The sequence below is a fragment of the Ranitomeya variabilis genome, chromosome 3 (genome assembly GCF_051348905.1).
Source record: "Ranitomeya variabilis isolate aRanVar5 chromosome 3, aRanVar5.hap1, whole genome shotgun sequence".
Classification (NCBI taxonomy): Eukaryota; Metazoa; Chordata; class Amphibia; order Anura; family Dendrobatidae; genus Ranitomeya; species Ranitomeya variabilis.
This window is the reverse complement of record NC_135234.1, coordinates 462,199,847-462,344,025: the sequence shown is the minus strand read 5'-3', so window position 1 is coordinate 462,344,025 and position 144,179 is coordinate 462,199,847. Positions and strand designations below refer to the sequence as shown.

The 144,179-nt window shown below is 43.5% G+C and overlaps 1 protein-coding gene across 1 annotated transcript; it reads left to right on the top strand.

Annotated features, from left to right (window-relative positions):
- The first annotated feature begins 37,121 nt into the window (after positions 1-37,121).
- On the top strand, positions 37,122-101,208 carry CHST10 (carbohydrate sulfotransferase 10). The gene is made up of 6 exons (XM_077296609.1): positions 37,122-38,858; positions 49,520-49,655; positions 57,736-57,827; positions 91,525-91,756; positions 92,543-92,648; positions 99,129-101,208. Exons 2-6 carry the CDS (start codon positions 49,556-49,558, stop codon positions 99,667-99,669), a joined length of 1,071 nt encoding a protein of 356 aa, XP_077152724.1. The 5' UTR covers positions 37,122-38,858; positions 49,520-49,555; the 3' UTR covers positions 99,670-101,208.
- Positions 101,209-144,179: the final 42,971 nt, after the last annotated feature.

Below are 144,179 nucleotides of genomic sequence, written 5' to 3'. Positions count from 1 at the left end.
CACACAACAGTTAGTCCAGAGCCACCGAAGGACGGTAGCTTCCCCAACACCGATCATCCAGGTCCACAGTCTCTCAGGTGCTCCAAGAAGACTCCACTCACCGGAGCTTCTCACACAGACTGTCCAGGACCAGGATCACACTGTGGTCTTCAGAACGTCCATCCCACCTGGGACCGTTCAACACAGAGACGTGTGGCCTGTCTGGGTGCTATTCAGGACTTAGTCCAACACCACAGGCCACCAGGTCCAAACCATGTGCATACACAGGAAGCCTCCTCCCAGGGCTTCCAACACGGGAGCACACAGCTCATGCACAGGCTTCCAGGACCTTGCACTTGGACCATTCAGGTCCAAACACTGGAACCACACAGGAACCACACAGAAGACCATGTGACCCACACCCTGGCCACATTATGTACCCGTAAGCACACCCACAGTAATGGATCACCTGGGCGGGTCACGTGATCCTGACATCACTGCAGGTCGATCCTCACGGCCTCAATACGACTCTGTGCACATACCGGGGAGATCATGCAGCGCCCCCTACCTGTTACAGGGGTCACTACATCACAGCTCCTAACATACTGTAAATAAAAACATGAGAGTTAATCAGTATCACAAATAACATTTACATCCAGGTACATTATAGATGGCGTCATCTCTGCAGCCGTTCTTCTTTTCTTCAACTTGTCCAGACCCCATGATGAGTTTTCCCATCCACAGCCCGTCTCTGCAGACCTCAATCTTCTCCGCTCTTCTGCAGAAAACCTCCAATGATGCCCTTAAAGATACAAGTGTCATTATAATGCTCCTGAATAAAAAAAAATTGCCCCTCACTATATTGTCTGCACAAAATATGACCCCCACACTGTCCCTCTTATGGTACATGCTCTTCACACTGACCTCTCCTTTCCATACCGGCCTCCTCTTCACACTGTGCTCTCACACTGTGTCCCCCTATAGGGTCCAGTATTTATACTGCACTCTCATCACACTCCCCCTCCTTGGTATACTGTCCCCTTTTGGCTGTGCCCTTACACTGTCCCCCACTACTCAGTTTCTGTTCTGTGCCCACTCAGTTTTCTCCCCCCATACTGTCTCCTCACACTATTCCCCTCCCTCCTCATACTGTCTCCTCTCACATCCCTCCTGTTCACCATACTGTCTCCTCATATATTTACCCCCTCACGTTCTATACTGCCTGCTCACCTGACTCCCCATACTGTGTCTGCACACATCCCATCACCCTCATACATGTTTCCTCATACATGCCCTCATTCCCCTGTACTGCTTCCTCATACATGTCAAGCCATTCCCCTGTACTGTTTCCTCATATATGCCCCCCATCTCCCCCTTTGCTTATCATTTTGTGTCCTTAAATCCCCCAATCTCCTCTCCAAATCTCCCACACAATAAATCCCCCCATTCCCCACAGCTCCTTATGATTCCCCTCATTCCCCACACAGCATCTCATCATCCCCCTATTCCCCACAGCTCCTTATCATCCCCCATCTAGCTCATCATCCCCCATTCCCCACACAGCTCCTCATCATCCCCTATTCCCCACACAGCTCATCATCCCCCCATTCCCCACACAGCTCCTCATCATCCCCCCATTCCCCACACAGCGTCTTATCATCCCCCATTCCCCACACAGCATCTCATCATCCCCCATTCCCCACACAGCATCTCATCATCCCATTTCCCACACAGCGTCTCATCATCCCACTATTCCCCACACAGCATCTCATCATTCCACTATTCCCCACAGCATCTCATCATCCCCCTATTCCCCACACAGCGTCTTATCCCCCATTCCCCACACAGTGTCTCATCAGCCCCCCATTCCCCACACAGCATCTCATCATCCCACTATTCCCCACACAGCGTCTCATCATCCCACTAATCCCCACACAGCATCTCATCATCCCCCTATTCGCCACACAGCATCTCATCATCCCACTATTCCCCACAGTTCCTAATCATCCCCCCATTCCCCACACAGCGTCTTATCATCCCCCATTCCCCACACAGCATCTCATCAGCCCCCCATTCCCCACACAGCGTCTCATCATCCCACTATTCCCCACACAGCGTCTCATCATCCCACTATTCCCCACACAGCGTCTCATCATCCCACTATTCCCCACACAGCATCTCATCATCCCCCTATTCCCCACACAGCATCTCATCATCCCCCCATTCTCCACACAGCCCTTCACCATCATCTTCCCTGTGCAGCCCCACTCAAGTAACATCACCCCCTTTCCAAATTACAACCTGAGAGCCTCACACCGAGTCCTGCATCCTCTGTTGTGAACTATACTTCTTGGCTCCCTCTTGTGGTCACTAGTGGTTTGGCACTTGGATTGTCTTTTCCCAGGTTGGTACTCACCTGGTTCGTTAGGCCTGGGGTGTTGCTATTTAAACTTCCTGGATTCTCAGTCCAGTGCCTGGCATCGTTGTAATCAGTTCATTTCTGTTTGCTCCTGTCTTCAGGTCCTGGTTCTTTGCAAGATAAGCTAAGTCCTGCTTTCTTATTTTTGTTTATTTGCATTGTTCATATTTTTGTCCAGCTTGTACAAAATGTGATTCCTGATATCGCTGGAAGCTCTAGGGGGCTGATATTCTCCCCCCTCACCGTTAGTCGGTTCGGGGGTTCTTGGATATTCAGCGTGGATATTTTGCAGGGTTTTTTGCTGACCATATAAGTCATCTTACTATCTTCTGCTATTAGTCAGTGGGCCTCTCTTTGCTAAAATCTAGTTCATTCTTACGTTTGTCTTTTCTTCTTACCTCACCGTTATTATTTGTTGGGGGCTTGTATTATTACTTTGGGGTCTTTTCTCTGGAGGCAAGAGAGGTCTTATTTTCCCTGACAGGGTTAGTTAGTTCTCCGGCTGGCGCGAGACGTCTAGAATCAACGTAGGCACGTTCCCCGGCTACTGTTAGTTGTTTGTGATAGGATCAGGTATATGGTCAGCCTAGTTACCACTTCCCTATGAGCTGGTATTTATGTTTGCAGACTTTGCAGTTATCTCTGAGATCCTCTGCCATTGGGATCATAACAATCCTCATTCCCTTGTACAAGGCTCCATGCTGCAGCCCCTCTCGTCACACGGCTCCATGCTGCAGCTCCTCGGTCCTCTCCTCACATGGCTCATTTCCTGCTTCTCTTCTCCACCAGCAGCTTCCTGCAATCGACTCCTCCCCCTCAAGAAATCAACTACAATTTAGACGCTACCCTGCAGTCAGATCTTCAATTGTACTCGTGTCTGTAAGACATGAGTACAATTGAATACTGGGAGCCGGCACGCTGCAGCTTCTCTGTGCCGGCTGTCATCTTGACAGTCGGCACAGAGAACAGCTGACTCCCAGTCCGGGGGGCGGCAGAATGCAGCTGCCAGGGGAGACACCGCAGGCCTCCGCATTAGGCGGCCCGACTGCGCCCCCCTGCCAGCTGCGCCCGGGGCACATGCCCCGGCTGCCCCCCCCTAGATACGCCATTGCATGGCCCCCTCATCCCTATCCTGGTCTGCACGGCTCCTCATCCCTATCCTGCTATGCATGGCCTCCTCATCTCTATCCTGGTAGACATGGCCCCCATCAGAAAAACATGAAAAAAAAAAAACATCCTACTTACCTTCCTGCGCTGCCTTGCAGCGTCTTGTTCTGATGCCAGCAGCTGATTTATGCTTGTAAACAGCGCATGACAGAAATGTCATGTGCTGCTTACAAGCAGAGGACAGCTGCTGGAATACTTACTGCTCTCCACGCAGGGACTATGTTTGTGGAGAGCAGTGAGTATTCATTGCTATTTAGTAGCGGGCACAGTAGCAGCAGCCGCCGGCTTCCTTTAGCAGCCAGGCGATCCCATATGACTGGAGACAAGTAAATATTAATTTCTCTTAAGTAGCGGGCACACGTGATCGCTCGGCAGCTGCAGGAAGCTGGTGGCTGTCACTACTCTGAATGCTATTAATGAGCAATGAATATTCGCTGCCAGTGCAGTGAATATTCATTTTTTTTTGCAGCGTGCATAGGCTTTAGCCGCAGCAGCTGGCCCCTGCCTCCTGTGACCCTCTGCTAGCCGCTGTCGCTCCCCCTACATCTTGTGGGTCCCTCACTAGAGTATAAACCGAGGGGGGCTTTTTCAGCATAAAAAACTCAGTCTATCCACTAGTATGTGTGGTATTTACAATAGGTGACACTAGAGATCAAGTCCTTTTCCTCTGTAAAGAGACAATTTGCATATTTAATTTCCCAGAGTAGCATTGCACAGCCTATAAGCCTGCTTTCTCTGGCATATCAGGTATGTCACTCTCCATAAGGAGAAACATTACCCCTTAGAAATCAGTCAGATGCCTATCATACTGTATAGCCAAAGCAGATCTCATGCTTTGCACTGAGGAGGGGCACCATCCCGAAACACGTGTCTTCAAATTGAGATTCAAGTTTGGCTTTTATCCTAACTCATGTAGCAAGGCTCATTCAATTTTGACTTTTAGGATTGCTACTTCTAATAGGTGACACTAGAGTTCAAGTCCTCTTCCTCTCTGAAGAGACAATTTGCATATTTTCATTTGTATATTTACATTGCCAGAAGAACATTGCATGGCTTATGAGCTTCCTTACCCTGGCATGTCATTCTGCATTCTCCATAAAAAGAAATGTTATCCTTCAAACCTCAGGCAAAGGCCTCCTATACAGCCACATCAGATCTCATGATTTGCACTAAGAAGGGGCAACACCTAAAACAACGTGTCTGCAAATTGAAATTTTGGGTTGGTTTTTATCCTAACTTATGTGGCAAATTAAATTAAATGTGCAAGTTGAACTCAGTGCTGAGTCTATAATGCCCATCATGTGTGATATGCCCCAGGGCAATGTATCTAGTCCCATCATGCACAATACGCCTCAAACGGTGTATCTAAAGGTTGCAAGTCATGTAATAACCAGAAAGTGTTATTCCTCTTGTACACACACTATTCAGAAAAGCCACTTGAATCAACATGTACGCTGTAAAAGTAATGGAGGGCATAAAATCACTGGTTTGTTACTTAGTTATTTGTAGAATTTAGCAATTCTAATTTTTCAAAGCTTGGATTACACAAATGTCACCTATTTCTTTTACAGATAATAATGCCATTTCATCCTATGTTGTTATTAAAGTAGTTGTCCACTAATATGGTTATATCAATTTTAACAATCGTCAACCATCAGCTTAAGTCCCTGGTTTGTCAGCTCCACTTCTTAGTGTAAGTTCACACAGGGCATTTTTGCTGCGTTTTTTACGCTAATTTTCAGCTGCTTTTTACAGTACCAGCAAAGCTTATGAGATTTCAGAAATCTCATGCACACACACACATTGGTTTTCTGTGTGATCATTTTTTTGTGCTTTGCTGCGTTTTTTGGACATAGAGCATGTCAATTCTCTCAGCGTTTTTTCAGCGTTTTTCACCCATTGACTTCAGTGTTGAAAAAAACACAGCAAAAAGCAGGTATCATTATTTGCTGCATTTTTGCTGCTGAAAATTCAAGGATATTAGAATGGACAAAGCGAAAAAAATGCACCAAAAAACGCACCTAAACCTGCATTTTTGTTGCAGCTTCTTTCCTGCCAAGAAGATCAGGGTTTAATGCAGAAAAAAAAAACAGCAAAAATGCCCTATGTGAACTTACCCTAAGGGTATGTGCACACATTGCGGATTTTCCCGCTGATCCGATTTTCCCACGAAGTTTTTGACGCTGCGGATCTACAGCAGTTTTCCATGCGTTTAACAGTAGGATGTTAACCTATGGAAAACCAAATCCGCTGTGCACATGCTGCGGAAAAAAATGCACGGAACGCAGCGTTGTTTTTTCCGCAGCATGTCAATTCTTGGTACGGACCTGCAGCGTTTCTGCACCCATAGACTTGCATTGAGTTGGGCACATCCGCAGAAAAACCGCAGATGTAAAAAAGATCTGCGGTTTAGCTGCGGGGGAAATGCTGCAGATCGGGAGGAGGGAAGTGTCTGGGCAGAGTGTGGGCGGAGACTGCGTGTGTATGTGTGTGCGGGTGGGGTCTGCGGGCTGTCGGGGGTCTGTGCGGGGCTGCTGGGGGTCTGCCAGTGCTGTAGGGGGTCTGTGCGGGGGTCTGTCGGGGGTCTGCTGGGGCTGTCGGGGGTCTGTGTGGGGCTGTTGGGGGTCTGCCGGGGCTATCATGGGTCTGTGCGGGGCTGTCGGGGGTCTGCTGGGCTTTGCAGGGGGGTCTTTGGGTGTGTGTGTGCGTGCAGACATCGTCCGATGGGACTACAAGTCCCATCGGGCTATGCCTGCTACAGTGACAGTGATTGATATATTAGCCAATGATGGGACAGTAGTAGTCCCATCTTCCGGCTAATGTGTTGAATGTAAAAAAAAAACCCACACACACACATACAGTACATACAACATACAGTACATACAACATATAACATACAACACATACAACAGTACACAACAGTACATACGACATACAGTAGATAGAACATACAATAGTACATACAACATACAATATATGACATACAGTACATACAACAGAACATACAACATACAACAGTACATACAACAGTACATACAGCCTATGACATACAATACATACAGCAGTGCATACAACATACAATAGTACATACAACATACAATATATGACATACAGTACATACAACAGAACATACAACATACAACAGTACATACAACATATGACATACAGTACATACAACAGTACATACAACATGACTTACAGTACATACAACATATGACAGTACATACAACATACAACAGAACATACAACATATAGCACATACAACAGTACATACAACATATGACATACAGTACATACAACATAACATACAGTACATACAACATACAGTACATACAAAATACAGTACATACAACATATAACAAGTACATACAACATATAACATACAGTACATATGACATACAGAACATACTACATATGACAAACAGAACATACAACAGTACATACAACATACAGTACATACAACATACAACAGAACATACAACATATAACATGCAGCACATATAACAAACAACAGTACATACAACATATGACATACAGTACATACAACAGTACATAGAACATATGACATACAGTACACACAACAGTACATACAACATATGACATACAGTACATACAACATAACATACAACATATAGCACATACAACATAACATACAGTACATACAACGTACAGTACATACAACATACAGTACATACATACAGCACATACATACAGTACATACAACACATACATATAGACATACAGTACATATACACAACGCACACAACATAGAGTACATAGACACCATCACCTTGATCCCTGAAGCCATTGCTCACCTGTAAAAAATATTAAAATATTAAACAAACAATATCCTCCCAGATCCGCAGAAATCCAATTAATACGAGTGTCCCACGACGATCTCCCGTGGATGATGGAAGGTATCCTTCCGCACTATATCCCTCCGCCACTGTGAGAAATAGTTCCTACTCTCACTTGTGGCACTGCTGTGTGGGAAAATTCCCATGCAGCTTTGCCATAAAGTGAGACCAATGAACTCAGGTAACCTCTTCAGTGATGCACTGCAGGAGCCATTGTCTCCTCAGTGTGTCACTGGAGGCCCTATAGAGCAGTTACATCTCCTGATGTCACTGTTCTATAGGGGAGATCATCGTGAGACACTCGTTATTAATTGGACTACGGAGGAAAGGTAGTATACGGTTGGTTTATTATTTTTAATTTTTTGCAGGCGATCGAGTATGGTAAGTATGGTGAAATTAAGAATATTAAAAAAGACACAGCCAGAAAAAAGTATTTTAACTCTTTCACTACTATAGGATTAGTGTTATGGTTCTCAATGGCAAGAGAACATAGCCCAGCAAACATACGAACTAGCTCTTGGAAGGATGGAAACTAAACTGACCATGAACTAAACCTGCCGCACAACTAACAGTAGCCGGGTAGCGTAGCCTGCGTTTTATCCCTAGACGCCCAGCGCCGGCCGGAGGACTAACTAATCCTGGCAGAGGAAAATATAGTCCTGGCTCACCTCTAGAGAAATTTCCCCGAAAGGCAGACAGAGGCCCCCACAAATATTGGCGGTGATTTTAGATGAAATGACAAACGTAGTATGAAAATAGGTTTAGCAAAATTGAGGTCCGCTTACTAGATAGCAGGAAGACAGAAAGGGCACTCTCATGGTCAGCTGAAAACCCTATCAAAATACCATCCTGAAATTACTTTAAGACTCTAGTATTAACTCATAACATCAGAGTGGCAATTTCAGATCACAAGAGCTTCCCAGACACAGAAACGAAACTACAGCTGTGAACTGGAACAAAATGCAAAAACAAACAAGGACTAAGTCCAACTTAGCTGGGAGTTGTCTAGCAGCAGGAACATGCACAGAAAGGCTTCTGATTACAATGTTGACCGGCATGGAAGTGACAGAGGAGCAAGGCTAAATAGCGACTCCCACCTCCTGATGGAAACAGGTGAACAGAGAGGATGATGCACACCAGTTCAATTCCACCAGTGGCCACCGGGGGAGCCCAAAATCCAATTTCACAACAGTACCCCCCCCTCAAGGAGGGGGCACCGAACCCTCACCAGAACCACCAGGGCGATCAGGATGAGCCCTATGAAAGGCACGGACCAAATCGGAGGCATGAACATCAGAGGCAGTCACCCAAGAATTATCCTCCTGACCGTATCCCTTCCATTTGACCAGATACTGGAGTTTCCGTCTGGAAACACGGGAGTCCAAGATTTTTTCCACAACGTACTCCAACTCGCCCTCAACCAACACCGGAGCAGGAGGCTCAACGGAAGGCACAACCGGTACCTCATACCTGCGCAATAATGACCGATGAAAAACATTATGAATAGAAAAAGATGCAGGGAGGTCCAAACGGAAGGACACAGGGTTAAGAATCTCCAATATCTTGTACGGGCCGATGAACCGAGGCTTAAACTTGGGAGAAGAAACCCTCATAGGGACAAAACGAGAAGACAACCACACCAAGTCCCCAACACAAAGCCGAGGACCAACCCGACGCCGGCGGTTGGCAAAAAGCTGAGTCTTCTCCTGGGACAACTTCAAATTGTCCACTACCTGCCCCCAAATCCGATGCAACCTCTCCACCACAGCATCCACTCCAGGACAATCCGAAGATTCCACCTGACCAGAAGAAAATCGAGGATGAAACCCCGAATTACAGAAAAAGGGAGACACCAAGGTGGCAGAACTGGCCCGATTATTGAGGGCAAACTCCGCTAAAGGCAAAAAAGCAACCCAATCATCCTGATCTGCAGACACAAAACACCTCAAATATGTCTCCAAGGTCTGATTCGTCCGCTCGGTCTGGCCATTAGTCTGAGGATGGAAAGCAGACGAGAAAGACAAATCTATGCCCATCCTAGCACAGAATGCTCGCCAAAATCTAGACACGAATTGGGTACCTCTGTCAGAAACGATATTCTCCGGAATACCATGCAAACGGACCACATTTTGAAAAAACAGAGGAACCAACTCGGAAGAAGAAGGCAACTTAGGCAGGGGAACCAAATGGACCATCTTAGAGAAACGATCACACACCACCCAGATGACAGACATCTTCTGAGAAACAGGAAGATCCGAAATAAAATCCATCAAGATGTGCGTCCAGGGCCTCTTCGGGATAGGCAAGGGCAACAACAATCCACTAGCCCGAGAACAACAAGGCTTGGCCCGAGCACAAACGTCACAAGACTGCACGAAGCCTCGCACATCTCGAGACAGGGAAGGCCACCAGAAGGACCTTGCCACCAAATCCCTGGTACCAAAGATTCCAGGATGACCTGCCAACGCAGAAGAATGAACCTCAGAAATGACTTTACTGGTCCAATCATCAGGAACAAACAGTCTACCAGGTGGGCAACGATCAGGTCTATCCGCCTGAAACTCCTGCAAGGCCCGCCGCAGGTCTGGAGAAACGGCAGACAATATCACTCCATCCTTAAGGATACCTGTAGGTTCAGAATTACCAGGGGAGTCAGGCTCAAAACTCCTAGAAAGGGCATCCGCCTTAACATTCTTAGAACCCGGCAGGTAGGACACCACAAAATTAAACCGAGAGAAAAACAACGACCAGCGCGCCTGTCTAGGATTCAGGCGTCTGGCGGACTCAAGATAAATTAGATTTTTGTGGTCAGTCAATACCACCACCTGATGTCTAGCCCCCTCAAGCCAATGACGCCACTCCTCAAAAGCCCACTTCATGGCCAAAAGCTCCCGATTCCCAACATCATAATTCCGCTCGGCGGGCGAAAATTTACGCGAGAAAAAAGCACAAGGTCTCATCACGGAGCAATCGGAACTTCTCTGCGACAAAACCGCCCCAGCTCCGATTTCAGAAGCGTCGACCTCAACCTGAAAAGGAAGAGCAACATCAGGCTGACGCAACACAGGGGCGGAAGAAAAGCGGCGCTTAAGCTCCCGAAAGGCCTCCACAGCAGCAGGGGACCAATCAGCAACATCAGCACCCTTCTTAGTCAAATCAGTCAATGGTTTAACAACATCAGAAAAACCAGCAATAAATCGACGATAAAAGTTAGCAAAGCCCAAAAATTTCTGAAGACTCTTAAGAGAAGAGGGTTGCGTCCAATCACAAATAGCCTGAACCTTGACAGGATCCATCTCGATGGAAGAGGGGGAAAAAATATATCCCAAAAAGGAAATCTTTTGAACCCCAAAAACGCACTTAGAACCCTTCACACACAAGGAATTAGACCGCAAAACCTGAAAAACCCTCCTGACCTGCTGGACATGAGAGTCCCAGTCATCCGAAAAAATCAAAATATCATCCAGATACACAATCATAAATTTATCCAAATAATCACGGAAAATGTCATGCATAAAGGACTGAAAGACTGAAGGGGCATTTGAAAGACCAAAAGGCATCACCAAATACTCAAAGTGGCCCTCGGGCGTATTAAATGCGGTTTTCCACTCATCCCCCTGCTTAATTCGCACCAAATTATACGCCCCACGAAGATCTATCTTAGAGAACCACTTGGCCCCCTTTATGCGAGCAAACAAATCAGTCAGCAGTGGCAACGGATATTGATATTTAACCGTGATTTTATTCAAAAGCCGATAATCAATGCACGGCCTCAAAGAGCCATCTTTCTTAGCCACAAAGAAAAAACCGGCTCCTAAGGGAGATGACGAAGGACGAATATGTCCCTTTTCCAAGGACTCCTTTATATATTCTCGCATAGCAGCATGTTCAGGCACAGACAGATTAAATAAACGACCCTTAGGGTATTTACTACCCGGAATCAAATCTATGGCACAATCGCACTCCCGGTGCGGAGGTAATGAACCGAGCTTAGGTTCTTCAAAAACGTCACGATATTCAGTCAAGAATTCAGGAATCTCAGAGGGAATAGATGATGAAATGGAAACCACAGGTACGTCCCCATGCGTCCCCTTACATCCCCAGCTTAACACAGACATAGCTTTCCAGTCAAGGACTGGGTTATGAGATTGCAGCCATGGCAATCCAAGCACCAACACATCATGTAGGTTATACAGCACAAGAAAGCGAATAATCTCCTGGTGATCCGGATTAATCCGCATAGTTACTTGTGTCCAGTATTGTGGTTTATTGCTAGCCAATGGGGTGGAGTCAATCCCCTTCAGGGGTATAGGAGTTTCAAGAGGCTCCAAATCATACCCACAGCGTTTGGCAAAGGACCAATCCATAAGACTCAAAGCGGCGCCAGAGTCGACATAGGCATCCGCGGTAATAGATGATAAAGAACAAATCAGGGTCACAGATAGAATAAACTTAGACTGTAAAGTGCCAATTGAAACAGACTTATCAAGCTTCTTAGTACGCTTAGAGCATGCTGATATAACATGAGTTGAATCACCGCAATAGAAGCACAACCCATTTTTTCGTCTAAAATTCTGCCGTTCACTTCTGGACAGAATTCTATCACATTGCATATTCTCTGGCATCTTCTCAGTAGACACCGCCAAATGGTGCACAGGTTTGCGCTCCCGCAGGCGCCTATCGATCTGGATAGCCATTGTCATGGACTCATTCAGACCCGCAGGCACAGGGAACCCCACCATAACATCCTTAATGGCATCAGAGAGACCCTCTCTGAAATTCGCCGCCAGGGCGCACTCATTCCACTGAGTAAGCACAGCCCATTTACGGAATTTCTGGCAGTATATTTCAGCTTCGTCTTGCCCCTGAGATAGGGACATCAAGGCCTTTTCCGCCTGAAGTTCTAACTGAGGTTCCTCATAAAGCAACCCCAAGGCCAGAAAAAACGCATCCACATTGAGCAACGCAGGATCCCCTGGAGCCAATGCAAAAGCCCAATCCTGAGGGTCGCCCCGGAGCAAAGAAATCACAATCCTGACCTGCTGAGCAGGATCTCCAGCAGAGCGAGATTTCAGGGACAAAAACAACTTGCAATTATTTTTGAAATTTTGAAAGCAAGATCTATTCCCCGAGAAAAATTCAGGCAAAGGAATTCTAGGTTCAGATATAGGAACATGAACAACAAAATCTTGTAAGTTTTGAACTTTCGTGGTGAGATTATTCAAACCTGCAGCTAAACTCTGAATATCCATTTTAAACAGGTGAACACAGAGCCATTCCAGGATTAGAAGGAGAGAGAGAGAGAAAGGCTGCAATATAGGCAGACTTGCAAGAGATTCAATTACAAGCACACTCAGAACTGAGAAAAAAAAAAAAATCTTCAGCAGACTTCTCTTTTCTCTTTCTCTGTCAATTAATTTAACCCTTTTAGGCCGGTCAAACTGTTATGGTTCTCAATGGCAAGAGAACATAGCCCAGCAAACATACGAACTAGCTCTTGGAAGGATGGAAACTCAAACTGACCATGAACTAAACCTGCCGCACAACTAACAGTAGCCGGGTAGCGTAGCCTGCGTTTTATCCCTAGACGCCCAGCGCCGGCCGGAGGACTAACTAATCCTGGCAGAGGAAAATATAGTCCTGGCTCACCTCTAGAGAAATTTCCCCGAAAGGCAAACAGAGGCCCCCACAAATATTGGCGGTGATTTTAGATGAAATGACAAACGTAGTATGAAAATAGGTTTAGCAAAATTGAGGTCCGCTTACTAGATAGCAGGAAGACAGAAAGGGCACTCTCATGGTCAGCTGAAAACCCTATCAAAATACCATCCTGAAATTACTTTAAGACTCTAGTATTAACTCATAACATCAGAGTGGCAATTTCAGATCACAAGAGCTTCCCAGACACAGAAACGAAACTACAGCTGTGAACTGGAACAAAATGCAAAAACAAACAAGGACTAAGTCCAACTTAGCTGGGAGTTGTCTAGCAGCAGGAACATGCACAGAAAGGCTTCTGATTACAATGTTGACCGGCATGGAAGTGACAGAGGAGCAAGGCTAAATAGCGACTCCCACCTCCTGATGGAAACAGGTGAACAGAGAGGATGATGCACACCAGTTCAATTCCACCAGTGGCCACCGGGGTAGCCCAAAATCCAATTTCACAACAGATTAGTCTTATTGATGCCTCTCCATTACTAACCGGGCTTAATGTCACCATACAATACAAAGGTGACATTAACCCCTTATTACCCCATATTCCATATACAGGGGAGTAGGAAGAGAGGGGCTAAGTGCCACAATTGGCGCATCTTACAGATGCGCCATTTCTGTGGTGACTGGGGGCTGGTATTTGTAGACGGGGGGGGGGGCAAATATCCATGGCCCCTCTCTAGGCTATGAAAATCAGCCCGCAGCTGTCTGTGTAGCCTTTCTGGCTATAGAATATAGGGGGACCCCGCGTCATTTTTTTGGGGGGTCCCCCTATTTTAATAACCAGTAAAGGCTACGCAGACAGCTGCGGGCTGATATTCATAGCTTGGGAACGGGCCATGGGTATTACCCCTTCCCAGACTACAAATATTAGCCCCCAGCCATTGGCTTTCCCCCTCTGGCGCAGAAAATTACGCGGGAGCCCACGCCATTTTTTTTTTTTTTTAAACATCTTCATTAATCAACATCGGCCTTGCTATTATATATGGATATATCTATGGATAATCTATATATCTATAGATGGATATCTATAAATATATCCATAGATATATCTATAGATATAACTATGGCTATATCTATCTATAGATATAGATAGATATAGATATTTATATAAAAAATTCGCCGGATTCTGCCTCACGGAAAAAAACTGATATGTGAAAGTAGCCTAACTATCCATATATCTATCTACATCAATCCATAGATATATCTATCCATACATATATCTATCCATACATCTATAGATAAATACATAGATCTATCTATTCATATATCTATAGATCTATCTATAGGTAGATATATCTATATATCTATCTCATTCCTTCTATCTATAGATAGATAGATATGGGATAGATAAAAGGAATGGGCTAGATAGATAGAAATGGGATAGATAGAAGGAATGAGATAGATTCATATATCTATCTCATTCCTTCTATCTATCTATCCCGTTCCTTCCATCTATCTATAGAAGGAATGAGATAGATGATAGATATAATACATAGATAGATAGATAGCAGGAGATAGATAGATGAAAGATAGATCTATAGATAGATAATATCTATCAATCTATGTATAGATCTATCTCATCTATCTAGCTCATTCCTTCTATTTATCTATCTATTATATCATCTATCTCATTCCTTCTGTCTATCTATTCTACCTATCATCTATCTCATTTCTTCTATCTATCTATCTATAGAAGGAATGAAATAGATGATAGATATAATATAGATAGAAGGAATGAGAGATAGATAGAATAGATAGAAGGAATGAGATAGATAGATAGATGATAGAATAGATAGAAGGAATGAGCTAGATAGATGACAGATAGATCTATAGATCAATAATATCTATCGATCTATGTATAGATCTATCTATAGATCTACCTGTCATCTATCTAGCTCATTCCTTCAATCAATCTATCTATCCATCTATCTATTTTATCTATCTGTCTATCTCATTCCTTCTATTTTCTATCTATATTTATACAGTACAGACCAAAAGTTTGGACACACCTTCTCAAGATTTTTCTGTATTTTCATGACTATGAAAATTGTACATTCACACTGAAGGCATCAAAACTATGAATTAACACATGTGGAATTATATACTTAACAAAAAAGTGTGAAACAACTGAAATATGTCTTATATTCTAGGTTCTTCAAAGTAGCCACCTTTTGCTTTGATGACTGTTTTGCACACTCTTGATGAGCTTCAAGAGGTAGTCACCGGGAATGGTCTTCCAACAATCTTGAAGGAGTTCCCAGAGATGCTTAGCACTTGTTGGCCCTTTTTCCTTCACTCTGCGGTCCAGCTCACCCCAAACCATCTCGATTGGGTTCAGCTCTGGTGACTGCGGAGGCCAGGTCATCTGGCGTAGCACCCCATCACTCTCCTTCTTGGTCAAATAGCCCTAACACAGCCTGGAGGTGTGTTTGGAGTAATTGTCCTGTTGAAAAATAAATGATGGTCCAACAAAACGCAAACCGGATGGAATTGCATGCCGCTGCAAGATGCTGTGGTAGCCCTGCTGTTTTAGTATGCCTTCAATTTTGAATAAATCCCCAACAGTGTCACCAGCAAAGCACCCCCACACCATCACACCTCCTCCTCCATGCTTAACGGTGGGAACCAGGCATGTAGAGTCCATCCTTTCACCTTTCCTGCGTCGCACAAAAACACGGTGGTTGGAACCAAAGATCTCAAATTTGGACTCATCAGACCAAAGCACAGATTTCCACTGGTCCAAAGTCCATTCCTTGTGTTCTATAGCCCAAACACGTCTCTTCTGCTTGATGCCTGTCCTTAGCAGTGGTTTCCTAGCAGCTATTTTACCATGAAGGCCTGCTGCACAAAGTCTCCTCTTAACAGTTGTTGTAGAGATGTGTCTACTGCTAGAACTCTGTGTGGCATTGACCTGGTCTCTAATCTGAGCTGCTGTTAACCTGTGATTTCTGAGGCTGATGACTCAGATAAACTTATCATCAGAAGCAGAGGTGACTCTTGGTGTTCCTTTCCTGGGGCGGTCCTCATGTGAACCAGTTTCTTTGTAGCGCTTGATTGTTTTTGCCACTGCACTTGGGGACACATTCAAAGTTTGCCCAATTTTTCGGACTGACTTACATTCATTTCTTAAACTAATGATGGCCACTCGTTTTTCTTTACTTAGAATTTGTATTATGGCAACAAAACAGCAGCTAACAGTCTATTCAGTAGGACTATCAGCTGTATATGCATCAGACTTTTGCACAACACAACTGATGGTCCCAACCCCATTTATAAGGCAAGAAATCCCACTTATTAAACCTGACAGGGCACACCTGTGAATTGAAAACCATTCCCAGTGACTACCTCTTGAAGCTCATCAAGAGAATGCCAAGAGTGTGCAAAGCAGTCATCAAAGCAAAAGGTGGCTACTTTGAAGAACCTAGAATATAAGACATAATTTCAGTTGTTTCACACTTTTTTGTTAAGTATATAATTCCACATGTATTACTTCATAGTTTTGATGCCTTCAGTGTGAATGTACAATTTTCATAGTCATGAAAATACAGAAAAATCTTTAAATGAGGTGTGTCCAAAGTTTTGGTCTGTACTGTGTCTATCTATCTATTATCTATCATCTATATGTTTATCTATCTGTGTGTGTAATGGAGTGTGGGTTGGACAAATGTAAAAGAGGAGATTGGACAAGAAATGACATCACAAATCTTTTTTTTTTGTTCAATAATACATTTTTATCTAGCTTTCAAAAAATGCATCAAAAACCGCATTAAAAAATGCATCAAAAACGTGCAAAAAACTCATCAAAAACGGACTTGTGTTTTCTGCCAAGAGATGCAGATTCAGTGCAGAAAAATCTGCAGGCAAACCTGCAACGTGTGCACATACCCTTAAAGTTGTACTCAACAGTAAAGTAAATCCATTGTGGGCACATCATGAAAGCTTTTTGGTGAAGAGGGCTGGTAGATTGCCATTTCATCAGCAAAGCAAGCCCCCTTTTCTATCACAGCTCACAGTAATCACGGGTTTGCCTGATTTTGTAATTAAAGATGCCTTGGCTTTTTTCTTCAATATAGAATTCATTTTTTCTGTCTTTATTTTGCTATTTTTGTATCTCATGCTTTTTTGTATTAAACCTATGAGTTTATGTATATCCAAAGCTTTCACTAAAAAAACTCTTTATTTCAGAGATATTTTACATGATGATCTTAATATTTAGGGGTGCCAATAAGACTTCTTTCACACTTCAGTTTTTTGGCGTCAGTCACTTCCGACATAATAAATAATGGCTGCACTCAAGTTTATTGTGCTAAAGCAAGGAAATGTGCAATACATGAAATGTGAACAGCATAATGGCTTGTGAAATTTATGAAAAAACACATGAGATTTTTAGCACAAAATTTGGCCAAAAGTTGTGAGCCCATTCACCAAACGTCAAGGTAATCTCAGATCGAATGGGTAACTAACCTGTCTGCCTAGTGTGAACACTTACCTATGGCTAATAAAATGGTAAAGCCTGCGTTTATAGAGGAGGTTAGAACCAACTGTTTGGATGTAATTAAAATCACAGCATGGTGAAGGGCGGGGCGTTCAAGTCAGAAAAAGGAATACATAGTAAATATAGAAAAACTGACTGAACAGCCATCTAGTCTGAACTGGTGCATAACCAAAAAGTCTTACCATTTTATTAGCCATAGGCAAGTGTTCACACTAGGCAGACAGGTTAGTTACCCATTCGATCTGAGATTACCTTGACGTTTGGTGAATGGGCTCACAACTTTTGGCCAAATTTTGTGCTAAAAATCTCATGTGTTTTTTCATAAATTTCACAAGCCATTATGCTGTTCACATTTCATGTATTGCACATTTCCTTGCTTTAGCACAATAAACTTGAGTGCAGCCATTATCTATTTGCTATTTAAGACTTTTTGGTTATGCACCAGTTCAGACTAGATGGCTGTTCAGTCAGTTTTTCTATATTTACTTCCGACATAATGACGGATCGACGGATCCGTCACAATAGTTGAAAAAACGGATGTAACGGATCCGTTTTTTTGACGGATCCGTTACTCGGGGGTTGTATATACTTTTTGGAGCATGCGCAATTGAAAAAAATTGAAAAAACGGATTGGGGCGACGGATCCACCGAAATGACGGTCGCGATGGATCCGTCGCCCATAGGTGGCCATTCTATGAAATGACGGACGCGACGGATCCGTCGCGATCCGCCGTTTCAACGCAGACAAAAAACGTTGCAATGACCGTCAATGTCTAGATGACATCCGCCAAATTTTGACGGATCCGTCGCATGACGGATGGTACGGCCGACCATCCGTCACAATCCGTCGCTAATGCAAGTGTATGGGGAAAAAAACGGATCCGTCGAAAAAAAAAACGGATCCGTTTTTTGAGGAAAATGGCGGATGTAGACTGACGCCAAACAACTGAAGTGTGAAAGAGGCCTAAGGTTGACCACAACTGTATTTATGGGAACACAAAAGCACTCAAAGTAGTGGCACATGCATTGAGAAATCACAGCATAAGTATGTTGCAACCGTACAGTACGAGTGTTTCTTTAGGCCAGCCAACAGTCAGCTCCAAAATAAAACTGAAATTCTGAAAAATATAGGATATATACCATTACCTGTATACAGCACATAGTACTATAATTATTCCTGTCTACGTCTATGACTGTAAACTAATAAATTCTGCAAGTAATTGTGCTTGAAATAGTGATTTGATAAACAATACATATAGATAAAATAAGATGTGTCTAAGCTGAACTCGCTCATGTTTGTGGCATTATGACTGAGGTTAATATAAGTAGTCACAGTACTCTGCAGGTTTCTAAAGCTGAAATAAAATTAAATATATTTCTTCCTCCGGCTGCTTCCTCTAAATGTGGTACCAAATCTAAAACAGAGTCTGTAAAAGAAAAGTATAAAATAGATTTTAACTCTCCCCATACTTCAATTTCACCCCAGCTCTAAATCATTAGCTTATTATTTGCTAGAATTGGTCTTTCTTCTTTAGGTTTCAAGTCCCTAGGAGTCACTGCAGAGAACATTACCAATATATTTACCAGTGCCATGCCAATTTGTTCTACATTTAATTTTACTGGACAGATGAAATCCCTGCGAGGGCGTTTGGAGGTTGTGTCATCTCTAATGACTGGCAAAGAATAGCATGAATTCAACTCATGCTCATGAATAATGGTTGGCAAATTAACAGAACCTGTGAATTAGGTTTTATATATAATTACAGAACAGAACATTATCTGCTTGCTTTTTACAAGATACTTGCTGTATGGTCGTGAGAAGAAGGTCAAGCTTTATTGTAATTGCTGTATTTGTAGAACCGTCTAGCAAAATCATTAAATAATGCACCAATGATATCTCTGCTTTTAACTACTTGGAGACCACTGAATATGTACCAGGTCCTTAAAGGACTGCCGCATTTTTTCTGTATTAAATATGAGTGTGTCTGCGTACTGTAGTGTGAATGTAGTAATACATTCACCTATCGCCAGCATCTCCGGTGTCCAGCGCCATTCTTCTGGTGTCACCGCTATGTAGACTGGTCAGGGTCACGCTGTGCCCTGCGCGACCTGGAACTATCTTTTACAATGAAAGCCTATTGAGGATCAGAACGAGGTTGGCCACCTTGTGCCAACAAGGCTGCTACATCATTAAGGAGGTAGTGAAGTCATGCTTTGGGCCAGATTCATGGGGAGAACTAGTAGGCTCCTTTAACCCCCTTCGTGACCCTGGGTATTTTCATTTTTGTTTTTCGCTCCCTTCCTTCCCAGAGCCATAACTTTTTTATTTTTCCGTCAATATGGTCATGTGAGGGCTTATTTTTTGCGGGACAAGTTGTACTTTTGAACAACATCATTGGTTTTAGCTTGTCATGTACTACAAAACGGGAAAAAAAATTCCAAGTGCGGTGAAATTGCAAAAAAAGTGCAATCCCACACTTGTTTTTTGTTTGGCTTTTTTGCTAAGTTCACTAAATGCTAAATCTAACCTGCCATTTTGATTCTCCAGGTCATTACGAGTTCACAGACACCAAACATGTCTAGGTTCTTTTTTTATCTAAGTGGTGAAAAAAATTCCAAAACTTTGCTTTTTTCGTGATCTGGGGTCAGGTGAGTGCTTATTTTTTGCATGCTGAGCTGACGTTTTTAATTATACCATTTTGGTGCAGATACATTCTTTTGATCGCCCGTTATTGCACTTTAATGCAATGTCACGGCGACCCCAAAAAATTTATTCTGGCGGTTCAAATTTTTTTCTCGCTACGCCGTTTAGCGATCAGGTTAATCATTTTTTATTGATAGATCAGGCGATTCTGAACACAGCGATACCAAATATGTGTATATTTGATTTTTTTTTTATTGTTTTATTTTGAATGGGGCAAAAGGGGGGTGATTTAAACTTTTATTTTTTTCATATTTTTTAAAACAATTTTTTTTTTTTTACTTTTGCCATGCTTCAATAGCCTCCATGGGAGCTTAGAAGCTGGCACAACTCGATCGGCTCAGCTACATAGAAGAGAAGCTCAGATCGCTCCTATGTAGCTGAATTACAGGCTTGCTATGAGCGCCGACCACAGGGTGGCCCTCATAGCAATCCGGCATCAACAACCATAGAGGTCTCAAGGAGATATGGGATGCAGGATATGTATGATGGGAATATGAGCACGGGACTATGGAATGGAGGATATGTATGATGGGAATATGGGCACGTGACTATGGGATGGAGAATGTGTGATGATGGTATATAGGCACGGAACTATGAGATGGAGGAATTGTACATAGGGGCAGTATTATAGTAGCTATATTCATGTGCCCCTATGTATATATCCTCCATCCCATAGTCCCCTGCCCATATACCCATCACACATCCTCCATCCCATAGTCCTGTGCCCATGTTCCCAACATACATATCCTCCATCTCATGGTCCCATATTCCCATCATACATATCCTCCATCCCATAGTCCCATGCCCATATACCCATCACGGCAGAATTTTTGCTTTCTTGGCCTGTGTTTTCACTCTTTAAATCATGACAACCCAAAACATCCAAATGACCCTGCTCAAAAGTTCACATACCCTGGTGATTTTGGCCTGATAACATGCACAGATGTTGACACAAATGGGTTTGCATAGCTACTAAAGGTAACATCCTCACCTGTGACCTGTTTGCTTGTAATCAGTGTGTGTGCATAAAAGTTGAGTGAGTTTCTGGGATCCAGACAGACTCTTGCATCTTTCATCCAGCCACTGATGTTTCTTCCAGCACACATCCTACTTACCTTCCTTGCACACCCTTGCTGCATATCGTTCCAGTGCCAGCAGCTCTTCCGGCCAAGCAATCACGTGTCCCCACTCATTAAGGTAATGAATATGAAGGAAAAAGTGTGGTAGAAAAAGGTGCACAAGCAACCGGGATAACCGCCACCATGAAAGGATCGTTAAGAAAAGGCCATTCAAAAATTTGGGGGAGATTCACAAGGAGAGAACTGCTGCTGGAGCCATTGCTTCAAGAGCCACCACACACAGATGTATCCAGGACATGGGCTACAAGTGTCGCATTCCTTGCGTCAAGTCACTCATGACCATAGACAACGCCAGAAGCGTCTCACCTGGGCCAAGGAGAAAAAGAACTGGACTGTTGCTCACTGGTCCAAGGTGTTTTCAGATGAAAATAAATTTTGCATTTCATTTGGAAATTGAGGTCCGAGAGTCTGGAGGAAGAGTGGAGAGGCCACAATCCAAGCTGCTTGAGGTCTAGTGGTCTAGTGTGAAGTTTCCACAATCAATGATGGTTTGGGGAGCCATGTCATCTGCTGGTGTAGATCCACTGTGTTTTTCAAGATCAATGTCAGAGCAGCCGTCTACAAGGAAATTTTAGAGCACAGATGCTTCCCACTGCCAACAATATGTATGATGGGTATATGGGCACGGGACTATGAGATGGAGGCTAATCATTATAATTTGTTATAACTAACCACAGTTAGTTACTATGTCAGGGCAATGCCGGGCTCTTCAGCTAGTAAGAAATAAATTGGAATATTGTTTTAATACGCACTATTCAATTTTATCTAATGATTGGAATAAAGTACAGAGTCTCGAGGAAGAGTAGAGAGGACACAATCCAAGCTGCTTGAGGTCTAGTGTGAAGTTTGCACAATCTGTGATGGTTTGGGGAGCCATGTCATCTGCTGGTGTAGATCCACTGTGTTTTTCAAGATCAATGTCAGAGCAGCCATCTACCAGGAAATTTTGAAGCACTTCATGCTTCCCACTGCCGACAATATGTATGATGGGTACATGGGCACGGGACTATGGGATGGAGGATAATCATTATAATTGGTTATAACTAACCACGGTTAGTTACTATGCCCATGCAATGCCGAGCTCTTCAGCTAGTAAGAAATAAATTGTAATAGTTTTAATAAGCACTATTCAATTTTATCAATTTAATGATGATTGGAATAAAGTACATTTTAATTACCATATTTTGCGGATTATAAGACGCACCGGATAAGATGCACCCCAAATTGAGGAGAAAAATAGGAAAAAAACTTTTTTTTTTTAATAAAACGATGGTGCTTCTTATAATCCATGTGTCTTATTGCTTACCAGGGGTGGTGGCTGCAGTGAAGCGCGGTCCCTGCTGGAGGAAGCAAGATTGGAGCGTTGCTGCAGGCCGCAGGTGGGGATGAGGGTGTGTTCGGATGTGTGGTGCGCCGCTGCGGGTGTTCGGTGCTGCGGGGCTCTGCCAACATTTTGTGAAAGCCCAGAGCCCCCACTGTTACATGGTTTCGTATGCGGTGGACTCTGGGAAAATGGCTGCCGGGGCGGCACATGCGCAGATGGAGATCTCGGCTCCAAGATCTCGGGAGATGAGATCTCAGCGCTGAGATCTCATCTCCCGAGATTTTGGTGCCGAGATCTCCATCTGCATTATACCGCTATGGGGGTGCATTATATACTATGTGGGAGCATTATCCTATTATGGGGCTGCATTATACCGCTATGGGGATGCATTATACCACTATGGGGGCACATTATACTACTATGGGGATTCATTCTGCTGGGGGGTGCATTATTCTCGTATGGGGGGTGCATTATACTGCTATTGGGGTGCATTATACTCGTAGGGGGAGGCATTATACTACTATGGGGGTGCATTATACTGCTATATATGACTGTGGGGTGCATTATACTATTATATATGACTATGAGGGTGTATTAAACTAGTATATATAACTATGGGGGTGTATTATACTACTATGGATGACTGGGGTGCATTATACTATTATTGATGACTGGGGTGCATTATACTACTATATATGACTATGGGGTGCATTATATATGGATGACTATGAGGGCAATATGGAGGGACAGGGGGCAGTATGGTGAGACATGAGGCAAAATGGGAGGACATGTGGGGCCCAGAATGGGAGGACACGTGGATTCCAGAATGTGGGATATTATTACTGTCGCTTTTTTTCTTCATCTGTAGTGTAGAGATTGGGGGAAAATTTGTGAATGTGCTGTTATTTTCCGCAGAGATGAGTCCTGGCTGGAAGAAGTGATGGTGGTCTCTGCTAGATGAAGATGAAGGACTTCAACTAGAGACGTCACCGGTAATCACTGTATTAAATGTTCACTAACACTATATACAGAGCGACTGTGTATAATGTCACCAGTGATCGCTGTATTACATGCACACTGACAATATACACTGTGTACTATATACAAATCTCCTGTGTATAATGGCACGTATGGTAAAATTAGTAGTTTTTTTATTAATGATCAGTATTGTAGTATTTGGTCACTATGTGGTGGTAATATGTGTTCTGGTCATGGTGTGGCCGCATTTGTCCCTTGTATGTGGTATTATTGGTCACTATGGGGTAGTAATATGTGGTCTGGTCATGGTGTGACAGTATTTGTTCCTTTTAAATACTGGTAATATGTGGTCTGACCATGGTGTGGTGATATTTGTCCCTTGTGTGTTATTATTCAATCACTATGTGGTGGTAATATATGGTTTGGTCACCATGTGACGTATTTGTCTCTTGCATGTGATATTATTGAGTCACTATGTGGTAGTAATATATGGTCTGGTCACAGTGTGATAGTATTTGTTCCTTGTAATGTGGTATAATATTGCTCATTTTAAAAAATACAGTATGTGTTACACAGTCCCTTAAAGAAACAAATTAAAATATACCTAAAAATATTATAGAGTAGAGTAAGGCCTGGCCAAAAGAATCTACTTCATCATGGTCGTGGCTTAAAAAAATCTTTTAGCCAAAAAAGCTGCTGGTTATATATGTAATTTGGTGTTAGATGGGAACTGTTAAAGTGTGATTGGTGAGGACCTGGCGCAGATGTGGAGTTTTTCTATGAGGGGACGGTGGGACTATGGAAGGTTCGAGCGTTGAAGGAGGAGCTGGGGTGGAGCCTGGGTGGATTCTCAAGGGGACACGAAAATTTTGACGTATGGGACCCCAAAATTCCTGGTGGCAGCCCTGTTTGGTATTATCACAATCATAATGACCTGATGAATCATGTTGCCCGGTCAGTTCTACTATGTATGGCAAAAACAATGGCAAAGTGTATATTTTTTCATTAGTCTATCCCATTTGTATTTTTTTCAAGTTTTTTAATACACTAAATGGTAAAATGAAATCCATCATTCAAAACTCCAACTCATCATGCAAAAGCAAGCTCTTATATGAAAATATTGATGGAAAAATAAAAAAAGTAATGGCTCTCGTAAAGGGGAAAAAAAAAATCAGAGACCAAAGGCAACATATTGCCTGGTCATAAAAGTGAAAGATAGTATTCACAGGTACAACAGGTACAAAAATGTTAACCTTATCTTCTTGCTCTTTCATGTAAACAATGCTTGTCATTGTCAATGGCAAGACTTTGGTGTAATTGAGAGGTGACACCTCAGAACAAGTCACTCAATAGCTGCACAGGAAATGAATATGTCATGTGTGGACCTTTCTGCTGCAGATGGTATTTGAAAAGAAGAAACTGAGATCAATAAAATAATCAATTTTTTCTAGGAAATTTGAGATTTTCTTGTAAACTTAACCCTTTAATAATGAATCCCCTTTGTGCCTTAATGCTATGGTAATTTATTTTCATTTTTGCCTATCTGCATTCCATCAGCCATGATTTTTTGTACTTCTTAAATGTCTTTAAGGTCATATAAGGAAGAAATTGTCATTTCTGTTTAATTTGTTTTTCTAGACAATACACTGTTATATGTACTTTATGGACAAACAGCATTATTTTCTCTATAATGTCCCATTGTAAAAAAACAAAACATATACTACATGTTATTTTTTTTTTTTTAAAGTTTTAAAGCTTACTCTCAGTGAAATGGACTTTTATTCAACTTTTTACTTCCATTCTCCACCCTTCCTCTCACTGCTGCCATTTAATTTCCTTTCTCTTTTCCCTTCCCTTTTTTGACTTTCTCTCTCTCTCTTTTTTTTCTAACGATATACCTGATTAAGTACTTACAGTGGGTACGGAAAGCATTCAGACCCCTTTAAATTTTTCACTCTGTTTCATTGCAGCCATTTTGTAAATTAAAAAAAAAAAAAAAATTCTCATTAATGTACACTCTGCACCCCATCTTGACAGAAAAAAACACAGAAATGTAGATATTTTTACATATTGATTAAAAAAGAAAAACTGTAATATCACATGGTCATAAGTATTCAGTCCCTTTGCTCAGACACTCATATTTAAGTCACATGCTGTCAATTTCCTTGTGATCCTCCTTGAGATGGTTCTACTCCCTTATTGCAGGCCAGCTGTTTTTAATTAAACTGATAGGACTTGATTTGTAAAGGTACACACCTGTCTATATAAGACCTCACAGCTCACAGTCCATGTCAGACCAAATGACAATCATGAGGTCAAAGGAACTGGACAAGGAGCTCAGAAACAAATTTTTGTCAAGGCACAGATCTGGCCAAGGTTACAAAAGAATTTCTGCAGTACTCAAGGTTCCTAAGAGCACAGTGGCCTCCATAATCCTTAAATGGAAGAAGTTTGGGACCACCAGAAGTCTTCCTAGACCTGACCGTCCAGCCAAACTGAGCAATCGTGGGAGAAGAGAGGTAAAGAACCCCTAGATCACTGTGGCTGAGCTCCAGAGATGCAGTACGGAGATGGGAGAAAGTTCCACAAAGTCAACTATCACTGCAGCCCTCCACTAGTCGGGCCTTTATGGCAGAGTGGCCCGACGAAAGCCTCTCCTCAGAGCAAGACATATAAAAGCCCGCATAGAATTTGCTAAAAAACATATGAAGGACTCCCAGACTATGAGAAATAAGATTCTTTGGTCTGATGAGACGAAGATAAACCTTTTTGTTGTTAATTCTAAGCGGCATGTGTGGAGAAAACCAGGTAGTGCTCATCACCTGCTCAATACAATCCCAACAGTAAAAAATGGTGGTGGCAGCATCATGCTATGGGGGTGTTTTTCAGCTGAAGGGACAGGACGACTGGTTGCCATTGAAGGAAACATGAATGCGGCCAAGTACAGAGATGTCCTGGATGAAAACTTCTTCCAGAGTGCTCTGGACCCAAGACTCGGCCGACGGTTCACCTTCCACCAAGACAATGACCCTAAGCACACAGCTAAAATAGCAAAGGAGTGACTTCAGAACAACTCTGTGACCATTCTTCACTGGCCCAGCCAGAGCCCTGACCTAAACCCAATTGAGCATCTCTGGAGAGACCTGAAAATGGCTGTCCCTGGATGAATTTCTGTTCTGCTCAGAAAATCAGCCTGTATGTTTACCGCACCCTTTATGTGCAGAGTGGACATAGAGAGGTGTTCTTCGGACCACGAGAATATTCTGGCTGATATTGCCTTCAGGTCCTCGTGCCTTGTACTTCCTTGATGACAAAGGTGGGCAACTGTTATCATGTTGTCTGAGTATATCTTGACATGAGTATCCTGGACTAGGGCTACTGAGGTCCTGAGTACCTCCTCTACTGTCTTCAGTTATCTGAAATTTGAGAATCATTGGCTTATCTCGTCTGACCAGCATCCCTGGAATGAGTATTGGGAGACCATGGCTCCCCATGCTTTCCTGCTGGCGTCTACTTTTATAGTGATCGCTGAGACTTGGGTCTAGGAGACCCCTCTGCTCAAATTCTTTGTTTTAAGCCACCATGTCAACAAGGTGTTTATGTGAGGCGGCATCTGGATCTTCTTGTCCAAGCATTCCGAGGAGCTGTTTCAGTTTGCCAGGATGTGCGTCTGAAGCGTTCTGGTGTGTGCTCGTGCCCATGCAACCATCTGGATGCAAGATGTCATGGATCCGAGAACCGATAAGGCCCATCTTAATGACACCACTTTCTTTCTCTGTAGTATCTTTATCTTTGATTTTAACAAGATCTGTTTTTGTTTGGGCAACAAAGATGTTTGGCTGTGTGAGTCTAGTAGGACTCCCTCCTTTTTGAGGTTCACTATCCAGCCTAGAGATGATAAGATCTGGGTTGTTATCTGTAGATGTTCCTGTAGCATGGGTACTAAAGGAGCAACCAAAAAAAAAATTGTCGAGGTACGGAACTATGTATATGTGCTGACCTCTAATGTATGCCATGACCTCTGACCTGATCTTTGTGAAGATCTGTGGGGCCGAGGAAAGACAAAATGGGAGGACATTGAACTGATAACGGACTGTGTGCTCTCCCTAGGCAATTGGAAATCTTAAGAATTTCCGATAAGTTGGATGGATCGGAATGTGGCAATATGCATCCCGTAGGTCTATCGTCGCCATGACAAAATCCTGCCCAATCAGAGGTACTGTTAACCTGACAGATTCCATCTTGAATCTTCTATACGTTATGTAACGATTCAGAGGTTTCAGATTATAGCTCGATGGGACTCATTTTTTTTTTTTTTTCATGAGGAACAGGTTTGAATAATGTCCCCTATTTCTCTCCCTTTCCGGGACTATGGAGGCTACCTTTGTAGATAATACGCCCTTCACTTCCGCTATCAAGGTGGACTGTAGCTCTGGAGAGGAGAGTCACCTTCTCTTTGTTTTTGGACAATATGAGACAAACTCTATTTTTTTTCCTTCCCCGACTGATGTTACAGTCCATTGGTCTGTTACACCTATAAACCGCACCTAAATCATTATTACGCCAGGCAAGTAGTCATAAATGCACCAAAGAAAAAGCACTAAGCGAAAAAGTAATAAAATACATAAATTTTATTATAACACCAATAAAATCAATCAAGTAAATACCATATATAACCAAGGGGAACCAAAAAATACAGAAAAACCACAAGGTATGGCTGGAAAAAGTGGTAACAGTCAATATGGAGTAACCTTCACAATATCAGCATCATCATAATGACAGCAAAGTAATCACATATTCAAAGGACTTATATATAAAACAATAATACACCTGATACCACAGCCATCAATGACAATGAACCCAAAGCCAGTGCATATATATGATAAAATAATAGTTTATATAAAGTGCAAAGTACCAGCTAGGAATAAATATAAGTATCAACAAATGGTAACGTTTTTAAGGGTTCAGAATCATTGTAAGCTGAAGCAGGGGACGAAGCTTTCCTGAGCGAAACGTGCGTCGGGTGTCGTGGGTCCCTGGCTGGTGGTCTATACTGGGTAAATATGTTCCCTTTACTTGCTTTTTTTCTAATGTTGTTATTATGTCCTCTGATGCTTCGGCTTACAATGATTCTGAACCCTTAAAAACGTTACCATTTGTTGATACTTATATTTATTCCTAGCTGGTACTTTGCACTTTATATAAACTATTATTTTATCATATATATGCACTGGCTTTGGGTTCATTGTCATTGATGGCTGTGGTATCAGGTGTATTATTAATGTTTTATATATAAGTCCTTTGAATATGTGATTACTTTGCTGTCATTATGATGATGCTGATATTGTGAAGGTTACTCCATATTGACTGTTACCACTTTTTCCAGCCATACCTTGTGGTTTTTCTGTATTTTTTGGTTCCCCTTGGTTATATATGGTATTTACTTGATTGATTTTATTGGTGTTATAATAAAATTTATATATTTTATTACTTTTTCGCCTAGTGCTTTTTCTTTGGTGCATTTAGTCCATTGGTCTGAACAGATCTTGTGCCACTGTGAAAGGAAGTTTGGATGCGACCTCCTACTGTGTTGGCATTATTTTGTCTCTGGGAGTGGGGAAGAAAAAGATTTCTGCCTTTTCCCTGTTTCAGGTACTTCCAGCAACCTGATTTTCCCTTCCCCTTGTACTGAGGTGTATGCTCTCTTGCCGGGGGCGAAAGGGTCTTTTCCTAGTATTCCTAGGCTCAGGTAAGGTCTTCTTTTTATCCAAAGCCTTCTCTAGCAACTTGTCGAGGGCTGGACGAAACATGTATTTCCCTTTTGATGTGGATAGAACACAACTTCATTTTTTAAGTCATGTTCCCACTCCAGGATCTTAGCCAGAGTGCTCGACTCACAGAGTTTGATAACCCTGATGACCTTGCTGCTATTCTTACAGGCATCTGCTAAGAACCCTGTTGCTTTCTGGAGAAGAGGTAGACAAGCTAGGATGTTCTATCTAGGAGTACCCATGGACAGGTGTTCCTCCAGCTGCCCAAGCCAACGGTACATCGATCGGGCCACACAGATAGATACGGCGTTGGTATTTAATAAAGATGTCGAGGTTTTCCATGATTTCCTCAGTAGCCTATCCATCTTGCGTTCCAGATGGTCATTCAACTGTGAGGCATCCTCAAATGGTAGTGTAGATTTTTTAGCTACAGGCGCAATCTGGACGTCGACCTTTGGGATCTTTGACCAGCATTATGCCGTTTTGCCGTCCACAATATTCATTGAAATGGTTAGCCTCTTTTCTGGGGATTCCCACTCCTCTAGCACCAGGTCCTGGATGTTTTTATGAATGGGAAACTCCTGCTTCTTCCTAGAACTGAGACTCCGAACATTTCTTCCTGTACCATCTCGGCAGTGTTCTCCTCCTCAATCTTCATGGTCCTCCCTTACTGCCATGAGGAGTTCCTCTTTATTCCCTGAGGAGAAATAATATCTCTCCTGTTGGGAGACCTCTGGGTCCAGGATTAATTTGCCTTCTTCCAGAGGTTCGTCTGGGATCGACATTTCATCCTGAAAGTCATCATTCCCTTTGTCCTCTAGATTAAGCTTCCTTCTTTCAGCTTCTGGATGGACACTGGGAGAGGGTGCGGGCTGGGAAAAAGCCCCCAGGGAGGTTTTTATCCCCTGTTGGATTAGGCCCTTAATTTCTTCCATCAAGGATTGTTGCTCTTCCCTGATGACTTTCTTAGTGCACTCTTTACATAATGTCTTATGTGAGACTGCACATGTCCGTAAAGTCTTGGACTTGCTTCCTGGTGCAGGTTCCTTGTCCCCCTACAAGAAAAGGGGAGAAGGAATTATAAGGGTCTAAACCTGCACACAGGGAATGGACACCCAGTGCCTCTGGTATGCTGAAGCCGGCCGGCGTGTGATGTCACCTCCTGCTGCCGGCTTCAGACCCAGAAATTCTCGCACGTGCGCACCCAGTGTGACACGCTGCCTGGATCCGCAACGCCGGAGGAGGCTGAAATGCTCAGAGAGGCCTCCAGCTAAAGAATCCCCCCAGACCTTGCCCAAAGGTGTGGACTGGTGGAGGGTCCCAAGTCCAGAACGGAGATGGGAACAATGCTCGGGGAGGAGAGGTAAGTCTGCTCGGTCCCCTGCTGCCCGGCCTGTATTTATTTACCCCCGATGACTGTTTCCGACACAGCAAACCATGGATGACCTCTTCATCCCTAGTAGGGACGGGAAAGAACAGATGGGGAGGATGTGGAAGGGGTTATTTAACCTTTTTGATATTTCCTGTCCCTATTAGGAAAGGGGTAACATCCTCCGGTGTGCTGTCATGGGGGGTTACTAGAGAAAATTTGATTTATCAAGTCACTTCAGTCTGCATATTGAGCACTTTTTAATTGACAAGAGCTCAAAACAAGCGCTGCCTGAACTTGATCAGCGGCTCTGAACGGACACTGCAGCTGCACATACCTTGTTTCATACAGACAGAAGCCAGTGATCACTGCTGGCCATGGCACTCGTCTGATCGCGGCTTCAGTGTTCGTGCAGAGCTGAGTGCAGGCAGTGCTTGCTTGAGATCTGCCAATCATGATATGACAAAGTGTTCAGTATTGGCGGAACGGTGTACTGAACCCTTTGGCAATGCCAAGTAGTGATGAGTCGATCATGACTGATACGAGACAGAGACAGCTGCTTGAGAACGATGGGAGCCGGCACCACAGGAGAGCCACTAAAATCTGAGAATGGGGGTAAAATGATGGTTTTCAGCAGCCAAAACACTTCCCAACCGAATAACCTCCACCCATCGATTTAATTGGCTGGCTGCAAGTAAGAGGGGTTTTGGCTACGTTAATATCATATGTGTTTACCTTGGGATTAGTGATGAGAAAGTATGCTCGTTACTCAGGTTTCTCCAAGCATGCTCGGGTGGTCTCTGAGTATTTTGGCGTGCTCGGAGATTTAGTTTATGTCGACGCAGCTGCATGATTTGCGACTGCTAGACAGATTGAATACTTGCGGGGTGTTGTGAATTCTGCTTTTGGGCTCCCTCCGGTGGTAGTAGGTGGTAATGCAGTTGTCCCTGGGTTGCAGTCCTGGTCAGGTGTGTCTGCTGATTGCAGTTCTGACTGGGGTATTTAGGTGTGCAGGATTCATTAGTCCTTGCCAGTTGTCAATTGTTGTTGGGGGTCATTCCATATCAAGTGATCCAAATATGAATATTTTTTTTACCTTACGTCTTTAGATTTTTTTTATTTTTTGTTTTTATGAAGTACAACTTTAGTTAATTACAAATTAAAAGTTTAAAATTTTTTTCTTCATCAGTTAATTTTTTACAGATTTTTAAAGTTTTGAAAAAGCATGGATTTTGGCCTGGTATGGCTTTACATTTTTTATCATATCTCGGGCTAGAATTAAGATATAGAGGTGGGAGATGCATCATTTTTCTCAGAACGGTACTGGCTTTCATTTGATATGTCACAAGACTATGTTTCTTTATATTTTGTTTTGGAGAAATCAAATTAAAAATTTTGATGCGCAATTCTGAAAAAAACGTATGTTTTAAAATTGTGAAAACATGCATGTGTGTTACTTGTGTCCTTGTTTATATTTGTACATGGATTCAACTTGGGATCTATCACATTTGTATTTTTTTTTAAGCCTTGAATCATCTGATTTTATGTTTGTGTGAGTTTCTTCCTTTTTTCTTTTCAAATTACAACTTACTGCATTCAACATTTATATGTAACAATAAAGAAACACAAAAAACAAATACCAAAGTGCCAGAATAAATGCATCTTAGGGTATGTCTCCACGTTCAGGATTGCATCAGGATTTGGTCAGGATTTTCCATCAGTATTTGTAAGCCAAAACCAGGAGTGGAACAATTAGAGGAAAAGTATAATAGAAACATATGCTCCACTTTTGCATTTATCACCCACTCCTGGTTTTGGCTTACAAATACTGATGGAAAATCCTGACCAAATCCTGATGCGATCCTGAACGTGGACACATACCCTTAATCATCATAACAACTTGCTCAGCATTTTCAACCTGAATTCATTGAACAAGCCAAAAGATAAAAGGTGATCACATCCTCAAGTGTGATTTTCTAAATACAGTCTCGTCCTAATTATGTTAAAAACAAGATTAAAAGAACCAATATTTTTACCACCTATTTATACATGGAACAATTTTTTTTCTACTATATCACTGAACATGTCATTCATGCCGCGGCCCTTTTTCGTTTTTGTGTTTTCGTTTTTCGCTCCCCTACTTCCCAGAGCTATAACTTTTTTATTTTTCCGTCAATATGGCCACGTGAGGGCTTATTTTTTGCGGGACGAGTTGTACTTTTGAACGACATCATTGGTTTTACCATGTCGTGTACTAGAAAACGGGAAAAAAATTCCAAGTGCGGTGAAATTGCAAAAAAAGTGCAATCCCACACTTGTTTTTTGTTTGGCTTTTTTGTTAGGTTCACTAAATGCTAAAACTAACCTGCCATTATGATTCTCTAGGTCATTACGAGTTCATAGACACCTAACATGTCTAGGTTATTTTTTATCCAAGTGGTGAAAAAAAATTCCAAACTTTGCTTAAAAAAAAAAAAAAAAAAAAAAGTGCCGTTTTCCGATACTCGTAGCGTCTCCATTTTTCGTGATCTGGGGTCGGGTGAGGGCTTATTTTTTGCGTGCCGAGCTGATGGTTTTTAATGATCCCATTTCGGCGCAGATGCGTTCTTTTGATCGCCCGTTATTGCATTTTAACGCAATGTCGCGGCGACCAAAAAAACGTAATTCTGGCGTTTCGGATTTTTTTCTCGCTACGCTGTTTAGCGATCAGGTTAATGCTTTTTTTTAGTTGATAGATCGGGCGATTCTGAACGCGGCGATACCAAATATGTGTAGGGTTTTTTTTTTTTTTTAATTGTTTTATTTAGGATGGGGCGAAATGGGGGTGATTTAAACTTTTATATTTTTAATATTTTTTTTCACATTTTTAAAAACTTTTTTTTTTCACTTTTGCCATGCTTCAATAGCCTCCATGGGAGGCTAGAAGCAGGCACAGCCCGATCGGCTCTGCTACATAACAGCGATCATCAGATCGCTGTTATGTAGCTCAAATGCAGGTGTGCTGTGAGCGCCGACCACAGGGGGGCGCTCACAGCTACCAGCGATCAGTAACCATAGAGGTCTCAAGGACCTCTATGGTTACCTTCCTGAGGCATCGCCGACCCCCGATCATGTGACGGGGGTCGGCGATGACGTCATTTCCGGCCACACGGCCGGATGCGGTAGTTAAATGCCGCTGTCTGCGTTTGACAGCGGCATTTAACAGGTTAATAGCGGCGGGTGAACAGCGATTTCACCCGCCGCTATTGCGCGCACATGTCAGCTGTACAAAACAGCTGACATGTCGCGACTTTGATGTGGGCTCACCTCCGGAGCCCACATCAAAGCAGGGGACCCGACATGCGCAGTACATGTACGGCGCATGTCGCGAAAGGGTTAAGAAGAATAGTACAGTAGTTAAATCCTCGCTCTATAAAATATGAACTAATCAAACAATTAATAGTAGGTTTTTACACTGGCCTTCTATCATCAATGTGTCCCTTCTAGTGGGTGAAATGTCATCTTGTCCATAAGCGCTCACTAGCAATGGCTGTTTCCTTCTGTGTCAGAGTATGTGCGGCTGTCATGGTGCTCGGCTCCACCTGAGTTATATCTGATTTTTGTTCACTTTTACAATGTCTGATTTTCTTGGATAGACATAGGACGGCTCTGGACCAGAAGGTGCAGAAAAGTCACTTCTATGTCTAAATTTTCACAATCTTTGGAGAGTCCAGTAGCCGTCAGCGCTAATCATATTCACAGGTCACATAGCCAGTTGTGTCATCCATTGCTAATCTTGTGCCGCCTTCTACCACGTCATGGACGTCACTGTCTTTATTTCCACAACATGGGATGACAGTCCGATATTGCTGAGTCACTGTGATGGGTTCTGCTTCCTGTAACCGGTGTTATAACAATCTCTCCTCCTCTTCGTACTCCTGGTTTATACAATACATGAACTGGATGTTAAGAGTATTTTTCTCCCTCCATTTGAGGAGTTGCCTGGGTGATAAGATTTGGTGTGAATCTGGCCTCTGGAGGCCCGAGCTGCCGGCCTGTCATCTGCTCTGCAGTCACTGTCTACCCCTGGTCATTCTCAGCCCTAACAAAGCTTCTCCTCTGTCCTCTCCTGCTTCTAAGCTCTAACATAATAAAATAATACAGGAATATCTAACCATCATGGATTATTTGGTAAATATAGACCTCACACTTTTAGACCACAGGCTGAACAGACCTGAAATCAAGATTTTTGAACTGACACTGTAATAGTTTTATTTTTTAAAATATGATCCCATCATGATCCCAGCTTGTATTTTGGTACAGATGTGAATAGGAGCACAGCAGGGACATGTGCAGTTTTTGACATTTTTAAATTAAACGTTTTTTTCGGAAATGCGTTTTAAAGTTTTGCGCTTGTGTTCGCATAGGTAAATTATTATCAAAGATACTCTTGTGACATATCTGGTGAAAGCCTGTACTGTTCTGAGTAGAATGGTGTTTATTTTGTTTCTCTATCTCTTTTCTAGCCTGAGCTATGGGGAGATATGTAAAGGCAGGCAACACCGAAATTCGCACTTTTTCCGAACTTTGAAAATCAATAAAAAAAATAAAAAAAAATTCTAGAATTTTTTTTTCTTCGCATTTTGCATTCTCTGACACACTATTACCAAATAACAAAATCTCAAAAGAATTAAAAATATAGTGGTAAAAATCATTGGTTCACTTGACATGGAATGACCCTTGGGAGGTGTTGGACCTCTGCCTGGTTCCTCCTGCCTTTCTGCCAAATCAGCAAAGATAAGTGTCTGGTTTTTTTTTCCTGTGGCACACATGCGGTGTGCTTCACAATTCAGTGCTATTCCTTGTGTTTTCATGTCCAGCTTAGATTGTGTCAGTATTTTCTCAGTCTTGTTGGATTCTCTGGAGTGGCAGATATACATTCCATGTCTTTAGTTAGATTGTGGAACTTTTTTGCATTATCTGCCTAGTAATCTGTCCTATCCTCTCCTATTTAGCTAGAGTGGCTAAATCCTGTTTTCTACCTGTGTATGTCTATTCTTCTCCTACTCACAGTCAATATTCGTCGGGGGCTGCCTATCCTTTGGGGGTCTGCTCTGAGGCAAGGTAGCATTCCTATTTCCACCTATAGGGGTATTTAGTCCTCTGGCTGTGTCGAGGTGTCTAGGGTTTGTTAGGCACACCCCACGGCTACTTCTAGTTGCGGTGTTAGTTCAGGATTTGCGGTCAGTACAGGTTCCACCGTCTCCAGAGAAAGTTTCATGCGGCTCCAAGGTCACCGGATCATAACAGCGGGGAATTTCTAACAGGCAATCCCCACATGTATTCAAGCTGTCTAGCAGCCACAAATCATGCAGCTGCGTCAACATAAACTAAATCTCCGAGCATGCCAAAATACTAAGACCACCCTAGCATGCTCGGAGAAACTCGAGTAGCGAGTATACTCGCTCATCACTACTAGGGATCCATTTCCAATCCAAAAAAGTCACCAATTTGGTGAGCGGAGCCAAATGACGGCAAAGAGTCAGACAGTCCACCACTAACGTCCCAGGGCATATGGCATACACGGTTATCTTTCTGGCTAGTTGCCATAACCACTGAATCTATAATACAGGTGTGATGCGTATATCGTCCTCGCATACCTGGAGATGTGCGTTAGTTAGCGTTTTGGGGTGGCATGCCGATGGGTGGCAAATTGATAAGGCTAGTTTCACACTAGCGTTTTGCTGAGCTGCGGACTTCCTCTGTGAAGCCCCGCCCACGGCCGCACCTCCACCTACGTACCTATCTTTAACATTAGGTACGCAGGTCGTGCAGATGTATGCGGATGCCTCCACATGCGTTGCTTTGACGATGCGGCGACCCGCGTCAAACGCAGCTGGTTGGAATTTTTTTCTCTGCATTGTCAAAACGAGGCATCCGCACGACCTGTGTACCTAATGTTAAAGATAGGTACGCAGGCCGCATGCGGACGTAGGCGGAGCTGAGGCCATGGGTGGGGCTTCATGGAGGAAGTCCGCAGCTCAGCAAAACGCTAGTGTGAAACTAATATATGAATACATTTTACAGTGGCGCTTAGAGACCAGATTGGATATAGTGCTGCAGATTTTAACCACCACCACAATGTGGTTTGAGGGAAAAAATCCTATAAGAAATCTAATAGATAATTAAATCCGCGCAAAAGACCCAATATAAATTTAAATATTTTGTTTTTACTAGAAAAAATATATTACATGTAACAATGATAATAACAACAAACGAAAAACAATATTATGTACCACAAAGTACGTTGTGAGCAATGAGACAGACCCATTCACTAGTAGAGATGTAAAAATGACAAATTCACTCGGTATGCACCAATATACTCCTGCCTCACACTGCCTATAACTGGATATCCTTATAAAACATAGAGAGATCTCTCAGAAAAACCGCATTAAAAATCGGCAAACAACCGCAAATTGTAGAACAAAAGAAAAAAAGAATATGATAAAATGCGATGGGCACAGAGAGGGTTAACAAACCCAAAATGGTCTTAGAAGCTGCCCCGGCCGGTAGCGAAGCTTCAATGAACCAGGTGTGGCACAGTCCGAAGCAGGGTTAACCGGGTCGGAAACCCGCTGTCCGTGCCACCTGTTACCTTAGATGGAGCTCGTGTGTGATCACTGTAATTTCCTTGCTGGATTTCCCAAATCCTGGATGAGTGATGTGGTCACGGATGTGGTTAGCGTTCTCTGCTGCCTGGCGGTGAAGCTCTCCGGAGCAGGACCTGCCGTGACGTACCGGATCACGTGTAGAGTCAAATGGTTTGCCAGCTGAACGTTCAGAGGATACGGGTCGCCGCATGGGCCATAGTCCTACGCGTTTCGGAACGAACGCTTTCCTTCATCAGGGATGGCCAAAGGTGACCCGTGGAGCATTTTATACCAGAATGAAAAAATCAGGTGATGTTAAAGAAACCCGAAAAGTTCAATCTCACTGTTTAAACCCTTAGGCATGATGGTGTCCAGAGTGAATATCCACTTACTTTCTGCTCTGGACATGGTGGCAATAAAGTTTCCCTTTCTCCAGGGTACTGAAATCTTTTCTAACCCCATAATTTCCATGGAATTAAGGTCACCATTGTGTTCTACCACAAAGTGTTTTGACAAAGGGTGGCCCATGAATTTTTTCTTTATATTGCCCATATGCTCATTTATCCTTACTTTAAGTGGGCGCTTGGTACGTCCCACGTATAATTTCTTGCAAGGGCATTTGATAACATATATAGTGTGAAACTAGCCTAAGATTGGCATGTCACCTACCCACGTTATAGCGGACTAGCTGCCAACCATGCTGCACATTTGCCACAGCCGAATATGCTGGGAGTTAAAATGGACACTGCTAGTGCAAAAGGTGATGGCGGAGAACCTGAAATGAGCCATCAGCTCAAAGAAGGGCACACAGCACCGAATACTGGACCCCGCTCTCCGCATTGTGGGTGCCCCAAGGCTGTAGCCAGCCCATCATAAAGGGATCACACCACCTGTTAGCACACTCTTAGCCCACAATTGACGATCACAACGTAGCGTTTCCCTCCTCCTGTAGCCTTCATCAAATGCAGCTGCTACCCAATGGCGCCAAAGCAGAAGGTAGTAGGTACAGCGAATCTACTGAGCGGAGCAGAGGCAATGGCGGCCCCGAGCTGCCCCGTCACCCGCCGCTCACACAAACACCTCACGGCCGCTGACTCCACGTCGTTCTCCCGCCACATAGCTTTAGGCTTGGAACTTGGAAGCAGGAGCAGTCACGTGACACAGTGATGCAGCGGCTGGGTCCGGTCATGTGGCCGTGACGTCATCAAGCGGTCTGTACCACAGCTCTGAGTAGCTGGGTCCTGTCGGACCAGTGAGAAGATCCTGCCCGCTAGCTCAGCATGCTGCCAGGTGTGGGCGCGGCGGTAAGGTAAGAGCATTGCCAGCCCTCATATAAGGCAGCACAGGCCATATGTCTTTGCCATGTAAAACCCTGGCATCTTCCTAGCTAATGCAATGGCTGCCTGGCATCTGATAAGGTGCCCTGATTTCTGTCAGAAGTGAAGCTGCAGCTCCTGCCCTCTGTCCAGGGTGGCACCCCAGTGTGTGATATTGGGGCGCTGTGCAGTGCTAGTTATGGCCACGTATCACTGCCGGACGGCCAGGACTGGAGACCCTGAGGGCGGCTCGGACCAGCAGGGTGTACCTCACAGGGCTGCACTGATTTACAGGGTGGGCCGGCGTTTTCTGCTAACAGCAGCGAAGGCGATAATAAATAGAAGACCCCCCTCACCCGCTAATAATAAATAGAAGACCCCCCTCGCCCGCTAATAATAAATAGAATACCCCCCTCACCCGCTAATAATAAATAGAAGACCCCCCCTCGCCCGCTAATAATAAATAGAAGACCCCCCTCACCCGCTAATAATAAATAGAAGACCCCCCTCACCCGCTAATAATAAATAGAATACCCCCCTCGCCCGCTAATAATAAATAGAATACCCCCCTCACCCGCTAATAATAAATAGAAGACCCCCCTCGCCCGCTAATAATAAATAGAATACCCCCCTCGCCCGCTAATAATAAATAGAATACCCCCCTCACCCGCTAATAATAAATAGAAGACCCCCCTCGCCCGCTAATAATAAATAGAATACCCCCCTCACCCGCTAATAATAAATAGAAGACCCCCCCTCGCCCGTTAATAAATAGAAGACCCCCCTTGCACGTAAATAATAGAAGACCCCCCTTGCCTGTTAATAATAAATAGAAGACCCCCTCACCTGTAAATAATTGAAGACCCCTCTCGCCTGTTAATAATAAATAGAAGACACCCCTCGCCCGTTAATAATAAATAGAAGACCCCCTGTCCATTAATAATAAATAGAAGACCCCCTCGCCCGTTAATAAATAGAAGACCCCCTGCCCATTAATAATAAATAGAAGACCCCCTCGTCCGTTAATAATAAATAGAAGACCCCCCTCGCCCGTTAATTTCCCCGTCACTTTTGCCTCTTGTGAATTTATTTTTCCTGTGTGGATCCGGTGTTCCGGCCAGACGTAAAGTGGCGCAAGTATCTCTGCAAGCTGCACATGCTCCTTGCCTAGGTAACAGGCCACTCTAAGATTGCAGGGTAACCTTGGCAACAAGCTGAGCCATAAAAAAAAAAAATCCCTCCTAACACATAATTTTTAATAAGAAGTAAATTGCAGACTTGCTTGTTTTTACAAGCACTTTGCAGTTTCACCCATTTAAGATCCTGAGACAGCGCCCTGTAAAGGGAGCCTGTCATGTCCCCAAATGCTGTCCGTCTGCAGGTTAGTAATGGTACGATGCTCTCTGCTCGCCGTCCTTAAAGTTCGTTTAATGGGAGAAACTGAAAGGGGCTGTCCACCTCTTTTTGATCTAAATGTTTGGCCCCAATAAAATAATTAAAAAAAAGCTTCTACTCTTCTCCTGTGACAGCGCCATTCCCACGGTGTTGGCACTCACGATTCTGGGGCTCTTGAGTGGTTGTGACACACGAGCCCAGCCCAATCAGCGCTGGTGTCATTGTCCCCATCTTCATACTAATTGAACATAAAGAGGAAGTCAGGGGTGCCGCTGCTCTCTGCCATCCACCTCATATTCAATTCGGTCAAAGACAGTGACGCCAGCGCTGATCGGGCACCACGTGTCACAACAACCACATGACATCCCTGGGACCGTGAGTACTGACACCACTGGAACGGTACCAGCACGGGAGGTCAGTGTAAGCTTTCTTTATTTTATCTGGGTCAGACATTTAGATCAAGAAGGGGTTGTCCTAGTAGTGGACAGCCCCTTTAACTTTTTTTTTGCCCAGGAGTTGCTGGCTTTCAGTCACAGAGGAGCAGTTACACTCCTACTCAGTATACAGTCGGTGGCAGCTGTAAGAAAGCCCCCACGTGGATTGACATAAATGCAGAGCTTGGGTGTGCTTTCAGCTGTCGTTCACTGTGTACTGAGTGGGAGTGTAGCCATGCCTCTGTGACTGAAATCTGGCAGATCCCAGGAGAAATGGTGTTCGTTTTTCCAGGACGTCCCCCTGACAGCACGCTGGAGGACGTCCTCCTCCTCCTTGCTGGGACAGGAAACAACACGAGAGGTTAAAAGGTCCCACTCCGCCCCCTTTCCTTTAGTGTTTTTCCTGTCCCTGCATGGAGGGACACACGAGAGATCAAGCTTACCGGAGGGCTCAGGGGGATCGTGCGGCTGGTCCAAAATCCTTCCCCCTCGTCGGTAGCCCAGGGCACATACTCCCCGGGTGGGAGTCCCTGCGTCCAGAGACCAGTCGAGCGGACGCGCTCCTGGGTGAGCCGCTTCCTCCCAGGGGGAGGCTCTCGGCTCAGGCGCCAGGAAGGACAAGAGGCGCCGGCGCCAGGATGGGCGCAGAGGTCCGCATGCTCTTATACGAGCAGGCAGGGGCAGCAGAACCTCCCGGCTTCAGCGTGCGTTCCACTGCGTGGAACGCGGAAGTAAGTGATATAGCGCTTCCGGTGACGTCAGCGGCATCAGATCCGGTACATTCGGCGGCAGGGTATGCGTTCCACAGGGTGGAACGCTAAAGCGTATATAAAAAGGCGCCAGATTTAAAAATAGGCGCCGGCGTTCTACAGGTTGGCTACATTAACCAGGACGCAGGTGCATGCAAGTGAAACAGCCGGAGAGGAGGTCTGCAATGCCAGAGACAAGGGGTAAGTGCAGCAGTGCTGCAAAATCCCTATATACAGGTCCTTCTCAAAAAATTAGCATATAGTGTTAAATTTCATTATTTACCATAATGTAATGATTACAATTAAACTTTCATATATTATAGATTCATTATCCACCAACTGAAATTTGTCAGGTCTTTTATTGTTTTAATACTGATGATTTTGGCCTACAACTCCTGAAAACCCAAAAAACCTGTCTCAATAAATTAGCATATTTCACCCGTCCAATCAAATAAAAGTGTTTTTTAATAAACAAAAAAAACATCAAATAATAATGTTCAGTTATGCACTCAATACTTGGTCGGGAATCCTTTGGCAGAAATGACTGCTTCAATGCGGCGTGGCATGGAGGCAATCAGCCTGTGACACTGCTGAGATGTTATGGAGGCCCAGGATGCTTCAATAGCGGCCTTAAGCTCATCCAGAGTGTTGGGTCTTGCGTCTCTCAACTTTCTCTTCACAATATCCCACAGATTCTCTATGGGGTTCAGGTCAGGAGAGTTGGCAGGCCAATTGAGCACAGTAATACCATGGTCAGTAAACCATTTACCAGTGGTTTTGGCACTGTGAGCAGGTGCCAGGTAGTGCTGGAAAATGAAATCTTCATCTCCATAAAGCATTTCAGCCGATGGAAGCATGAAGTGCTCCAAAATCTCCTGATAGCTAGCTGCATTAACCCTGCCCTTGATGAAACACAGTGGACCAACACCAGCAGCTGACATGGCACCCCACACCATCACTGACTGTGGGTACTTGACACTGGACTTCAGGCATTTTGGCATTTCCTTCTCCCCAGTCTTCCTCCAGACTCTGGCACCTTGATTTCCGAATGACATGCAAAATTTCCAGTGCTGCTTCTCTGTAGCCCAGGTCAGGCGCTTCTGCCGCTGTTTATGGTTCAAAAGTGGCTTTACCTGGGGAATGCGGCACCTGTAGCCCATTTCCTGCACACGCCTGTGCACGGTGGCTCTGGATGTTTCCACACCAGACTCAGTCCACTGCTTCCTCAGGTTCCCCAAGGTCTGGAATCGGTCCTTCTCCACAATCTTCCTCAGGGTCCGGTCACCTCTTCTCGTTGTACAGCGTTTTCTGCCACATTGTTTCCTTCCAACAGACTTACCATTGAGGTGCCTTGATACAGCACTCTGGGAACAGCCTATTTGTTGAGAAATTTCTTTCTGGGTCTTACCCTCTTGCTTGAGGGTGTCAATGATGGCCTTCTTGACATCTGTCAGGTCGCTAGTCTTACCCATGATGGGGGTTTTGAGTAATGAACCAGGCAGGGAGTTTTTAAAAGCCTCAGGTATCTTTTGCATGTGTTTAGAGTTAATTAGTTGATTCAGAAGATTAGGGTAATAGGTCGTTTAGAGAACCTTTTCTTGATATGCTAATTTATTGAGACAGGTTTTTTGGGTTTTCAGGAGTTGTATGCCAAAATCATCAGTATTACAACAATAACAGACCTGACAAATTTCAGTTGGTGGATAATGAATCTATAATATATGAAAGTTTAATTGTAATCATTACATTATGGTAAATAATGAAATTTAACACTATATGCTAATTTTTTGAGAAGGACCTGTACATATATCTAGCAGGAGACGTTCTATTTATATGATATATATATATTTATATTTAAACAGAGGATGTGGATCCCAGGAAAGAGGAGACTGGGGTAAGTGCGCATAGCGCATATTACCTTTCTCACTTATTCCTAAGTCACTAAGATGTACTCATTCTTATACTTAGGATAAGGAGACTCAACAGACATCCCTGTCAGTGGCAAAAAAGTCAGGCAAAGCACTGACAAAGTCCAGACGATGTTCCATATGTAATGCTAAATTACCAGAGGCACATAAAAAGGAATTATGCGAGTCCTGCATTTCCAGAGTTGTAAGAGAAGAACAACCATCATTACTATCTGAAATGAGGTCTTTAATCCGGGAAGAGGTACAAAATTCATTGGCTTCCATGACACAGCGGTACCCCTCCAGCCCAGGTCGGAGCCGTAAAAGGCCACGGTTGGATCTGGACCAAGATGATGAGGAAGTGCTTTCTAAAGAAGAATCTGATGGGAGAAGTTCGGATCAAGAAGAAGGAGAACTACCATTAGAGGAACAGGATCAAGGAAGAAAATTTCTATTCCATGTGGAAGAGACGGAAGATCTAGTGCAGGCGGTGAGAAATACAATGCAGATGAAAGAAGAACCGCGGCCGAAATCCAGACAAGATTTGATGTTTGGAGGACTGACATCACAAAGACAGACGGTATTCCCTGTGAGTGATCACCTCAAACAGATGATATTACAAGAATGGAAAGATGCTGAACGTAGACTGATAGTATCGTGAGAATTTAAAAGTCGTCTACCATTTGATCCGGAAGACATCAAGGCATGGGAGGAAATTCCGAAGATCGACGTGCCTATAGCCAAAGTTACTAAAAAAACGGCTATTCCATTCGAGGACTCTTCTAGTCTCAGAGACGCTATGGACCGCAAAGCAGATATTCTGTTGCGCCGTTCATGGGAGACGTCGGCAGCACTGATAAAAGCTAACATTGCAGCCACATCAGTAGCTAGATCAATGTATTTGTGGATGGGGCAGTTAGAGGAACATTTGGTGAATAAAACCCCACGGGCCGATTTGATTTCCTCCTTACCCATCATAAAATCTGCCACAGCCTTTATGGCGGACACATCAGCAGAATCCGTTAGATTTGCGGCCAGAAATAGTTCGTTATCCAATGCGACTCGTAGAGCTATATGGCTCAAATCTTGGTCAGGGGATAATGCATCAAAAAACAAATTATGTGCTATTCCCTTTTCAGGGTCCAAGGTATTTGGACAAGCATTAGACGATATTCTGGAATCCGCATCAGATAATAAAAAAGGTTTTCCTGAGGAAAAACCGAAAAAATTCCAGCCATTTCGGAAGAGACCTCCACCTCGAAGTTCCTATAAATTCAAGCAGCCGGATTATAGAGAACAGTGGAGACCCAGCAGAGGTTCCTATAGAGGTGCCTATTCTCAGAACCGAAGGGGAAGAAACTCCCTGTTTGGGTCAAGCCCTAGATCTAGGAGACAATGACGCCATAGGTATAGGGGGCAGGCTCAGTCTCTTTCTGGACAACTGGAAAGAAGTGACAAAAAATGCCTATGTCCTAAAAATCATTTCAGAGGGTTACAGGATAGAGCTCATATCCCCAGCACCACAGAGGTGTATCTCACCTACCAAGGTGGCAAAAGATTCACCAATGTTCATAGACATTCTGAAGTTGTTCAGTTCTCAAGTTATAGTGCGGGTCCCCACAACAGAAATAGCCAAAGGTCACTACTCTTCACTATTCTCAATCCCAAAGCCATCAGGGGAAACACGCACAATAATAAACTTAAAACCATTGAACGTCTATGTAAAATACAAAAGATTCAGAATGGAATCAATAAAAACAACGGTCCATCTCATAGACAAAGATGCGGTAATGTGTACGCTAGACCTAAAAAGTGCGTATCATCAGGTTCCAATCCATGCAACATCTCAGGAGCTTCTGAGGTTTTCTGTAAAGTTTCCGGACCAAACCTGCCACCTTCAATTTCAAGGTCTCCCGTTCGGCCTGGCGTCAGCACCGAGGATATTTACAAAATTGGTGGCGGAAGTGGTGGCATACTTAAGAAACGAAGGAATTACAATAATTCCTTATCTGGACGATTTTCTGCTGGTAGCCAGAACAAGAAACATCTTAATCCTACACAGAGATCGAGCCATTGCAGTCCTAAAATATCTAGGTTGGGTCGTGAATCAAGAAAAATCTCACATGAAACCCGAATCTCGGAAGGTATTTTTGGGAGTTCTTCTAGATGCCACCACAAGACAATCCTTTTTGCCAAGAGAAAAACAGGTGTCAATAAGAGCATTAATCATGGAATTCATAAAGCACCAGGTCACTATAAGATCAGCCATGAAGGTCTTAGGGAAGATGACAGCCTGTATCACTTGCGTAAGGTGGGCACAGGCTCACTCAAGATTGCTACAGGATCAGGTTCTCTCGGCATGGGATCGACGTCAGTCATCACTGGACAGAGTAATCCACCTATCAAAGGCAGTAAAAAAGTCATTGCACTGGTGGACACAATACAGCAACCTAAGAGTGGGGGTTCCATGGACCTGTACCCCGTGTGTGGTGATCACTACGGATGCCAGCCAGTGGGGTTGGGGAGCCCATCTAGAAGGATCATTCGTCCAGGGCAGATGGCCAAAGGATATCAGTCGAAGATCTTCAAACTACAGAGAGCTTTACGCTATTTGGGAAGCTCTAAGAAGGAATCACTCCCGTTTAAAAAACCAACATGTGAAAATCTTAACGGACAACATGACAGCAGTATCCTTCATAAGACACCAAGGAGGTCCCAGATACAAACCACTTCAGGAATTGGCACGGAAAATATTTTCTTGGGCAGAAAACACAGTCCTGTCAATCACAGCAGTCCACTTAGAAGGATCTCAAAACGTCCTGGCCGATTATCTGAGCAGGAAAGAAGTCTGTCCCACAGAATGGGAATTAAACCAAGAAATCTTTCACCAATTATGTCATCGCTGGGGGACTCCCAGGATAGATCTATTCGCTACAAGAAAAAATTCGAAGGTGGCCAGATTCTATTCCCTCAACCCTACAGACATACCAGAAGCAGTCGACGCCTTGAGTCAAACATGGGTCGAACCACTATCCTATGCTTTTCCCCCAATAGCACTCATTCCGAGGGTCCTCAGGAAGATTCAGGAAGACCAAGCAACAGTTCTGATGATAGTACCATTCTGGCCAAGAAGGAGCTGGTTTCCGTTGTTAGGAGCCATGGCGATGGACAGTCCAGTCAGTCTTCCTCTATGGAAGGAAATGATTCATCAAGGGCCAGTGTTACATCAAAACCCGGAACGATTGCACCTTTCAGCATGGATCCTGAGAGGGACATCCTGAAATCGCGAGGGTTATCTGATGAAGTCATGTCAACGATCCAAGCTAGTCGTAAACCAGTAACTTCATCAATTTATTACAAAATTTGGAAGAAGTTCTGTATGAGAGGTGGCAGGTCGGCCGGAATGTCAGAAAACCCGGATGTGCCCAGAGTTCTGGATTTTCTCCAATCGGGATTTAATATGGGGCTGAGACCTAGTACCCTTAAAGTACAAATTTCAGCACTTAGCACATTTCTGGATTATCCATTAGCCTCTCACCCGTGGATAATGAGATTCATAAAAGCTGTCCAGAGATTACGTCCCACAGTTAGGCAATTAACTCCCCCGTGGGATTTAAATTTAGTACTCAGAGCCCTATGTAAAGATCCTTTTACCCAGAAAGATGACATGCCCATTGCAATAAGAACTTGGAAAACAGCCTTTTTGGTAGCTATTACGACAGCCAAAAGAGTAGGGGAAATACAAGCCCTATCAATTAGGGACCCGTACCTCCAGGTTCGTGAGGATCATATAATCCTAAAACTAGATCCATCATTTATTCCCAAAGTAGCTTCAGTACAAAACAGAAATCAGGAAATAATTCTACCCTCCTTTTGCAATAAACCCTCTAATACAAAAGAACAATCTTTACATTCTCTTGATGTCAGACAGGCAGTACTAGATTATTTAGAGGCCACTAGTACTTGGAGAAAGGATCCCAATCTTTTTGTCCTGTTTGGGGGTAAAAATAAGGGTAAAAAAGCATCCAAAACATCTATAGCTAGATGGATCACTACAGTAATCTCAAAAGCCTATGTGTCAGAAGGGGTAGATTGTCCTGTGGGAATAAAAGCCCATTCAACTCGGGCCATTTCAGCGTCATGGGCCGAACGGGCAGGGGCATCATTAGAACAAATTTGTAAAGCTGCGACTTGGGCCAGTGTGAACACATTCTGTAAACACTACAAATTGGATGTGTTAGCAAACCAACAAATGTCTTTTGGGAGAAAGGTTCTCCAGGCAGTTGTCCCACCCTAAAGGAGTTTCTTTGGTATTCTCCAGCGTGCTGTCAGGGGGACGTCCTGGAAAATGGGTATTATACCTACCGATAATTCGGTTTCCAGGAGTCCATCCTGACAGCACCGTTACTTCCCCCCCTTATGTATACTATGTCATATGCTGTAAATATGATTTGGTTAATAAAATTCAAATGTTATCTATCCATGGTGTGGTACTTGTCAAAACACTAAAGGAAAGGGGGCGGAGTGGGACCTTTTAACCTCTCGTGTTGTTTCCTGTCCCAGCAAGGAGGAGGAGGACGTCCTCCAGCGTGCTGTCAGGATGGACTCCTGGAAACCGAATTATCGGTAGGTATAATACCCATTTTTTCCCCAGTAGTTGCACTTTCACTAAGGCACCTGAAAAGTATTGTACCACTATTAACCCGCAGGTGGAGTATTGAGGCACGTGACAAGTTCCCTTTAAAAGTATTGTACCAAGAATGAAAATTACAAACTGTCAGCCGAACCTGTGCTAAGTAGGTTTTTTTTCCTGTTGGAAGCTACAAATTGTAAGTGGAAAGTCTGCAATAAAATAAAAAATGCCTACATATAAACTGTTCTGGCTTGTGAGGTGCTTCTATTGCTTGTGCTCAAAAGAAAACAAGGTTTTAGTACCATGATAGCCATGTGGAAGAATATTAGTTGCTATCAGGAATATTTCCATACTTGTGCAGTACATTTTGGGTGCAATGCTTTTACAGACTCTCACTTCAAATGGATCTGTCATCAGATTACATATTACAAAAAAAACCTTCCTTTAGTTTGTAAATTACCGTATGCAGGCAACCTGAAATGGATTTTTAAAATAATTACACCAGCCCAAGAAAGGTCTAAGATCTATTTAATAATGTATGCAGTTTGTTAAGAGAAATTTGGTGACAGTTCCTCTTGTTTGTTTTTTCAAAAAAAAGCATTTAACAAGTATCAAAACACTGGTGCAGAGTTTTTACCAAAAAACTGCACACAACTGCTGGCACTGTGCATTTTTATAAAAGCATAAACTGGAGGTTCTGATTCTGTAAGTGGAGACCAAGTTGGTAAAATGTGGTAATTACATTCAATGGATCTGCTCAAGGAGAATCTGCAGCTTCCTTTCAAAGAAAAATAATTTTTTACATAAGAGGGAGTAAAAAAATACCATACCAGTCTTAACCCGATCTCTGATCCGTGTTGGAGAGCTGTAGAACGTCCCAGACCTGCTGACTGCATTTATCACCAAGCTAATCTTATGTCATGTCCCCTAGCTGTGCCCCCCCCCCCCCACTTCTAATCCATAGGCTAAAACCGAGGGATCCAGTATATGAACAGCCTCCTCTTATCTGCCACCTGCATTTACTTGTTTTTAGGGAAAGTCTGTGTTCTTGTTTTCGCTCATTCTTATCTATATTGTTATTTTAAGAGCTAGGTTTTAAAGACTTGAACAAAGTCTATTACAGTATGCACATCAAGGATTGTAACTTTTTAATCATCACTGAGCTCAATAAAGAGTAATTATCGAGAAGTGGTGGTAAAGATTTTCATTGGCCAGGGAGCAGCCACTGAGCGATGATCGAGGCAGTGGTGTTCTACTTCCTACACTGTTTGCAGTCAGCCACTAAAGGATCAGGCAACAGCTGTTCGGCGGGGTTGCTGCTTGTCACATATTGTTGACCTATGCTAAGGATACAATTTGACATTTTTTTTTTCTTTAGCGCAATAAACTGATGAAATTCACGTCCCTGTAATGAGCACAGTAGACAGAGGGTTTTTCATGTCTGTACCAGTCTGTTTTTCTTCCTCTCATTTGAGTAATTGTATCTATTGATAACTAATAAGGTTGATGTTTTAGTAGCATATCCTTGTTTTGCAGGACACTGTAGTGGATTTATGGCCAGCAGGTGACATCATGCACCATCGTTGGCTGCTACTTATTGCATGCTTCTGGGTCCTGTTCATGCTAATGGTTGCAAGCAAGTTCATCACCCGCACAATGAGAAGCCCAGAGAGTAAGTAAGGAAAGGACTTTCTTGCATTCATTATTATTATTTTGTTTTACAAGACACAGTACTATTATTAATTTTGCAGAAGCAGTCCAGTTAGGTGGATCTTCTCTTTAAAGGGAACCTGTCACCCCCAAAGTCGAAAGTGAGCTAAGGCCACCAGCATCAGGGGCTTATCTACAGCATTCTGTAAGGCTGCCGTCACACTAGCAGTATTTGGTCAGTATTTTACATCAGTATTTGTAAGCCAAAACCAGGAGTGGAACAATTAGAGGAAAAGTATAATAGAAACATATGCACCACTTCTGCATTTATCATCCACTCCTGGTTTTGGCTTACAAATACTGAGGTAAAATACTGACCAAATACTGCTAGTGTGATGGCAGCCTAATGCTGTAGATAAGCCCCCGATGTATTCTGAAAGATGAGAAAAAGAGGTTAGATTATACTCACCCAGGGGCGGTCCCAGTCCGGTTCTGGTCCGATGGGCGTCGCTGTCCGGTCTCGGGCCTCCCATCTTCTTACGATGACGTCTTGTATTCACGCTGCGGCTCCGGCGCAGGCATACTTTCTCTGCCCTGTTGAGGGCAGCTCAAAGTACTGCAGTGCGCAGGCGCCGGGCCTCTCTGACCTTTCCCTGCGCACTGCAGTACTTTGCGCTGCCCTCAACAGGGCCGACAAAGTACGCCTGCGCAGGAGCCGCGGCAAGAAGACAAGAAGAGGACGTGATCCTATGAAGATAGGAGGCGCCTGACTGGACCGCGACATCCATTGGACCGGACCGCAGCGGGACCGCCCCTGGGGGAGTATAGTATAACCTCTTTTTCTCATCTTTCAGGTTACATCTGGGGCTTATCTACAGCATTACAGAATGCTGTAGATAAGCCCCTGATGCTGGTGGACTTAGCTCACCTTCGATTTTGGGGGTGACAGGTTCCCTTTAACGTTCCTATTTTCACTTCTTTGCAGTTTTATTCGCTTCAATAATAGCACATCCTAAAGTGTTTTTTCCAGACACCGATATTTGATATTGCAGATTTGTTGCACCTTTTTGCTATATCAGGTTTTTTTTTTTTTTTTCATTGCATTTTTTCACATGCATGTATTTTTGCCACACTTTTGACTCTGCGGTTTTTATGTCTTAATGATATGTCATGTTTTAAATTAGGCTGTTTTGTTTTTAACCCCTTCATGACCCAGCCTATTTTGACCTTAATGACCTGGCCATTTTTTGCAATTCTGACCAGTGTCCCTTTATGAGGTAATAACTCAGGAACGCTTCAACGGATCCTGAGATTGTTTTTTCGTGACATATTGGGCTTCATGATAGTGGTAAATTTAGGTCGATAATTTCTGCGTTTTATTTGTGAAAACGGTAATTTGGCGAAAATTTCGCAATTTTTAATTTTTATTCTGTTAAACCAGAGAGTTATGTGAGCACAATTTTGGAAACAAATTTTTTTTTTGCTAGGAAGTTATAAGGGTTAAAATTTGACCAGTGATTTCTCATTTTTACAACAAAATTTACAAAACCATTTTTTTAGGGACCACCTCACATTTGAAGTCAGTTTGAGGGTTCTATATGGCTGAAAATACCCAAAAGTGACACCATTCTAAAAACTACACCCCTCAAGGTGCTCAAAACCACATTCAAGAAGTTTATTAACCCTTCAGGTGCTTCACAGCAGCAGAAGCAACATGGAAGGAAAAAATGAACATTTAACTTTTTAGTCACAAAAATGATCTTTTAGCAACAATTTTTTTATTTTCCCAAGGGTAAATGGAGAAACTGAACCACGAAAGTTGTTGTCCAATTTGTCCTGAGTATGCTGATACCTCATATGTGGGGGTAAACCACTGTTTGGGCGCACGACAGGGCTCGGAAGGGAAGGAGCGCCATTTGACTTTTTGAATGAAAATTTGGCTCTAATCTTTAGCGGACACCATGTCGCGTTTGGAGAACCCCGTGTGCCTAAACATTGGAGCTCCCCCACAAGTGACCCCATTTTGGAAACTAGACCCCCCAAGGAACTTATCTATATGCATAGTGAGCACTTTGAACCCCTCAGATGCTTCACAAATTGATCCGTAAAAATGAAAAAGTCCTTTTTTTTTCACAAAAAATTTCTTTTAGCCTCAATATTTTCATTTTCACGTGGGCAACAGGATAAAATGGATCCTAAAATTTGATGGGCAATTTCTCATGAGTACGCCGATACCTCATATGTGGGGGTAAACCACTGTTTGGGCGCACGGCAAGGCTCGGAAGGGAAGGCGTGCCATTTGGCTTTTTGAATGGAAAATTAGCTCAGATCATTAGCGGACACCATGTTGCGTTTGGAGAGCCCCTGTGTGCCTAAACATTGGAGCTCCCCCACAAGTGACCCCATTTTGGAAACTAGACCTCCCAAGGAACTAATCTAGATGTGTAGTGAGCACTTTGAACCCTAAAGTGCTTCACAGAAGTTTATAACGCAGATCCATGAAAATAAAAAATAATTTTTCTTTTCTCCAAAATGATATTTTAGCCCGCAATTTTTTATTTTCCCAAGGGTAACAGGAGAAATTTGACCCCAAAAGTTGTTGTCCAGTTTCTCCTGAGTACGCTGATACCCTATATGTGGGGGTAAACCTTTGTTTGGGCACACGTCGGGGCTCGGAAGGGAGAGAGCACCATTTGACTTTTTCAACGCAAGATTGGCTGGAATCAATGGTGGCACAATGTCACGTTTGGAGACCCCCTGATGTGCCTAAACAGTGGAAGCCCCTCAATTATAACTCCAACACTAACCCCAACACACCCCTAACCCTAGTCTTAACTCTAATTCCAACCCTAACCCTAAGGCTATGTGCCCACGTTGCGGATTTGTGTGTGGATTTTTCCGCACCGTTTTTGAAAAATCTGCAGGTAAAACGCACTGCGCTTTACCTGCGGATTTACCGCGGATTTCCAGTGTTTTTTGTGTGGATTTCACCTGCGGATTCCTATTATGGAGCAGGTGTAAAACGCTGCGGAATCCGCACAAAGAATTGACATGCTGCGGAAAATACAACGCAGCTTTTCCGTGCTGTATTTTCCGCACCATGGGCACAGCGGATTTGGTTTTCCATAGGTTTACGTGGTACTGTAAACGTGATGGAAAACTGCTACGAATCCGCAGCGACCAATCCGCTGAGGATCCGCAGCCAAATCCGCACCGTGTGCACATAGCCTAATTCTAGCCCTAAGTGCAACCCTAGCCCTAACGGAAAAACAAAAATAAATATATTTTCTGTATTTTATTATTGGGGGGGTTTATTTACTATTTTTTTTATTTTGATCGCTGTGATAGGTTCTATCACAGCGATCAAAATGTACAGGGAACGAATCTGCCGGCCCATGCGAGAAGACCGAGGACACCGGGAGGGACACCGGGACTAGGTAAGTATGGGGGGGTGCGATCGGACAGCGGGGGGGCGGAGGGGAGAGGAAGGCGCTTGGGACCGGACGGAGGGGTAGGGAACACTGACGGCGGCTGCAGATCGCCGCTGTCAGTCGGTGGGGGGGCCAGATCGGGGTTTCTGGATTGTAATATTTCACCAGTTTTCATAGGTGAAATAATACAGATTGCTCTGATTGGCTGTTTCACTTTCCACAGCCAATCAGAGCGATCGTAGCCACGGGGGGGGGCGAAGCCACCCCCCCTGGGCTGTAGTACCACTCCCCCCTGTCCCTGTAGGTCGGGTGAAATTGGAGTTAACCCTTTCACCCGGCCTGCAGGAACGCGATCATTCTGTGACACAGCATATGCGTCACAGGTCGGATTGGCACCGACTTTCATGACGCATATGCTGTGTCACAGGTCGGGAAGGGGTTAATACTTCATGGTATTTGAGTATGATAAAACTTTATTGATGAAATCATGTGCAGATTACATTCTCTGTTATAGTGTTTCCGCAACAGAAACCCACTGAAACCGTGTTTGTATTTTTTTTTTGTTTTATTGCAACTAATGCAATTGTAAGGGAAAAATCCGTCCATATACATCAGTATACTCACAAGAGAAATTAATGAAAGTTGCTATTAACAAAAAAAAATTAACAATTAAAAAAAAATGTAAAGCATCAATGTTTTAATATATATTTTTTTAAATATTATAATTTTGTTATTGATGAAGTAAAATATGAAAAATAATTTAAAAGGAATCTTGTCACCTCATTTTTTTGCATATAAGCTGGGGCTTATCTAAAGCATTCTGTAATTCTGTAGATAACCCCTTGATATAACCTGAAAGATAAGAAAAACTAGTTAGATTATACTCACCCAGGGATGGTTCAGTTCAGGTCCCATGGGTGTCGTGGGTCTGGCGCCTCCCATCTTCATGCGATGAAGTCCTCTTCCTTGCTTCTGTTGCGGCTCCTGCGCAGGCGTAATTCTGTAGATAAGCCCCTAATGGCAGTGGCCTCGCTTATATGCGAAAAATGAGGTGACAGATTCCCTTTAACCCCTTCCTGACGTCGGACGGGATAGTACGTCCGACGTCAGGTCCCCTGCTTTGATGCAGGGCTCCGCGGTGAGCCCGCATCAAAGCCGGGACATGTCAGCTGTTTTGAACAGCTGACATGTGCCCGCAATAGCGGCGGATGAAATCGCGATTCACCCGCCGCTATTAACTAGTTAAATGCCGCTGTCAAACACAGACAGCGGCATTTAACTACCGCATCCGGCCGGGCGGCCGGAAATGACGTCATCGCCGACCCCCGTCACATGATCGGGGGTCGGCGATACTTCAGTATTGTAACCATAGAGGTCCTTGAGACCTCTATGGTTACTGATCGCCGGTAGCTGTGAGCGCCACCCTGTGGTCGGCGCTCACACACACCTGATTTTCTGCTGCATAGCAGCGATCCGATGATCGCTGTTATGTAGCAGAGGCGATCGAGCTGTGCCTGCTTCTAGCCTCCCATGGAGGCTATTGAAGCACGGCAAAAGTAAAAAAAAAAAAAAGTTAAAAAAAATTTGAAAAAATAAAAAAAACATAAAAGTTTAAATCACCCCCCTTTCGCCCCAATCAAAATAAATCAATAAAAAAAAAAATCAAACCTACACATTTGGTATCGCCGCGTTCATAATCGCCCGATCTATCAATAAAAAAAAAAAAAGCATTAACCTGATCGCTAAACGGCGTAATGAGAAAAAAATCTGAAATGCCAGAATTACGTTTTTTTGGTCGCCGTGACATTGCATTAAAATGCAATAACGGGCGATCAAAAGAACGTATCTGCACCAAAATGGTATCATTAAAAACGCCAGCTCGGCACGCAAAAAATAAGCCCTCAACCGACCCCAGATCATGAAAAATGGAGACGCTACGAGTATCGGAAAATGGCACAATTTTTTTTTTTTTTTAGCAAAGTTTGGAATTTTTTTTCACCACTTAGGTAAAAAATAACCTAGTCATGTTAGGTGTCTATGAACTCGTAATGACCTGGAGAATCATAATGGCAGGTCAGTTTTAGCATTTAGTGAACCTAGCAAAAAAGCCAAGCAAAAAACAAGTGTGGGATTGCACTTTTTTTGCAATTTCACCGCACTTGGAATTTTTTTCCCGTTTTCTAGTACACGACATGGTAAAACCAATGATGTCGTTCAAAAGTACAACTCGTCCTGCAAAAAATAAGCCCTCACATGGCCAAATTGACGGAAATATAAAAAAGTTATGGCTCTGGGAAGGAGGGGAGTGAAAAAACGAATACGGAAAAATAGAAAATCCCACGGTCATGAAGGGGTTAAAAAGGCTTGGTATTTCCATTAGGGGAGCAACTTCTCAAATTTGTCATGAAAACCTAGAGTACAGCTTGCTCACATTACCACTGCAGTAAATGTGGGCGGGGTCTGCTCACTTGTCTGATTTTGCCTATCTTGTCTTCTGATTGTTTGTAAAAGGCTAAGCGAGGATAAAGTTTAGGATCACAGTGAGGAGCCATTTTGTTGGTGACTTCCAGTGATACTGACATACACAGTGTCACCAAGGACTGCCGATAGCGCAGATTCTGTTGGTTGGTGCTACTCGTTTTATTATGAGCCAGTGTTAGATACCTGGAGTGTATCACATGCATTATTAGATAGGCGTAGAGTAACATATGCTGGAATTATCACATTATAGGATTATATATTGAGCTTAGTGGAGTGCATGACATAGGATGGGATTAGATACGTAGTATGTAATGCATGTAATGTGTGAACCTGCTCCATCCACTTCTATAGGAGCAGTGGTTTAATGTGTGCATCCACTGTAACTATTAAACTTTATAGCAGAGCAGGGAGACATGCTCTCCCTGCACTGCCACACAGCCACTGTGGGACCCTTGAGCTGGGCAGGGGAACCTAGCATAGAAGTAGATAGAGGAGGGTCACACGTTACACCACTGCTCCCATAGAAGCGGATGGAGTGGGGTCACACATTTGAAAAGGTGAGCAGTGGTGTAATGTGTGACCCCGCTCTGTCCACTTCTATGGGAGCAGTAGTGTAATGCGTTAACCTTCTTCGTCCACTACTTTGCTACTCCAATAGAAGTACAGTAGATAAAGCGGGGTCACACATAACACCACTGATCCCATATATATGGACCAAATGGGGTTACACATTTCTAATGGAGCAGTGGTGTAATACTTGACCCCACTTAGTCCACTTCTAGGGGAGCAGTGGTGTAATGTGTGACCCCACTCTGTGTCCACTATATTAGTATCCCATAGAAGTGAACAGGGCAGTGTCAAGACATTACACCACTGCTCTCTTTGAAATGTGTAACCTTGCTCTTTACACTTCTATGGGATCAGTGGTATAATAACATAGATCTCCTGTATTTATATGTCACAAGCCTTCTGCATATAATAAACTTGCACCTTTTTAGTGCACCCATTAGTGGCACGAAAGGGTGTTTAGCCTGGTTCACACTAACAAATGAAAAAAATGATGTAGGGTCTCCCCTATTATTGATAACCAGCCAAGGTAAAGCCGACAGCTGCGGTCTTATAATATGAGGCTTGGAAGGTCCCTGGTTATTGGGCCCTTTCCATCCTAAAAATAGCAGCCCGCAGCCGCCTCAGAATTGGCGAATCACATTAGATGTGCCAATTCTGGCGCTTCGCCTTTGCTTTCCCGACTGCCTTGGTGCGGTGGCAATCCGGGTAATGCTGGTTGGCGTTGATGACAGCTGTGATTTGATAGACACCACAGCTGTGGTGTCTATCAGAAGCCCCCAATACTGGAGGCTCGTTCAGAGAATGAGTCTCCATAGCCTGTATCAGCAGCCACTCTGGGTCCTGCTGCACTCCGAGATCCGGTGGCTGTGATGAGCAGTGACATCTGTAACTACACCGCTCAACACAGTCACCGAGCCCTCTGTATCATGGATACATATAGTGCACAACAGTATAATGGCTGTATATAGTGCTCCACTTTATAATGGGCCCCATGCTGTTATGTCTCCATCCTTGTATATAACTCCCTCTCTGGTATAGGTCTCTATATTGACCCCATATATTCAACATAGAAAAACAATAAACGCTTCTACTTGCATTTCCTGCACTCTTTTTCTGTGAGTTCATGTCTGCGGTGAACGGTGATCGCAGCCTGTACTTTAGAGGCTGTGATCACTGCTCTCCGCCGAGACTCTCCTCAATGCAAGGAGCTTCCTCAATACAAGACATTCGGTTGCTGTCCAACCGCAGTCTATGTTCAGGGGCTGCCATATGTGAGGTGTGTAAGTGTCCTGCTCAGATATTTACACATCCCCAAATAAAAATGGCAGCCTTCAGGGGCTAAACTAAAACTTAATGAATAAAAAAAAATTAATGTTGTACATTTAATTTTGTATTAAAAATAATTTAATATATAATCAATAATTAAGCAAAATAAAAAATTTTGCATTTCCAGTTAACATGCTATATTTTTTTGCAATAAAAATAAGCAGCATCAAAAACTTGTAGTTTGATCTTAATTTAAAGAACAACAGTTGGTTTTCATCATTTTTGGTAATCTGGTTTTTGCTCTTTTGTGTTTTTTTTGTTTTTTTTTTGTTTTTTTTTTCTGTCCAAAACAAGGGTATGGAATACGGCAGGGATCATTAACAATTGTACCGGACTTGGAGAAAATGACAGTGACTGAAGCAAGAAAGTTCCAAGTTGAAAGTCAGGTATATACCCTACATTTAAAGGAAAATAAATATATTACAGAAGATTGCAATTTTATTTCTATTTTTTTTTTTTTTTTAACACGTGTTAGACCTGGATTGTGTGTTTTGGCTAAAGATTTTATTTTAACAAAAATTTTCAATTTTGTATTTCTTGCCCCATTTATGTGTGTTTTGTGATTTGCTATTGTAATTTAACACAGTGCATGTACACAGATAATTTACTCACTGCTGAGAAAATATGCAATGTAAAATTGTCTGCCATTTTAGACCCAAGTTCTCATGATGAGTATTCGGTGAGTTTTTGATGCTGTAGGATTTCTGCACTAATTTGCTGAATTAGTTTACTTGTGTTTTTTGTTGCTTTTTTTATTTTTTTTTTAATTGCATTTTTGATTCTTAGCTCTTCTCTCCTTTTGGTTGATAATCTTTTAAATAAAATGACATACTGTTGCTTAGCTTTAATAACACTTTTTATTATTATAATCATGTGCAGATTACGTGTGTGTGTGTGTGCGTGTGCGCGCACGCGTTTCCACTGCAGAAAATGTGGATATAATAATAATAATCTTTATTTTTATATAGCGCTAACATATTTCGCAGCGCTTTACAGTTTTGCACACATTATCATCACTGTCCCCGATGGAGCTCACAATCTAAATTCCCTATCAGTATGTCTTTGGAATGTGGGAGGAAACCGGAGAACCCAGAGGAAACCCACGCAAACACGGAGAGAACATACAAACTCTTTGCAGATGTTGTCCTTGGTGGGGTTTGAACCCAGGACTCCAGCGCTGCAAGGCTGCAGTGTTAACCGTGCTGCCCACCGTGCTGCTGATATGTTTATTTTCCTCATCTCGTTCAAGCCTTTGTGGAAAATCTGCACATAAAATGCGTGTTTACCACAAGAGATATTGACATGTTGCAGATTTCAAAATCACACCTCAGATCAGTTTTCATAGTAGAAATAAGACACAGAGCATGAGATTTCTATAAATTCCACTCACTTTCCTGGAACTGCAATGTGCTGTATATTTTCGTGCCTAGAACTCACCAATGCTCATCTTGGGAACTTAGCCTTGGGGTATGTTCACACAAGCATAAAAAAAAAAATCTATGAGTTTAATTCAGAACATTGGACGTTTTTTTTTTTTTTCACACTTGTCATCCGTATAATCCATTTCTTACAGCATCAGCTATTCATCATTTACCAGACTTAGTTACCTATGTTACAGTATTACAATGTATCCGTAAAAAAAACCTGATGCGGTTCTGTGGCTCCTTATGGCATACAATTATATTTATTTTTTTTACCACATGCACACCAATAGATTTGAATCGGTGAGTCTCTTCCAATTTACACAGATTTTGTCAGTGAAAAATGGCTCATCTGAACTGCCCTATTGAATGACATTGCTCTATTTTTTCCCTAAACTGCACTGGAGCCGAAAATATGGTTATGTGAGCGAGCTCTTATAGTGTGGAATTTCACTTCAGATTTCACAGTTTGCGATGAAGAGGATTAAAGCTACCATAATCTGCAACATTTCCACAATGAAATCCACTTTGGTTGTATCTCCAGGTTTCTTGCTGTGGATAGCGTTCGGTGCGTAAGTCGCACTTGCCCTACCCTATGAAACGACTTGTTTGACATTATTTTTGTTGTTTACAGTATTTAAAAAAAAAAAAAATAGAACGTCAATTTAACATGGGTGTATGCAATAAGAATTTACGCTCTGTAGGGAAAGTATGAATTGTAAATTGTCAACGTCCTTGTCATTTTATGTTGTGGATTTTCACTACTTACAATGCCAAGCGTATAAACTGCTCTAATCTGTAGCATTTTCACAATTAAATCCACTACAAATTATTTGTATGTCTGATTTCGTGCTGTATATAGCATGCAGTGCATAAGTCCTGTGTGACCTACCTGAAGAAATTGCTTGTCTGCCTTTGTTTTTGCTGTTTACTGTGCATAACACGGCTACTTTCACACTGGCGTTAACTGCATTACGTCGCAATGCATCGTTTTGCCGAAAAAACGCATCCTGCAAAAGTGCTTGCAGGATGCGTTTTTTCTGCATTGACTAACATTAGCGATGCATTTGCGACGCAATGACACACGTCGCAACCGTCGTGCGATGGTTGCGCCGTGCTGTGGCGGACCGTCGGGAGCAAAAAACGTTACATGTAACGTTTTTTGCTCCCGACGGTCCGCTTTTTCCGACCGCGCATGCGCGGCCGGAACTCCGCCCCCACCTCCTCGCACTTCCCCGCACCTCACAATGGGGCAGCAGATGCGCTGGAAAAATGCATCCGCTGGGCCCCGTTGTGTGGCGGAGACAACGCTAGCGTCGGGGACCTCGGCCCGACGCTAGTGTGAAAGTAGCCTTATTCTGACAGCTTAGTTGCTGCAGGGAATCTGTTACAAGTTGTAAACTTCCCTGTCTGAGTGCAGGTTAAATGTGATGACAGATCTGAATAAGTTCTATTCTAGTTCGTGGTTTGCATTCAGGAGTTTAGAGAAAATCGTTGTTTTTACCCTGCAATGTTTGGAAGCTCAGGAGGCCACGTGCATGCTCCCTCAACTTTTCTATAAGACTGGGTTGTCCAACTAGTGGACAACTCCTTTAAAGAGTAACTAGCCTTTCTTCATAAATCAAAAGAACAAAGGCAATATATCTTAGAAAAAAAAAAATGCCTGTTTTGTCACTTGCCAGTCACTTTCTCGTTACCTGTTTCCTACACTTATTCACTCCAAAATGCTCAAATGTGTCTTCAGATCTGCCTTTACTGAGGGATCAAATTGACACCTACTGCCTATAAAAGTCTTTCGAGAGGCAGGGCTGAGGAGTCGGAGTCGTGGAGTCCGAGTTGGAGTCGGTATAAAATGGACCGACTCTTAAAATGTATAATAAATTGGGTACAGTAGTTCAATGCAGTGGGGAATATTTTTTTCATAAGAATTTGGGAAGGTTATGAAATGTCCTATAAATGTCTGTCCTATCCCTGATCTAAGGTCTAGACTTTTAGCTGAGATGAATCTGTGCTGCAGTTTATGTTCATAAGTAGTGAAGCTCCTCCGCTACAGATGAGGGGAAAAAATAAACACAGGGAAGGAAAGCCTACATTTATCTCAGAATTTCTGGAGTGAACAGGAAAGCAGGATTAAAGAAGGTAAGTACTTCCTAAAGCATATCTAAACTTTCAATAAACTGCATAAATCAATAGTGCAGTATATGTTGTCTCTGTATGCTTGATGTTTTAGTTTGTTTTTCCTCTTAGCTCATGTTTGGAGAAATTAGCTGCTCTGATGACTTATATACACTATACGTAGAATATAAGGGGAAAAAAATCTTTCCTTTCATCTCAAATTCAGAAATACAGTAACAGGATCGATGAGGACATATATATTTGTGTGTGTGTGTTCTGGAATGTGATTCAACACAAGCATGCTCCCTCCCTCCTCCCCTCTTCATAGACTATGAAGAAATATTATGTGAAGCATTTAGTGAGCTGTACCCTGTTGAGTCAAGCCTTGACATTGTTAGTTCAGAGTAAAGCTATTTAACAACACATTTTGCAAACTTTATACTCATCATCTGTCCTATTGATTTATGCAAAGATTGTTTTATTTCTATCCCAAATTATACAGTGCATGATTCCCTATTCTTGCAAGAATTACAATATACTTTATTTTTTTTACAGGACAAAATTATTCTGAGAGCGAATTTACAAAATGTCTACGAAGCATCTTATGAAGTCAGCTGTATTTGAGCATTTCAGTGACTCAAGATAATAAACATTTTGTGTGTCAGTGTATAAATGACCCAGATGAAAGCAAATGCTGTGATGCCAAAATCAGTGCATACTCAGGCAGTAGTAAAAATGCTCCTTCAAGAGATTCCAATCTAAAAAGACATTTACAACGCTGCCACCCAGAAGTTACAAAGCTAGGACTGAAAAAGATCACAGCAACACCAAGAAACCAGAGACCAGCACTTCCTGTCATGTAAAGGAGGAGGACAGAGCATCTCAAACGTCAGTTACAAGATATTTTGTAAGTGACAATGTTTCTGTAACAATGACAGCAGATGTGTTTAAAAGACAGCTCATCGAGCTTGTTGTAAAGGCCTGTGTACCATTATCATTATTTGCATGAACAGCTTTAACAGCTCTTAATGGAGGGAGAAATAGCTCGCAAACTTGGTGTTTCTCTGTAAAGAGAAAGTATTAGAAAATTAGTGATTGAAGAAGCCCTTAACCAAAAGGAAGATCTTAAAAAGACTCTCGAGACGCTTTGTATTTCTTAAAATGGATGCCTGCACACGTCAAAGAGTTAACTATTTTGCTATCAATGTTCGATATGTTTGTGAGAACAAAAAAATTGTTACTAAGACACTGGCAGTAAAAGATACTAAAGCTCATCACAGCAGACAGTTTCTCCAGACCTTAGTGGAAAAAGTTCTGCAAGATTATGAACTCAAAAAAAGAACAGGTTCTTGCTAGTGATAATGCTTTAAACATAAGTACAATTAAACTAATGAATGAGAATAATGGTGAACAGCAGCTAGAAGAACATGTCACATTCAGTATGTTGGAAATGGAAGGCTACAGTCCTGTTACCATAACGGAGGAACAAACAGATATTACTACAGAAGAACAGCCAAATGATTATTTACAATTAGATGATCTTGTTGAAGCTGCTTCACACCTCTTTCCTGTTCATCACATGCGCTGTGTTGTGCACAAGCTGCAGCTGGCAATAAGATGCTGCAAGAGGCACATGCTGGAACTCTGATTAGCAAAGTAAGGAAATTGGCTATTGCTGCCAGAACCCCTAAAATTGATTCCATCTTGAAGAAACGTGCTGGAAAAGGGGCAATTGTGGATCAAGCCACTGGGGGGGCAGCACCTATTTAATGATTGAGCGATTGCTTGAGCCGAAACCCTTCCTGGAAGATATGGCCAACCCTCAGGTAACACTACATGAAGGTCAATGGACACCGGTGGCTGAATTGAAGCAATTGCTTCATCACCCATTTACAGTGACTAAAAAGTTACAAGCTGAGGATTTACCTCCTGGCATTTTTATAAGGAGTGGAAGAACTTGTTGTTTTGCCTGTCCCGAAGAGGAGGTTTAATCGCAGATGGCATTGCCGCTTCAATGAAACGGAGAGAGACACTGCTATTAGAAAATAAAATTCTTCTGGCTGCTGTTTATGTGGACCCGAGTCATCGTATATTGCTGCACGATGAACAGCTTACTAAAGGAAAAGAAGCTCTGATTGAGGTAGCAGTTTGGATGAGTGGGCTACAGGACGGCCAAGAGCAAGAGGACTCGGGCCCTGCCAGTGCTGCTGCTGCCGCCGTTCCTTCATCCTCATCAGATGAGGAGATTGATTTTGACAAGTATTTGACGTGGAGCAGGCAAAGCGTTGCTGCAGGTAAAAAGATTCCACTCCCATAGAAAACAGATTGAACGCTTCTACTTCTTTGAGAGCAAGTGAAATATTTTGCTGAAATATGGTCAGTCTTTCATCAAAACTGACTCTGCACAAGGCAATTCCTTTATACCCTGAAATTGTTAGAGATGTTGCCCATGTGGTTACTGCTTTGCTACCAGCCCAAGTTAGTGTAGATAGGTTGTTCTCTAGCCTTAAAATAATTACGTCAGATTTGAGGTCACCAATAAAGGAGGATCTGAGGGAGGCGATACTAATTCTCAGAACAAATTCATAGACTGCACAAATGCTATTCAGTACGTTTTTGTTGAAAACTTTTTTTTCCATTTACTGTAGAGTGTATAATAAATTGTAAATATGCATTTTTTTGTTCTAAAGTTGTTTTCCAATAAATAGAACATAAGGTATATTTAAATGGCCTGATTATTGTATAAAAAAAAAATTAAAAGCATGATGTCACCATTTTACTACAGGGTCATTCCACATCAAGTGGACCAGTTTTAAAAATCGTCCCCACTCGACCTCTGATTTTGCTGAAAATTTATAAGGATGTACATGTATGTTTGAAAAGAGGTTCTGTAATTTTTTAGGGCCAGATCTCAAATACATTGGGCACTGTTGACCTTTCACTGGAGGTTCCACCAAGCCTGCGGCTTCAGCTAAGAGGATTTTGCAAACTTTGGCACACAGCCATTAGCGTTCTATACTGGATATGATGCTGAAATTTGGCATACTAGCTCAACTTTTGCTGCTAAACACGATAAAATTACCGGCTATGACAAAGCAATATTTCGGCCACAATTTTGTGTCAAAGTATCTTGAAAAACGCGTTGCATATAATTTATGCCAAACTTTGCCCATATATAACTCAAGACCAAAAACCAATAGTAACTGGTGCTTTGCCCTGTACACCAAACATCTACATGACTTTGCATTGCTGCAATATCACGGTCAAAGCATATGTATTTGTGGAAATTCTCACACCCACATATGATGAAAAACTTAAAAAAAAAACGAATTTTACCTATTTTTAGGTTAAATTTCTCAAAAAGGGTACCCCTAAAATATATTCTGATATCATTAGAAAGAGCACATTTTTCTCTACAAGGATCATTGTTTTTTTTTTTTGGGAGTCTCTCAGTTTAAGAAATGAAAAATGCCACTGAACATGGTGTTATTTATTAATACGCAATGAATGGTAACTGCACTATTCAAACCCTTGCGTTGGTCCATGGTGGTTATACCACAACCAATTCGCTAAGAATTGGTATTATAATCCTATTAAGAGTTGTAATAATGCTGTCTTTTGAGAATTGGCAGCCCCATCACCTAGGAGCCATGGCCGATAGCCGTGCAAGGCGAGCCTCGGGCGGTCTCTTTATCGCAGGTTCCGAAGCCTGAGGGTGGGTGTCTTTGCCTAGGATCCCAAGCCTAATTTTGGGTATCTTTTGTTGGTTCCCAAGCCATAATGTTCAGTCTAAGTGGTCTGGAATTGTTGCTGAATTTGCAACATACCGTAATCGGTTCAGAGAAGCTGAAATAACACCATGTTCAGAGGCATTTTTCATTTCTTAAACTGAGAGACTCCCAAAAAAAAACCAATGATCCTTGTAGAGAAAAATGTGCTCTTTCTAATGATATCAGAATTAATATATTTTAGGGGTACCCTTTTTGAGAAATTGGACCTAAAAATAGGTAAAATTCGTTTTTTTTTTAAGTTTTTCATCATATGTGGGTGTGAATATTTCCACAAATACATATGCTTTGACCGTGATATTGCAGCAATGCAAATTCATGTAGATGTTTGGTGTACAGGGCAAAGCACCAGTTACTATTGGTTTTTGGTCTTGAGTTCTATATGGGCAAAGTTTGGCATAAATTATATGCAACGCGTTTTTCAAGCTACTTTGACACAAAATTGTGGCCGAAATATTGCTTTGTCATAGCCGGTAATTTTATCGTGTTTAGCAGCAAAAGTTGAGCTAGTATGCCAAATTTCAGCATCATATGCAGTATAGAACTCTAATGGCTGTGTGCCAAAGTTTGCAAAATCCTCTTAGCTGAACCAGTGAAAGGTCAACAGTGCCCAATGTATTTGAGATCTGGCCCTAAAAATTTACAGAACCTCTTTTCAAACATACATGTACATCCTTATAAATTTTCAGCAAAATCGGAGAAGGTCGAGTGGGGACCACTGGTCCACTTGACATGGAATGACCCTACAGTAAATTTATCACTTAAACATGAGCCATGTCTATGAGGGAGTCGGTGAAATAGTGTTATTCTTCAAGTATACACACGACAACCTTAGAGTATGTGCACATTTGTTGTCTAGAAATTTGCTGTATCAAAAAGCTGAAAGACTTGACATACTGCAGATGTGAAACTGTTTCAAATCTGCAAGGATAAAATAAGCACCATGTGCATGAGATTTCAGATATCAGTAAAATGCTGCCTTTTTCATGGTAAAAAATGTTGCAAAAGCATGACATGTGCATATCCTCTTGGCCTAATTCACACGGCTGAGAAACATGGACGACTATGCTCGGCATAGTTGGTGGGTCTCCTGACCTATCTTTCTCCTATGAGAAACACGTAACATTCTCGGATGACAATCCTCTGCTTGACCATTGGGTCACCTGGCCTAAGCTAATTGCCCCATATAGGAAGCTGTTATCTCAGACCAGGATACTCTGTATTAGGCTGCCGTCACACTAGCAGTATTTGGTCAGTATTTTACATCAGTATTTGTAAGCCGAAACCAGGAGTGAAACAATTAGAGGAAAAGTATAATAGAAACATATGAACCACTTCTGCATTTATCACCCACTCCTGGTTTTGGCTTGCAAATACTGATATAAAATACTGACCAAATACTGCTAGTGTGACGGCAGCCTCACTCTCCGAGCACAGTCTGTGTCTCATGGACTTGTGAATTCGGCCTTTTCTGAATAGTCACTGAAAAGCGCCACAACCCTAAATTTATTATAGTAAATGTTAAAATTTTGAATCAAGACATAAACATTCAGCATTGGGGTGTTCATGAATTCACAAGTGTATTGACGCGCACTGAAAGCGAATGGAAAAGCTGCTGATGTGTATTAGATCTAATTCCTGACTTTAGTTTATAGCTAGGCTCCCGGTTAAATGACAAAGATAAAATAGACAGGCGTGTAATTGGACTGCTAGCCAAGGCAGCCTATTACGCACTAGTTTAGAATTGGTTAAATATAAATCACACTAGATAGTGGGCCGATTCTAACACATCGGGTATTCTAGAATATGTATGTATGTATGTATATAGCAACCACATAGTATATAGTACAGGCCATGTTGTATATAGGAGGCATGTAGTATATAGCAGACAAATAGTACGTGGCCTGTGCTATATACTATGTGGCTGCTATATACATACATACATATTGTAGAATACACGATGCGTTAATACAGGCCACGCAGTACATAACACAGCCCACGTACTATATAACAGCCCACGCAGTATATAGCAGCCACGCAGAATATAACACAGGCGACGTAGTATATAACACAGGCCACGCAGTATATAACACAGGGCACGTAGTATATAGCACAGCCCACGCAGTATATAACACTGCCCATGTAGTATATAGCACAGCCCCCGCAGTATATAACACAACCCACGTAGTATATCACACAGCCCATGTAGTATATCACACAGCCCATGTAGTATATCGCACAGCCCCCGCAGTATATCGCACAGCCCCCGCAGTATATCGCACAGCCCCCGCAGTATATCGCACAGCCCCCGCAGTATATCGCACAGCCCCCGCAGTATATCGCACAGCCCACGCAGTATATCGCACAGCCCACGCAGTATATCGCACAGCCCACGCAGTATATCGCACAGCCCACGCAGTATGTAGCAGTGTGGGCACCATATCCCTGTTGAAAAAAAATAATTAAAATAAAAAATAGTGATATACTCACCCACCGGGATCCACCGAAGCTCTGGCGATGCGCGCGTGGCTGCCGCCATCTTCCGTTCCCAGGAAGCATTGCGAAATTACCCAGAAAACTTAGCGGTCTCTGGGAACGGAAGATGGCAGCAGCCACGTGCGGCTTGGCGGACTACGGAGGGTGAGAATAGCAGGTTTTTTGTTTTTTAATTATTTTTAACATTACATTTTTTTACTATTGATGCTGCATAGGCAGCATCAATAGTAAAAAGTTGGGGACACACAGGGTAAATAGCAGCGGTAATGGAGTGTGTTACCCGCGGCATAACGCTGTCTGTTACCGCTGCCATTAACCCTGTGTGATGAGCGCTGACTGGAGGGGATTATGGAGCGGGCACTGACTGTGGGGAGTAAGGCCATTTTGCCGCCGGACTGTGCCCGTCGCTGATTGGTCGTGGCCGTTTTGCCGCGACCAGTGACTTGGATTTCCATGACAGACAGAGGCCGCGACCAATGAATATCCGTGACAGACAGACAGAAAGACGGAAGTGACAATTATATAGTAGATTATTTTGTCATTATATTGCCTAGCTGTTGCCATTCTTCTCCACTTTCCCTGGTAGTGCTATAGACAATGAATGAAGCGGAGGTCAAAAATGCGCACATACGCTCAACTCATGATGGGGCTTTTCAGAGCCAGATTTTCTGAACTCTAGGATGTCTAAGGCTACTTTCCCACAATGAGCTGTTGACGAATTTTTGATGCTGCAGAATTTCTGCACCTTTTGTTTAAATTAGGTTACTTGCAGTTTTTCATTGTTTTTATGTGCGTTTCTTTAACCCCTTCATGACCCAGCCTATTTTGACCTTAATGACCTGGCCATTTTTTGCAATTCTGACCAGTGTCCCTTTATGAGGTAATAACTCAGGAACACTTCAACGGATCCTAGCGGTTCTGAGTTTGTTTTTTCGTGACATATTGGCCTTCATGTTAGTGGTAAATTTAGGTCGATAATTTTTGCATTTATTTGTGAAAAAAATGGAAATTTAGCGAAAAATTTGAAAATTTCGCAATTTTCAAATTTTGAATTGTTATTCTGTTAAACGAGAGAGTTATGTGACACAAAATAGTTAATAAATAACATTATCCACATGTCTACTTTACATCAGCACAATTTTGGAAACAAAATTTTTTTTTGCTAGGAAGTTATAAGGGTTAAAATTTGACCAGCGATTTCTCATTTTTACAACGAAATTTACAAAACCACTTTTTTAGGGACCACCTCACATTTGAAGTCAGTTTGAAGGGTCTATATCGCTGAAAATACCTAAAAGTGACACCATTCTAAAAACTGCACCCCTCAAGGTGCTCAAAACCACATTCAAGAAGTTTATTAACCCTTCAGGTGCTTCACAGCAGCAGAAGCAACATGGAAGGAAAAAATGAACATTTAACTTTTTAGTCACAAAAATGATCTTTTAGCAACAATTTTTTTATTTTCTCAAGGGTAAAAAGAGAAACTGGAACCCAAGTTATTGTACAATTATGTCCTGAGTACGCCGATACCCCATATGGGGGGGGGGGGGAACCACTGTTTGGGCGCACAACAGGGCTCGGAAGGGAAGGAGCACCATTTGACTTTTTCAATCAAAAATTGGCTCCAATCTTTAGCGGACACCATGTCGCGTTTGGAGAGCCCCTGTGTAGCTAAAGATTGGAGCTCCCCCACAAGTGACCCCATTTTGGAAACTAGACCCCCTCAAGGAACTTATCTAGATGCATAGTGAGCACTTTGAACCCCCAGGTGCTTCACAAATTGATCCGTAAAAATGAAAAAGTACTTTTTTTTTCACAAAAAAATTCTTTTAGCCTCAATTTGTTCATTTCCACATGGGCAACATGATAAAATGGATCCTAAAATTTATTGGGCAATTTCTCCTGAGTACACTGATACCTCACATGTGGGGGTAAATCACTGTTTGGGCACACGGCAGGGATTGGAAGGGAAAGAGCGCCATTTGACTTTTTGAATGAAAAATTAGCTCCAATCGTTAGCGGACACCATGTCGTGTTTGGAGAGCCCATGTGTGCCTAAACATTGGAGCTCCCCCACATGTGACCCCATTTTGGAAACTAGACTTCCCATGGAACTAATCTAGATGTGCGGTGACCACTTTAAACCCCCAAGTGCTTCACAGAAGTTTATAACGCAGAGCCGTGAAAAATAAAAAATAGTTTTTCTTTCCTTAAAAATAGTTTCAGCAAGCAACTTTTTATTTTCACAAGGGTAACAGGAGAAATTAGACCCCAATAGTTGCTGCCCAGTTTGTCCTGAGTATGCTGGTACCCCACATGTTGGGGTAAACCACTGTTTGGGCACACGTCGGGGCTCAGAAGGGAAGTAGTGATGTTTTGAAATGCAGACTTTGATGGAATGGTCTGCGGGTGTCACGTTGTGTTTGCAGAGCCCCTGATGTGCCTAAACAGTAGAAACCCCACACAAGTGACCCCATTTTGGAAACTAGACTCCCCCAAGGAACTTATCTAGACATGTGGTGAGCACTTTGAACCCCCAAGTGCTTCACAGAAGTTTACAATGCAGAGCCGTGAAAATAAAAAATCATTTTTCTTTCATCAAAACTTATGTTTTAGTAAGTAATTTTTTTTATTTTCACAAGGGTAACAGGAGAAGTGGACCCCAATATTTGTTGCCCTTTTTGTCCTGAGTACGCTGATACCCCATATGTGGGGGTAAACCACTGCTTGGGCACACGTCGGGGCTCGGAAGGGAGGGAGCACCATTTGACTTTTTAAACGCAAGATTGGCTGGAATCAATGGTGGCGCCATGTTGCATTTTTGGAGACCCCTGATGTGCCTAAACAGTGGAAACCCCTCAATTCTAACTCCAACACTAACCCCAACACACCCCTAACCCTAATCCCAACTCTAGCCATAACCCTAATCACAACCCTAACCCCGACACACCCCTAACCACAACCCTAACCAAAACACACCCCTAACCATAATCCTAACCACAAGCCTAATCTTAACCCTGTTTCCAACCCTAGCCCTAATTCCAACCCTAACCCTAAGGCTATGTGCCCACGTTTGGGATTTGTGTGAGATTTTTCCGCACCATTTTTGAAAAATCCGCAGGTAAATTGCACTGTGTTTTACCTGCGGATTTCCAGCGTCTTTTTGTGCGGATTTCACCTGTGGATTCCTGTTGAGGAACAGGTGTAAAACGCTGCGGCATCCGCACAAAGAATTGACATGCTGCGGAAAATACAATGCAGCGTTTCTGCGCGGTATTTTCCGCACCATGGGCACAGCGGATTTGGTTTTCCATAGGTTTACATGGTACTGTAAACCTGATGTTAAACTGCTACGAATCCGCAGCGGCCAATCGGCCGCGGATCCGCAGCCAAATCCACACCGTGTGCACATAGCCTTAGGGTATGTGCCCACGCTGCGGATTCCATTGCGGAATTTTCTGCAGCAGAAATGATAAATCTGCAGTGCAAAACCGCTGCGGTTTTTACTGCGGATTTATCGCGATTTCTAGTGCGGTTTCCGCTGCGGGTTTACACCTGCAGTTTTCTATTGGAGCAGGTGTAAACCCGCAGCGGAATCCGCACAAAGAATTGACATGCTGCGGAATATAAACCGTTTCCGCGCGTTTTTTTCCGCAGCATGTGTACTGCGGATTTCGTTTCCCATAGGTTTACATTGTACTATAAACTTATGGGAAACCGCTGTGGAAATGCTGCGGTTCCGCAGCGAAATCCGCAGCGTGTGCACATAACCTAATTCTAGCCCTAACCTTAACCCTAACCCTAGTTCTAACCCTAACCCTAGTGTAAAAATAAAAGTAAATATATTTTCTTTATTTTTATTATTGTCCCTACCTATGGGGGTGATAAAGCGGGGGTTCATTTACTATTTTTTTTATTTTGATCACTGTGATAGGTTTTATCACAGTGATCAAAATGTACCTAGAACGAATCTGCCGACCGGCAGATTCGGCGGGCGCACTGTGCATGCGCCCGCCATTTTGGAAGATGGCGGCGCCCATGGTGCAGACGGACGGACATCGGGAGGCTCGGTAAGTATACGGGGGGGGATCGGAGCACGGGGGGGTGGGATCGGAGCACGGGGGGAGTGGACAGGTGGACGGAGGGGAGCAGAGCACAGGACGGAGGACTGGGGAGGCGATCGGTGGCGGTGGGGGGGGGCAGATCAGGGTTTCCAGTCATGGCCGATTGATATTGCAGCATCGGCCATGGCTGGATTGTAATATTTCACCATTTTCATAGGTGAAATATTACAAATCGCTCTGATAGGCTGTTTCACTTTCAACAGCCAATCAGAGCGATCGTAGCCACGAGGGGGTTAAGCCACCCCCCCCCCCCCCTGGGCTGAAGTACCACTCCCCCTGTCCCTGCAGATCGGGTGAAATTGGAGTTAACCCTTTCACCCGATCTGCAGGGATGCGATCCCTCCATGACGCCACATAGGCGTCACAGGTCGGATTGGCACCGACTTTCATGACGCCTACGTGGTGTCACAGGTCGGGAAGGGGTTAACATACATTTTTATCGCTTTTTTACTCTACTTTTTTTGCCTGTTTGGTGTGTCAGGTTTTTAAATAATCTGCTCTGTTTTTGATACTTCCTGGGATTTGGGTTTGACAACTTTATTGATGTACCATATTTTTCGGATTATAAGATGCACTTTTTTGCCCCTTATCGGCATGCCGCTGCCGGTGTCTCATTGGTGGTGCTGCACTGTGTCCCCGGTGGTGGTGAGGTGCTGCGCTGTGTCCCCCGCTGCTGTGGGGTGGGGGGCTCTGCTGACATTTTGTGAAAGGCCAGAGCCCCCGGCAGTCCTTCCAAATTTTACTTGCAAATTTTTGGTATCTAATGCAAGTTTATGGGAAAAATCTGCACAGAAAACTCTGTGTACCCGCAAGAGAAATTGACATGTTGCGGATTGGAAACATGCATATTTGAAAAACATCAGTCTACTCTAAGTAAATACAAGCCCAGTGGGCATGAGATTTCTATAAATCCCATCCACTCTGCTAGAACTATAAGACGCTGTGTTTTAACATACAGCAAAAATACGCAACGTAAAAAAAACTCACAAAAAGCTAATCGTGAGAACAAAACCTTTAGAGATCGGGCCCCGATTAGCAAGTTATTGCTTTTGTCTAAGCTTGATGTTGTTTATCGTTTGGATATATGGTCCACATTTGCTTAATTATCCCCTAACTATTTTATAGTGTGATCTCATTGTTTAGCATAAGAGCTTGCAAGTGCTCGTTTATCATTGGGTCAATTTTGTTTAGAACAAATAACCAGGAATACATTTAGAACATCCTTAAAGTGATATATTACATGACATTTTTGTTTTTTGAAAAGTGAGTGAAAATTGTTATACTAAGGGCTCTCCCACATGAGCATAGGCATAAATCAGACAAGTGCAATCCAGTAAAAAAAGGATTGCACTCTGACCAATGTTATTCAATGAGGCCATGTAGATCTGCATATGTTTTCTCAGCTGTATTTGGCAAGCTGCAATTTGACTCCTAAGGCTATGTGCACACGTTGCGGATTTGCTGCGGATCGGGTTATTAGGGTAATTAGGTGTTTGGTGAGTATTGGTGATGAGCGAGTGTACTCGGGTGTCCTCAGCTGAATGATTTACATCTGTTAGCCCGCTTGATTACATGTGGGGATTCCCTAGCAACCAGGCAACCCCCACATGTACTTATGCTGGCTAACAGATGTAAATTATTCAGCTGCGGCAAAGAAAACTAAATCTCCAAGCACTAAAAAATACTCGGAGGACACCCGAGTATACTCGCTCATCACTAGTGAGTATGAGTGTGTATGTGAATATGTAAATGTTTTTTGTTTTTTTTTTTTACACTTGAACACAGTCGTCAGATGATGGGACTACTGCCCCATCATTGGCTCATGCTGTCACTGTTATATGTGATGGCAGACATAGCCGGATGGGAGCAGTAGTCCCATGAGACAATGCCTAGCTACACACAGCCGCGCAGACACCCACACCCACCCACCCACCCACACCCACACACCCACACACACACACACACCTGCACATATTCTCACACATAGTCTCTGCCCACACACTCTTCCTCCTTTCTGCATCATTTTTGGCACGCTAATCTGCAGACCTTTTTACACCTGCGGTTTAGCTGCGGATTTGACTGACTCAATGTAAGTCAATGGGTGCAGAAATGCTGCAGATCCGCAAAAAGAACATGCTGCGGAAAATAAAACTCTGAGAATCAGTGCGGAATGTTACGCACATGTGCATACCAATTCTGGATTTCCACTAATTAACATTGCCTGATCACTCTTTGCGGATTTGGTGCAAAAACTCTGCGGATCCGCAGCAAAATCCGCAACATGTGCACATAGCCTTATAGTCCGAAAAATAGGGTAATCTATATCTAGAGCAGTGTTTCTCAACTCCAGTCCTCAAGACCCACCAGCAGGTCATGATTTCCTTAGTATTGCATAGGCGATGGAATTAATGCCTGCGCAATACTAAGGAAATCCTGAAAACGTGACCTGTTGGTGGGTCTTGAGGACTGGAGTTGAGAAACACTGATCTGGAGTGAGTGTACTCACGTACCCTCAGGGGGAACCTGTCATCAGCTTATCGCCCATTGTTCTGTGATATACTGATGTCGGCAGTGAAACGATAATCGCAATGGTGTTTGAAGATAAGCTGTATGATTTGTGGTTTTCCTAAAGTTCTCTAATAAATAAACATGACCAGCTCCTTTGACTTGTATGGGGCATTGTGTTGTCTGTTTTTAAAACTGCACAAGTACTAGACGCAGTCGTCTGATAGAGGAGGCTAATTTTGTCGCACAAAATTCCCATTAAACTGGACACAAAAAGAGGCAGGATTTCTTCCTGTTTTCAAGCAGGATCCAGGTGGATTCTGTATTTTGCAATGTAGAACGCAATGGTTAGAGGATAGCCATCATGTGGCAAACTGTTTCAAAGGAGCCTTATTTCTAAATTTTAACTTTGAACCAGATACAAAAACATGTTATCTGTCAAACGTGTTCTAATGTCTTTGGTGCTTTTTAAATGGGTATGACCCAACTGTGACTGGCAATCCTGAAATCCATTGACATGTTGCTGCTCCGTATGGACAGTGCCATATGCACAGCCAGTGCGGAGAACATGTGGATTCAATAGCAGCTCTGCACTGCAGTAAATCTTTAGCAGCTAAGCAATATGTTCTGCTTGCTTCAGGACTGTGGCTTTTGTTTCCCATAATAAGATCAGAAATAATCTTCTCATATCTTCTGGCAGATGGTTCGCCTCTGCAACTAGACAGGACTGCAAACATTTACGCACATGAAAGCAATAAGCAATTGTGTGTATTGTTTAATTAATCCAAATGCTGCTACTGAATCTTGACTTTTATGATGTGGCATTTCCAAAGAGTTAAAAAATGCTGCTTGTTCAGCAAAAACAAGCCCTATACGTCTTATGTCAGCAGAAAAAAAGACAAGTAAAAATATATATACAATAATGTACATATAATGTTTTTTTTTCTTCCTGACATATGATGTACAGTGGCTTGTGAAAGTAATTAATCCCCTCCCCCTGGCATTTTTTGTGTTCTGCTACCTCATAACGTAGAATTTCATTGATTTGAGTGCATTAATTCAGAGCCTCCTTTTTACAGCAATTACAGCTTCAAGTCGCTTTGGATATGGGTATGTGTCCACGTTCAGGATTGCATCAGGATTTGGTCAGGATTTTTCATCAGTATTTGTAAGCCAAAACCAGGACTGGAGCAATTAGAGGAAAAGTATAACAGAAACATATGCACCACTTTTGCATTTAGCACCCACTCCTGGTTTTGGCTTACAAATACTGATGAAAAATCCTGACCAAATCCTGATGCAATCCTGAACGTGGACACATACCCTAAATGTCTGTGAGCTTTCCACATTTGGCCATTGGGATTTTTGTCCGTTTCTCAAGGCTAGGGATGGGCGACCCGAACTGTAAAGTTCTGGACCCGTACCGAACATAGTGTTCGGTCACAAGGTTCCGAACACTACCGGAAAAAGCCGGCGAGTGCAGTGAATACCGCCGGAAGTTAATGAGCGGCCCTGGAAGCAGATGCTGCCGGGAGACAGCAGGACAGGAGGACGCGTCACTGGACAGGTAAGTATAATTATAATGTTTATTATTAATTTTATGCTTTGTTTTTCAGCCGCCCCATCCCATATCTGTAAAGTCCATGCTCGGGGTTCGGATGCTAGTTCGCATCATCTCCAGCCCTGAGCTCGAACTTTAAAAAAGAAAACTCGGGGCGAACCCGCCAATCCCGATCATCGGGGGGTTCGCCCATCACTACTCAAGGCAAAAATGTTCCCGCTCCTTCATGTTAGATGGTTTCCTCTGGTGAACAGCAATTTCAAGTCTGACCACAGATTCACAATTGGATTATGGTCTGGGCTTTGACTATGTCATTCCAAAACACTTACACATTTCCCCTTAAACCACTCGAGTATTGCTTCAGCAGTATGCTTTGGGTCTTTGTCTTGTTGGAAGATGAATCTCTGTCCCAGTCTCAAATCACTGACAGACTGAAATAAGTTTTGCTCAAGAATATTGTTGTATTTCACACCATCCATCATCCTCTCGACTCTGACCATTTTCCCTGTCTCTGCTGCTGAAAAACATCCTCACAGCATGATGCTGCCACCACCATGTTTCACTGTGAGGATGGTGATTTTGGGGTGATGAACGGTGTTTTGGTGCCAGACATGGCGTTTACCTTTGAATAAACCCTATATAGAAACATTGCACTGAAAGGGATCATATCAAAAAGACATCTTTATTGGAAAAACACAATTAAAAAATTACAACAATTACTGGGAGATACTCTGAACGGTGACAGCTACACCAGAGCCGCAGGTGAGAGGAAAATAACATGCTTTAATCAAAAGATACCGTCCTTATAGTAAATACAAGTGTGCTAGTGATCCATGAAATACGTAACACTAAGCTGGTAAGAAGCGTCCAGCAAAAACATCCAAGCAAAAATACAGGACAATAGTTAAAGTTATTAGAGCATAAATACCTCAGACCTGCGGCGCCACCCCTACGCGCGTTTCGGCTAGCGTGCCTTCTTTATTTTATGGCGTTTACCTTTGTAGCCAAGAAGTTCAATTTTGATCTTATCTGAAAAAAAAGTACCTTCCTCCATACATTTGGGTAGTCTCCCACATGTCTTTTGGAAAACTCAAAACGAGCCTTACAATTGTTCTGTGTAAGCACTCCTCTCTGGAGTGTACTGCTTATTGTGATCGTATAGACAGATAGTCCAGTCTCTGGGAACTCTGCAGCTCTTTCAGGGTTCCCTTTTCGTGTCTGTGCTGCCTCTCTGATTAATGCCCTGCTTGCCCGGCATGAGAGTTGAGAGTTTTGGTGGGCGGCCCTCTCTTGTCATTTTTGTTGTGGTACATGTTCTTTCCATTTGATCATGATGGATTTGATGGTGCTCCAGAGAATCATCAGAGACTGGGATATTTTTTTATAACCCATCCCTGACTTGTTTAGAGATCCCCTTGGTCTTCATGGTGTTTGGTTGCTGGTGCCTCTTGCTTAATGGCGTTGAAACCTCTGTGGCCTTTCAGAAAAGGTGTGTGTGTGTGTATATACTGACCATGTGACACTTAACATGGTGTCAAAATAGTTAAAAATCCAGGGGAGAGAGAACTTTCGCAAGCCACTGTATAAAAATTAAAATGGCATTGCTGAAAAAGTTATTTCATCCAACAACAAACAAGCCCCCACTTAGCTCCGTTAGTGGAAAAATAAAAAAAATTATAGCCTTCAGAATATCGCAATGCAAAAACAATTTTTTTTCTATCAATTTTTTTGTGTAGAGCAGCAAAACATAAAAACCTATAAATATGGTATCTCTGTAATTGTACTTACCTGAAGAATAAGGGTACTGTCACACTATACGATTTACCAACGATCACGACCTGCGATACGACCTGGCCATGATCGTTGGTAAGTGGTTGTGTGGTCGCTGGGGAGCTGTCACACAGTCAGCTCTCCAGCGACCAACGATGCCGAGGTCCCCGGGTAACCAGGGTAAACATCGGGTTACTAAGCGCAGGGCCGCGCTTAGTAACCCGATGTTTACCGTGGTTACCAGCGTAAAAGTAAAAAAAAACAAACAGTACATACTTACATTCCGGTGTCTGTCCCCCGGCGTTCTGCTTCTCTCCACTGTGTCTGCGCCAGCCGGAAAGCGAGCACAGCGGTGACGTCACCGCTGTGCTCGCTTTCCGGCCGGCGCTCACAATGCAGAGAAGCAGAACGCCGGGGGACAGACACCGGAATGTAAGTATGTACTGTTTGTTTTTTTTTACTTTTACGCTGGTAACCACGGTAAACATCGGGTTACTAAGCGCGGCCCTGCGCTTAGTAACCCGATGTTTACCCTGGTTACAAGCGAACGCATCGCTGGATCGCTGTCACACACAACGATCCAGCGATGACAGCGGGGAGATCCAGCAACGAAAGAAAGTTCCAAACGATCTGCTACGACGTACGATTCTCAGCAGGGTCCCTGATCGCTGCTGCGTGTCAGACACAGCGATATCATACGGATATCGCTGGAACGTCACGGATCGTACCGTCGTAGCGTCAAAAGTGCCACTGTGTGACAGTACCCTAAGGCTGTGTGCACACATTGTAGATTTGGTGCACTTTTTCCTTGCAGATTTTGTAGATAAACCTGAAACAATACTGATACCAGGAAAGTGAATGAGTAACCTGAAGTGTCATGCACTGAAGTGTCATGCACACGTTGCTTATTTGTGGCTTTCAGATTTGGTGCAGAAAATAATCTGCAGCATGTAAATTCTCTGTGCGTTTTTGTCCATTGACTTCTGCCTCCCAAAGATCGCAGTAAGGCTCGGCTCACATTTATCCTTCATTCTACGCTGAGTACTGACATTGGGGTTTCTGTGTAAATCTCTTAAATGTGTGATTCAGAAGGAACCCCCGACCGAAGATTCCCTATTATGAGGCAGATGGAGTCACTTTGGACTTTGATCAGCCCATGTTCTGGTGGTGTCAGTTTTTTTTGGCAAGCAATAAAGCGCGCTGACCACAGTTTCGTGCACCTCTGAAAAGACTGACACCGCTGAACAGAGGCCAGACAGAGCCCAAAGTGACGGTGTTACTTTATTGTAGTGAACGAATCCATCGGGGGTTCCATTTCAATTACGCACTTCAGAGATTTTAGATGTACCGTATATACTCGAGTATAAGCCGACCCCCCCTAATTTTGCCACAAAAAACTGGGAAAACTTAATGACTCGAGTATAAGCCTAGGGTGGGAAATGCAGCAGCTACCGGTAAATGTCAAAAGTAAAAATAGATACCAATAAAAGTAATTAATTGAGACATTAGTAGGTTGTGTTTTTGAATATTGATATTGAATCAAGAGCCCCATATAATGCTCCATAAAGTTTATGATGGGCCCCATATGATGCTCCATATTAAAATATGGCCCCATATAATCCTGCATAAAGGTTAGTAATGGCCCCATAAGATGCCACATAGACACATTTGCCCCATATAGTGCTGCACAAAAGTTGATTATGGCCCCATAAGATGCTCCATACAGACACTTGCCCCATATAATGCTCCACATAAGTTAATTATGGCCCCATAAGATGCTCCATATAGACACTTGCCCCATATAATGCTGCACAAACGTTAATTATGGCCCCATAAGATGCTCCATATAGACACTTGCCCCATTTGCTGTTGCTGCGATAAAAAAAATCACATACTCACCTCTCGTCGCTGAGGCCCCCAGCACTTGCAATATTCACCTTTCCTCGTTCCGGCCGCCGCTCCGTCTTCAGCGTCTTCTGCACTGACGTTCAGGCAGAGGGCGCGCACTAACCACGTTACCGCGCCCTCTGACCAGAGCGTCACTGCGGAAGACACTGAAGACGGAGCGGCACTGAAATGAGGAAAGGTGACTATCGCGCAGCGATCCCCCTCCCCATTATACTCACCTGCTCCTGGCGCCGTCCCTGGTTCCCTGGCGCTGCAGCTTCTTCCTGTATTGAGCTGTCACCTTTACCGCTCATAACAGTAATGAATATGCGGCTCCACCCCTATGGGAGGTGGAGCCGCATATTCATTACTGTAATGAGCGGTACCATGTGACCGCTCAGTACAGGAAGAAGCTGCGGTGCTGGGAAATCAGGGACCTGCAGGGACCGCGCCAGGAACAGGTGAGTATAATTAGACTATATACTCGCGTATATACGGTAAGTACTCAGTGTAGAGTTCAGGATAAATGTAAACATATCTTTTAAAAGTGATCCAAAATGTTGTGTATGCCAAAATAGTAACAAAAGCTTTAAATCAACCCACAAAAAGTCCCCATTTAGGTCTGTTAATGGAAATGTAGGGGTTTGCGTGTTACTGGTAGCACAAGGGCCCTGGAAAAGTAATATTCCTTCCCTCAAAAGAAATCCAGCGACATCTACACTCGCAGTGTGCTTAAATTACAACTAGTGTCCACTTTTGACATTTTTGTAGTGTGGAGAGCCCACTTAATTTAAGGGGTGCGTGACTCCAGAAGCATGAGCTTTGTATAATGAACTGGGTAATACAATGGCATATTTGCAATTTTCACTCTACAAGCACTGCGTACTTGGATCTGTAAAATGCCTCTGAAGTCAAAATAATCACAACACCAATATAGATGCATTCCCTGAGGGGTGTAATTTCCAAAATGTCATTTGAGGGGGTTTCTGTTGTTCTGGGACTTTAGAGGCTCTGCAAATGGAGTCTGCAAACTATTCTTGGAAGATCTGTGCTCCAGCAGAGCCTATTTAGTGCTCCTTCCCTCCCGAGCTTTGCTGTGTGGCCAAACAGTACTGTACAGCCACATATGGGGTATGGACACGATCAGGATAAATTGTGTAACAAATTATGGGGACGTTTTCACCTATTTGCCTTTGTGAAAATGGAAAGTCGGGGGTAAAACAATATTTTAGCGGTAAAAATGTAATTATTTTTTCTTCACCCTACAATACTGTAAAATTTTGTGAGAAGCTTGTAGCGTCAACATGTTCACTGCACCCCTAGCTGAATTTAATGAGGGGTGTAGTTTGTAAAATCTGATCACTTATTGGAGGGCCTTGCCAATGTGACATGGCACCCTGAAGCTCCAATATGGCGCTCCTTCCCTTCTGATGTTTGTGCTGTAACGGAAAATAATTTTTAGGATAAAAAATTTAATTTAATTTTTTTTCCAGTTTGCATTAATTCCTGTGAAGCACATAAAGGGGTAATAAACGTTCTGATTGTAGTTTTCAAAAAACTGAGTGTTGCAGGTTTTTACAATGAGGTCTTGTTTGCCTTATTTTAATATATTTATTACTAGCTGTACTACCCGGCTTCGCCCGGGTTAATGACTGCTGTTAGCAAAATAGAATGTGTTAACAAAAATTTATTCTGCACACAAAAACCACAAAACAAATAGATAGAAATGTAATTATTAAAAGGCAAAAACTAAGCTAATAGAAGAATTTCACAACATATATTAGCTTTGTTATACTGAGAATGTCTTTGTTGCCTATATTAACCAATCAGAGCTCAGATTAATTAACTGTAGCAAAATAGAAGCTGAGCTGTGATTGGTTGCTATTGGCAGCCTGATAAATCCCCAGCCAACAGTAAGCCCACCCCCTGGCAGTATATATTAGCTCACACATACACATAATAGGTCATGTGACTGACAGCTGCCGTATTTCCTGTATGGTACATTTGTTGCTCTTGTAGTTTGTCTGCTTATTAATCAGATTTTTATTTTTGAAGGACAATACCAGACTTGTGTGTGTTTTAGGGCGAGTTTCATGTATCAAGTTGTGTGTGTTGAGTTGCGTGTGGCGACATGCATGTAGTGACTTTTGTGAGATGAGTTTTGTGTGGCGACATGCGTGTAGCAACATTTTGTGTGTCGAGTTGCATGTGACAGGTTAGTATAGTAAGTTGTGTGCAGCAAGTTTTGAGCATGGCGAGTTTTGCGCGTGGCGAGTTTTATGTGTGGTGCGTTTTGAGTATGTGCAAGTTTTGTGTGAGGCAACTTTTGCATGTGGTGCAACTTTTGTACATGTGGCAATTTTTCTGTGTGTGCAAGTTTTCCATGAGGTGAGTTTTCCATGAGGCGAGTTTTGCGTGTGGCGAGTTTTGCGTGTGGCGAGTTTTGCGTGAGCCTAGTTTTGCATATGGCGAGTTTTGCATGTAGCGAGTTTTGCGCGTGGCGAGTTTTGAGTGGTGACTTTTGTGTTTCGACTTTTATGTGGCGAGGTTGGTGTATGTGTGGTGAAATGTGCGCTGAGGGTCGTATATGTGTTCAAGCACGTGGTAGTGTGTGGCGCATTTTGTGTGTGTGTTCATATCCCTGTGTGTGGTGAGTATCCCATGTCGGGGCCCCACCTTAGCAACTGTACGGTATATACTCTTTGGCGCCATCGCTCTCATTCTTTAAGTCCCCATTGTTCACATCTGGCAGCTGTCAATTTTTCTCCAACACTTTTCCCTTCACTTTTTCCCCATTATGTAGATAGGGGCAAAATTGTTTGGTGAATTGGAACGCGCGGGGTTAAAATTTCACCTCACAACATAGCCTATGACGCTCTCGGGGTCCAGACGTGTGACTGTGCAACATTTTGTGGCTGTAGCTGTGACGGTGCAGATGCCAATCCTGGACATATACACATACATACATACATACATACACACATTCAGCTTTATATATTAGATATACCTGTATGTAATCTCCTGTATATAGTATATACCTGTGTGTCATCTCACCTATATATAGTATATATCTGTGTGTCATCTCCTCCTGTATATAGTATATACCTGTATGTCATCTCCTCCTATACATAGCATATGCCTGTATGTCATCTCCTCCTGTATATACTATATACCTGTAGGTAATCTGCTCCTGTATATAGTATATACCTGTGTGTCATCTCCTCCTGTATATAGTATATACCTGTATGTCATCTCCTCCTGTATGTAGTATGTACCTGTATGTCATCTCCTCCTCTATATAGTATATACCTGTGTCATCTCTCCTGTATATAGTATATATCTGTGTGTCATCTCCTCCTGTATATAGTATATACCTGTGTGTCATCTCCCCTGTAAATAGTATATACCTGTGTGTCATCTCCTCCTGTATATAGTATACACTCACCGGCCACTTTATTAGGTACACCATGCTAGTAACGGGTTGGACCCCCTTTTGCCTTCAGAACTGCCTCAATTCTTCGTGGCATAGATTCAACAAGGTGCTGGAAGCATTCCTCAGAGATTTTGGTCCATATTGACATGATGGCATCACACAGTTGCCGCAGATTTGTCGGCTGCACATCCCAAAGATGCTCCATACAAGGCAGGATGGATCCATGCTTTCATGTTGTTTACGCCAAATTCTGACCCTACCATCCGAATGTCGCAGCAGAAATCGAGACTCATCAGACCAAGCAACGTTTTTCCAATCTTCTACTGTCCAATTTCGATGAGCTTGTACAAATTGTAGCCTCAGTTTCCTGTTCTTAGCTGAAAGGAGTGGTACCCGGTGTGGTCTTCTGCTGCTGTAGCCCATCTGCCTCAAAGTTCGACGCACTGTGCGTTCAGAGATGCTCTTAGGCCTACCTTGGTTGTAACGGGTGGCGATTTGAGTCACTTGCCTTTCTATCAGCTCGAACCAGTCTGCCCATTCTCCTCTGACCTCTGGCATCAACAAGGCATTTCCGCCCACAGAACTGCCGCTCACTGGATTTTTTTTCTTTTTCGGACCATTCTCTGTAAACCCTAGAGATGGTTGTGCGTGAAAATCCCAGTAGATCAGCAGTTTCTGAAATACTCAGACCAGCCCTTCTGGCACCAACAACCATGCCACGTTCAAAGGCACTCAAATCACCTTTCTTCCCCATACTGATGCTCGGTTTGAACTGCAGGAGATTGTCTTGACCATGTCTACATGCCTAAATGCACTGAGTTGCCGCCATGTGATTGGCTGATTAGAAATTAAGTGTTAACAAGAAGTTGGACAGGTGTACCTAATAAAGTGGCCGGTGAGTGTATATCTGTATGTCATCTCCTCCTGTATTAGCCCTCGTTCACACGTTATTTGGTCAGTATTTTTACCTCAGTATTTGTAAGCTAAATTGGCAGCCTGATAAATCCCCAGCCAACAGTAAGCCCACCCACTGGCAGTATATATTAGCTCACACATACACATAATAGACTGGTCATGTGACTGACAGCTGCCGGATTCCTATATGGTACATTTGTTGCTCTTGTAGTTTGTCAGCTTATTAATCAGATTTTTATTTTTGAAGGATAATACCAGACTTGTGTGTGTTTTAGGGCGAGTTTCGTGTGTCAAGTTGTGTGTGTTGAGTTGCATGTGGCGACATGCATGTAGCGACTTTTGTGAGATGAGTTTTGTGTGGCGACATGCGTGTAGCAACTTTTTGTGTGTCGAGTTGCATGTGACAGGTTAGTGTAGCAAGTTGTGTGCAGCAAGTTTTACGCATGGCGAGTTTTGCGCGTGGCGAGTTTTATTTGTGTTGCCTTTTGAGTATGTGCAAGTTTTGTGTGAGGCAACTTTTGCATGTGTTGCAACTTTTGTGCATGTGGCAATTTTTCTGCGTGTGCAAGTTTTGCGTGTGGCGAGTTTTCCATGAGGTGAGTTTTGCACGTGTGGCGAGTTTTGCATGTGGAGAGTTTTGCGCGTGGCGAGTTTTGAGCGGCGACTTTTGTGATTTGACTTTTATGTGGCGAGGTTGGTGTATGTGTGGTGAAATGTGCGCTGAGGGTGGTATATGTGTTCGAGCACGTGGTAGTGTGTGGCACATTTTGTGTGTGTGTTCATATCCCCGTGGTGGTGTGGTGATTATCCCATGTTGGGGCCCCACCTTAGCAACTGTACAGTATATACTCTTTGGCGCCATCGCTGTCATTCTTTAAGTCCCCCTTGTTCACATCTGGCAGCTGTTAATTTGCCTCCAACACTTTTCCTTTCACTTTTTCCCCATTATGTAGATAGGGGCAAAATTGTTTGGTGAATTGGAAAGCGCGGGGTTAAAATTTCACCTCACAACATAGCCTATGACGCTCTCGGGGTCCAGACGTGTGACTATGCAAAATTTTGTGGCTGTAGCTGCGACGGTTCAGATGCCAATCCCGGACATACACACATACATACATACATACATACATACATACATACACACATACACACATTCAGCTTTATATATTAGATTATTTATTATAGGCTCTTTAAAATCACTTCATTCTGTGAAAAAAAAATGCTGCTAAGTGTTTAACTTTTTTTCAAGATGTTAGGGTTATTTATGAAAAAAAATGATTCTGATGTAAAGTAGTAGTAAACCTTACTTATTAACTATTTTGTGTGATATGACTACCTGTTAAGGCATAAAAACGCAAAGCGCCTCAGAAAGGCAAGGAGCAGTAATCTTTAAGGGCCTCTCTAGGGTTTGTATAGATTCTTTATCTGTTTCCCTGAACATCCTCTCTTCATATCTTGTCTCGGGTAAAAAGTACATAATATTGTAGTAGATGTGACTAGTATTTTTTTTATACTATGGATACTGCTTCCTTACTTGGATTATAATGTCTTTGTAATTCAGAGTTATTTTAATAATTATAAATAAAGCTTTACTGTTTTAATCTATAGATGTTTTTCTTCTGGCACCATGTGGTTAGGAAGATGAACACATGCTTTTGGAAAGAGGTTAATAGTCGCATTATTTTATTTTTGTGGAGGAATGGGTAAAATAACAGAAAAGTCAGAAATTGACATAGTTTACTGTGTGATATGAATGATGTGTTAACACTATCTTTTAGGTTGATACCATTGTGATTATATCAGATTTAGATAGATGTTTTGCTACTTTTGCACAAAAAATGTTTGTGTCCTGGCATTCAAAGTCCCTTAGCATTTATACAGCATTATAATTCATGGAGCTGTTCACGTGTCCTTGTTTTGTTTTTTGCAGATTACATGTCTACTAAAACACAGAAACATGTCCACTATTTTTGTGTCTGTCATGGATCAAAATTACCCATACAGGCCTAGGAGTCCATGAAATATCACTGACTGCACACATTGCAAAAGTAGTGTCAGTTTTTAACATTGCAGTGGGCAGGAGAAGCTTTGCAATTTGTTTTTTTTCCAACTAGAAAAATCACTGATGGTAAAAACTGGCAAACTACTGATACTACCTTCACCGCTCTATCGCTGGCTCTCTGTCACTGCTTCGGTCTCTGTGTTTTAGGTGCAGCGGTGACACTACATCAACGGTTCACATCACCACTGCAGCCAGTCACATCAGCAGTTCTCCCAAAATAGATGGCTCGAGACGCTGAGCTTGGTGGATTGACTGCAACAGTGATGTGCAGTGTTGACATAACCTCCCTAATGCAGCCAAATACTGAGATTGGAGCAGCGATTGAGAACCAGCGTGGAGGAAGAGGAGTACGGTCTATCTATGTTTGCTATTTTAAATTCCAGTAATCGTATGGGATCCACTTTTCTAAAAGTGAATCACCCTTTAAAACTTGTTGGAGAGGCTGTTTCCACAAGTGGAATTTTTTAGCCTTTTCTTACTTTTCGTGCCAATATATTACAAACACAGTTAGGTCCATATGTATTTGGACAGAGACAACATTTTTCTAATTTTGGTTACAGACATTACCACAATGAATTTTAAACAAAACAATTCAGATGCAGTTGAAGTTCAGACTTTCAGCTTTCATTTGAGGGTATCCACATTAAAATTGGATGAAGGGTTTAGGAGTTTCAGCTCCTTAACATGTGCCACCCTGTTTTTAAAGGGACCAAAAGTAATTGGACAGATTCAATAATTTTAAATAAAATGTTCATTTTTAGTACTTGGTTGAAAACCCTTTGTTGGCAATGACTTCCTGAAGTCTTGAACTCATGGACATCACCAGACGCTGTGCTTCATCCTTTTTGATGCTCTGCCAGGCCTTCACTGCGGTGGTTTTCAGTTGCTGTTTGTTTGTGGGCCATTCTGTCTGAAGTTTAGCCTTTAACAAGTGAAATGCATGCTCAATTGGGCTGAGATCAGGTGACTGACTTGGCCATTCAAGAATATTCCACTTCTTTGCTTTAATAAACTCCTGGGTTGCTTTGGCTTTATGTTTTGGGTCATTGTCCATCTGTAGTATGAAACGACGACCAATCAGTTTGGCGGCATTTGGCTGGATCTGAGCACACAGTGTGGCTCTGAATACCTCAGAATTCATTCGGCTGCTTCTGTCCTGTGTCATATCATCAATAAACACTAGTGACCCAGTGCCACTGGCAGCCATGCATGCCCAAGCCATCACACTGCCTCCGCCGTGTTTTACAGATGATGTGGTATGCTTTGGTTCATGAGCTGTACCACGCCTTCGCCATACTTTTCTCTTTCCATCATTCTGGTAGAGGTTGATCTTGGTTTCATCTGTCCAAAGAATGTTCTTCCAGAACTGTGCTGGGTTTTTTAGATGTTTTTTAGCAAAGTCCAGTCTAGCCTTTTTATTCTTGATGCTTATGAGTGGCTTGCACCGTGCAGTGAACCCTCTGTATTTACTTTCATGCAGTCTTCTCTTTATGGTAGATTTGGATATTGATATGCCTACCTCCTGGAGAGTGTTGTTCACTTGGTTGGCTGTTATGAAGGAGTTTCTCTTCACCATGGAGATTATTCTGCGATCATCCACCACTGTTGTCTTCCGTGGGCGCCCAGGTCTTTTTGCATTGATGAGTTCACCAGTGCTTTCTTTCTTTCTCAGGATTTACCAAACTGTAGATTTTGCCACTCCTAATATTGTAGCAATTTCTCGGATTGGTTTTTTCTGTTTTCGCAGCTTAAGGATGGCTTGTTTCACCTACATGGAGAGCTCCTTTGACCGCATGTTTACTTCACAGCAAAACCTTCCAAATGCAAGCACCACACCTCAAATCAACTCCAGGCCTTTTATCTGCTTAATTGAGAATGACATAACGAAGGGATTGCCCACACCTATCCATGAAATAGCCTTGGAGTCAATTGTCCAATTACTTTTGGTCCCTTTAAAAACAGGGTGGCACATGTTAAGGAGCTGAAACTCCTAAACCCTTCATCCAATTTTAATGTGGATACCCTCAAATGAAAGCTGAAAGTCTAAACTTCAACTGCATCTGAATTGTTTTGTTTAAAATTCATTGTGGTAATGTCTATAACCAAAATTAGGAAAATGTTGTCTCTGTCCAAATATATATGGACCTAACTGTAGATATATAGGATGTACTGTATGTCCTATATTTGCTGTACAATTGATTTATCCACAGTTTGCTGTAACAATGGTGACTATACACAGTTGTGCTCAAAAGTTTACATACCCTGGCAGAATTTTTGCTCTCTTGGCAAAAATATGAATATGGAATATGAATGATAATACCAAAACTTTTTCTCCACTCATGGCTATTGGTTGAGTGAAGCAATTTATTATTATTACTAGATGGAGGCATAATGCTATGGCATCAGGAGGGCGGTAATGTCATGATGGGGGCAGGCTTTGCAGTGTTGAGAATCTCTCCCCCCATGTGCTCACCCACCTGTCCACTGTCTCTTTCCCCCTCTGCTCTCCTCTTTGACCTGTCTAGCCCATGTGCTATCACCCTTGTCTGCTGTCTTCTTCCTGTGCTGTTCTCCCTTCTGTTGTCCCGTTTGAGCTGTCTCCCCCCTGTGCTCTGTTTCTCTCACCCCTGTGCACTTTCTCTCTCCCCCATCTGCTGTCTTCTCCTCTCATGTCATCTCTTCTTTGACCTGTGTACCCCATGTGCTCTCCCCCTTGTGTGCTCTTTTTCTCCATCACTGTGCTGTCTTCTTCCCTCATGTAAGCCAAAGACAATACTAACATTACAGCAGGAGATCGCAGAGGATACATTTTGTGAGGTAAAATATTGTTTAAAAACGGTCAGTGAAATATTTTACCTGGCAAAATAAATCCTCTGTGATCTCCTGCTGTAATGTCAGTATTGTCTTTTGCTTCCTCCCCTGCCCAGGAGATGTGGTATGCTCTGTACAGGGTCAAACACAGACAATTTTTAAAATGAACTTTATTTTGTTGGAAAACCCCTTTAATGTGACCGGCTTCCTTTGCCTGTAGACACGTCGCGCATCTGCCGCTGGGATCAGGTGAATGATTCACTGCGCCTGCGCGGAATTTGCGCAGGTGTAGTAAATCAGACCGCCTCCATCTTTGTGCAGACAGATAGCGGCGGTCACATTAAAACTGTGCATGCGTTCCTCCTGTACAAAGATGGCGGCGGTCAGTGAATCATTCGGCTGATCCTGGCGGTGGCGTGTTTGCGACGGTGTTCCGATGGTGGTACCACTCAAGAGGCTGCGTACGGCGTATACAGTGTGTGGTGCGTACAGCATATATAGTGTTTGTGTGTGGGGGGTGCGTACGGCGTATACAGTGTGCGGTGCGTACAGCATATATAGTGTTTGTGTGTGTGTGGGGTGCATACGGCGTATACAGTGTGTGGGGTGCGACGGTGTTCCGCTGGTGGTACCGCACAAGAGGCTGGTACCACCAGCAGTTTCCATATTGAGACACCCATCACTTGGGTGTCCCAATATGGCGGTCAGTGAACTTGCGCCGCTTGGAATTCCGGGATCCAGACACATCTGGACGGAACAGGATGTGAAAACAAGGTACTTGTTATATACTGGTAAGAATATATTAAGATTAATATTATTTTTATTAATTATTATTATTATTATTATTATGCGCCATTTGTTTCAAGGCACTTCACATGTTAAAAGGGGTATACATAAAAAAAAAAAAAAAAAGTAAAGTAATCTTAAACAATACAATTCATGACTGGTACAGGAGGAGAGAGGACCCTGCCCGTGAGGGCTCACAATCTACAAGGGTTGGGTGAGGATACAGTAGGTGAGGGTAGAGTTGGTCGATCAGTGGTTACTGCAGGTTGTAGGCTTGTCGGAAGAGGTAGGTCTTCAGGTTCTTTGTGAAGGTTTCCAAGGTAGGCGAGCGTTTGATATGTTGTGGTAGAGAGTTCCAGAGTAAGGGTGATGCACGGGAGAAATCTTGTATGCGATTGTGGGAAAAGGAGATAAGAAGGGAGTAGAGAAGGAGATCTTGTGAGGATCGGAGGTTGCGTGTAGATAAGTACCAGGAGACGAGGTCAGAGATGTATGAAGGAGACAGGTTGTGGATGGCTTTGTATGCCATGGTTAGGGTTTTGAACTGGAGTCTTTGTGTAATGGGGAGCCAGTGCAGGGATTGGCAGAGGGGAGAGGCCAGGGAATAGCGGGGGGGCGGGTATGGGGGCAGGTGGATTAGTCGAGCAGCATATTTTAGAATAGATTGGAGGGGTGCGAGAGTGTTAGAGGGGAGGCCACAGAGCAGGAGGTTACCGTAGTCTAAGCGGGAGATGATGAGGGCATGGACTAGGGTTTTTGCAGATTCTTGGTTGAGGAATGTACGGATCTGTGAAATATTTTTGAGTTGAAGTCGGCAGGAAGTGGAAAGGGCTTGAATATGTGGTTAGAAAGAGGGATCAGTGTCAAGGATTACATCAAAGCATCGAGCTTGCGGGACTGGGGAGAGTGGGCAGCCGTTTACTGTCATGGATAGGTCCGCTGGGGGGGGTCGAGTGGGATGGGGGAAAGATGATGAATTCTGTTTTGTCCATATAAAGTTTTAGAAATCTAGAGGAGAAGAAGGATAAAATAGCGGACAGACATTGTGAAATTCTGGTTAGTAGGGAGGTGATATCTGGTTCAGAGAGGTAGTTCTGTGTCATCAGTATAGAGGTGATACTGAAAGCCGTGAGATTCAATGAGCTGTCTGAGGCTGAAGGTGTAAATGGAGAAGAGCAGGGGCCCTAGGACTGAATCTCGCGGGACTCCGACAGATAGGGGGCGAGGTGGAGTGCGAGTGGGAGACACTGAATGTCCAGTCTGTTAGGTATGACGTGATCCAAGATGGGGCCAAGTCTGTAATGCCAAGAGATGAGAGAGTCTGTAGTAAAAGAGAATGGTCCACTGTGTCAAAGGCAGAGGACAGGTTGAGGAGGAGGAGGACAGAGTAGTGTCGCTTGGCCTTGGCGGTTAATAGGTCATTGTTGACCTTAGTTAGGGCAGTTTCAGTGGAGTGGTGCGGCCGGAAGCCAGATTGTAGGCGGTCGAAGAGGAGCAAGAGAGGTGGGCGGACAGTTCAAGATGGACGTTTTGTTCCAGTAGTTTTAAGGCATAGGGGAGAAGAGATATAGGGCGATAGCTAGATACAGAGGATGGGTCAAAAGAGGGCTTTTTGAGGATAGGTGTGATTGGAGTCTGGCTCAACAGGACTGGATTTTCCTTTTTCTTTTTCAAAAGAAATTATAGTGCATACAAAAGAAAAATTTACATGGTCGACATGACCCAGTCGACGCGTTTCGACTGCACTAGGCAGTCTTACTCATGACTTTTTTTTTTTTTTTTTTCTTTTGTATGCACTATTTTCTTTTGAAAAAGAAAAAGGAAAAGCCAGTCCTGTTGAGTCGGACTCCAATTTTTTCTATTTTCCTTCCTTGATGTGAGGCCAGGGCGAGGCCGGTGTCTGAGCCCCTGGTGGATGAGCATAGAGCAACTGGGTGAGCTGGAATCAATTTTCTATTACTGTGTTTTCTCTTTTTAAATCATGACACCCCAAAACATCCAAATGACCCTGATCAAAAGTTCACGTACCCCATTTCGTAATACCATGTATTGCCCCCTCTAACATCAATGACCGCTTTATGTGACCTTTGTTTTAGGTGATTCCAGGAGCTGCTACTACCTTACCTATGTCCTGATAGGGCGAGTCTAAAATGGAAAAATTGCTGATATAACATTTAAAATCAAATTAATTTGATTAAGATATTTTGTATTACTTAACTGAACAAGTCATTATATGCTCTTTTTTATCCATTCTACCGACAATGTTCTTTTTATCAGGTATTTCAGAAACAATACAGTCGTGTACATATGTCCTATATGGAACAACAATAGTAATTTCTGAAACTGCACCTGAATGTGTAGTAACCATGAAACGGCAACGTTTTTAAGATGTGTAATCATTCATTTCAGCCGACAGTGGACACATTGAAGAATCTGACCCTCGTTGATCTCATCCACAAGGAACGACTGGAGCTACTGAGAAGTGTCTGCAGGAATGAATCTCTCAGGAACCTCTCACATTCCTTTGTTTCCAAGTTTGTGTTGGATCGAATATTTGTCTCTGACAAGCACAGAATCTTATTTTGTCAGACCCCTAAAGTAGGAAATACCCAGTGGAAAAAAGTTCTCATTGTTTTAAATGGTAATTGTAAACAATTTTAAAATCATTTTCTATATTCCTCTAAGACCAGTTTATTGAATATTTATTTTAACAGGTTTCAGTAAAAAAAAAAAAATGAAAGGAGTTGTCCCCTTGTTCTAAATTTTGAAAAAAAATGCTGTGTATTACATTTATGTTGTAATTGGCTCTGTACTTTCTGCTTCACACCATAGTATAAGATTTCTGGCAGTAGAAATGGTGTCAGTCCTATGCTGATTTCCTCTCTAGATGGGTATCTATCAGCAGCTACAATTCCTTCTAAGGTGTAAAAATAGTAGCTGGAAACAACCAGTGAAGTTTATTTTAACTACTTTAAGGCAAATTGAGGACATTGCCCATAGAAACCAGGTTACAACTTTCATGTCCCTCTTCTCACTTACATTAGTTTTGCAAATCTGTCCCAACATGTCAATGGTGCAATAAAAAAAAAATATAGATTTGATACCCTCACATATGACAGTATGTGCAGAAGAGTACATTACTTCCCCATACTAAGGACCATAGACAATCATAGACAGTCAAATATTGCATTATTTTCCCATGGAAAAAATGCTTTTGTGGGAAAGGCTGTGTGATGCCACATTTATGTATGAATTAAAACTATGGATTGCAGATCTACTGACAGATTTTCTTTTAATGTTAAAATGTCTATTCTGAAATTGCCATGTTATTTATCAAATAATAGAGTTCACTTTTTAAACCTAGCCATTTGCCTGAAAGAGTGAAAACATTTATATACTGTATATCTAATTTTCCATTGTTTTGCAGAGGTGTTTTCATCAATTGAGGATATCCCAGAAAATGTGGTTCACGACCACGAAAAGAATGGTCTTCCTAGGCTATCTTCATACAGTAGGTCAGATGTTCAGGAGAGGTATGGCTACTGCGGTTTACCGCCGGGTATACAATGCAAAATTTCCAAATATTTTTTCTTACCTTTCATTTTAAAGTGCTGCGATGATCCACGTACATCATTTTGGGCATGTCCAATGAATATGCCTATGTAATCCTGTGGAAAGCAAGTGTATCCACAGGAACACTCTCGCATCGGAACACCACTATTTAGGTAAGTAGGTGAGAAACCAATGAAGCACCTATATCAAGGTGACTACCGGTACTTAGCAACTATATAAATATAGCAAATCAACTCCATATGTAACTCAACCTGATCACTATTCTGTCTGCAAATGCGTGACATCAGTGTCCTCCTTCTGCTTATACCGTTTTTCTATCTTTGTTTTTATCCCTGGTTATCTTGGATAATATCTGCCTAAAACTCTGTTTCTGTACTCTGCTCCTTGGTATGAGCTAACAGAATAGTGCCCATATTGATTTACATATGGAGTGGATTTGCTATATTTATATTATTGCCAAGTATTCACCTCCGCATGATAAAGGCCCTTCATTAGTTTCTCAAATACTTGGCTAAATAGTGGTGTTCTGATGTTAGTGTATTCCTGTCGATACACGTGCGTTCCACAGGATTACATTGGCCTTTTTCTTTGGACGCACAGGAAATAATGTATGCGGATCATCGCGGCGCTTATTGAGTGATGCACGTGCTCCATAGTTCGGACCATAGCCCGGATATGAAGCGCCGAGACAGCCGTAAGTGATGTTTCACGGTACAGGCATATTTAATCTTGGGACAGACAGTTCGGTATGAGATGCAGCATGCCCTGGACACCACGGCCGGCGGTGGGATGTTTGGATGATGTAGCACAAATGAACCATGAATTATGTTTAAAGCTCGCCTGACAAATGCTTTCTAAAGAGGAAATGCGTCAGGAGATTACGGTGTGGTCTTCATCTACACCAGGGGTGGGCAATTAATTTTGCCATGGGGCCGCATGAGAAATTGGGATGGTTTTAGAGGGCCGGACTAATATACACTGTGTTCCAAATTATTATGCACAAAGAGTTTAGGAGTGATAAGGTTAGAATTTTTTTGTTTGTCATTTAAACTCATTGATGGTGATGTGTGTCAGGGCTCTTTATATCACTGAAAGCAATTGCAGATACCTGTGCAAATTAGTTTGGCGGGTGTGTCCAAATAAAGGCAAGACTACTTAAGAAGGCTGTTCCACATTATTAAGCAGCCTACATTTTTTTGCCAAAATGGGAATGAAAAAGGATGTGTCGGCTGCTGAGAAGCAACAAATTGTGGAGTAATTAGGTCAAGGCATGACTACAATCAACATTGCCAAGGCACTTCATCGTGATCATCGCACAATCAAGAAGTATGTAGCTGATTCCCAGCACACACGTGTGCGTGCTGATAAGGAAAAATTGAGGACTCTTTCCAACAGGCAATTGCGTAAGGTTAAAAGAGCAGCTGCAAAAATGCCTTGTCATAGCAGCAGACAAGTTTTTGAAGCTGCTGGTGCCTCCAACGTCCCCAGAACAACAAGATGCAGGGTCCTTCAGAGGTGCGTAAGCCATCCTGTCGACCACCTCTATCCACTGCACACAAGCAGAAACGGCTCCAGTGGGCCAAACGATACATGAAGACTGACTTCCAAACTGTTTTGTTCACCGATGAGTGCCGTGCAACGCTCGATGGTCCAGATGGATGGAGTGGAGGATGGCTAGTTGATGGACACCCCATGAAAACACGGCTAAGGCGCCAACAAGGAGGAGGTGGAGTAATGTTTTGGGCTGGAATCATGGGGAGAGATTGTCGGCCCCTTTATGATCCCTGAAGGGGTAAAGATGAACTCCATAATCTATGTGGAGTTTCTAAAACAACACTTCCTGCCATGGTTCAAGAGGAAGAACCGTGCTTTCCACAGCAAGATCATTTTCATGGATGATAATGCACCGTCTCATGCTGCAAAAAACACATCTGCATCTCTGGCTGCTATGGGCATAAAAGAGGACAAACTTATGGTGTGGCCACCATCTTCCCCTGACCTCAACCCCATTGAGAACCTCTGGAGCATCATCAAAAGGAGTGTCTATGATGTCGGGAGGCAGTTCACATCTAAGCACCAGCTCTGGGAGGGTATTCTGTCCACATGCAAAACAATTGAAGGAGAAACCATCCAAAAACTGACAAATTCAATGGACGAGAGAGTTCAGAAGCTTCTTTCGAACAAGGGGTCCTATGTGCAAATGTAACATCACCTAGAATAAAGTTTTCACTTGAAAACTGTTTGATTTCATTTTGTAATAAGCTGATAATGCTTATAACTTCACAATTGACCATTTTTTTTGTTCAAAATAAAAAACAAAAGGTTGAAAACTCTGCTGTGCATAATAATTTGGAACATGCATTTTGAGTGTTTATTTTTTTTTTAAAAGATACTGTTTTCATAGGCAGTTTGTTCCAAAACATTGCAATTATACTAGAATAGTAGATGACTGGAAAATAACAATGACTGCAATTCAGATAGGTAATTTAGAGAAAATATGAGGAAATATTATTTGCATAATAATTTGGAACACAGTGTAATTACCGTATTTTTCGGACTATAAGACGCACCGGACCATAAGGCGCACCACAAATTTGGGGTGAAAATTGCAGAAAAAAAGATTTTTTTTATAAGATGGGGTTCCCTCTTATTGTCCGAATTTATAGTATCTTACCTGAAGGCTGGCGGTGCCAGAGCAGGGTCACAGGAGGCATGGTGTCGACAGAGGTGGGCTGATGCGGTGTGACGTGCACCTGAGCAGGGTCCCTTCCTGCTTAGGTGGGCGACGCCATAGCCTGGTGTCCATGGGGGGTTGCTGCAGTGGTGTGGCGACGGAAGAGGTGCGGCATGGCGTGCGCAGGGTCCCTTCCACCGGTGAGGTGACGCAGCAGCCCGGAATGCAGTGTGAGCAGCAGAGCCGGGTTGAATATTGGTGGCGGCGGCCATCTTCCCGAGGCCGCGCGTGCGCAGATGGAGTGCTCTGCTTCACGGGGCTTCAGGAAAATGGCCGCGCGTGCTCAGATTGAGATTGCGGCGGCCATTTTCCTGAAGCCGAGATCTAAATCTGCAAAGTCGGCTTCAGGAAAATGGCCACCGCGATCTCCATCTGCGCACGTGCGGCCTCCCGCGGCCATTTTCCTGAAGCCCCGTGAAGCAGAGCACTCCATCTGCGCACGCGCGGCCTCGGGAAGATGGCCGCCGCCACCGATATTCAACCCGGCTCTGCTGCTCACATTGCATGTGACGTACAGGGCCGATGCGTATGAGCTCAGGGCCTTCACTCCAGCCGCCAGCGGTCCTCCTCAGAAGCGTCTGGCGGCTGGCCAAGCGGTGCCGGGGGCGGCTGTCAGAAGTGACAGCTAGCTGGCGGGCCGTTTAAAATCATCAGGTGGGCCGCATCTTGCCCAGGTCTGATCTACACTATACAAAAGCAAACTAATGAAATTGCTGTGCTCTCACACAGAGTATACTGCATGGGAATTGGGTGAGACCTTCCCTTGTTTAATTATTGCATACCTTTCCTTGATATTGATAAATCAATAAGGTTGCGTCTAGGATTACGTTTATCAATAAGAACTTGTCATTGGATCAGTATATTTCTGTGTAGTACCGAGATTTATTCGGTCTTTGATACCCCTTGAGGGTGTCAATATTTGTGCGTCTTTATCATGTTATGTTTCAATATGTCAATTTTAATAACACATTAAAAGTTAAGTTTTAGCTCCCAATTTTTACTATATTGGTCATTAATCTATTTGGAACAGTGTTTTCCATGGTGATAGGGTTCATATTGCTAATTCTCTGCTCTCAGATGAGGTAACAAAAACCTGCTGATGGGATTCCCTCTAAACTAATTTATCTTTCCTAACAGCTTTTGTTTGTCAGAAAATTATCAGAAGGCATTTACTGTTTTTCTATTTAAGTAGTTGCCTAGAAAAGCATGGTCTGGCTGCCCTAAACTACTGCTGTAGGTTGCAGTTGCTTTTGGTGAACATACTGGCCTAATATGTTCAGGATCTGTCCCGCTTCTCATGCTTTATTACTGTATATGCAATCCATACGATTATTCCCTCACTTCCCAGCAATCTTTGCTCCTGCTGCTCTTCAATTCCTTGTCCTGAATGTCTGTCTCCCTGTCATGCCTGTATGCTGTTTGATAGTCCAGCACCAGTGGTTTGGCAGGCTGAAAATGTGTCATTTTAAGTTTCCAGCTGGGAGAAATTTTTCACCTTCTGCATGCTTTTCAAATGGGGGACAAAAGAGGTATAGCAACATGGCAAATCTTTCACTGATTGGCAATGGCTGTAAAAATATTGGTCACAAAATAAAATGTATCTACTTTCATCTAGAATTTATATACAGTTAAGTCCATATACATTTGGACAGAGACAACATTTTTCTAATTTTGGTTATAGACACTACCACAATGAATTTTAAACAAAAAATTCAGATGCAGTTGAAGTTCAGACTTTCAGCTTTCATTTGAGGGTATCCACATTAAAATTGGATGAAGGGTTTAGGAGTTTCAGCTCCTTAACATGTGCCACCCTGTTTTTAAAGGGACCAAAAGTAATTGGACAGATTAAATAATTTTAAATAAAATGTTCATTTCTAGTACTTGGTTGAAAACACTTTGTTGGCAATGACTGCCTGAAGTCTTGAACTCATGGACATCACCAGACGCTGTATTTCCTAATTTTTGATGCTCTGCCAGGCCTTCACTGCGGTGGTTTTCAGTTGCTCTTTCTTTGTGGGCCTTTCTGTCTGAAGTTTAGTCTTTAACAAGTGAAAAGCATGCTCAATTGGGTTGAGATCAGGTGACTGACTTGGCCATTCAAGAATATTCCGCTTCTTTGCTCTAATAAACTCCTGGGTTGCTTTGGCTTTGTTTTGGGTCATTGTCCATCTGTAGTATGAAACGACGACCAATCAGTTTGGCTGCATTTGGCTGGATCTGAGCACACAGTATGTCTCTGAATACCTCAGAATTCATTCGGCTGCTTCTGTCCTGTGTCACATCATCAATAAACAGTAGTGACCCAGTGCCACTGGCAGCCATGCATGCCCAAGCCATCACACTGCCTCCGCCGTGTTTTACAGATGATGTGGTATGCTTTGGATCATGAGCTGTACCACGCCTTCGCCATACTTTTCTCTTTCCATCATTCTGGTAGAGGTTGATCTTGGTTTCATCTGCCCAAAGAATGTTCTTCCAGAACTGTGCTGGCTTTTTTAGATGTTTTTTAGCAAAGTCCAGTCTAGCCTTTTTATTCTTGATGCTTATGAGTGGCTTGCACCGTGCAGTGAACCCTCTGTATTTACTTTCATGCAGTCTTCTCTTTATGGTAGATTTGGATATTGATACGCCTACATCCTGGAGAGTGTTGGTCACTTGGTTGGCTGTTGTGAAGGGGTTTCTCTTCACCATGGAGATTATTCTGCGATCATGCACCACTGTTGTCTTCTATGGGCGCCCGGGTCTTTTTGCATTGATGAGTTCACCAGTGCTTTCTTTCTCAGGATGTAACCAAACTGTAGATTTTGCCACTACTAATTTTGTAGCAATTTCTCGGATGGGTTTTTTCTGTTTTCCCAGCTTAAGGATGGCTTGTTTCACCTGCATGGAGAGCTCCTTTGACTGCATGTTTACTTCACAGCAAACCTTCCAAATGCAAGCACCACACCTCAAATCAACTCCAGGCCTTTTATCCGCTTAATTGAGAATGACATAACAAAGGGATTGCCCACACCTGTCCATGAAATAGCCTTGGAGTCAATTGTCCAATTACTTTGGTCCCTTTAAAAACAGGGTGGCACATGTTAAAGAGCTGAAACTCCTAAACCCTTCATCCAATTTTAATGTGGATACCCTCAAATGAAAGCTGAAAGTCTGAACTTCAACTGCATCTGAATTGTTTTGTTCAAAATTCATTGAGGTAATGTCTATAACCAAAATTAGAAAAATGTTGTCTGTCCAAATATATATGGACTTAACTGTATAATGAGCGCACATATCCTCCACAGTACTTGGGTGACATGTGTTCATACTTTTCCATATGCGTGGTATATGCAGTGATTTCCATCTAACAAAAAATCCCCTAAAACCATATTTTTTGGTTCTTTAGTACAAAAAAAACACCATGCTGATTTATCCAAAAATTGCAAAAGTGCACTGCAAATAGTAGGAATAAATCTATGAATAAACAGTTTCAGACAATCCACGTTTAAACAATTTTGGATACTGCGGGGGTTGGCACCCTGGAGATTGAGCTCTGTGTAACAATATACTAAGTGACAATTTCAGCAGTGGTTATTGGTCATCCAACCAAACTTATACTGGCCTTTAATAGTAATGGGATTTTCTGTGCAACGTATATATTATACCTTGCTGCGCTTGTATGTAATAATTTCTGATAATTTTTAATCTCCATTGTTTTCAGGCTGAATTCATACTTCAAGTTTCTTATTGTCAGAGATCCCTTTGAGAGAATCATATCTGCATATAAAGATAAGTTTGTACACAATCCCCGTTTTGAGCCATGGTACAAGCACAACATTGCTCCAGTCATTATCCGCAAGTACCGGAAGTATCGCACAGAATCCCGGGGTGGACTGCAATTTCAAGACTTTGTGCGATACCTCGGTGATCCAAACCACAAGTTTCTAGATCTCCAGTTTGGGGACCATATAATCCACTGGGTAACTTATGTGGAACTTTGTGCCCCTTGTGAAATAAATTATAATGTCGTCGGGCACCATGAGACTCTGGAGGAGGATGCACCTTACATCCTAAGGGAAGCAGGAATCGATAGACTAGTGTCTTACCCCGCTATACCGCCAGGAATCACAAAATACAACCAATCAAAAGTGGAATATTATTTTTCCAAAGTAGCCAAGAGGGACATCAAACGTCTTTATGAAAGATTTGAAGGAGACTTCAAACTTTTTGGATATAAAGAACCAACTTTTTTGTTTCATTAATATGTCACTTCATTCGTTGGATTCATGCTCCACTCTGCAGCTGTAACAAAAGACACTACTGAAGTTTTATTTGATCACGTAAGGACGGAATACAGTGGGTGGGTTGTTCCTGACATTATCATATTTGCACTTTACCCACTTAACACTGTATCTAATGCACTACTGTATTATATTTTGTCTGGTGGGGATTGGCTTCTCTGGTAATAATGGTGGTTGGGATTGGAAATCCAATGTGAATAAGAAGCATTTTTTGTTTACAGCTTAAACATATTAGCAATATACACTGTAGAACTCGAAGCAATGCATTCAAGTGTTGCAATATTTTGCCTTGGTTTTTTTTATTGTTTTTTTTATATAACTCCAGTGCAATGTCATTCTGAAAGAGCCACTAACATAAGGATAGAATGGAGTAGGATGCACCTTCATGTTACTTTACTAATGTTTCGCTTTTTCTTTGTGACTGAACTACATGGAGCCTAATAGTGATGTCATATCCATGGGCATGAGCAGACAGATTTCAACTTGTAACTCCTCTAGGAAGCTTCTTCTCTTGTAGCAGTTCTTTAGATACAGGTATTGTTTATTTCTAGGAGTATAGGATGGATGAACGATGAATTGTTTTCTCCAATTTGACAAAACAACAATATTAAAGCACACTTCTGTCATTGTGACAGATCAGATTACACTACTATGGTTTGCAAAACTCACTGACACTTTGGTTTACAGCTGCAACATTTCAGTAACTCAGAAATGGGGTTTTGACTGCTAAATTACCAATATCAGATTGGTGGGGGTGCAACATCCAGTATGTCCATCAATCAGCGGTTATGAGTTTCAGCTATGGCTCCTATTGAAATAGTGGCACTGATTTGCAGTACCCCGGACTTGTCACAAAATACTGTGACTGAGCTGCAGAGTTTCACTCCGTACACTGTTTACATCTGGGAGCAGCTGATTGTTAGGGGTAGCGGGTGTAGGACCACCACCAATCTTATATCGATGACGATCCTAAGGAACGGTCATCAATAAAACAGTAATGGAAAAAACTTAAAACACAACTATAATGCATATTGCAGTCCCAGTAAAGAGCAGGGAGGAATTACCACTTTACACACTATTTTAGCAGCATCATTAACACTTTTTCCTGTAAAAGGATATTGTATTCACATCCTGGGAAGGAGTCTTCATGTGCAGGAGTCTCAGGGGCTGCATATGTGACAGATACAGGCTATATTATATAGCCAGCATCTGTTTCTAATACCAGGGGATAGCGCTGAGCTCCAATTCCAGCAGTTAAACCTGTAAATGCAGGTGTGAATCTCTTCAATGGATTGGGCGCCATCACTGCCAGCTCAATCCTTCTGTGAAGCTTAGCCACAGCCTGGGCGCCATAGCAGACTGAGATTTTCACTACATGCTGCAATACTGTGTTATTGTATATAGAAGGTGATCAAGCGATTGCAGCTTGATGTCCCCTAAGAGGACTAAAAAATAATGTAAAAAGTTTAACCTTTTTTATAATAAAAATAAATACATGAGTTCAATTTGCCCACGTTCTTTCCAGTTCAAAGTAAAAAAGAAACATATTTGGATTGCTGTGTTCCTTAACCCCTTTAGGCTACTTTCACACTAGCGTCGTGCACTGCACGTCGCTATGCGACGTTGCAGCGCATCGACTCTAGCGTTGAAACCGCCGCACAACGGGGGCAGCGGATGCAGTTTTACACCGCATCCGCTGCCCCATTGTGAGGTGCGGGGAGGCGGGGGCGGAGTTCCGGCCACGCATGCGCGGTCGGAAATGCTGCAGACGACGCACCAAAAAACGTTACATGCAACGGTTTTTGGTGGCGACGGTCCGACGTAACCGTCGCACAGGTTGCGACCTGTGGCAATGCGTCGCACTGCGTCGTTAATACACGTCTATGGAGAAAAAACGCATCCTGCAAGCACTTTTGCTGGATGCCTTTTTTCTGCAAAACGACGCATAGCGACGTGCAGTGCACGATGCTAGTGTGAAAGTAGCCTTACCCCCAAGGGTGGTTTGCATGTTAATGACCAGGCCAGTTTTTACAATTTTGACCACTGTCCCTTTATGAAGTTATAACTCTGGAACGCTTCCATGGATCCTGGTGATTTTGACATTGTTTTCTTGTGACATATTGTACTTCATGATAGTGGTAACATTTCTTTGATATGACTTGAGTTTATTTGTGAAAAAAGCGGAAATTTGGCAAAAATTTTGAAAATGTCGCTATTTTCCAACTTTGAATTTTCATGCCCTTAAATCACATAGATATGTCACACAAAATACTTAATAACTAACATTTCTCTGTCCCCCATGACGGCACCATGGAGAGAGGGGATCCGCCCATCAAGGACAGGAAAACTACAGATAAAAAGACGGTACCTCTCTCCCGCATCAGTTTGGTTTCCTGTCCTTGATAGGGAACCTGCAGCAAAACCTTGAAATCTTCGTGGGATATCGGGGCCAGTCAGACCGATCCAGGGGACGGGGGTTCCCTGCCTCGGCTGGCGTGGTTACCCGAAGCGCCACCGCTGGGTTCAGTGGGTCTCTAGGGTGCTTGGGGAGTAGCGGCAGGAGCGAGACCGCCGCTCCCAAAGAATCCTCCATAGCGTCTCCGGCAGCACAACACCGCGAGGGGTCCCTCCAGGTGGGGGGGAATCAGCCGCAGGTAACTGCTTCCCCGGAATGGAGTCTCCTGCCTCTAGGGCTCCCGGCCCGGAACCAGGAAGCACGCACGCAGAGGCGTGATCCTTTTCCGCCGCAAAGCACATCTGGGAGTAGGTTAGTACGCATGCGCTGGCCCAATGACGCGTTCAGGCGCAATGCATGACTGGGTAACCGGTCAGTATGCACGCGCGGGGCATAATGGCGCGTTGGCAGGGGTCAGGGCTGGATAACCCAGTCATAAACTATTTAAGGGGACAGTACTCTGGCTGGATGCTTCTAAATGGAGCTCGGTCGGTGTTCCCAAGCAGCAATGAGGGACCCAGACTTGCCAGAATCAAGATCCCCACAAGCCAGGTCACCACCGCAGCAGCAGCAAAAACGGCGACCACAGGCAAAAGGGAAACAAGTTTCTCATCACCAGCAACATGATACTGCTGGGAAAAGACGCTCAGGATCTCAGTACAGCAAAGGCTCCAGCGCAGTGTCCGGAGGAAGTGAGAATCCTATAGCAGATACGGATCATCCCCAACCGGTACTGATTGGTCCACCAGGTGATAAGTGATCTTCGTGAAAGTTCGCTGCTAATAGAGCCCTATTTTTTCTGTTTATCTCTTCTTTAGGGGAGGAAAAGTTCAGGAAAATCCAAACACAGGATCTGTGCGCTTTGTAAAGAAGATCTGCCCACCACATGGGAAAAGAGACTGTGTAGTTCATGTATAGAACAGACAGTCTGTGAAGGGCTCCCCGGGTTCACAACAGAGCTTAAGTCACTAATTAAAACCCAAGTAGAGGACACCTTTAGGTCCCTTCAGGAGGGTAAAAAAAGAAGGAAGATTAGACACAGGTCCCCTGACCCCGATTCTAGTGGCACAGATAGCAAAGGAAAAGATTCAGATTCTTCTAATTCATCGGCATCTTCTACGGGGGGTCGTAGTTACTTTCCACTAGAGGAAATAGCTTCGTTAAGGCAGTTAGAAACACGATGGGATTGGCTGACCCTCACCCTGAAAAATCAGTTCAAGATATTATGTTTGGAGGACTCGAACAAAAGAAAAGGAGAGCTTTCTCGCTTAATGGAAAAACCCAGGCCTTAATTAACAAAGAATGGAAAAAGCACATAAGGAAGGCCTTACTTACACCTGAAAGGAAACACCCTTTTGAGGACCCAGTATGCTCCTTTTGGGGAAAAAGCACCCAAATTGGACGTAGCCATTGCTAAAACGTCAAAAAAAAGTTCGACCTTCCATTTGAGGATATGGGAGTCTTAAAAGACCCCATGGACAAGAAAGCAGATGCTTTTCTGAAAGGTTCTTGGGAAGCAGCTGGGGGAAGGCTAAGACCAGCAGTGGACGCTGACTGTACATCCCGTTCCCTAATGGTCTGGCTGGATCCGTTAGAATCTCCGCTTAAAGGGAAAACCATCTCGGGACATTATGTTAAACACTTTACCAGTAATGAGAGGGGAAGCCGCTTTCCTGGCAGATGCGTCTGCAGACTCTTATCAGTCTGGCTGCCAGATCAGCAGTCTTCTCCAATGCGGCTAGACGAGCTCTTTGGCTTAAATGTTGGCCGGGAGATCTTCAGACAAAATCGCAGCTATGCAACATTCTCTGTGAGGGATAATTCCTATTTGGTTCCACTTTAGGTGACATCCTAGACAAGGCAGGGGATAAGAAAAAATCCTTCCCTATCCTCTCATACCCATCCTACAAGCGGCCCTTTCGGAGTAAGAAATTCATCTGTAGAAAGCCACCGAGAACGCAAGACAGATGGGAGGATAAAAAGAATAAGAATAAGGAGTTCATGTTCAACAAAAGCCGCACCGATACTAAAAACCCTCCCAATGAACTCTTGCCCCAGGTGGGGGGGAAGATTGTCCCTCTATCTCTCAACCAACAGTACCTGGATTCTGGACCTAATAAAGTTGGGACTGAAGTTCAACTTAAACACCCCCCTCGACCATCCTTCCTGCTTGCATCCTGGAGATCCTCAGTAGAGGAACAACTATCTCTGGAACAGGAGGTTACGGGACTATTAGGGAAGGGAGTTCTTCTGGAGGTTCCCCCTCAAGAAAAAGGGAAAGGGTTTTACTCCCCACTTTTCCTCAGGAAAAAAACAGATGGGTCCTTCAGGACAATTATAAACTTAAAAGGTTTAAACAAACACCTAATAGTGCAGCCATTCAAAATGGAGACAATAAAAACGTCAGTAAAAATGTTGTTTTATGGCAGTGCTAGATTTAAAGGACGCATATTATCACATCCCCATCCACAGAGACTCCCAGAAATTTCTCAGGGTAGCTGTCCAAATCAGGGGGGTCATAAGACATTTTCAATTTGCGGCTCTTCCTTTTGGATTGGCCATAGCACCCCGGGTGTTCACCAAGCTGATAGCAGAGGTCATGGCTGGCTTCTGAACTTGAAAAAATCCAAGTTAGTACCAAGCCAGGTACAGGAATATCTGTGCATTACACTAGATTCTGTCCATCAGGAATGTCGCCTACCCCTAGGGAAAATTCAAAAAATGGTGGGGTTGGTATTTCGAGCAAGGGATCTCCCCTCCATATCCTTACGAGACTCAATGTCCCTCCTGGGGTCCATGACAGCATGCATTCCCGCAATTCAATGGGCTCAGTTACACACGAGGGAACTTCAGTGGCAGATCTTGTCAGAGGAAATTTCTCTAGAAGGAAATTTAGAAAGTCTGTTCAGTTTCTCGTCAAACACGACACTCTCACTAAAGTGGTGGGTGAAGTCGAGCAATTTGGCCCAAGGCATCCCATGGGTATTCCCAGTCTCGAAGCTGATAACCACGGATGCAAGCCCCAGGGGCTGGGGGGGTGTAACCTAAACGATCTTGTAGCAGAGGGGGCCTGGACTTAAGAGCAGTATCTTCCAATATGAAGGAACTACTAGCGGTGAAATTTGCACTCTTAGAATTCCTGAACTCCCTTCACTCACATCATGTCAGGATATTTTCAGGCAACAGAGTGGTTGTAGCCTACTTGAATCACCAAGGTGGGACCTGTTCCCAATCACTAATGGAGGTAACAAAATCAATCTGCCAAATAGCCGAGGACAACCGGGGGTCCCTATCGGCCCTTCACATAAAAGGGGTGGACAATTTCAGTGCAGACTTCCTGAGCCGGTCTCGTCTGAAACAGGGAGAATGGGAGTTAAACCAATCAGTGTTCAGTCAAATCGCAGAAAGTTAGAGGACACCAGACATAGATCTGTTTGCGAACAATCTGAACCGGAAGGTGCCTTATGTTCCATAACTCCAGTCGGGAACCCCGTCGCGCTAGATGCATTTTTTATTCCATGGAATTATCGACTAGCCTATGCATTTCTCCTAATCGCATTAATACCAGCAGTCCTGAGGAAGATACGGGAAGACAGAGCTCGGGTAGTGTTGATAGCCCCCTTCTGGCCAAAGAGGATCTGGTTTTCATGGGTCAGGAGGATGTCCATCTCCGACCCTTGGGTGCGCCTGGACCTGCCCAATCTTCTCTCCCAGGGACCAATAGCGCAACCGCAGGTAGCTAGGTTACACATGACAGCCTGGAGTTTGAAAGGGGGCTACTAAGGGATTAAGGGTTTTCTCCAGGCCTTCTATCAACCCTTCTACAAAGCAGAAAGCCAAGAACTACCAAACAATATGGTAAAGTCTGGAAAAAATTCTTTCATCCTCAAGCTCTAAAGTGACTGAGGGAGTTCCGCTTAAAGCCATATTAGAGTTCCTACAAAATGGGTTGGAGCAAGGTCTAGCCACAAATACCCTTAAAGTCCAGGTCTCGGCCTTGGGAGCCTTATTTAACTATAACCTAGCAAGGAATCATTGGGTTTCCAGGTTCATTAAAGCGGCAGAAAGGTCTAGACCTCTACACTTACGGAAGGCCCCGCAATGGGATTTAAATTTAGTCCTCACAGCCCTAACTAAATCTCCCTTTGAACCCTTGGAAGACGCTCCCTTGAGAATTCTATCCCGCAAAACCTCCCTATTGGTAGCTCTTACTTCAGCTCACAGGATCAGTGACATTCAAGCTTTATCAGCTAACCCAACTTTTACGCAGATCTTGGACGATAGGGTTGTTCTCAAGACAGACCCCACTTATTTACCAAAAGTAGCGTCTCGTTTCCACAGATCTCAGAAGATTTCTCTTCCCTCCTTTTGCCCGAACCCCAAAAATGAGGGGTTGCGGTTCCAGAGGCAGCGGTGGGGGAGCCACTGTTTGCAGCCTCCCCCCCCCCCCCCCGTCTGATTGATCGCCATGGTCCGGGTCCGGTGCCGCTGGTCCACCCGGCTCCATGAGGACGTGCGCGCTCAGCGGCCGGCTTTTTATGCAGCAGCCGCCGCATGGTGAGAAGGAGCGGCGCGTCTAACCCGGAAGTCGCTGGAGCACTTCCGGGTTGGGTCCGGGGAGGCAGGAGATTCGGCGCCACATTTAAAAGTGCAGCGCTAGCGTCGGCCGGTGTGTGTAAGTATGGCTTCACCGGCCGATGTAGCGCACTTGCCTGCAACAGAGCGTTCTCCCAGCAAGGAGACAAGCGCCAGGAGCAGCACTAAAAGTGGGGATCGACCTCAGGAAAAGCGATCTGCCACCAAACAGAGGGATCTTTTGTCAAAGAACCCGCCTCCAGAACCGGTACCTGTCAGCTTCACTGGGTGAGTTTTTTTAAAAAAGTCTCTTCCCATATGCTGATATATGTTCCTCCTGTATCCCCTCTAGACTAAGAAAAGGACACATAAATCCAAACACAAAGAATGTGCTTTATGTTTGCAACCCCTCCCGGACTCGTATATTAAGAGATTATGCTCAGAATGCATTACACTGACCTTACGGCAGGAGAATGTTATGACTCCGTCTGATGTTAGAGCCATAATCCGTGAAGAGATGCAGGGTTTGGCGCAGGCAAGTAGCACCAGTACCCGACAGCCAAGCAGGTCCCAATCTCCAGCAAGCTCGGAGTCAGAGGTGATACATAGATCCTCAGAGGAAGATGAAACCCAGCCGAGTTCATCCGAAAATGAAGGGGGACTTTGTCTACCCAATAGCAGCGTTGACAACTTAGTAAAAGCTGTTAGAAGTACGATGGGGTGCCCAGACGAGAAGGGAAAGAAGTCAGCTCAAGACATCATGTTTGCGGGCTTAGGACAAAAAAAGCGTAGATCCTTCCCCGTCATACCCACAATTAAAGAGCTAGTTAAAAAGGAGTGGGAAAAACAGCATACAAGGGGATTCTTGCCGTCTTCTGCTAAGAGACGCTATCCCTTCAGTGATGGAGCTAAATTCTTGGTCAAAAATACCAAAAGTTGACGCTGCAGTAGCCTCAACTTCCAAGCAATTGGTCTTACCTGTTGGAAGACTCGGGGACTCTAACTGACCCATTAGACCGAAAGGCAGAAGCCTTACTTAAAAGATCATGGGAGGCTAACACGGGGTATTCAGACCAGCTATTTCTGGTACCTGCACTGCAAGGTCGCTGCTAGTATGGACGGAGCAGCTGGAGGAACAAATTAGAGGTGGAGCTTCGAGGAACACCATCCTATCGAAAATCCCTCTAATGAAAGAGGCAGTAGCATTCCTGGCAGATGCCTCCGTGGATTCGCTACGCCTAGCAGCCAGGTCAGCCGGCCTAGTGAGCACAGCCCGGCGAGCACTCTGGTTAAAAAACTGGAAAGGGGACGCACAGGCCAAAGCAAAACTTTGTGCGATCCCCTGCCAGGGTGAGTTCCTGTTTGGGAAAACACTAGATGAGCTCTTAAATAAAGCAGGAGAGCGGAAGAAGGGCTTCCCTAACCAATATCTTCCCTCTTACAGGAGAGCCTTCAGAAGACGCCCCTTTACCAGGAACAAACCTACTGAGCAAAGGGAGCGCTGGGAAACAAAGGACCCAAAACAAAAAGGTGTTCTGTTTACGGGATCCTATAATCCAAAACGTAACAAGTACCGCTAACTATGAAGTGGGCGGTAGATTAAAATATTTCTTTTCCAAATGGGAGCGGATAACAACTAGCCACTGGATTCTGGACATTATTAAATATGGGATAAAACTTGAGTTTGAGAGAATCCCTTGGGATTCCTTTATAATAACTAGGGTTGAGCGAAACGGATCGTTCATTTTCATAAGTCGCCGACTTTTGGCAAAGTCGGCGTCTCATGAAACCCGACCCGATCCCTGTGTGGGGTCGGCCATGCGGTACGCGATCTTGGCGCCAAAGTCGCGTTTCGTATGACGCGTTTAGCGCCATTTTTTCAGCCAATGAAGGAGTGTGGGCAGAGTGATGACAGGGGTTAGGGGCGTGCACGGCTATCATTTTATCGCTTGTGCGCAGTAGGGATTTGCAATGTGTAACACGAGATTTTCTGTGCTGGGACGGAGGGGAATATGGGACGGAGGGGGAGAGAGAGAGAGAGGAAAAAAAAAATATCCCCATTGACGTGCATAGGGTTTTGTGTTCCGGCCAATCCTCGACTTTTCGCAGTAATCGGCCGATTTCGCTCGACTCGACTTTTCAAAAAGTCGGGTTTCGCAAAACATGAGTCGACCCTAAAAAGGTCAAGGTCGCTCAACCCTAATAATAACATCTCCAAGGGGACAAGAACAACAAAAAGCTCTAGAATCCGAGATCCTATCCCTTCTATCTAAAAAAGTATTGATAGAGGTTCCCCGAGATCAGGAGGGAAGGGGGTTCTATTCCCCTTTGTTTTTGATCAATAAACCAGATGGTTCATTTAGAACCATCATAAATCTCAAAAGATTAAATTCCTTTTTGCGTAACCATACTTTCAAGATGGAATCCATTAGTTCTGCCATCAAACATTTGTTCCCTAGGTGTGTCATGGCCGGGATAGACCTAAAAGATGCCTATTATCATCTTCCCATACATGCCAAACATCAGCAGTACCTAAGGGTTGCAGTCATCCTGGAGGGACAGGTTCGTCACTTTCAATACGTAGCAATGCCCTTTGGGCTTTCTATGGCTCCCCGCATCTTCACAAAAGTGATATTAGAAGTGATGGCTTATCTACGCCAACGGGACACTTTGATAATACCCTACCTGGATGATTTTCTGGTAGTAGGAGATTCTATATCTCAATGTAAAATGCGATTGTCTAACACGATCTCATCCCTACAGGAGTTGGGTTGGATCGTCAACTTCGAAAAGTCCAGACTGAACCCAAAGACCATTCAAATATTTCTAGGGATCCAGCTAGACTCCGTAAGTCAAAAAAGCTTCCTCCCGCATTCAAAGAAAGTAACCATTCAGTCAAAGGTGTCAAAGGCAATAGAATATCCCCACATGACACTAAGGAAAGCTATGTCCTTATTAGGATCATTATCCTCATGTATCCCAGCTGTACCATGGGCTCAATTTCATACCCGTCAGTTACAGTATTAAGTATTATCAATCCGGGGGGAAAAACGAAATCTGGAAAGTAAACTAACTCTTTCCAGGAATGTCATAGAATCCCTGTCATGGTGGCTAGATATGGGACACCTTTCAGAGGGTGTACCTTGGATAATAGACGCATCTAAAATAATTACTACCGACGCTAGCCCTACGGGGTGGGGTGCACATATGGAGGATAATGTGGTCCAAGACACCTGGAATCAAGCAGAATTAACATGTTCTTCCAATTGGAAAGAATTAAGAGCGGTGGAAAATGCCTTAAATCATTTTCTTCCACAGATCCAAGGAGCACATGTAAGAGTTTTCTCGGACAATTCCACCACAGTGGCCTATGTAAACCGTCAAGGTGGTACACGGTCAGGAAGTCTGATGACTATAGTGGGAGAGATCTTCCAATTGGCAGAGACTCATCTTGCATCCCTATCAGCCCTACATATCAGAGGGGTAGAAAATACCAAAGCAGACTACCTCAGTCGAAACATGCTACGCCAGGGAGAATGGACCCTAAACAGAGACATATTCAGAGCAATAACAGGATCATGGGGTATACCTCAAATAGATCTATTTGCCACAAGAAGCAACAGGCAGGTAAAAAGATTTGCTTCTCTGAACTTCAAGGATCATCCAGACATGTTGGACTCTCTACACCATCCTTGGAAGTTCAAACTGGCGTACGCCTTTCCTCCAATGTCTCTGATTCCACTAGTGATCAGGAGGGAACAAGCAAGGGTAATCCTCATCGCACCCTTTTGGCCAAAGAGACCGTGGTTCTCTTGTCTCCAGAGCATGTGTCTATGCGACCCATGGATTCTTCCATCAGACAAGGAACTACTGTTCCAGGGGCCCTTCTTCCACCCGCAAGTGAAAGGGCTTCACTTGACGGCGTGGAATTTGAGCGGCAGTTACTAAGTTCAAGGAGTTTTTCAGAACAACTAGTAAACACCCTGCTACTAAGTAGGAAAAGATCTACCACCCTAATATATAGTAGGGTATGGAAAAAATTCTTAAACTTTTATTCAATACCATTCACTAGACAAGTTCCAGTGACACCTATTCTAGAGTTCCTACAAAAAGGCAGAGAATTAGGATTGTCAGTAAACACCTTGAGAGTCCAGGTCTCAGCATTAGGAGCCCTATATGGATGTAATATAGCAGCTGATAGATGGGTCTCCAGATTTATTAAGTCTTGTGAACGAAGTAATCCGGTCCATATTCCCCGTCTACCTCCATGGGATTTAAATTTAGTTCTAGAATCCTTAACTGGCTCTCCGTTTGAAGCACTAGATTCCACACCTCTAAATGTTCTAACGTATAAAGTAGCCCTATTGGTAGCCCTAACCTCAGCTAGGAGGGTTAGTGACATCCAGGCCCTATCAGTAGACCCACCTTTCTTGTTAATATTTCAAGATCGAATAGTCCTAAAACCTGATCCCTCATACCTCCCTAAGGTGGCATCCACCTATCACAGATCTCAGGAAATATTTCTCCCTTCCTTTTTTGATTCTCCTGTAACTCCAGAACAACATAAGTTCCACACCTTAGATGTCAGAAGAGCCATCCTGACTTATATAGAGAGGTCTCACACATGGAGGGAGAGTAGGGCTCTGTTTATCTCCTTTCAGGGCCGCAAGAAAGGACATGGGGTTACAAGAGCCACCATATCTCGGTGGATCAGAGAAGCAATCTGTCTGGCCTATACGTCAAAGGGTGAAGTTACTCCAGTGGGCATAAAGGCACATTCAACACGAGCCATGGCTTCCTCCTGGGCGGAACAAGCAGATGTACCAATTCATTTGATATGTAAGGCCGCAACTTGGTCTACACCTTCTACAACCATTATAGACTTGATCTATCTCCATCTTCTGATCTGACCTTTGGTAGAACTGTTCTTAGTACAGTAATCCCACCCAGATAGTGACTCTCTGAAAATCTCTCATGTGGGGTGCTGTCGTGGCGAAGGGTAAAAAGCTGGATTACTTACCGGTAATGCTCTTTTAATGAGTCCACGACAGCACCCATTTACAACCCTCCCTGATTATGCACAGCTCTTTCTTTTAAGATCACAAATAACGGTTGTATAGAGTTTTAAGAAATTGATGTTGCTGAATAAGAATTAATACTAAAGCTTTTGCGGTTCCCTTTTTATACTCTGTAAACTAAACTGAGGAGGAGAGGGGACCGCCTCCTTTTATTCTGTAGGTTTCCTGTTCCTATGGGGCGGATCCCTCTCTCTCATGTGGGGTGCTGTCGTGGACTCATTAAAAGAGCATTACCGGTAAGTAATCCAGCTTATTGTGTGTTTTCAGGGTCCTCGGAAAGGGAAAAAAAAGCCTCCAAAAGCACATTAGCGAGATGGATCAGAGATGCCATCAACCTGTCTTACACATCGAGTGGGGCGTCCGCTCCGAGGGAAGTTAAAGCTCACTCGACGAGGGCAGTGGCAGCCTCCTGGGCGGAAAGAGCAAGTGCTTCAATTGATCAGATATGTAGAGCTGCTACTTGGTCTTCACCCTCTACATTCATTAAGCACTATCGGTTGGACCTAGTTTCTTCTTCAGACCTTAACTTTGGTAAAAGGGTTCTGGAAGCGGTGGTCCCTCCCTAAATGTACAGTCTCTGCAGTTCTCTTCGTGGTGCCGTCATGGAGGACAGAGAAAAATATAGTTACTTACCGATAAAGGCATTTCTCTGAGCCCATGACGGCACCCGTACATTCCCTCCCTTCACGAGTGGGTGTGCACACTAGTTTAAAATTACGCTAGTACTTAAGAAATAATCACGCGGTATCTCTACTGCAAATTTAGTAATGTTGAATATTTTTTTATTAAAATAATGTTCCCTTCATGCTCTGTAAACAACTGATGCGGGAGAGAGGTACCGCCTTTTTATGTGTAGGTTTCGATCCCCTCTCTCTGTGGTGCCGTCATGGCCTCAGAGAAATACCATTATCGGTAAGTAACTGTATTTTTCCCGCATGTCTACTTTACATCAGCACAATTTTGGGATCAAAATTTTTTTTTTTTTATTAGGGAGTTATAAAGGTTAAAAGTTGACCAGCGATTTCTCATTTTTACAACACCATTTTTTTTAGGGACCACATCACATTTGATGTCACTTTAAGGGGTCTATATGATAGAAAATTCCCAAAAGTGACACCATTCTAAAAACTGCCCCCATCAAGGTGCGCAAAACCACATTCAAGAAGCTTATTAACCCTTCTGGTGCTTCACAGGAATTTTTGGAATGTTTTAAAAAAATGGACATTTAACTTTTTCTCACAAAAAAATTACTTCAGATCCAATTTTTTTTATATTCCCAAGGGTAACAGGAGAAGTTGGACCCCAAAAGTTATTGCGCAATTTGTCCTGAATATGCCGATAACCCATATGTGGGGAGGAACTACTGTTTGGGTGCATGGCAGAGCTCGGAAGGGAAGGAGCATCCGTTTGACTTTTCATTGCAAAAATGGCTGGAATTGAGATCAGATGCAATGTCGTGTGGAGAGACCCTGATGTGCCTAAACAGTGGAAACTGTTATGACCTGGTGGTTACGGAGCGGTACTGAGATGACCTGGTGGGTAAAACCAATCATGAACAAGCTCAGAGGAGGTGGCAGCTCCACAGACAGAAATCACTGATACAACCTAGTGATTACGGAGCAGCACTGAAATGACCTGGTGGGAAAAACAAATGATGAACTAGCTCTGAGGAGGTGGTAGCTTTACTGACCGCAATCCCTACTCCTAACACCAACACTAGAAATAGCCGTGGAGCGTTCCTATCTCTGCCTAGACGCCTCTTCACAGCCTAAGAACTAGCTACCCCTGAAGATGGAAACGGAAAACTATCTCGCCTCAGAGAAACCCCTAAAGGAAAGATAGCCCCCACATATATTGACGGTGAGTGGAGAGGGAAATGACAAACTCAGAAATGAAACTAGAATTTTAGCAAAGGAGGCCAATACTATCTAAATAGACAGAGATAGAAAAGGCTACTGTGCGGTCAGTATAAAAACTAAATGTCCACGCAGAGTTTACAAAAATAACCCCCACACCGACTCACGGTGTGGAGGGGCAAATCTGCAACCCCAGAGCTTCCAACTAGCCGGAATATTTCATAATGACAAGCTGGACAAAAGAGACATAACTTAAACTGAACAGAAGGTCATAAGCAGGGAAACACCCAAAAACTAGCAGAACTTATCTTGAGCTGAAATGGACTGGCCAACAGAGAACTTCCAGAAAAGGACTGAATCCACAGGAGAACATAGACAGCTGGCATCCACTACAGCCTAAAGCCCAGTTAAATAACAAGGCCAGGGCACCGATTACTGAAAGCAGCTGCTAAGTTCCACTTGAAACCACCAGAGGGAGCCCAAGAGCAGAACTCCCAAAAATACCATTCATGACCACAGGATGGAGCCCAAGAACGGAATTCACAACAGGAAACCCCCCCACAAGTGACACCATTTTGGAAAGTAGACCCCCCAAGGAACTTATATAGATGTGTGGTGAGCACTTCACAGGAGTTTATAATGTTGCGCCGTAAAAGTAAAAAATCATTTTTTTTTTTCACAAAAATGATATTTTTGCCCCCAATTTTTTATTTTCCCAAGGGTATCTGTTGAAATTGGACCCCAAAAGTTGTTGTGCAATTTGTACGGAGTACGCTGATACCCCATATGTGGGGGTAAACTACTGTTTGAGCACACGGCAGAGCTCGGAAGGAAAGGAGCACCATTTTACTTTTTCAACGCAGAATTGGCTGGAATTGAGATCGGACGCTATGTCGCGTTTGGAGAGCCCCTGATGTGCCTAAACAGTGGAAACCCCCCAATTCTAACTCCAACCCTAATTCCAACACACCCCTAATTCCAACCTTAACCCTAACCACCCCCCTAACCCTAATCTCAACCCTAACCACGCCCCTAACCCTGACACACCCCTAATCCCAACCGTAAACGTAATCCTAATCCAAACCCTAACTTTAGCCCCAACCCTAGCCCTAACTTTGGCCCCAACCCTAACTTGGAAAATGGAAATAAATGCATTTATTTTATTATTTTTCCCTAACTAAGGGGGTGATAAAGGGGGGGTTTGATTTACTCTATATAGCGGGTTTTTGTAGTGGGTTTTTATGTTAGGCAGCTGTCACACGCTAAAAGACGCTTTTTATTGCAAAAAATAGTTTTTACATCACCACATTTTGAGAGCTATAATTTTTACATATTTTGGCCCACAGAGTCATGTGAGGTCCTGTTTTTTGCAGGACTAGTTGACGTTTTTATTGATACCATTTTCGGGGACATGTTATTTTTTGATCGCTTTTTATTATGATTTTTGGGAGGCAGAATGAACAAGGGACAAGGACCTTTCAAAGGGATATTTGAATGAATGACTGAACCCTGGGGGGTTGCCTGCAGGGGAAAATGACACTCGGTCCATCAACCATAAGTTCCCTAAGTTGGTTGCTTAACAGAAATAACGTGGCGTCAGGGGTTCCCTGGGAAAATCGCATATCGCTTATAATAACCACAGACACCAGTCCTTTGGGGTGGGGGGCCCATATGGGGGATATTGTCCAAGGTCCGTGGAATTCCCAGATAGAAATCTCATCTAACCTCAAGGAATAGTCAGCGGTAAAACTGTCGGTTAAGAAACTCTTTGTGTACCTACAGGGTCACCATGTCAGAATTCTATCGGACAACCAGGTGGCAGTGAACTACATCAACCACCAAGGTGGGCCCCAATCCGAGGCCCTGATGGAAATAACAAAACGCCTTTTCCAGGTGGTGGAAAGACACTTACTATCTTTAACAGCGTCACACATAAGAGGAAAAGACCATGCCAAGGCGAATGGTCTCTAAATGGAGCCATCTTCAACCGCATAGGGGGTCTGCCGGAGGTAGACCTTTTTGCCACCCAGAGAAACAGAAAAGTCAATTCTGTTCTCTAAATCCAGAGGAAAGACCTCTTATAGTGGACGCCTTCCTGAGGATCTGGGACTTCAACCTGGCCTACGCTTTCCCTCCCCTATCCCTGTTGCCTCTGGTAGTAAGAAAGATCAGGGAAGACAGAGTGAGAATTATACTAATTGCCCCCTTCTGGCCCAGAAGACCTTGGTTCTCATTTCTAAGGACTGTGTCGGTCTGCGATCCCTGGATACTTCCAGATCTTCCGGATCTCCTCTCCCAGGGCCCAGTCAACCATCCACGAGTAGCAGGACTACACGACTCCACTTGACGGCGTGGAATTTGAAAGGGCATTATTCAGGGATAAAGGTTTCTCCCCAAATCTAATAACCACCCTACTAAAAAGTAGAAAGTGAATTACCACTAAAATTTATGCTAGAACCTGGAGACAGTTCCTAGCCGCTTCTGACTTTAAAATCGAAGAGGGGGTACCTATAGGACAGATTCTAACATTTCTTCTGAAGGGTCTAGAATTAGGTCTTGCCACTAGTACCCCTAAAGTTCAAGTTTCGGCCCTTGGCACCTTATTTAGCTGCGACATCGCAAGTAATTACTGGGTCTCCAGATTCATAAAGGCAGCTGGTAGATCTAGGCCCATACACAGGATAAGGTGTGTACCATGGCATGGGACTTATCTTAGTCCTTTCGGCTATGACGGAGGTCCCGTTTGAACCCATAGTGTCTGCTTCTATTAAGAATCTATCCCTCAAGGTGGCCATTTTAATAGCTATAACATCAGCACGTAGAATAAGTGATATTCAAGCACTCTCTAGAATCCCTCCTGAACGACAGAGTAGTGTTTAGGCCAGACCCTGCTTACTTGCCCAAGGTTGCCTCAGACTTCCACAGATCACAAGAGATAGTCCTTCCATCCTTCTCCCGAATCCTACTAATCAGGAGAAGGAGAACCTTCACACGTTAGATGTTAGAAGATGTTTGCTACAGTATCTCTCGGTCACTAATTCCTGGAGAAAGGACGATGCCTTATTTATATCCATCCAGGGCTCTAGAAAGGGTCATACTTTCAAAATGTACATTAGCGGGATGGATTAGGGAGGCTATCTCTCTCGCTTATACAGCAGGTGGCGGTCCGGCTCCACAGAATTTAAGGACGCATTCTACTCGAGCCATGACATCCTCGTGGGCAGAAAGGTCTGGAGTTTCCATCGACCAGATATGTAAGGCGGCTACGTGGTCATCCCCGTCCACCTTCTTTAACCATTATAGATTGGACATGGGTGTTTCCTCAGATCTTACCTTTGGGTTAATGGTGCTGCAGGCTGTAGTCCCTCCCTAAGCTAGTTTTACATCTCTAATTCTCTCGTGGTGCTGTCATGGGAGTCCGAATAAAGCATTGTTACTTACCGGTAACAGCATTTTTTGGAGGCCCATGACAGCACCCTTAGTTCCCTCCCTTGAAGTATGGGTGCGCATTTCTTCCGCTTATAAGTTTTCACATAGGGTGAATTGTTAAAGTTGTATGTATTTTTTGTATGTATTTTTTGTGCCGTTAACCATGGCGGTCCTCTCAAGCTCTGTAATCCAACTGACGCATGGGAGATGTGCCGCCCTTTTGTATCTGTAGGTTTCCTGTTCCTGAAGGGCGGATGCCCTCTCTTGTGGTGCTGTCATGGGCCTCCAAAAAATGCCGTTACCGGTTAGTAACTTAATGCTTTTTCAGACATAAAAATCTTTTTCCACTAAATAATTTGATCAAATTGCTCGTTTCCAAAAATGTTTTATGTTGTCACATATATCTTGCATTGGTGACCTGTGTTCAAGTGAGGTCTTGTTTTTTGCCGGACGAGTTGGCATTTTTATTGCTACCAATTTTGGGCACATGACGTTTTTTGATCGCTTTCTATTCCGATTTATCAGAAGCAGAATGAACAAAAAAACAGCAATTCATGAATTTCTTTTGGGGGGGCATCTATACCGTTCCGCGTGTGGTAAAATTGATAAATCAGTTTTAGTCTTCAGGTCAGTATGATTACAGCAATACCTCATTTATATCATTTTTTGTGTTTTGGTGCTTTTATAGAATAAAAACTATTTTATAGAAAAATAATTATTTTGCTTCGCTTTATTCTGAGCCATAACTTTTTTTATTTTTCCTTGTTTTTTGCGGGACAAGATGACGTTTTCAGCGATACCATGTTTGTTTATTTATATCCGTTTTTTTATCGAGTGTTATTCCACTTTTTTGTTTGGCGGTATGATGATAAAGCATTGTTTTTTTGCCTTGTTTTTTATTTTTATTTTTTATGGTGTTCACTAAAGGGGTTAGCTAGCGGGACAGTTTTATAGGTCGGATCGTTACGGACGCGGCAAGAGATATATATATATATATATATACAGTGCCTACAAGTAGTATTCAACCCCCTGCATATTTAGCAGGTTTAATAAGATGCAAATAAGTTAGAGCCTTCAAACTTCAAACAAGAGCAGGATTTATTAACAGATGCATAAATCTTACAAACCAAAAAGTTTTGTTGCTCAGTTAAATTTTTATAAATTTTAAACATAAAAGTGTGGGTCAATTATTATTCAACCCCTAGGTTTAATATTTTGTGGAATAACCTTTGTTTGCAATTACAGCTAATAATCGTCTTTTATAAGACCTGATCAGGCCGGCACAGGTCTCTGGAGTTATCTTGGCCCACTCCTCCATGCAGATCTTCTCCAAGTTATCCAGGTTCTTTGGGTGTCTCATGTGGACTTTAATCTTGAGCTCCTTCCACAAGTTTTCAATTGGGTTAAGGTCAGGAGACTGACTAGGCCACTGCAACACCTTGATTTTTTGCCTCTTGAACCAGGCCTTGGTTTTCTTGGCTGTGTGCTTTGGGTCGTTGTTTTGTTGGAAGATGAAATGACGACCCATCTTAAAATCCTTGATGGAGGAGCGGAGGTTCTTGGCCAAAATCTCCAGGTAGGCCGTGCTTTCCATCTTCTCATGGATGCGGACCAGATGGCCAGGCCCCTTGGCTGAGAAACAGCCCCACAGCATGATGCAGCCACCACCATGCTTGACTGTAGGGATGGTATTCTTGGGGTCGTATGCAGTGCCATCCAGTCTCCAAACGTCACGTGTGTGGTTGGCACCAAAGATCTCGATCTTGGTCTCATCAGACCAGAGAACCTTGAACCAGTCAGTCTCAGAGTCCTCCAAGTGATCATGAGCAAACTGTAGACGAGCCTTGACATGACGCTTTGAAAGTAAAGGTACCTTACGGGCTCGTCTGGAATGGAGACCATTGCGGTGGAGTACGTTACTTATGGTATTGACTGAAACCAATGTCCCCACTGCCATGAGATCTTCCCGGAGCTCCTTCCTTGTTGTCCTTGGGTTAGCCTTGACTCTTCGGACAAGCCTGGCCTCGGCACGGGAGGAAACTTTCAAAGGCTGTCCAGGCCGTGGAAGGCTAACAGTAGTTCCATAAGCCTTCCACTTCCGGATGATGCTCCCAACAGTGGAGACAGGCAGGCCCAACTCCTTGGAAAGGGTTTTGTACCCCTTGCCAGCCTTGTGACCCTCCACGATCTTGTCTCTGATGGCCTTGGAATGCTCCTTTGTCTTTCCCATGTTGACCATGTATGAGTGCTGTTCACAAGTTTGGGGAGGGTCTTAAATAGTCAGAAAAGGCTGGAAAAAGAGATAATTAATCCAAACATGTGAATCTCATTGTTCTTTGTGCCTGAACTACTTCTTAATACTTTAGGGGAACCAAACAGAATTCTGGTGGGTTGAGGGGTTGAATAATAAATGACCCTCTGAAAAGACTTTTCCCAATTTAAAAAAAAATAAACAAAGAAATAACATTCTGTTTTGCTGCAGTGCATTTCACACTTCCAGGCTGATCTACAGTCTAAATGTCACAATGCCAATTTAATTCCAAATGTGTAAACCTGCTAAATCTGCAGGGGGTTGAATACTACTTGTAGGCACTGTATATATATATATATATATATATATATATATATAATATATACATATATATACACTCACCGGCCACTTTATTAGGTACACCATGCTAGTAACGGGTTGGACCCCCTTTTGCCTTCAGAACTGCCTCAATTCTTCGTGGCATAGATTCAACAAGGTGCTGGAAGCATTCCTCAGAGATTTTGGTCCATATTGACATGATGGCATCACACAGTTGCCGCAGATTTGTCGGCTGCACATCCCAAAGATGCTCCATACAAGGCAGGATGGATCCATGCTTTCATGTTGTTTACGCCAAATTCTGACCCTACCATCCGAATGTCGCAGCAGAAATCGAGACTCATCAGACCAAGCAACGTTTTTCCAATCTTCTACTGTCCAATTTCGATGAGCTTGTACAAATTGTAGCCTCAGTTTCCTGTTCTTAGCTGAAAGGAGTGGTACCCGGTGTGGTCTTCTGCTGCTGTAGCCCATCTGCCTCAAAGTTCGACGCACTGTGCGTTCAGAGATGCTCTTAGGCCTACCTTGGTTGTAACGGGTGGCGATTTGAGTCACTGTTGCCTTTCTATCAGCTCGAACCAGTCTGCCCATTCTCCTCTGACCTCTGGCATCAACAAGGCATTTCCGCCCACAGAACTGCCGCTCACTGGATTTTTTTTTCTTTTTCGGACCATTCTCTGTAAACCCTAGAGATGGTTGTGCGTGAAAATCCCAGTAGATCAGCAGTTTCTGAAATACTCAGACCAGCCCTTCTGGCACCAACAACCATGCCACGTTCAAAGGCACTCAAATCACCTTTCTTCCCCATACTGATGCTCGGTTTGAACTGCAGGAGATTGTCTTGACCATGTCTACATGCCTAAATGCACTGAGTTGCCGCCATGCGATTGGCTGATTAGAAATTAAGTGTTAACAAGAAGTTGGACAGGTGTACCTAATAAAGTGGCCGGTGAGTATATATATTTTTTTTTTTTTTTATTTTTTTTTTTCATTCATATTTATTTAGTGATGGATTAAATATTGATATTTTTATAATTTATTATTTTTTTAATTTTTACAATTATTGAAAAAAATTTTTAACTTCATTATGTCTTACACTGTGTCTCACTATGGGACAATCATTTTTTGCAGGCTGAACGCTTCTATAGCATGCAGATGAAGCAGCATCTGCATGCTATAAAAGCTGTCAGCGCTGCACTGACACTGAGAGACTTCCTGACATGCACTGCGCATGATCAGCAAGTTTCCTTGCTCTGGTGACCCGGATGTCGTCCTGACGAGATCGGGTCACCGTGGCAACGCTCGGGCCACGCGTCACACCGCGGGGTCTCCGATCCAAAGGCAGAGGGGCTGTCAGACCTGTGCCGCCTTTCGGAATGTTGCGATTGTGTTCGATCGCAATGTTTCGGGGTTTAAAGTTCCGGGAGCTGTCTGTGACCGCTCCTGGCACCTATTGCCAGGTGTCAGTTGGCACCTATTGCCAGGTGTCAGTTGTCAGAATCAGCTGACACCCGGCGACGATCGCCCCCCGTGAGCATGGCCGATCTTGATGACATAATAATCCGTCCATGGTCAAATTGGCCCAGGTCACATGGACGGAATATTACGTCTGATGTCAGAAAGGGGTTAAAATGCTATTATTCAACACGTAAACAACGCTGTGAATATATTAACTTATTTTCAACTACTACATTCACATGTATTCAGTTTGGAGTTGAGATACTTAGGGTATGTGCACACGCTGCGGAATGGTGAGCAGATTTTTCCGCACTGATTTTGATAAATCCGCAGGTAAACACCACTTCGGATTTCCTGCGTTTTTTGTGTGGATTCCACCTGCGGTTTTACATCTGCGGATTCCCATTGAGGAGCAGGTGTAAACCGCTGCGGAATCCGCACTAAGAATTGACATGCTGCGGAATATAAATCGCTGCGTTTCTGCCCGTTTTTTTTCTGCAGCATGTGCACTGCGGATTTTGTTTTCCATAGGTTTGCATGGTACTGTAAACTCGTGGAAAACTGCTGCAGATCCGCAGCGTCAAATCCACTGCGGATCCGCAGCAAAATCCGCAGCGTGTGCACATAGCCTGACAGGTTCTCTAAAATGACTAATTGTGTTAAAAGGTGTTTACAATATTTTTTCCAGTTTTGTGACCAATTCCACATTTTTATTAATATTTTTTTATTCTACAGTGCCATCTAGTGGGCAAGCGTGGTATTTTATATATTTTTTTATATACCGTATATATATTTTTAAATTGCTCGCTAGTAAACCTCATGTAAAGCTTTTGCAGACCCTGCTATATTCTTTCTAATTATACACAACAGTATAATGAACATGATATGAGTGGGACTGTTGCAGTATGATTGACAAATCTGGTCTAATTTGCTTTTGCAAAACCATAGCCAAAACCTATTTCAGCACACACACGCACACACACACACGCCCAGATGCTTAGCTTTGGTTCCAGTTGTTCTAAAATTATGACCTTGATTCATCGAAGTGTTTGACACTTTGAAAAGTAAATTTTTTGCACAAAGTTGAGACTTTTGGTGTTTGCATTCCAGTTTCAGCCATCTTTGCCAAAATGGGTGGGGTGTGGCATCACTCTCTCTCACACTCTCTCTCATCTATTTCATGGCGAGCTATGGCTTATTTTGTGCCACAAATCTTACTCAGTCTCTGACTGGAGTAAGATTTGTGGCAAAGCGTTTAGAGGTGCAAGCCTCTAAATAAATGACATTATTAATGAATCAGGTGGCTCTGACTCCACAATGTTCTCCTGAAGACTGGTGTGAGCAATGTTGGTCTTGAAGAATCAGGGTCTGTTTTCTCTGGAAGGCTATGGGTGCCTTTTCATGGAGACCAACCTAAAGTTTTGAGCAGTACTCAAATGAAGCAACGCCTTTTTTTGCGGGGGGGGGGGGGGGGACTGGAAACTTTGCTGAGCAGAAGATGAATACATAATGAGATCTCATTATCAATGTAGAGGCTTGTAAATCCCCTCACACACCTTTTTCACATTTGGTTTAAAAAATTTTGCAGTGAGGCTAAATTTATAAAAGTTTTCACAACTTTAAAGGGCAGCAAGCATGGTGGTGTAGGTCAGTGGTTGGACCATTACTCAATTTGCATGTGCTGCTATTGGAAATATAACACTTGCTTACTCTACTGAATTGGTAATGAATGATGGTTTAATATGAGCCTGAATTCTTTGAGACATGGACATCACTAATACTAGACAATCTTACATCAAACTAGTTCCAATTTCCTCAAAAAGTTGTTAAATTCTTGTTGTTTTTTCTTAAGGCAATTTATATACATGGCAGTAATATGCAGGTAATTGGCATGTAAATCATGTCCAACAGGTTTACTAGAAGTGTGTTTACTGGGCGAAAATGGTGATCTGTTCTTCCAGCAGCCACACTCTTCCAGTTATCGGGGCGGTGCACGGAGCTAGATAGAAAAGAATCTGGCACTCCAAAATCAAAGTAAATGTTGAATTTTCTTGTGTGCAATCCAGAAATTCAGTGGTGTACATAGAAATTTCTCAAACATGCATTATGTAACAACAAAAAGGAATGACAGTGTCAAATAGACATGAATAGATACAGATCAGGTGAAATCATGTATAAAATCATGTTGTAAAATACAAGACAAAACCATAAAGCTATAAAGAGTGAAATCAAGTAAGAGTATCCAGTGGGCAGTCAAGGTCGCTATGTGTTGCAAATTTTCGCAAATATATGGAGAATCAGTATATAGGCATAATCATACTGTAGAGTAGTAAACATATTATGATCATATAAACAAGATATAAGGTATGACAAGAGAATATAGAGGAGAGGTGACCGTGGGAGCCATGCATACAACGAGAGGTGACGGGGGAGCCACACAGAGCAGGACAGAGCAGTACAGGACAGGGGAGCCACATACCAGGACAAGATGGGGGGAGCCACACAGCAGGACAAGATGGGGGGAGTCACACCGAGTAGGACAGAATGGGGGGAGCCACACAGAGCAGGACGGGGGGAGCCACACAGGACGGAGGGGGAGCCGGACAGGACGGGGGAGCCACATACCAGGACAGGACGGGGGGAGCCACACAGAGCAGGATGGGGGGGGAGCCACATAGCAGGAAAGGACGGGGGAGCCACACTGGACGGAGGGGGAGCCGGACAGGACGGGGGAGCCACATACCAGGACAGGATGGGGGGAGCCACACAGAGCAGGACAGGACGGGGGAGCCACATACCAGGATGGGAGGAGCCACACAGAGCAGGACAAGATGGGGGGAGCCACACAGAGTAGGACAGGATGGGGGAGCCACACAGAGCAGGACGGGGGGAGGCACATATCAGGACGGGGGGGGGTGGAGCCACACAGAGCAGGACAAGATGGCTGAGCCACACAGAGTAGGACAGGACAAGACTGGACGGGGGGAGCCACACAGGACGGGGAAGCCACATACCAGGACAGGACGGGGGAGCCACACAGCGCAGGATGGTGGAGCCACATACCAGGACAGGATGGGGGGAGCCACACAGAGCAGGACAGGATGGGGGGGAGCCACACAGGATGGAGGGCTGCCACACAGAGCAGGACAGGGGGGAGCCACACAGAGCAGGACAGGACGGGGGAGCCACATACCAGGACAGGATGGGGGGAGCCACACAGAGTAGGACAGGATGGGGGGAGCCACACAGAGTAGGACAGGATGGGGAGAGCCACACAGAGTAGGACAGGATGCGGGGAGCCACACAGGATGGGGGAGCCACATACGAGGACAGGATGGGGGGAGCCACAAAGAGCAGGACAAGACGGGGGGAGCCACACAGAGTAGGACAGAATGGGGAGAGCCACACAGAGTAGGACAGGATCGGGGGGCCACACAGGACGGGGGGAGCCACATACCAGGACAGGACGGGGGGAGCCACATACCAGGACGGGGGGGGGGGGAGCCACACAGAGCAGGACAAGATGGGGGGAGCCACACAGAGAAGGACAGAATGGGGGGAGCCACACAGAGCAGGACAGGATGGGGGAGCCACACAGGACTGGATGGGGGGGAGCCACACAGAGCAGGACAGGGATGAGGGGACAATACGTACCCGGCTTATACTCGAGTCAGTAAGCTTACCCAGTTTTCCGTGTCAAAATTAGGTGCCTCGGCTTATACTCAGTTCGGCTTATACTCGAGTATATACGGTGATTCTAATTTTGCTAATTTCTCTGGGCATTGTAGTTCCTCCATCCCCTGTATTAGTTTTGTTGCCCTCCTTTGTACATGCTCCAGTTCTATTACACTATTATATAGTGTATACAATTTTTGGTATATTTTTTGGTGCATATTATATCTATATTCTCTTGTCATACTTTATATCCTGTATATACAATTGTAATATGTTTACTAGTATACCATATGTTTATGCCTATATACTGATTCTCCAAATCTTTGTGAAAATTTGCACCACGGTCTAGGGAGCATATGTCAACTCTGGCCTGCAGGGTGAGTATAATTGGCCTGTGACACCTTTCACCCCCCCAAGTATATTTAGCCCACGACACCAGGCAAGTCCCCATCTGGCATCGCACTTTCAACTATCAGCATCGCAATAAAGTTGAAAGCAATGAGGGGGCACAATTATTTCCCCTCTGCATCTGACATCTCAAAGTAGAAAAATGAAGAAGGAAAACCAACCATATACTCCATCCATAATGTGATGAAAAAATCAATGGTAGTTTATTTAAATACATTGAGATACCAATAGCAGTAAAAACATCAATGTATATAATACATTAAAAAGTTAATACAGGGCCACACACCCAGATATGAGAGTGACCATAGTCAATAGGGCAAAATGAGGCTAAATGTTGAGTGCCAATTACTATAAAATAAATTGATAAATATACAGGGATACAATTAATAAAATACAATAATATAATAGAGATATATTGGAAAACTACGAAGGCAGCGTGCTGAAACACGCGTTGTGGGAGGACACCATCCAGGAGGGAGCCCAACACTGCCCTTGTAAGTACTATTAGGCTATGTGCACACGTTGAGTATCTGCTTGCAGAAATTTCTGCAAGGTTTCTGCATCTCTTCGCAGGAAAAATGCTGCGGCAAAAACGTGCATTTTTGGTGTGTTTTTGTATGCGTTTTTGTACATCAATGAAGGCTTTTTTGAGCTAAATAAAGATATTGAAAAAAAAAGTTACGGTATGTGATTTCTTGACTCAACCCCACCTTTTCATGCTGATGCAGTGTGGCATCGGGGATTAGGGCAGCAGCTGTCATTGACAGGTAGCTCTAGGCTTAGTAATGAAAAGGTGACAGCCAGATAAGTAAACACAAACACACACAAACCTACACATACACAGTCACTAGGCTATGTAGGAGTGTTAACAGAACGAACCAACAGCAACTGTTAATTTTAAAGAAAAAAAAAATGTCGTGGGCTCCCGCATACTTTTAATAACCAGCAGAGGGAAAACCGACGGCTGGGGTCAGATGTTTATAACCTGGGAAGGGGGTAATATTCATGGAGCTTCCCAGGCTATTAATATCCGCTCACAGCTGTATACTTAGCCTTTACTGGCCATTAGTCCTTTTTGACGTCAGGCGTAATAGTAAGGCTACGTTCACATTTGCGTTGCGTCGGGCGCAGGTTCGGCGACGCATGCGTCATGCGCCCCTATATTTAACATGGGGGCGCATGGACATGCGTTGTCTAGCGTTTTGTGACGCATGCGTCAGGGCGCAGACGACGCTGCATGATGCAGTTTTTGTGCGCCAAAAATCATGCCAAAAATGGACGCATGCGTCACAAAACGCTGTGTTGTGCATGCGTTTTGCATGCGTTTAGCATTGCGTCGCCGACGCTGCGCCCAACAACGCAAATGTGAACATAGCCTTAGCTGACGTCGGCCTCCCTCCCTTTGATGTGGGCTCCAGCCCCTGATGGCAGTGGCCGAAGCTTATAGGGCCAAAATTAGGTGACAGATTCCCTTTAATACCAGCAAAATGATTATGTATGTTAACACCATGGATCTATGGTGACACCTACTGGAGCTGTCTTGCACTAGCACTTTATTATTTTAGAGACACTTTGCACAACTCCTTATATGCACTTTACATATTCTGTGGTTTTCCTATATATTTCTATTATATTATTATACTTAATTGTATCCCTGTATATTTATCCATTTATTTCATAGAAATTGCCACTCAACATTTAGCCTCATTTCCCCTTTTGACTATGGTCATTCTCATATCTGGGTGTGTGGCCCTGTTATTAACTTTTTAAATTATTATATACATTGATGTTTTTTTTCTGTTATTGTTACCTGATATAATGTAATTCACTAAACTACCATTGATTTTTTTTTTTACACCACATTACGTTTGGACTTTATGGTCGGCGTTCCGTCTTTGTTTTTCTTTTTGGTGTATTTCCGACTGTCCATATTTTATCACCTAGGTCACCTTGATTAGAGAGGCATCATTGTCAATTCCACGTGATCTTTTCACTTATTAGTACAGTGGCACCCTGCTACCGTGAATATTCCTTTTGGTTTTATCTGACATCTCAGCGCAGCAGGTACGATAATGTCATTGTCAGGGAGAGACTAGGTGAGCGAGAGCTAATAACCCGGGCCCCTGCAGTTTCCCTCAGACTAGGGGAATCCTGACTGACCCTCTACCTGGAGTTTACACTGAAGGTGTGCATGTCTAGGCCTCGAACCTCACCCTGTCTCCTGAGCTCAGCCCTAGGCTGAAACCTTCGCCCACCACCCAGTGAAGATGTTATTCCCCAATACCCACAGTTAGCACAGACAAGGATAAAGGAAAATATACACCACGCCGCAGTCACTCAGGAATACACTATAAATGTGCAGGGCAAAATAAATACAAATATAGGAAGGAGTAAGTAAGACAAAGGAAAATACACCACCAGCAACGAATCTCCAACCAGCTCTCCTCACCAGACCGAGATAACAACGCACAAGACAGAAGCTATAATCGGCGACGCCCAAAGATCAGGAGAACTATTTAAAGGCAATGAGCATGGCCCAGCTTCCAATCCGAGGATTAGGTAAATTAACCCCGGAATAGCTAGATAAAATCTAGCAGACGCCAATGAGCAAATAGTGGTCAAAAGCGGAATTACCGCTGTCTGTCGGACGACCTGGTCTAAACAGCGTCCGACATGACAGTCATTACAATGCGCCCGCTTTATCGAGATGTGCCGAGGAGGCCATTATACTGCATGGAACACTTTTTGTGGCCATTATACTATATTGAGCACTATGTGAGGCCATTATATTGTATGGAGCACTATATAGGACCCATTATACAGTTTGAAGCACTATATGGGGAGATTATACCTAGTAGAGCGCTATGTGGGTCCCAGTATACTGTATAGAAAGCACTTTTTGTGCCCGTTATACTGTATGGAGGGTTGCGTGGGGATTTACAGTTGGAGAATCATACTGTGAAGGGGTCACCATTTGTCAGGGGCGATTGGGGGGGAGGGTGGTACAGCAGGGTCATCATATCATGCGTGTCCTTGCATACTCGTCTAAGGAATGTTTTCCTATAATGCATGCACTTGCACATGCAATAATCAATTCCACAACCAAATCCATATAACATCGAGCTGTACGTGTACCTGGTATGAAGACTAGAGTAGTATGACTACCATACATTATGCCACCCCACACCATAGTCCCAAAGTAGAACCAGTGTGATATTCTCTCGTGAAGGCTTTTTCATGGTATTGCTCACGTTGTCTCTATGTAAACACCAGAGGTCCGAATAAGATTCAGTGGGTCGCAGACCTAGACTGAGGCAGAAATAACAATCCTGTCTTTGCTAAAATGACAGTTTGAGTGAGGTTTAGTATTGAAGGAAACAGACTGAAATTCGCTTTCAATTACACTCATTCAGCCAGAGCTGAAATCAATGTGCCAATCCCAAAGTTCCCGCTTTGAGTGTGTGACACTGAGGTTTAGAATAAATTTACCTGTCCAAAAGGTCAAACAAGGTACTAAGAAAACAAGTGTGAATTGGATGGGGTGGTATTATGGGACCCCCTTGGATGGCACGATGAGTATAAACAGTTCAAAACCCACAATAAATATAAATGCAACAGAAGTTCTTAAACACTTAATCTGGGGATACCCAGGTAGCTATTATTACAGTACCTTTAACCTGAGGTGAGTCTCTACTCAGGCATATAACTTGCATTGACTGCAGCCAGTCCCAAATTCTTCAGTGCCAAATCAGCTACAGCAAACCAAGGCTCCGCATCTTATCGGCCGACGCCGAGCCCACACGCCGGGGACTTACCGTTCTGTAAACTCAGGATATGGTATGGGATAGCACTTAAACGGGGCTTGTCCAGGTGCCTCTAAATATGGATAGTACAGGATACCGTCTGTCCTCCAGGAGTCACTCACAACTTCTCTGAAAGCAACCTGCCTGGGTCTACACAGGATCAATGTTTTCTGTTGCTTTTTCATCTCAGCACAGCAGGGATTTCTCAGAGCTCCAAAGTCACACAGCTCTCATGAATTCTCTGTACTTGTTTCACAGCAGAACCACAGGTTCACAAGAGGAAGGGGTTAGCACCCTCACAAACACGATGTCAGCAAACAGTCCTTACAGAGTCCAAATTTCTCACTTCTTACAGCTGCCTCACTCTTCGTCTCACATGGCAGTCTCTCTTCCAGCAGCATCACCTGTCAGCATCCTATACATCCCCCTGCACACACACTTTTCTGGGCTTTTTCTCAGCTCAGATGTGCAGCAGGGTCCTAATGCTCTCCTGATGTTACCACAGTTCATCGTCTTACATCTAGATGGAGACCCAAGACTGAAAAGAAGCAATTAAGTATGAAGTGGAGGTTGATACTCTTCAGTGATGTGTCCTGTGTTTACCTTTGACACAATGATAATCAGAGATTGGGGCAGACCATGAAGAGGCCTTTATGAGGGATCATTACACCAGTTGTATGCCTGGGACTATGGTGTGAAGTGGCATATTGTATAGTAGCCAGACTCCTCTATTCTTTGTTACACGTCGACTAACAGCTCAGCATTACGTCCATTTGACTGTGGAACCATTAGTGTGGCCATTTCTCCAAAGTATCCCAGGAGCCTTATTTCAACACTAGAATGCCATGCTCCATATTGCTCGTGCTAGTTGGAGCAGCCTGTGTAAGGACGGTTTCACATTAGCGTTTTGAGGAGCTGCGGACTTCCTCCGTGAAGCCCCGCCTTCGGCCGCACCTCCGCCTCTAGCTCCGCCTACTTCTGCATGTGGCCTGCGTACCTATCTTTAACATTAGGTATGCAGGTCGTGCCGCTGTATGCGGATTCTTCCTCATGCGTTGTTTTGACAATGCGGCGACCAGCATAGGACGCAGCTTGTAGCAATTTTTTTTTTCTCCGCATCAGCAAAACGACGCATGCGGAAGCATCCGCATACAGCGGCACGACCTGCGTACCTAATATTAAAGATAGATAGAAAAAAAGGGAACAGCACAATTTCTACTTATCTTTGGGTGCAGGGCCCCCAGGATAACAGTCCATATATCCAGGCTAGTCAATACTTAGAAAAAACGAGGCAGCACTCCTTCATTGCAGTGTTTAGACGTGCAGGATTTTAATCAACCCACTTGTCTGGGCGACGTTTCGGCTCAGACTGAGCCTTTCTCAAGCTTGAGAAAGGCTCAGTCTGAGCTGAAACGTCGCCCAGACAAGTGGGTTGATTAAAATCCTGCACGTCTAAACACTGCAATGAAGGAGTGCTGCCTCCTTTTTTCTAAGTATTTAATATTAAAGATAGGTACGCAGGCCGCATGTCAGCCGCATGCAGAAGTAGGCGGAGCTAGAGGCGGAGGTGCGGCCGAGGGTAGGGCTTCACGGAGGAAGTCCGCAGCTCCTCAAAACGCTAGTGTGAAACTAGCCTTACCTAAACATGCTTTCATGATCTGCAAAGTCCAGACTTGTCTTTGTCTCCTTGAGCACATCTGAGACGTCATCGGAGACCATTGCAAAGGGAGCTACCAGCAGCAGATCTAGATGATTTGTGTGTCCAAGCACATTCAGCGTGGCAGAACATTTCTCAGACAACCATTATTAACCTTATTGATAGCATGCTAAGGTGTGTAATGTGTGTATTTCTGAACTTCGTGCTCATACTCAATACTACATAAATTTAGATAAATAAAATGTTTCCTTTTTTCATCAACATATATATCATTTCTGTGATTTCTATATCTCCACCACTTTTCCTTCTTGATGCTGCAAATGTATTGTTGAGGAATGTACTTGCATATCTAATTTGGCTGCTTTATAGGCCTCTGACTGACGTCTAAGGGGTAATGACTCTGCTTGTGGAGAGTGACATGCCAGTGTAAGCCATGCAATGCTCTTTTGGGAAATTAAATATGCAAATTGCCTCTGCAGAGAGAAAGAGAACTTGGGCTCTAGTGCCACCTGTTGGAAATAGCCATCTTAAAAGTCAATATCGACCCTTTAAGGAGCCTTGCCTTATGGCTTAGGATAAAAGCCAAACCAGAATCTATATTCGCAGACATATTTTTGGGGATGTTGCCCCTCCTTTATTAAGTTCAGTAAAGTTCCCATGTTTGCACGGAAGTCTCCTTACTTGATCTGTGGAAGTCGTGGTCCTGGCAAGCCAATACTACCCGCTAAAGGTGACCTGCTCGGGCATAAGGCACACAACACCAACATCAACACCCAGCTAGAACTCGCACAATTGTCCTGTAAAGTGCCAGAGCATGATGGGACAGCAGCTCGGTCACGACTACTGCGCTCGGTCATTTTATAAAGCTGTTAAACTTTGCACTTCCCACTGAACATTTCTCTTGCAGATCTCTGTGACCACAAATTCACTATAAATATCGTTGTGAATGTGTTTTAGTTAAGCTGAACATTTCATCTTTTACATTCAGCGATTTTCTTATCATTTATGGCACTCTGGGAAAAACCTGTGAGGTCTGCCGAGGCCCTCACAGAAAGCCGATGAGAGGTGTTAGGTTGTGTACCAAGAGTTAAACCCACACCAATCTAATATTGAAGGCCTATACAGTGGATTTCAAAAGTCTACACTATCAACCCTTTAATGAGTATTGCAATATAACTTAGGATAAAAGCTAAACAGACTCTCAATCAAGGGTCGATATTGACTTTTAGGACTGCTACTTCAAATAGGTCGTACTGGTGTTCTAGTCCTCTTCCTCTCTAACGAAGCAATTTGCTTATTTAATTGCCCAGAGGAGCATGCATGGTGTATAAGCCTCCTCACATTGGCATGCTGGGCTAGGCATGTCACTCTCCACAAGGAAAAATCTTTACCCCTTAGATCCCACTAAAAATCCTCTCATATAGCCAAACTAGATCTCAAACTTTGCACTGACAAAAGGGCAGTACCCAGAAACACTGTTTGCAAATTGAGATTCTGGATTGGCTTTTCTCCTTTGTCATATGGCAAGGCTCATTAAAGGGTTAAAAGTGACTTTTAGGATTGCAACTCCCAAAAGGTGGCACTGGAATTCAAGTTCTCTTCCTCTCTGAAAAGGCAATTTGCATATTTAATTTCCCAGTGGAATTGAAAGGCTTATAAGCCTTCTCACATTGGCATGCCACACTAGGCATATCACTGTACACAAGAGGAAACATTACCCCTTAGATCCCACTTGCAAAAAAATGTATTAACATTTTGATCCTAGCAAGCTAACAAAATAAAATGCATTTGAAAAATGATGCACATGTAATGTAGACCATATGAGAAATATTATTTATTCGTTTGTACTTGATGACTAACTGGTTTAAAGATACATAAATTGAAAGTTTGAAAATTAGGAATTTTTTTATTTTTTTTGCCAAAATTCCAATATTTTCACAAATGCAAAATATATCAGCCTAAATCTGCGGCAACATAAAGTACAATGTGTCATATAAAAAAAAAAACAGAACTCAGAATCACTGGGATTTGTTGAAGCATTCCAACAAAGTGACACGTCAGATTTCAAAAACTTGACTTGGTCATTAAAGTCAAAATTGCTCCTGTCACTAAGGGGTTAAATGCATTTTATTGGGCTTTTATGTAATATACTAACTTTATTCCTGACCTGTCTAGTGTATTCCTTGGTTGCAGTTTGATCTCTAATTACCTCAAACAAACCTCCTGAGGTCTTCACAGAACTGCTGTAGTTATATAGAGAATAAATTACACACAGGTAGAATCACTTATTTAACTTCTGGATACTCAGGATTTTATTTAGGAGTTATCTGACTACAGGGGGCTGGCTACAATTGTACATCACAATTTTCAGATTAATTTTGTAAAAATAATTAGAAATCCATATACAATTTTCTTTACACTTTGATGTAAATGTACATCACACAAAATCTCCCCAAAATACATTTAGGTTTGTGGGTGTAACGTGAAAAATTGTTGAAATGTTCATGGAGTATTAATTCTTTTTCAATACACTGCAAATCATTAATTCAGGAGGTACCATAAGATTTCTCTGATAAGATATGTTACAAAGTTTCTTACTTTCATATGCTCTATTGATTTACGAGGAATTAAAAAAATTTCAATGGCCGAAGCAAAAAAGGTTTAGCGGCACTATTTTAAAGGATTTCTGCTCTTTCACACTTGAGACTTTTAGCTGAGCATTGTGAGGTTTTTGACTTGCACATATGTTGGACCACAGTGTTTAGGATGATGCTGAGTCAATTAATTTCTTTTTTGCGTCAAAAATTTAAATGGCGATTACTCTTAAATGAGAAAAGAAATCAGATGTAAATTTCAACTATTGCCAGAGCTTGTTCTGAAAACATCTTGGATTAAAGAGGTTGTATAGGGAAAACGTCTGTTGTGCATTCCTACATAAACAGCCCCACATCTGCTCACAGGTTCGGTCTGGTATTGAGGCTCAGTCCTTTTACCTTTAACCCCTTCACCCCGAAGCCTGTTTTCAACTTCCTGACCAGGCCATTTTTTTTCAATCCTGACCACTGTCACTTTATGAGGTCATATCTCTGAAACGCTTCAACGGATCCTAGTGATTCTGAGTTTTTCTCGTGACATATTGTACTTTATGATAGTGGTAAAATTTCTTCGATATGACTTATGGTTATTTGTGAAAAAAATGGAAATTTGGCGAAAATTTTCAAAAAATTTAGCAATTTTTGAACTTTGAATTTTTATGTCACAAAAATTAGTTCATAAGTAACATTTCCCACATATGTACTATACATCAGCACAATTTTGGAACCAAAATATTTTTTGGTCAGGAAGTTATAAGGGTTAAAATTGACCTGCAATTTTCATTTTTTCAATAAAATTTAGGAAACCATTTTTTTTAGGGACCACCTCACACTTGAAGTCACTTTGAGGGGTCTATATAACAGAAAACACCCAAAAGTGACACCATTCCAAAAACTGCACCCCTCAAGGTACTCAAAACCTCATTCAAGAAGTTTATTAACCCTTCGGGTGCTTCACAGAAGCTGAAGCAATGTGGAAAGAAAAAATGAACATTTAACTTTTTAGTCACAAAAATGATCATTCGGCAACAATTTGTTTATTTTCACAAGGGTAAAAGGAGAAAATGATCCACTAAAGTTGGTGAGCAATTTCTCCTGGACAGCCGATATGTGGGGGGAAACCACTGTTTGGGCGCACAGCAGGGCTCGGAAGGGAAGGAGCGCCTTTTGATTTTTTTGAATGCAAAATTGGCAGGAAAGTGGATGCCATGTTGCGTTTGAAGAGCCCCTGATGTGCCTAAACATTGAAAAAAAACCACAAGTGACCCCATTTTGGAAACTAGACCCTTTAACAAACTTATATAGCTGTGTGGTGAGCACTTTAAACCCCAGGTGCTTCACAGAAGTTTATAACGTAGAGCCGTGAAAAAAAAATCAAATTTTATCCACGAAAATGATTTTAGCAATGATTTTTTATATTCACAAGTGTAAAAGGAGAAAATGGTCCACTAAAATTGTTGAACAATTTCTCCTGAATACGCCGATACCCCATATGTGGGGGAAAACCACTGTTTGGGCGCACAGCAGGGCTCGGAAGGGGAAGGAGCACCTTTTGACTTTTTGAACGCAAAATTGGCTGGAATTGAGAGTGGACGCCATGCTGCTTTTGAAGAGACCCTGATGTGCCTAAACATTGGAAAACCCCCACAAGTGACCCTATTTTGGAAACTAGACCCTTTAATTAACTTATGTAGCTGTGTGGTGAGCACTTTGAACCCCCAGGTGCTTCACAGAGCCGTGAAAAAAAAATCAAATTTTTTCACAAAAATGATCTTTAACCCCAATTTTTTTATTTTCACAAAGGTCACAGGAGAAAATAGACCACTAAAGTTGTTGCACATTTTCTCCTGAGTACGCTGATACCCCATATGTGGGGGAAAACCACTGTTTGTGCGCACGGCAGGGCTCAGCATGGAAGGAGTGACGTTTTGGATTGCAGACTTTGATGGAATGGCCTGCGGACATCATGTTGCTTTTGCAGAGCCCCTGATGTGCCTTAACAGTGGAAATCCTCCACAATTGACCTCATTTTGGAAACTACACCTCTGAAGGAATTTATCTAGAGGCATAGTTTTATAGTAATAACTAATAATGCTTTTGGTTTTAGTGTATGAATTTATAATGTGGCGGTATGTGTAAGATGTGCTCGGTACATCAGATTATTGATGTGATGTGTCAAAAGGGAATAAACTAATTTTATTAATTTGCAGACGTGTGGTACGCTTTGAAACAATCCTTAATGCAAAGGCCAGGTTTCTCAGGGCAGGTTTCACAGTGGTAAGTTGTGTCCTTTCGGATTCCCCTCTTGGAGCATACTTTGCTCCGCTTTTGTGATCGGCCTGTCCTCCCTGCTTGAGGAACCTGTCCTGGGAAATGTTGACATGGGACAATACGGGCACTATCAGATTCAGAAGTACTGGAGCCCTCACCTCCCCGAGTGCCAAACATTAGGGCCTTGATGACTTTCTCCTGAAACTGAAGGAAGGTCACCATATTGCCTGCAGATCAGGACAGCACAAAAGCATTGTACAGTGCCATCTGTACAATGTGCACGGCCAATTTTTTGTACCATACTTAGGCTTTTAGCATGGCACTGTATGGTTGGAGGACCTGATCTGAAAAATCCACACCCCCCATGTACCGATTGTAATCCAAGATACAATCTGGCTTTCGGACTTGTGTTGTAGTCCCACGAACAGTGACAAGGGAGCTGTTGTCACGGTGTATGGTGGTCAGGATAAGGACATCCCTTTTGTCCTTATAATTGACAACCAGCATGTTGTCGCTGCATTGGGCTCTGCTTTCCTCTTTTCTCAGCATTTGCCCAATTAGCGGCTTAGGGAGGCCTCGCTGATTTTTTTCGCACGGTGCCATATGCAGCTGTACCTCTGGCAGAGAGGGCCTTGAAGAGTGGGATGCTGGTGTAAAAGTTATCAATGTAGAGGTGATAACCTTTATCCAGCAGTGGGTGCAGCAATTCCCACACAATTTTCCCACTCACCCCCAGGACAGGGGGGCATTCAAGGGGGTTAATTTGGGTGTCCTTCCCCTCGTAGACCCTAAATCTGTGGGTGTACCCTGAGGTACTCTCACACAGTTTATACAGCTTTATTCCATACCTGGACCTCTTACTGGGCAGGTATTGTTGGAATTTTAGCCTCCCTTTGAAGTGAACGAGAGATTCATCAATAGCGATGTCCCTCTGGGGTATGTACGCCTCAGCAAATTTTCTGCTGAAGTGTTCAACCACTGGCCGAATTTTATATAGTCTCGGGGAGGACACTGCGCATTATCACTATAATGCAAAAACCTTTGGATCCCTTCAAATCGTGTCCTTTTCATGGCCATGCGGAATACTGGTGTACTGTAGAGAATATCAGTACTCCAGTACTGACGAATCTCTGTTTTTTTTATTATGCCCATATGCAGCACAATCCCGCAAAATGTCGTCATCTCTACTGCATTTACGGGGGTCCATCTGGCGTATGATGACGTGGGATTTTGGGTGAAAAATTGCTGGGCATACAGGTTCATCTAGGCCACCATAAGATTTATTATTTCCTCACTGAAAAAGAATTCGAAGATGGCAATTTGAGTGAGGCCAGTGGTGTCAAACTGGATTCCTGAGCTGCTGCTGAAATCCGGAATGATGGGCTGAAAACTTTTGGGGGGTGCAATCCATACGGGATCGATTGCTGCAGGAGTTGCCTGGGTCCTAGGGCGCCTTGTTGGGGGTCTTTCCTCACCAGATGAGGAGGAGGAGGAATGTGGGATCTCCCTCACTGGCTGAATCCGTGTCGGATGCAAGGATGGCGTAAGCCTCCTCTGGTGAATAGCGCCTTGTTGACGAATGGGCCGTTTTTATTTTTTTTTTCCCAAACCCCGGGATGTGTATATAAGTGGTGCTTTTACACATGTAATGTGTGGGGCTTGTGTATAGGGTACTCTGTATTAAAACAAAACAGATAAAAAAGAAGTAGAGAGGTAAAATGTAGAAGAAAAAAATGTAAAGAAACATCAAAGCGCTGCACACACAGGAAAAGCACGAATGCTCTGCGCGGGATGCCGCTAACTACGATTATTATTTTTTCTAAAAAAAAAATCGGACTTCGTTTAGATTGCGAAGTCTGCTACACTAACTAGCTAAATAAAAGTCCTGTGGCGCAGTCTCTGATCAGCAGCGATACTGATCAAAGCGCTGCGGACACAGGAAGAGCACGAATGCTCTGCGCGGGATGCCGCGCACAGGAAAAAAGCAAAAAGTGCGCAAAAAAATCAATTGGAGGGGGAGGGGGTACTGGAACAGGGATGGGGGATGGGAAAGGGGTGGGGAAGGTGCTGCTGCTGTGATCACAGGAGTCGCACAGCAGGCAGATCACACAGCACAGAGCAGGAAGCTGGATCAGGACGCTGAGGCAGGAGATCGCCGGGTTGATCACACTGGCCACCAATGGATTCCTTCACTCAGGTACATAGAGGGGCTTAGACCACCGCTCTGCACGCCAAATCTGAGGTAAAGATGGCGTGCAGGGCGGTGATCGCTATTTTAAATTAACCCCTTTGGCGCTGATTGGCTAGAAGCTATTGTTCAGCCAATCAGCGCCATAGGGGTTAATCAGGTGAGGTGACGTGGTGATCATCCCACCTACCGTGACGGCTGTGATTGGTGCTACGTCACACAGCACCAATCACATCCTGTTACGTGTTTTTTTTTTTTCTACAACTTTGTCAGCTTTGCGGTGATTGGCTGGTGAGAGTTCACCAGCCAATCACTGCGATCGCCGACGCGGGGGGGGGGGGGTGCGGATCAGCCCCTCGTGGTGACGTGCCGGGATGGAGACAGCAGCCATCCTCACCCGGTCACCGCGCTGCATAGCACGGTGACCGGAAATAGCAGCGCCGTACTTGTACTGCGGTTAGCAGTACTAGTACGGCACATGTCAGGAAGGGGTTAATGGAGTTATGCTGCAATGTTACATGACCCACAGTCAAGTACGCACTGTTACTAGAAGAAAGCAGCATTGTAGTGTAATCCAGTGTAAACTCTTTAAACCAGTTGCATCACAAATGCTGAGGTCATCTGAGGACAACAAGTAATAGACGCAGGGATATCGTCCTGCTCATACATTTTTTATTAGGAAAAATTGTGGTGATGTAGGGGGATGAGCTATGCATGACGTACCTGCCGTCCCGGTACCGTTCTGTTATGGTCATATACACTTACTGTATGAACAAGATATTGCATAAGAAATAGATAATGATGTTCTTTGATATGTCACTTAATAATGCTAGAGATTGGTACTGCTACACAAACGTGTATTACCACTATTCCTCATTGGTACTAATACACAAATTAGTGTATTACCGTGACTTGTTAATTATCTATATATATTGTAATGCTGCGGTAGCACTATACGCAGTGAAGAAGCAGTGACCCACAAAGTTCAAACACAAAAGTCTCTTTAATGTGTTACTTCACACACAAAGGTGCATAGCATTTTATAGTACACGTCATCAAAGTTCAATACACACAGTTGCATCTCGTCTGTGTCTGTTTCATAGCACTACACATCATATGGCTTTTAGATTGCAGTCCCTAAACACGCCGGACCTCTCCTTGTCCAGTATCCGTGGGGCGACCGCACGCCATATTACAGTCTCAAAACACCGCTTCACATGTCGCAGACACTACACACGCCAGTCGTCTTCTGACTAGTTCCCGTGGGTGTCCTGCACTGCTGTATCACAGACTCTTTACTCACACAGCCCAGGATGTCCTCCGGATAGCATCCGGGCACCATATCACCATATCCACCTGTTTGCAATCGTTACATATGTCAGTCCTCTTTCAGGCACAAGACATCCACCTCCGGGCACAGGGCTGTCCACATCTGAGACCAGTTACCATGGACTACTTGCATCTCCGTATACTCTGCGGGTGCCAGGCTATTCAGCTGCCATAGCTGCTGGCTTCACTGGCCTGTGCTGCTTCACACACGCAGCCAGTGCTCTGCAAGCCAGTGCTCTGCAAGCCTGTGCTCTGCAAGCCTCTGCTCTGCACAACAACACACACCAGACTGACATTGACGTTGCATCTGACACACCCATAGCCCTTACTGCAGAGTTTTTAACAAACAAACCTGTTTAGAAAACACAAGACCGGAAATCTGTGACTGCCATGCACACCTATGGACTTCACCCGTCTCCATGCACAACCTGGGGAGAACACACAGCGACTCCTACCTGTGACACGAGTCACTGCCTCACAATATGTTATATTTTGGTATTGACGCTATGTTTAGAACAGGGAAAGTGTAGTGTCCAATTATGGCCACTAGATGAGGGGAACTATATTATGTGTAGCATAGTAACATAGAGTTAGGGCTAGCGGAACACACTAAGTATATAATGGAAACAACAAGGTGCGTTCACAGCCCGGGGTCCACCGTGCAGAGATATCTGCTGCAAAGTAATTGGCAGCACTATATGGCGGTATAAGCAAACTCTGTTAACTTCACAGAATCGCAAAGATATGAAAATGCTTTGCCCTGTTAACCTCACAGAGGATCACAGCTACCTAACTGAGAAAAGCGATGAGTGGTCATGCAGTTAGCATAGCACACAAACAACTCCTCACCGGAGGTGCCGGTATTCTAGGGGCTTATTTCAGCCAACCCTAACCACATGCAGACATGACCACCAAGTAGCAAAGCCCATAACACAGGTTGATACTAGCGCATGGCCGTGAGGCCATGCAAACCTTTTATAGCTGCAGCAGACAAGGACCTTACTAGTGGTCCAATGGGAGCTGCTGCAGGGCCTAAGTGTGTGACCCCCGACCTCCAATGAGACGTCCTCCTGTGGGCATGCTCAGTGTGTGCAAAGCAGGACTTAGTCCCAGAAAAGACTGCTCGCCGCTGACCAGTGCAGGCTACAACAGCAGAGCCTGGAAAGGCTGCAGTAACCCTTTGCACAGTATCAGACTGAGTGGGATGCTGGGACTGATGTGTCCGCTGAGCAGGCTCCACTGTGGCTGATGTAGAATGGGAGACCGCAGCAGACATGGTTCGAGATTCCCCCTGTGCAGCGGCGGGAACTGGACTCCTAACACATAGTGTAAGCAAATGGTTAACTGTAGGAGGGGCTGCTGTGTGGTAAGCAAGTGTGTTATGTTAGGAAGTTCAGAAGGGCCTAGGTGCCCAAAGTGTCCACATGGGCACCAAGTCCAGGACACCACAGCAGCCACGTAACATTTGGAAAGAGAACTCAGTCTTTCGGAGTCCTATAGGGACAGAAGGACAGTATACAGGTCCTTCTCAAAAAATTAGCATATAGTGTTAAATTTCATTATTTACCATAATGTAATGATTACAATTAAACTTTCATATACTATAGATTCATTATCCACCAACTGAAATTTGTCAGGTCTTTTATTGTTTTAATACTGATGATTTTGGCATACAACTCCTGATAACCCAAAAAACCTGTCTCAATAAATTAGCATATCAAGAAAAGGTTCTCTAAATGACCTATTACCCTAATCTTCTGAATCAAATAATTAACTCTAAACACATGCAAAAGATACCTGAGGCTTTTAAAAACTCCCTGCCTGGTTCATTACTCAAAACCCCCATCATGGGTAAGACTAGCGACCTGACAGATGTCAAGAAGGCCATCACTGACACCCTCAAGCAAGAGGGTAAGACCCAGAAAGAAATTTCTCAACAAATAGGCTGTTCCCAGAGTGCTGTATCAAGGCACCTCAATGGTAAGTCTGTTGGAAGGAAACAATGTGGCAGAAAACGCTGTACAACGAGAAGAGGTGACCGGAACCTGAGGAAGCAGTGGACTGAGTCTGGTGTGGAAACATCCAGAGCCACCGTGCACAGGCGTGTGCAGGAAATGGGCTACAGGTGCCGCATTCCCCAGGTAAAGCCACTTTTGAACCATAAACAGCGGCAGAAGCGCCTGACCTGGGCTACAGAGAAGCCGCACTGGACTGTTGCTAAGTGGTCCCAAGTACTTTTTTCTGATGAAAGCAAATTTTGCATGTCATTCGGAAATCAAGGTGCCAGAGTCTGGAGGAAGACTGGGGAGAAGGAAATGCCAAAATGCCTGAAGTCCAGTGTCAAGTACCCACAGTCAGTGATGGTGTGGGGTGCCATGTCAGCTGCTGGTGTTGGTCCACTGTGTTTCATCAAGGGCAGGGTCAATGCAGCTAGCTATCAGGAGATTTTGGAGCACTTCATGCTTCCATCGGCTGAAATGCTTTATGGAGATGAAGATTTCACTTTTCAGCACGACCTGGCACCTGCTCACAGTGCCAAAACCACTGGTAAATGGTTTACTGACCATGGTATTACTGTGCTCAATTGGCCTGCCAACTCTCCTGACCTGAACCCCATAGAGAATCTGTGGGATATTGTGAAGAGAAAGTTGAGAGACGCAAGACCCAACACTCTGGATGAGCTTAAGGCCGCTATTGATGCATCCTGGGCCTCCATAACATCTCAGCAGTGTCACAGGCTGATTGCCTCCATGCCACGCCGCATTGAAGCAGTCATTTCTGCCAAAGGATTCCCGACCAAGTATTGAGTGCATAACTGAACATTATTATTTGATGGTTTTTTTGTTTGGTATTAAAAAACACTTTTATTTGATTGGTCGGGTGAAATATGCTAATTTATTGAGACAGGTTTTTTGGGTTATCAGGAGTTGTATGCCAAAATCATCAGTATTAAAACAATAAAAGACCTGACAAATTTCAGTTGGTGGATAATGAATCTATAGTATATGAAAGTTTAATTGTAATCATTACATTATGGTAAATAATGAAATTTAACACTATATGCTAATTTTTTGAGAAGGACCTGTACAGCAGCAGAGCTACTGCAGTTTGAGTGGAAGAAAGGAAGCGGTCCGGGAATGTACAGAGCACAGATAGTTCAAGATGTGGCAGATCATTGCATGGGCAGATACTCTCAAATCTGGGATGAAACGGATGAGGAAAAGTTGATTACAGAAAGTCCCCAGCACCGCAGAGGATTCCCTGTCTGTGAGGAGAGAGACGACACAGGTATGTTGATAGAAGAATGTTATGTTTCTGTGAGGGGCGGACAGGACACCAAGACCCTGGTGTCCTTAGCCATGGCTACAGTCCTGGCCAAACCTTACCTCTACAATACCGCACAGCAGAGGGGCGTTATATAAGTCAACCCCTTACATGCCAATTTTTGTGACCTACTCCCTCTTCTTTAGTTACCAGTAGGCATTTTATTGTTAGCTAAACTTGCTGCAAAGAAAAAACTGCATACATTGAATATGACAATTTTTTAATGGAAAACTTTTTAAAGTAAACATTAGAAAGTATTAACATAGAACATTTGTAAAAGTGCAAAATGGGTAGCACATAGCATAGCCACGTAGTATGTAGCACAACCATGTAGTATATAACACAGCCCACGTAGTATATAATACAGCCACGTAGTATATAGCTCAGCCACGTAGTATATAGCACAGCCACGTAGCATATAACACAGCCACGTAGTATATAGCACAGCCATGTAGTATATAGCTCAGCCACGTAGTATATAACACAGTCCACATAGTATATAGCACAGCCTCGTAGCATATAACACAGCCACATAGTATATAACAGCCCACGTAGCATCTAACACAGCCTGCATAGTATATAAAAGCCACGTAGTATATAGCACAACCACATAGCATATAGCACAGCCTGCATAGTATATAACACAGCCACGTAGTATATAGCACAACCACATAGCATATAACAGCCTGCATAGTATGTAACACAGCCACATAGTATATAGCACAACCACATAGCATATAGCACAGACATGTAGCATATAGCACAGCGGCGTAGTATATAGCATAGCCACGTAGTATATAGCACAGCCACGTAGTATATAGCACAGCCACGTAGTATATAGCACATCCACGTAGCATATAACACAGTCCACGTAGTATATAGCACAGCCACGTAGCATATAACAGCCCACATAGTATATAGCACAGCAACGTAGTATATAGCAGCCACGTAGTATATAGCACAGCCACGTAGTATATAACACAGCCACTTAGTATATAGCAGTGTGGGCACCATGTGCCTGTTAAAAAAAATAATTAAAATAAAAAATGGTTATATACTCACCTTCTGGCGGCCCCCAGATCCAACCCAGGCCTTACCGATGCTCCCGCCAGCTCCCATTCCCAGTGATGCTTTGCGACAATGACCTTTGATGATGTAGCAGTCTCGCGTGATCCTACGTCATCTGGGGTCATTTCGCAAAGCATCACTGGGGATTGGAGCTGCATCGCGAGGATCGGGAAGGCTGCGGGGGCTGCCGGAAAGTTAGAATAGCACGATTTTTTTAAAAAATATTTTTTTAACATCTTTTTACTATTGATGCTGCATATGCAGCATCAATAGTAGAAAGTTGGTCACACTTGTCAAAATGGGCCCCCCCCTGCCTTGCTAGGGCCCCGGCACTTGCCCGGGTGCGTTGGGTGCTGACGCCGGCCCTGGGAACCTGTCACCAGAAAAAAATGCTATTAACTGCAGATATGGGGTTAGGCCAGGTTCACACTTGTGTTTGGTCTGCATATGGCTGTGTACTTCATCCCTTGACGCATGTGGAGTTTTGACGTGCCCGCCGACCACACGGGATCGCAACATGTTGAAGTCAAAACCAATTAGAGATAGTTTTGTATTCTTTTCCATCCTGATGAGCATGAGCAACATATCTTCTGAGGTCCTCGCAAATCTCCTTCTTTTATGCCATCATGAATGTCACATTTTGGTAATGGTAAATCACTATTCCTTAAATAAAACAGAAATAATAAAGAGAATCAAGAGTTTTTACGTATAAA

What these genes read in the sequence shown, in the direction of transcription:
- CHST10 (XM_077296609.1), top strand. Translation starts at nt 49,556, where the DNA reads ATGCACCATCGTTGGCTGCTACTTATTGCATGCTTCTGGGTCCTGTTC. An exon ending in AGTTCCAAGTTGAAAGTCAG is followed by an intron (nt 57,828 to 91,524) that starts GTATATACCCTA and finishes CATTCATTTCAG; the next exon opens with CCGACAGTGGACACATTGAA. An exon ending in AGTTCTCATTGTTTTAAATG is followed by an intron (nt 91,757 to 92,542) that starts GTAATTGTAAAC and finishes ATTGTTTTGCAG; the next exon opens with AGGTGTTTTCATCAATTGAG.